Source organism: Strongylocentrotus purpuratus, unplaced genomic scaffold (assembly GCF_000002235.5).
Source record: "Strongylocentrotus purpuratus isolate Spur 01 unplaced genomic scaffold, Spur_5.0 spur5_scaffold_2, whole genome shotgun sequence".
NCBI classification, from domain to species: Eukaryota; Metazoa; Echinodermata; class Echinoidea; order Camarodonta; family Strongylocentrotidae; genus Strongylocentrotus; species Strongylocentrotus purpuratus.
Window position 1 is genome coordinate 36,724,326 of NW_022145605.1, and position 144,179 is coordinate 36,868,504.

General features: G+C 38.2%; 4 protein-coding genes and 3 long non-coding RNA genes across 8 annotated transcripts in view; 4 read left to right on the forward strand and 3 right to left on the reverse strand.

Moving 5' to 3' along the window:
* Positions 1–9,797: 9,797 nt before the first annotated feature.
* LOC591139 lies at positions 9,798–21,950 on the forward strand. Of its 2 annotated transcripts, none has more exons than XM_011668681.2 (10): positions 9,798–9,935; positions 11,373–11,681; positions 12,121–12,322; positions 12,767–12,814; positions 13,625–13,675; positions 14,279–14,390; positions 15,149–15,338; positions 16,905–17,014; positions 17,719–17,766; positions 18,939–21,950. In XM_011668681.2, the coding sequence occupies exons 2-10, from the start codon at positions 11,556–11,558 to the stop codon at positions 19,081–19,083; spliced, it is 1,032 nt and encodes a 343-aa protein (XP_011666983.1). In that variant the 5' UTR covers positions 9,798–9,935; positions 11,373–11,555; the 3' UTR covers positions 19,084–21,950. The 2 variants fall into 2 exon arrangements, with proteins under 2 accessions (XP_011666983.1, XP_795812.2); XM_790719.4 differs by lacking the exon at positions 9,798–9,935 and adding an exon at positions 9,942–10,083.
* A 1,838-nt stretch (positions 21,951–23,788) lies between these two features.
* On the forward strand, positions 23,789–37,558 carry LOC100894040 (transmembrane protein 199). Its single transcript, XM_030992333.1, has 6 exons — positions 23,789–24,310; positions 35,241–35,317; positions 36,067–36,156; positions 36,493–36,532; positions 36,968–37,080; positions 37,416–37,558. The coding sequence occupies exons 1-6, from the start codon at positions 24,115–24,117 to the stop codon at positions 37,491–37,493; spliced, it is 594 nt and encodes a 197-aa protein (XP_030848193.1). The 5' UTR covers positions 23,789–24,114; the 3' UTR covers positions 37,494–37,558.
* Positions 24,589–28,356, forward strand: LOC115926850. Its single transcript, XR_004065305.1, has 4 exons — positions 24,589–25,065; positions 27,041–27,134; positions 27,562–27,701; positions 28,256–28,356. It is a non-coding gene; the product is annotated as an uncharacterized LOC115926850 (long non-coding RNA).
* Positions 37,559–39,868: 2,310 nt separating the features above from the next.
* LOC115926851 lies at positions 39,869–43,536 on the reverse strand. The gene is made up of 4 exons (XR_004065306.1): positions 43,294–43,536; positions 41,829–42,127; positions 40,785–40,888; positions 39,869–40,580 (listed from the first exon to the last, which is right to left on the reverse strand). It is a non-coding gene; the product is annotated as an uncharacterized LOC115926851 (long non-coding RNA).
* A 3,692-nt stretch (positions 43,537–47,228) lies between these two features.
* LOC577303 (polymerase delta-interacting protein 2) lies at positions 47,229–80,819 on the reverse strand. Its single transcript, XM_030992334.1, has 10 exons — positions 80,727–80,819; positions 79,168–79,265; positions 62,589–62,700; positions 62,061–62,130; positions 61,527–61,637; positions 53,938–54,074; positions 52,832–52,858; positions 51,952–52,077; positions 49,833–49,912; positions 47,229–49,275 (listed from the first exon to the last, which is right to left on the reverse strand). Exons 3-10 carry the CDS (start codon positions 62,673–62,675, stop codon positions 49,161–49,163), a joined length of 753 nt encoding a protein of 250 aa, XP_030848194.1. The 5' UTR covers positions 62,676–62,700; positions 79,168–79,265; positions 80,727–80,819; the 3' UTR covers positions 47,229–49,160.
* A 46,670-nt stretch (positions 80,820–127,489) lies between these two features.
* Positions 127,490–129,503, forward strand: LOC115926852. Its single transcript, XR_004065307.1, has 2 exons — positions 127,490–127,677; positions 128,682–129,503. It is a non-coding gene; the product is annotated as an uncharacterized LOC115926852 (long non-coding RNA).
* Positions 129,504–142,636: 13,133 nt separating this feature from the next.
* Positions 142,637–144,179, reverse strand: part of LOC586976 — an 8,107-nt gene continuing 6,564 nt past the window's right edge. The window contains exon 3 of the mRNA XM_003726590.3: positions 142,637–143,114. Within this exon, the coding sequence (XP_003726638.2) occupies positions 142,814–143,114 (301 nt within the window). The 3' untranslated portion in view covers positions 142,637–142,813. The remainder of the gene's footprint in view (positions 143,115–144,179) is intronic.

Here is a 144,179-nt window from a genome sequence, read left to right on the forward strand (position 1 = left end):
GAATACTTTCAATTGTGTAGTTACCATGCATGTCATGGAATTCACTTTTGAATACGTAATTTTCATGACCTCTATCTGTTGTAGATCGTAGGCTATCATCGAAATAACTGCATACAAACATACAAAACAGGCCCCACGAAAAGTTTTAAAAAGTGTGGGGGGGGGGGGCTAAAGTTTTTACGATCAGGTAAGTTCAAGTTCAATTTATTCAAAACCACACAAAACATGATATGATCTTTTACCTAAAAAAGAGACTGGTAATAGTACATTAATCATCATATATTAACTTGATCACATCATAAAATGAATGGTTTTAGGACCCCTTTAGAAGCTAAGCTTGTGCATGAGCGGGGCCCTATATAGTCAACAAAATACATACATTAACAATAAGGTGAAAAAATAGAATGTAACGTAACTGTATATACAAGGGATGAAAATACAAATCTATAGAATGTAGAAAACACACACACGCACACACACATACTTATTATCGAACATTACTTCCTTACCTGGTATCAAAGGCAACTTGAAAGTAACACGTAGGTGTATTATACATAGATTAGTTTTGAAAACTAGCATTAATGGCAAACTAGCTAGGAAATGGAGTTAATATTTCTAAGTCTCAATGGAGGGGGTGCTAGGCTAGATGGAGAGGGTGCTAGGCTGGATGTAGTTAGTGCAAGTATAAATGAAATCATGCTAGGAGATAGATGGAGCTAATATTTCTAAGGCTCAATGGAGGGGGTGCTAGGCAAGTTTAAATGAAATCATGCTAGGAGATATTATGGAGTTAATAATTAATGAGCGAGAACACTAACTGAAGTTCTTTAAAATGAAACATACTAGGTATGGGGCTTGGGTGATCATCACACCATTGTTAGAACAAGATTGTTTGGAACCAGCAACCTTGATAACTTGGCCAGTATGACGTGACATTTCGGTACTTTATAATACATTATATCTGATATATTGGTAAAGAGTAAAGATTGTGAAAACTTTATGTAAAAATTAGTAACATTACAAAATATGCAAGTAGTCAGGAAATCCCTTACACGATCTAGGAGTAAAGATTGTGATAATTCTCTCGCGCTCTAACTCGCCACCTTCCCTCTCTCTCTCTCTCTCTCTCTCTCATTTAATTTTTCACGTCTAGTGACATTCCTAAACACAAGCCTGGTATATAACGAAAACTTGATATTATAGAAGTAGGAGCAGATGTGCCAAAATAACCAAACATCATAATTCGACATGATCGGTATCAGAAGCTCCGAGAGAGATGAAATGAGACCGAGCCTAATTTGCGTCAACTACACTATATGAGATTGGAGGTGGCTTGTGTTCCAAGTATGGTACATTGCTATCTATGCGCATTACATTGATCTACAGAAACGTATACAATGCTCGAGGTGCATGCCGGGAAGGCGTATGAAAGATGACGTAATGGTATCGAAATATAAGAAAGGAAAACAAGTTCAGTTCAAGACAGTTCAAAATAATGCTGGGAAATGGAAATTAAAATGATACCGTTTTAAAAACCAGTTAGATATGGTTTTTGGACAAGAAGCATGAGATAATTCATTGCTCGGCAATCTGGACTGTATTTGAAACAGAGCATCCAATATTCCTGATATTTGATAGTATACTGTCAATAAAAAAATATAACTAAAAAAAATAATAATAATGGACCTCTTTACCCAAGGCTGTGTGTCTTTGTCGAGCACAAAATGATTCTGCTCGGGTATGCAGGCCAGTTGTTATCCCATATTGGGCTTGAATATATAGACTTGAATTGAAAGACCCTTTGTTTCACTTCGCGAAGTTTGGGCGCTTTTTTATGAGGAGTAAAACCTTGCCCATCATTGAATTCATGTTGTAAAGTTGTTTACAGACTGGAAAAGGATAGCCCGCCAGCAAGCTGACGCCCCCTCCAAAGACCCCCCAAAGGGGCTCCCTAACAGTTTTTTTTCCTACACTGCTCCCCCTCACCATAGGCCCATTTTTTTAATCTTTTTTGAGGAATCCAGTGACATATTGTGCTTTGGAACCCTTTCCCATACATCAACAACACCAACAATAATTATTTTATCACACCAACATTGGAAAAAATGATTAAATTTTAATATCTGGCTTTTTGGCTTTAAAATAAAATACACTAAAAAAAAAATTGTAACTGATCTCCCCTACCTTTCTTCTTCCTCTTTTTCGCCCCATTCCCTTCCCTTACTTCTCTCACCCTCTCTCATTTAAGTTTGGTGAGGGAGGCAGGGGCCTTTTGCCCCCTCCCCCCGATCCACACGATGTTGGTAGGATTAATCGCAACTGATCTCTGCTTCTTTTCACCCTTTTCATTTCTTCTACCTCTTTTGTGTTCCATTTTAGCTCTCCTCTTTCCCTTTCCCTTCTTTCTCTCTTTTTTGTTGGCGGGAAGGGGGGGGGGGGCAGAGGCAAAGGCCTCACTCCGCGATCCACATCTTGTTTGCAGGAAAATTGCAACTGATATCCTTTCTTTTCTTTTCTTCTTTTGTTTCTTTCCCTTTCCTTCCTTCTCTCTTGTTTTGCGGGGGGGGGGGGGGAGGCAACAGCATGGGCGGCAAGACCCTTTTTGGTCCCCCCGATCTCCTTCTTTTCCCCTTTTTCATTTTTTCTTCCTTTCCTCCTCTCTCTTCTTTCACTTTTTTTCCTTCCCTCTCTCTCTCTCTCTCTCTCTCTATCTCTCTTTTTGTTTGCTGAGGGGCCAAGGGAGGGCAGGCGAAGGCCTTTCGCCCCCGATCCAAACTGCGTTGTTGGAAAAATGCACAATTGATCTCCCGTAACTTTCTTTTCTTTCCCTTTCCCTTCTCTTCCTTTCTCTCTCTGTTAAGTTTGCTGTAGAAGGGGGGAGGCAAGGGCCATTTGCCGCCCCCGATCCCCAACTTGTTGGCGGGAAAACTGCAACTGATACCCCCCTTTTTTCTTTCCTTCCCTTTATCTCCTCTTTTCCCTTTTTTCTTTCCCTTCTCTTCCTTCTATTTTTCTTTTTGCTGGGGGGGGGGGGGGGGGGCAACAGCCTGGGAGGCAAAGCCCCCCCCCCCCCGATCTCCTTCTTTCATTTCTTCTTCCTTTCCCTTTGTCTCTTCTTAACCTTTCCTTTTTTTAAAATTTCCTTCTTCTCTCTCTCTCTCTCTCTCTCTTGCTGAAAGGGGGGTGGCGAAGGCCTTTCGCCCCGATCTCCTTCTTTTCTCCCTTTTCTTTTCTTCTTCCTCTTCTTACTTTCCCTTACTCTCCGCTTTACCTTCTCTTTCTCTCTCTCTTTCTCTTAAGTTTTTGTTGGCGGTTGGGGGGTCAAGGCCCTCTCGCCCCCCCCCCGCCCCCCTGGATCCACGCCGGGAAGACCTGTAGTCAGGCGCGGATCCAGGATTTCCTATGGGAGGAGGCCCAATTTTTTTTTTTTTTTTGCTCCCGAAAATTTGAAAATCGCGCCTGCCGAAAAGTCGCTCAGTAGGGGGGGGGGGGGGGGGATATGAGTATATAGTATATCCCTGTTTGTTTTGACTATGTATACGTGTGGACTAGAGTACGGACATTCGGTGAGGCAGGCGGACCATTGGTGCGAGACCTCTTCCGCACAGGTTGTCCGTCAGACATTTGAGGCGCGCACAGAATGTCCGACACGGACATTCTGCGCGGATAAAATTCTCACCGATCGTCCGCTCTCGATCGATCTCTAATAGTCGGACGATCGGTGCGGGTTACATTCTATGCGGTCACACCGGTCTGGAGTAAACTGGTATATCGCCCTTTTGCGGCGGTCGTCAGCAGTGGAGCCAGACATAGTCTTACTCTTAGTGACTCAGTAGAAATAATTATACCAGGATTTGAGACTAGCTGCTGCTCATCATAGCAGTCTCGATCGGACAGGACACACACACACACGCACACACACACAAATTCTCACATCAGGGCCTTTGTGGGGCACCTGATTGTGGGGTATTTCTGTGCGTTCCAGATATACCTTGTGGTCCCCTACTAGTGGGGTATGTACAACCTGGCGATAACAACCCGGCGGTGTGCTTACGATGTTACCATAAAAAAGTGTGCAAGTTTTAGCACACGCTCACAAAAAGTCATTTATGGGGTACCACTTCTAATGTCCCGCAGGGCATAGGACACCGAATATACAGTCATTTGAAAGACTTTACTCTGTGGGGTCCTGAAAAAATACCCCACAAAGTAAAAATGCCTCACAAGGGGTATGTGAAGCGCACATAAAACCCCACAAGAATGCTGAGATGAGAGCACACACACACACACACACACACACAACAAAAAATAGACTTTAATTCGTCACATTGAAGAAATAGGTGGTCTGTCTTCAATCTTATGATAGATTTGAATATTTTTAATCAAGAAAAATGCAGAGGCCAACTATCATGAGCATGAATGCTTTTACGTGGATTGTATGTTGCATAATGATATCTTTATGATTGAAAATTTTAATGAAATATGTATTTGTATTTATTAAAAAACTTAATTCACATGGTACTGTAAGAGTTAAAAATTGGACTCATTCCCTACTTGTATTTGTCACAATTACTATTTGTTTCTCTAGTCTCTATTCATTTTACATCATTTGCATATTCATTTCATCCATTCATCTCCACCACATACCAGAACAGGTGGTATGTTCTCTTCTCATTGACATATTTCCACTTCTATCAATGGTTCTCTTCTCTTTTTCTTATGAATGTTCAGTTTTATTCTTAAATCCTATTTTTGCTATTGGTTGATAATGTATTTTTCATTTGAATATAACCTGCATGAAGCACAGCCTGATAGAATAAAACTCATGCAGAGCTGGACTGGACTTACATGGGTTAGAGGTTTTAATTTAGAGCTCTGTTGGCATGATAAGTTAAAGACTTGGGTTAGGAGAAAGGATTTGTGAGTTTGGGCAGTGGTTTGTATGATTGGTGTCTATTAAATTCAGTGATTGATTGGCAAGAGATTAATTTTTATTTATTAGTTTACACCGTTGGCAGCGGTAATTTGCCACTCTCCACCCAGGTGTTAAATGGGTACTCGATAGGATGCGAAAGTTAATGTGGTTGGATGAGCAAGTGTTCAAACTTCTGCAATGATATAGCACAATAGGATCGAATGAGAATACCGACACAGCTGACCCGACAGAGCAAAATAAGTTTAACTCCCCCCTCCCCCCCCCCCCCCCCCCCCCTGCGTACGCGCCTGTGGCCACCGTTTACCGACAAAATTAGCCACCAATTACCGACAAAATTAGCCACCAATTACCGACAAATACATTAATGCGGATGTCCCAATGTCTACAAATTCAACCCTATAAACCCGGGGCCAGGAACTAAGTTATTTAATCTTTGAAACTTCATTAAATTATTAGAGAAAGAAGACAATTCGCTGTACCGTTCCCGACTCTTAATTCTTGTTTCACCCCTCCCGCGCGAAGCGCAAAAGCTATGACGTTTCATTAAATTATTAGAGAAAAACGACAATTCGTTTATACTGTTTTCGAATCTTAGTCCTTATCTGAATTCAGTTTCCCCCCTCCCGCGCGGAGCGCGGAAGCTTTGACGTTTCATTAAATTATTAGAGAAAGAAGACGATTCGTTGTACCGACTCTTAATCATTGTTTGAATTTTCAAAATTTTCCTTTGTCCGATAAAAAGTCACAGTTCGTAGGGAAAAGAAAATTGCCAGCCTACCGACATAATACATGTCACCGACTTCAAACTTCTGCATTGACATAGCAAATGAGGATCGAGCAAGAATAACCGACACAACAACATATTATCTATGTTTCTTTCTTGCCCCCTCGACGGGATGACTCCATACAACATCCCCCTCTCTCTCTTTTTTCCACCCCTCTTTTCTAAGGTGCTTACCCCCTCTCCCTCTCCTTTCTTTCATCCCCCGTTTCTTTTGTTTCCCTTTTCTCCTCTTTGTTTTGTTTTCTTTCTTTTCCTTTCTTTCCTCTCCTTCTTCTTTTTCTTTTTTTCTCTTTCTTTCTTTTCTTCTCTTTCCTTTTTTTTTCCTGTCCTTTTTTTTTTCTTTCCCTTTCCCTCTCATTTTCTCCCTCCCTCTTTTCTCATTTTCCGACAGGGAATATCCTGACAAGTGGGGGGGGGGGGGGGGGGGGGGGGTCACCTCTGGCTGTTATCCCATTATTCTTTTTAAAGAAGTGCAATTCCTCATGCTCTCGCAACTCTCTTCTACGGCGTTGTTTAATTCTCTTTCATTTTTATGCCTCCGCCACCGAAGGTGGTGCCGGAGGCATCATGTTTTCGGGTTGTCCGTCCTTACGTCCGTACGTCCGTCCGTACGTCCGTCCCGTTTGACCGTTATCACAATATCTCAAGAACCATTTAAGATTTAAACTTAAGACTCGGGAATAGTATTTATCACCATAGGAAGACGATCTGATTAGATTGTGGAGTACGTAGGTCAAAGGTCACAGGTCACAGAGGTCAACTAATGAAATTCCTTGTATTGAGTTTGTTAGCGCGATATCTCAAAAACCATTTGAGATTTAAACTTCAAACTTAAGGATAGTATGTATCACCATAGGAAGACGATCTGATTAGATTTTGGAGCACGTATGTCAAAGGTCAAGGGTCACAGAGGTCAACTTATGAAATTCCATACATTGAGATTGTTATCATGATATCTCAAGAACCACTGGAGATTTAAACTTCAAACTTAGTGATAGTGTGTATCACTATAGGAAAACAATCTGATTACATTTTGGAGCACGTAGGTCAAAGGTCAAGGGTCATAGAGGTCAACTTATGAAATTCCATACATTGAGATTGTTATCATGATATCTCAAGAACCACTGGAGATGTAAAAACTTCAAATTTAAGGATAGTATGTATCACCATAGGAAGACGATCTGATTAGATTTTGGAGCACGTAGGTCAAAGGTCAAGGGTCACAGAGGTCAACTTATGAAATTCCATAAATTGAGATTGTTATCATAATATCTCAAGAACCACTGGAGATTTAAACTTCAAACTTAATGATAGTGTGTATCACCATAGGAAGACAATCTGATTAGATTTTGGAGCACGTAGGTCAAAGGTCAAGGGTCACAGAGGTCAACTTATGAAATTCCATACATTGAGATCGTTATCGCGATATCTCAAGAACCACTGGAGAATTTTCACATCAAACTTAATGATAGTATGTATCACCATATATCTCAAGAACCACTGGAGATTTAAACTTCAAACTTAATGATAGTGTGTATCACCATAGGAAGACAATCTGATTAGATTTTGGAGCACGTAGGTCAAAGGTCAAGGGTCACAGAGGTCAACTTATGAAATTCCATACATTGAGATTGTTATCATGATATCTCAAGAACCACTGGAGATTTAAACTCCAAACTTGTTTAAATTGCTCTATGGCGGAGGCATCATTTTCGACTGCGCGCAGTCAAAATTCCATCTAGTTTTCTTTGGGATGCCTTGCAAGAGGGACCTCATAATGCACACTGCGAAATTGCGTTCCCCCGCCCCTTTCCCGGTTAAAAAACACCTTCTTATAATATCATCCCCCTTTCTTTCTTTTCCCTTCTCATTAGTTTCCTTTACCCCCTTTTTTCTCTTCCGTCTTTCCCCCTTTCTTCCTTTTCCGCCTTTTCTCTCCTCCCTCTTTTATTCTTCTTTCTCTCTTCCCTTTTCTTTCTTTTCCCTCTCCTTTTTTTCAACCTCCTTTTTCTCCTTTTCTCCCTTTTTTCTTTTCTCCCCTCCCCCCCCCCCTCCTTTTTTTTTTACCGGGGGCACATGCCCCCTGAATCCGCGACTGCAACTCTTTCATAACTCCCAACCTCCTCTTTCAGGCTCTTACCCCCTCTCATTCATCTCCCGTTTCTTTTGTTTCATTTTCTGTCTTTTTCTCCTTTTCTTTCTTTTCTTTTCTTTCCTCTTTTTCCTCTCCTTCCTCTTTTCTTTTTCTCTTCCTTTTTTCTCTTCTCTTTCCTTCCTTTTCTTTTCTTTCCCTTTCCCTATCATTTTTTCCTCCCCCTTTCTCATTTTTCCCGACGGCAGCGCAATCCTATACAGACAATGTCCTGATAGGTGGGGGTGTCGCACCCCACACCCCACCTATAGCTACGCCCATGGGGGCACCAGTCTTTGGTTTATTAGATCGGCTTTTTTCCTTATTTTTTGGTTTTGTTTAGGGAGAGTGGGGGAGTGGGGGAGTGGGGGTGGGGAGGGGGGGGGGGGGGGGTCACGGTCCCCAATACAAACTTCATCAAACAGGATTTGTTTTCCATCCCTCGTATATACATAATACGTACGGGCACATTAAAATTAACTTTACTATCTCTGAATCGCTATTTCCTCATCAAAATACACAAAGTGATATACATTTGGGCTTGATCCTTTGTTTGACGTTGACGTTGTTCCAAAATATATTGTTGATAACTAAAATACTCCCGGCGCACCCCGTTTGAAAAAAACACTGTACTAAAGATTGTCAAAATTTGAGAGGGTAGAATGAATGATTATAGGCTGGAAGGGGATGTTTGAATTTTAAAGTGAAACGGACAAACATACATAATATATCCTTTCTGTCTCTTTTCCCGCATGTCTTACATCTTTTACTCCTATCTCCATTTATTTTTCTTATCTGCTGTACGCTTCATAGATGACGCAGATCGGATCACCCAAAGCAATGTTCGATAACCGTTTAATTATGCACCTTTTACAACCAATTTTCTTAAAGACTTATCATGTTACCCCCCCCCCCCCCGCCCACCCGTTACTGATTCACATATAGTATTACCTTTGAAGAGCGTTTTCGAGCTATCTGTATCATTTTTTTCATCTCACGTTCTGTTTTTTGTCATTCGATGGGGGCACGTAGTTAGGCCACTACCCCCAACCCCAATAAAGGTACATGCGTCTCAATGTCAATATATATTATATACAGCTAGACCCAAACGGTCCACTATACGGTCCACGGTCTTCTGTACTACAACTTGACAACCTCGGCTGATTAAACTGAAGAACTTATTAGACTGAAAGCCAAAAACACAACAACAAAAACGGTCCACTATGTTGTGTAATGTTCGTTAATTCTATTTGACCAATAATTCATTGGGCCTCACCATATCTCGTCACTTGTATCTGCAACTGCAATACAAATTCAGGAAAAATACCATCTCTCTTAAAGCCCCACTGCATTACTTATAGCTAATTGCGCCCAACTATGCGCATAATTGATACCTGTTCATCTTCCAAGATCCCCCTTTTCTCATGTTAGTTGGAGTTGATTTGATGAGATAACCACCTGTCAGTGCAGTGACCTTGCAGTGAGGTACGTCTAATCCCCTCTGGCCAAACTAGTGCAGACGGGCTTTAAGGTTTACATTTCATTTTTATGATCTTATTGTAGGTTTATACATGGCCCCGTATATGGCATTGTCTAGTTTTTATTTTTTGTTATATCTCTTCTTATCTACCGGACATAAAACATGAATTATTATACTCTCGATCGATCGTAAATTATGCCGGTTTGAATATCACTGTCATAAAACTGCTGATGAATCACGTTACCGGCAATATAACCGCATAAGGCGAATGAGGTTTTAACTCGGATAATCAATGTCATTGTTTTGAATCTACTGGGTGAGATCAATATATTTCTCACAATTGAAGGCTGGAGAGCTGCGCTGCAGGTGTTTATACCTGTTGCCAGGCAGCGCGAGTTAAGTGGGCTTTTCGCTGAACTCGGGATGAACCATCATTCGCTGTACGTCGATCTGAAAATATCCGGTCAGCGAATTTAGTCAGTGAGTTATGTACACAAAAAATATCCACATCCAGCTAGCTATCTCTTGCGGCGCCTATTCAACCTGTATTCTGTTACATGGTAACGCCATAGACTCATACATTGTACGTGGTCGTGTGATACGAGTAAGCTACAGTCATAATTTTCTGTAGGGCCTACTCCTGTAGTTTCTGAAGTGAATTGATTTGAGATCAGTGAACAAAATTGTAATTGCTATTCCCCTCTGGATTTGAGCTGATGTTGCTTATGTTTTTGATTGCCACACGACTAATGGTGAGTAACTAATAGAATCTATTAATAAGTAGATCTAGATCTAGATCTAGGTCTAGACTAGTCTAGATTCTAGAGATAATAACAACAGAATGAGAAGGAGATTGAGACGAGAGTGTTGTTAGGCCTAAGACCTCTACTGATATGATATCATGTTGTTATGAACGTTATTTAATTTCGTTGATTCATCATTCATAGATTGTTGAACTTGAGAAGTTGAGTTGAAGATGATTAGATCTAGACTAATAGGCCTAGAATCTAGATCTATAATAATATTAATATCATGATTATGAAATTGGCGACCACGTCGAATCTGCATTAGCGATATGTTGCCATTGCAAACTTCTTTTTAGACAGAAGGATCTAGATTAGTCGGCGCTATTACTTAGCTGCTAGTTCAGAAACCTATCCAAAATTTGACCCGTCTAACTCCGGCGTGGAGATACCCTAGATCTACTAAAACATAGATCTACCCGAAATGAAGTAAATATTCATCAAATGTCCAAATAAAGTTAGAGTTAAAAGTTTTATGTCTAGATCTACCTTTTTAGAGGATTTTTCGGAATTCATTGATATTAGTATACACTTTTTCACAGGTTTCACGGCAAACCGCTGCACAATACAAGTTCAAACCAATATGGTGGGTTGCGGGCACGCACGCGCCTGTGTGAAGTTATCTAAACCTAATGTCTCAGATCCTCATTAAACAGATTTATCACCAAAGAATTCGAGAGATATCACAAAACACAATCTGGTGCTAATTCAGAATCATATCCATAGTTTGACCTGTAACTCCGGCGTGTGTGTACACTACTAAAACATACCCAAAATCGACTAAATATTCATCAATTGTTCAAATAATGGTCACAATTTAAAAGTCGTTATGTTTCTCACCTAACTGTTTCGTGTCAATTTTCTTACCTTTTTTGGAGTATTTTTCCTAAAAACGAAGACTTATGAAATATACACTTTCTCACAGGCTTCTCACTGCTGCACAATACAATTGCATTATTTGCATACCGTAGGCCGTAGGCCGACGGTAGGGTACGGGCGTGCGCACGTGTACGAAGTTAGCGACTGTAATGATGAATTGCTTAAATTAACTGAATGAGGATCTAAGATTACAGTCGCTAACTTCACGCACTCGTGAGCGTCCGCTTATATTAGACCAAATCAGTGTTCATCACCTTTAGATCAAATTCCATATTTATAATAGCTACATATATGTCCTGTCTCACTGAAGTGATGGAAAAATAAAAACTTATTAATGAAGTAACTTTCTCTCTTTTCAGTTGCAGTGAAAGACGGAAAACCTTTATTGTGATTATCAAGACAAGGATACAAGTACAACACACCTAAGTTTTCAACAACAAAAAGGGAAGTAAATCTAGAACATTTCTTTTGTGGATACAACGATTTCAACTAGACAGAGGAGTGGACAACACTGAACCCTTTTTTAAGATACATGAACACGGATGGAAACCCAGATGCCTGTAACGTCAATGAGCCTACCTCCATTGCAGAATCTACCACAGTGGCCTAGGGTACATACCCTGGACAAGGCACGATACCCCAAGCCATTCCTCAAAGATCAGATTCAGGTTAGTGCTAGCTCTTCTGGCATTCAATCTCAGTTGTAACTTACATGTGGATGCAGTGACTTTACCCCTACCTTGGTTTGCTTTGGTTATATAAAACATAATTATACTCTTTTTAAAAGAGGAAGGGTTAAAGTATTGAATTTTGAAAGTGGAAATATTATGATAGCTTTGAAAATATATTTTCCAGACATTGAAACGCTCAACATGAATTTATTAGCCAAATGGCAAAATGTTGTCCTCTGAAAGGACTAAAGCTGCACAGCTTTGCACATTCTCTCCTTTTTCTTTTTTTCAAATTGAATGGACTTTATTGATCTGTATTCAGAAAGTAATTTATCAACCCTCAAGTTGTCATACAAGGGTTACACATTTTATACAGTGTCCACTTTAATATGCTAAAAGCGAATGCTTACCTTTACTTTTGTGCTTCCACTTTCAGGTATTACCAGCCTCTCTTTCACCCAAGGGTCTGATGCAGGATGCATTGGGTGTGGATGGTGCATTTGCTACAGTAGGAGATGTTGATCCTCATAGGCAGCAGCAGTATCTTGAGAGAAGCATTGAATTCTTGAAGAGACAACAAAGAGATGTGCTTAGCAGTCTTCATGAAGAAATTGATGCACTCAAGAGAGAAAACAAAGGTGGGTGTGAATTGAATGTGTAACATGTATTTCCAGTTCTGGTAAAAGTTTAGCATACAACACAGATTAAGAAATGATGGATATACATGTACATGTAGATATACCTTGACAATTGTAATACGGGCAAGGGTCAGAGAATGATGAATTGCCACTGCAAGGACTGGGTACATGTTTCTTAAAATATTTGCAGAATGAGACATTATTGTGTTTACATGCATACATGTATGTAGATGTGGCATAAAAACAATGGCATCACAAGAATGAAATAACTTTATATGAATATTAATTCGGTGGCATTGTTTGATATTCTTTCTTTTTGCTTCAAGTTACCGTTTACTGTTAGCAAACATAATGATAAAGAAAGTTAGAGATCAATGTACGTGTACCAGATACCGGTAATAATGAAGCTATTCATTGAATTATCCTCTCATTTTCTTTCCACAGAGCTCCATTTCAAAGTTATTATGACTGGAACAGAATCTCCTAACAAAGGTAAGATGTATAGCATTGTGTAATTAGATACAATGGAACAAAAAAGTAAAGGACTGAACTATGTACTTGTATATACAGTATATGAATACTTATTTACATGTAGACATCATGATTTAGAAAGGCTTAATTTCAAAACCAGATCAATGAAATGTATTTGTGATTGAAAAACAGACAATAATGATGATATAAAAGTATTTACATACACGTATATATAGCCAGTAGCTTGAATACGTCAATATGCTTTACACTGGTACTATTTTTGTTATCTTTATTTGTTTTTGGATATAGTTGTGTTTTGATAGTACAACTCATGATTAAAAATAAAGTTGAGTTCTGGTCATGCGATTGCATTGTTAAAGAAACGGTGTGGAATCGATCAGAAAAAGTTGATCATGTAGCATATCAGTAATGGCGTGTACTGCAAGGTTCTGAAGACATCAAAATTATAAGAAATTTGGCCCAGTCTTTGACAGCACTCTTGGTAAGGTGACAAGCAGTGTACACAGAAAGATGTATTTACTACACAAACATGTGGCATAAAAATCGGGCCTCATTTTTAAGCAGTTACTTTTATTTAGAATATGAAGGCATTTGAAGAGCCATGCTTTTCAAGGAATATTTTTTCTCTGATCTTCTTCCACATTTGCATAATAACAATGATAATGCTCACAAAGTATTTTTCACCTCTCCCCAGAACTCAACCTTCTTTTTAACTTGACATCAGGTTTTCATTAGCAATCATCATTTTATTGTTATATTTTAAGATGAATTACACCATATTTTCGATAACTGTTCTTTATCACTATACAGAATTGTCAGGCTCTTCATTAAAATCAGATGACAGTAAGAGTGGTTCACCTTGTAAGTATGCTTTTTCATAATAATAAGTTATCTAGCACTTCAAAAAATATAATATTAAATCAAAGCAAATATTAATTCAAAACACCTGAGTGAATGGCAATTATTCTCTAAAAAGTTTTAAGGTGATGAATTGAAATCTATCAACAAAATATTTGATCTCCTTTTCTTGTTTTTTTCTTTTTGATAAGTTGTGAATTTTTACAGCCCTGGGTTGTGCAAGTTTCTCAGGCATTTTAAAGGGGAGGTACTATTAAAAATAGTAGTCATAAAATAGACCCTATAGAATACGCCCCCCCCCCCCCCCCAAAAAAAAAAAAAAAAGAAAGAAAAAAATTGAATTAGTTATAAGTATATTGCTCTTACCGGTATAGCTCCATATAGTATTCAAACGACATGTCTACAAAGAAAATTCAATTTGGCCATTTTTAGTAAGCACAGGTGTTAGAGCTTTCTTAGGATCCCTTAAAGAAATCCAGACCTGTGTCACAACCCATGTAAGCTCCGTCAAGAACGTAGGTCACTGCACATATGCATGGAAAGCATTATTGCCAGTTTGCTTCTATTTGGAATGAGATTATGAGATGATATTTTTCTGTATTTCAGCCCACAAGAAAGACCAGCTGAGGACAGTGAAAGAACTTACAGCAGGATTACAAGAAGCTAGAAACCTTAATGCATACCTTCAACAACGACTCAAAGAAACATTAGAGAAAAGGTGAATACCTACATTGTAATAATGGTTTTGCTAACTCCCAAATCAGTACTTTTAAGTTATGAAAATGCTTTTCTGTAGATTTGAATCTGTTTTGTGTATTTTTCTTTCATGAAGATAGTTTCATAGCTACATGTATGTGAATAATATTGGGTATGGACATCACTTAGCCCTGTGAGCAGTGGGCAGAATACACCACCCCCCAACCTGGCCTTGTCCCGATGAATTTATAGCCAAGAGCCCCCCCCCCCCCCCCCGACACATCTTTTGATAGCAGATTTATTAAATATTCATTTAACAGGTATCAGGTAGTGCCATATATCAACTGGGAATAGCCAATATGGGGGTGGGGATGGAATCTGCCTCCTTCATCTCTGTCTGAGAGAAAACCCAAAATAACATGGTGTTTATATAGTTAGAATGCACTAGTAGAATACACACTGCAGGGCTGACAGACCTGTACAGTTCATTTAAAAAAAAAGAAGGTATACCCAACTTTAGTAGCTTGTAATTAAACAGTCATAATTAGTGTGGCCTTGAAAAATATTTCTTTGGAAAGAGTACCGTAACTTTTTTTCTGTCCAAGGATGCCCTATTCATAAGTTTTTTTTGCCATGAATGACTAACTTTCATCAGTCTGCTTCTCTGAATTTTCTACTTTCTTTTAGAGTAGCTTTCTGTTAAGAATGCATTTCCCTTGAATATTAAGTTCCTTCTTATTTACCATGTATTAATTATTGTGTTGTTTCTCTACCTAACAGACCCCAGAGTCAGGAGACGGGTCAGCAAACAAGCCCCCATCATAGTGCCATCTCACCCCTCTACCCAGTCAGTCTAAATCCCCTTCAGGTACAGAAAGCAGGAGATAAACAGCCCAGGCCACCAACCATGGAAGAATGCTCACAGATCATCAGGCATATGAAAGATAGCCATGATAGACAGGGCCAAGAGGTAAGATGCCTATACCTTCTCTGCTTTACAAAATGTAATTTATGTCAGACTGACACTAGAGCAGGCGCCGAAACACCTAGGAACCCTAAATATAAAGTCTGATCCTCCCCTTAAAAAAAGAAAAACAAGAAGGGAGAGTTTTTTTTTTAAAAGTAGGGCTCATGCAAACAGATTCAAAAGAGTTCAATCTAGACCAGGCCTTCTCAACTAGTTTATTAGAAGTGCCAAAACGAAAAGAATTTGTAGTTGAAGTGCCACCCTGTATGTTTGACTGTGCTGCGAGGGAGCGTAGCGACCGAGCCAAAAAACGGATTGGGTAGAGGGGCAAAGTCCCAACATGGGGTAGCAGAGGGCAGAGCCCTCTGAAGCTGGTGGATTTTGGGGCTTTTTAAAGGCCCAACCGGGGCATTTTTAACACCATTTCATTCCACAATATAATAAATCCTAATTTCATATTAATGTGAAAAAATTAGTATAATTCATGGGTACAATTACACTGGAGGTAAATTTATGTGTAGTTCTGGGGGTGCGATAAACAAGGGAAATGTCAAAATAAAGTGAAAATCAAACAATCAAAAACAAGTTGTCTCCAGAGATTGGCAATGTTAAAATTGGTAGCCCATCGTAAGCTAACTGTTGTTCAGAGATTAGGTTTAGAGCCCGTTTAGAGTCGTATAAAATGGTAAAAAACAATAAATTCCCGCTTTCTTCCTGTTTGTTAAGCAGGCATTTTGGGCTCAAATTCGACTGCAACTTCTTGATTTAGCTGAGTATTTAATTCTAAAATATATAATTTCTTTCTTTCTTTTTGTTGTTGTTGTTGTTGCAACAGTCGCGCGCCACTCCGACTGACTGCAATCGCCACAAGTGGCGCGCGCCGCCAGTTGAGAAGGCCTGATCTAGACCCCTTTCCAAGCTATTGTGGAGTCCTGACTGGAGGGCCACACACATTACTTTCACTGTATATTTCTCACTTACTGGCTGTGGTAACTTTCAAAATAGCAAAGCTTGAGGTTACTCTAATCATATCATTTATAGTGTCCTTTTTTTGGGGTGGGGGGGGGGGGGGGGGCTTCTCCTCTTAGAGGTTTTGATGTTATTTGGATTGTTATTAATTTTGGGGTAGGTGGAACCCTTTCAATGTGCATAGAAATAATTACATGTACTGAGTATCTGTCAATGATAAACACCATTTAACCCATTAGCAACTAGAGATTTTGTAAAAAATAGTCTACTACTCACTGGAAGATGTTGCAATATTGGTCTCATTTTGACATTGTTCTGAACAATATGAAACATGCGCTATCTTTCTATGCAGAATCCTACTGTAGGCATAAAAAGGATTACGCACATTTAAAATTATCACGGTGGACCCCATAGAGGGATACTACAGCTCATTAAAAACGGATGAAAATGGACGGGTGGTTCTGGGTGGTTCAGTAAGTAAAAGGAGGGGTGGTTTTGGGCGGTTTAGTTGCTAAAGGGTTATAGCTTTCAATAATCAAATGTGCAACTATCTATCAATACTCATAGCCAATGTAATTCTCTTCCTCTCTGTCTGTGCAGCTGAATAGAATCAAGTCCGATCTGAAAGAGACGCTGTATTCACATAAGTGGACACCTGATGCCTATCTCATGGCTAAGGCTTACATTGCTGAGGAGCAGAATGTATCTGGGTAAGTAGAGATTAGTCTGATTAACTTATTACTTGTCATAGATCAAAGCATGATTGCTACATTGCTTGGAGTATATTATACATGTAGGCCTTATCATTAATGGACAATAATCAACTCTGGCAGTCCCCCTTGTTCCACAGGCCATGAAAGCTGGTAAAGGGTTAAGCATAATTTGTTCCACAAGTTTATTGTACATCCATTCATGATCAGCTGCTAGGAGAGTAACAAAATGATATTTATTGCATGTTTTTTAACTAAGAGGAAATGACAACGCTTTGAATGTGATCACTAACAAAAAAGCAGAGTATTGCTATTTAAAAACACATTGTATATGAATTTTCATGGTTGAAATAAATTAAATTGAATTGAATTGAATATTCAAATCTAATCCTATCCACACAGTATTTGGTATAGTGCCTTTTTGACTCCTTTCCTTGCAGTAACAAAGTACTTAATATTATATATAGATGTGTTCAACTCAAGTAATATAATGATGATTTTTTTATGTAGATTGTGGGCATTTTTCTAAACCTGACTATTAGCCTATTAGTGTGTCATTGATATATATATATGAATCATTTGTTTCCCTCTCAGGACATTCTATTGAAATTTCCCCAAGCTTCAGATTTATACTTCAAATAGATAAAAACTACATATGTCCAATGACATGCACTTTTTGTAAATTATTTTTTATTTACTATCAGGGATGCAAAGCTACCCAAAATCGCTCTGAGGAATCCAACAAGAAAATTGTAAGTATCATTTACCTGTGATTATTACATCCTTTTGAGGAATATAATGAACAGCTGTTCAAACAAAGAGAACTTATTTTCCTTGGTGTTCGAAATACATAATGTGAATTTGATTAGAACCAATTTGACATGGACTGCAGTATTGCTTGCTACTCTTTGGTGAAAGTCAATTGAGACTTTGTGAGATGAATCAGATCAGAGTAGAATGTTGATCTGGTGCCATAGGCAGGCATTGTGGTATTATTGATTGAATGTCACTCTGTGGTTGAAGGTGTGAAGAGGTCAGACCGATTCTTGTCATCGAAATCAATAGTCACAGAGGAAATAAACAGTTTAAACTCATAGCCTCAATATCGAGCAAGCAATCAGTGTAGTCTATGGCTATAGTATTTATGTATGAAACAAATAAAATGAGGAATACTTTCGTACTGACATCACTATTTTTTAAATGTTAATTATTGATTTTTTTTTTTTTAAGTGAAAATTGCTCTTGATCAAGTTTTGGGTGAATGAGATTTTTACAAACAGCTCCAAGTGCCTTTACAAAAGAACAAAATTTAAAATGCAATCCTTGTTTTTCCCTTCTTTCTGGAAGGCTTTCACTTTCTGGCTTCTTTTGGAATAGAGAAAGTCTAATGAAAGGCAAATTGGTGATGAAATATATGAAATAAGCTGAGATAATGCAAGCATTGAATCTGCTTTGTGATGTAGACATTCTGACATCTTTGTATTATTTTAAAACCACTTTAACTTGTTTATGCAGTACGCACTATGGCATTGCATTCATTGTATAGCATGACTGAATGTGTAAAGTCTTGATTGATTGGTTGAATGAATAAGAGTCTGCACCAGGTGCATGCCCTCTAGTCAATATTTGCTAGTTGTTTGTCAACATGTACAATGATTTCATTATTTTATTCAATGAACTTGATCGATCAGTAGCAATGTTTCCTTAGTACCTATGAAACATTGTGGATTTGTGACTTTGAATTAGAGCACACAGTATTAAAGGTAGACCCCCCCACAAAAAAAGAGAAGAAAAAAAGAAGCAAGCACACACATACTTGAAGAAATGCCAACAAATCATTAGTTCAACCTTTAAAGTGTGGTATTCGATATAAATCATTACTGCTTGTAGTCTGAAGGTTGTTTGTGCTCTTTATGATTAACAGACCAGAAGGTGCCTTCAGTGTTACACGTGACAGCTTCTCACTACCTCCACTCACTCACACAATGGGAAACCGCTTCTCAGACAGACAAAAGCGTGTGGAAGCCGTCAAACGGGCGCGCCATCGACCAAAGGACCATAGCTTATGACGTCATTCACCAATTGACACCTGAATGGACATATTAAAACCAATCCACACGCAATTTCTAAAAAGTGGAAATGGTTGCTTGTGGTACATCAGAATGCTGGCATTTTATTGAACACTCAATTCAAAGGAAGGATTCAGCAGGAAGGATCTTTGACAAGTAATGACAGTCAACCAGATGTCTCCTTTTTTCTAATCAATCAATCGACGATGTCAACTGAAATCTATCTGCCAGACAGATGATACGCTGAATTGTAAATGTATGTATATAATGCTAGATATATACCATGTAAATAGTAATGAAAACACTTTTCTTATTAATGTCTGCGAACATGATACATGTATGTAGAGAGAGAACTGTTTAGTGAGATGTGTTACTTTTATTTTTTTCATATCTTTCCTTGCGTTTTGTATCAAGCCTGGTTAACTTGAATGAAGATTAAGAACACTATCAAAATGTAGAACATATAATTATGATATTGAAAGTATTCAATAAAGCATGAGGCCTATTATTGTAAGCACAAAACTGTTGCATCTGAATTTAGATACCAGTAGTATGAATGCTACTACTTAATTGCAGATTTTTAGTGAAACTTTTTAGATTTTAAGATATGACGCAAAAAAAAATGGTGTTATTTATTGATGATGGATAGTGTTATACACTTCACATTTTTTGAACCACTTTTCCATTAGTGTAATGCATAATGTATGGTGAAACACTCACAACAAGCAGTTTCACCCGTATGTTGCAACAACATAGCTGCGGCTTCACTTGTATGAAATAATAAATAATAGCTTTTGAAGCGTGGTTGTAAAGGAGGGAATCCCATTACTTACATGTATAAAGTGTGGGAATGTATAGATATTACAGTTTGAACACACTTGTGCAAATGCCTGCTTAAAACCATGAAGCTGCATATTTGAATAGTTTTATGTTTTTAGAAAGCCTCATCAGAAAGAAACTCCATTTTGAGGGATCTTCCATCTCGTGTTCTAATCTGACTTCAGTAACTGCTATTTGTAAATTTAACAGAGGTTCATAATGACATTCATTAATCATTATAGATCATCATGTAATTGCTATCATATTTTCATTGAATGCTCATATGTTACCAAGGTTTAGATTTTGAGAAGATTAAAGTTATAAGTTATTTAAAATAATAATGCACAAAATGACAAATGACAAAATTACATGACAACTTGGTGATGTGGGCTTTCATTTTCAAGAGCTTGACATTCTGATTTTCAGATTAGTTGTCATCCAAGATAAAAATGTATGTTCTATTCTTTGTGGAATTTAGGCATGTGTAACATATATTCCTCATGTAAATGGATTTTTACTATTAGAAATTCAATTTTGTAGCTGCATATTTTATGATTTTCTGGACTTTATATTTGGTACATAGGAAAATGTATATGATGAATGAAGCACTTGCAAAGTTGACAACATACATTTGTTAGAGACTATTATTAAAGTCTTTGTAGTCGGTCTGCTGTATTCTCGGTGGTGTCACTCATACTGACATTGTGTACCCATGATTCTTAGAAACTTGGCAAAGATAGGGGATAATTTTTCAGGATTGAAACGATACAGATTTGGAAAAGGGTATTTTTTGTTGAAAAGAGCAAGAAATTTATGAAAAGGGATCCCGTAGTTCATCAAAAAAGAACTTTGACTCATGTAACATAAGGTAAATTTTACAAAATAGGGTATATTTTGTGAATTTGTAATAAATATGTCAAAAATAGGATTATTTTAGAGCACATTTTTAAAACCAATTTTAGGCATACTGGGATCTTATTTTGATGAAAAGTTTCTTGAAAGTTTGCAGGAAATTAAGGAGTCATTTTCGACTTTGTTACTGTTAGTGCGTTACCCTTCGATATGAGTGGCACCACCAGGGCTATGCTTCACTTTTGACAGTTGTATAAAGTGATCCTCAAAGCCAATGCAGGATTGATAATGATTGGTCAACTGTGAATTCATATATATTATATAATTTTTGTGTGATATCTAATCTTTTAGAGATGAAGGAAAGTTCATGAAAATTGCATATATATGTTCGTTAACTGGGATGCAGTGGCTTTGTATGTAGGAAAACAGTCTAGAAACAAAGGAAGACTATTACAGAGATTGCAAAATCAAATGTAAGGGTGATTTGCAGTGGCATGAGGCATACCTCCAAGAAATCAGCACATACCAAGGTTAGCTAGCAGCAAGATAATCACTTGATGTACTATAATGTATGCTGATATTTTTTGAATTTTTGTAAGGGTTGCAAAATTAAACTACAGACAAAAATGTGCTGGCAATGCATAAGTATGTAAACGTGTATTGTAATTTGCCTGCTATTGGAAAAACAGCAGCTTGCAAAAATGTATGTGTCACAGTCGTTCACAAGTATCTTTGTACAGAAAATTACGATTGCTTACGGTATACAGGAATACATTTTATTGTGGAATCTTTTAGAACGGAGATCCCTTTAAAAAAAAAAGTGTTTAACCCCTCTATGCATTCCTTTACCATACCTTCACCTTATCTGCTCTCCTTCATCCCCTTCCCTCTCCTTTTATTTGTAAATTCTCTCTCTCTCTCTCTCTCTCTCTCTCTGTTTACTCAGGCTTGAAAGAGGAAGTCCACCCTAATATTAAGTTGGTTTTAATAAGCAGAAAAACAAGAAAAACAAATTAGTTAATATCAGGATGGATTTCCCCTTTAGGCCTAATCAAGTCATACCACATTCTGTTCCATCTTCTTTGTGCAATGTTTGAAGTCTACTGCAGTAAGTGTCCAGTGTGTACAAATATTTCTTTTTTTTTCACATGAATCATAGGCATTAATAAAGATGTGTCATAGAGTTTTCTCTGCAATATTTTGTTTGTGAATTAGTACATTTTCTGTGATCTTAGAATTTGGGATCATTTGTTTGTTCTTGAAAGGTTGGTACGAGATTGTGAGATTTGAAGAATTTGCATGGGCACTTTATTTCTATTCCAACTTTAAAACAGGAAATAAACAAATTGAAAGAATGGAGAAGGATAAGATCGAGATGGAAAGAGAGAGGGAGAGAGAGAGAGAGAGATAGAGGGAGAGGGGGAGAATATCAAGTGCAACTTACACATGTATAGGCTGGTATAATTAATTCCTACAGAACAAAACTAAAAGGTGAGGTTGGGAAATTTTATTTTATGGTTAAAGATTGCTTATATTGATTTTTCAGGTAAAATGTGGACATGTTTGATGCATACATATCTTGATCAAAGCCAAATTAAGAGTCCCTTTAAATATGGTGTAATTAACCCACATACATTGTAGGGCAAGATCTTCATTCATGAATAGATGTGTAGAATGGGAACATGCAGCCAGAGTTTCATACATATATACAAAATTTGTGATAATCACATTAATGAACTTGCATGTCTTCTTGAGTTGTACGTTAGGTTGGAAGGTGTTGGGTGTGCGGGGCGAGTGATGGAATTGCTTTATGTTGATCTGCTCACGAACAGGAGAGTTTCGTTGTACAATTACCGGTAAGTATAAAATGGATTTCCATATACAACCACCCCCCTCCCCCCTAATAAAAGATCCAAAGACCAGCATGTAAAACATAATATATATGTGCATGCACTTTAAAAATGGGGGAAAATCAAATGGGCCTTTATTTTGAGAAAAATCATCAAATATGGATACCTTTTTCTGCCAAAATGAAAATGGGAAGGCGTTACAAGGCTTTAGCAGCACACCCATGTCCAAAGCAAATCTGAGCTTCCCCCAAAGTTGACCATAATACCACAAACATATAAGTTGCTATGTCAGACATGTATGCAGACTAAACTAATATTCTAGAATAGACAATGGTATGTAATTTCCCCCAGCTTAGCACACGTTCATAATAGAATTGCATGCTTCCACACATATGTACACAGGGGCGGATCCAGGAAGTTCTTCCGGGGGGGGGGGGGGGGGGGGGGGGGGGGGGGGGGGGGGGGGGGGGGGGTGTAAGAGGACATATATTTTTTGTTTTTGTCCATAAAAATCGCAAAGACTCAGCCAGCCGCTGAATAAGGGGGTTCAGTGGGGGGTGGGGGGGGGGGGGGGGGGGGAGTTCACTTTTTTTATTTAATTTTTTTTTATTTATTTATTTTTTTTTTTTTTGGGGGGGGGGGGCACGTCCCTGTTTGCCAGTACATTTTTTGGCCGGGGGCACGTGCCTCCTGCCCCCCCCCCCTGGATCCGCCACTGGTACAATACATCATCATTGCCTTTGTCTTCCTGATGATGCTGTCAGCATATGTCTGAGTCTCACCTCCCTGGTCCGACATTGCAACTTATATGTTGCTATTGTATTATGTATTGTAACAGCTAGGTGGTCGACTTTGGCAAAGATACCACTTTCTCAAGTTAGCTCATTGATGACTGACAGATGATGTCACAAGGGGAATGAGATCTGGAGGTTTTTGGGGTGGAGCTAGCAAGTTTGAAGAAAAAAATATTTTAAAAAATATTTAAAAATCTATATGAAACAAATTCAGAAGTTTACATATTAAAATATGAGATGTATGCAGGACTGCACACCAACAGGAATACACTTGTATTTCGATGTCATGGGCCCTTTAATAAGCAGCATTTAAATACATGAATAGTCAATACACTCCCAACACACAAATGCACACAATCATACCGATGCGGCTAATCGGCAAAAATTATTCTTTCTAACATCAGAAAGTTGGAAAAATTTGTATTTTACCGCTATTTAGATGTCATCAATTGTTACTAAAGTACCGATTTTGAGTGAAATCAGTTGAGTTTTGTACAGTGGTGTTTGAAATGTTGAGAATCAATAACACAGCCAAGATAGTAATGCAGCAATGTGTGTGTGTGTAGTATGGATACTTTATTTCATTTCGCGATTTCTAGCTCTCCAGCTCCGATCGGTTCCTATACTCGACCTCGGGCTAGCCTAACCTAGCGGCCTACCTCGACGTCGTCAGCGCGCCTCTGATCAGAAATTTACCGCCGCTGCACTCCGCGAAGATGTCGTCTCTTGTGCTGATAACAGAACGCATCCAGCGATCTATTGCATTCATTTTAACGAGGGAAGATGTTCCTGAAGTTACCAAAAGAGAATTCAAGCAGATCCTAGAAGCAGAGGGGAACAAGAAAGATAGCGAACCACGAGCAATTCCGTTCTCCTGTGTTCAAAAATTGCATCAGCTGTCAAATGGCAACAGTGAGTATCCCAACTGTGTCCCACACGTTAAGTTAGGTGTTATTTATTTTAGTATCGGTTTACTATACTTTTAGGGTGTTTTATTATTTTCGGTTCCTAACTTCAGTCAATTACAGCTCTACATGGAGTCGGGCTAACAAATACGGTCATTTTTTTGTCATTTTACCCTAGCTCTAACCCTAACCCTAACCCTATCCCTAATGAGACTAACCGTGGTTGAGTTCGGACGAGATCTTTAAAAGCTCAGTGTATGGAGTCTTTTGGGATCTGTGAATTTATTTTGGATCATCTTTTTTTATAGTTTTATCATCGCTTTTACATCTTTAATTTGTTCTTTGGAAAAGGTTTATTTCAAATCATCATAGCTTTATTTTTTCATCAAGTCATGGTAACAGGCGTGTACGCTGGTGGAATGCATCCAACACGCATCCTCAATTTTTATTAACGCGCAGCGCAACCAGTCAGCTGTTTCCAAAGACGTTTAAATATAATTACTAGACGGAAAGCAGCACGCGCGGAAACCATGCAGACGAATGTGATTAGGCTCCGCCTCTTTTGGATCATTTGAAGACAAAATAAGCACCCGAGGCGGCTTTTTGATTGGATATGAGCCTCATGAATATGTATTTTATCGATAGTATCGTTTAAGAAACCGGATAATATATTTGACCTCATTGCGTCACTTTAATTATGCAGATTTATGCACGACGCAGGCTACTCGCACAAACTGAGAAGATTTAGTTCATTGAGAATGGGTGAGTAATTGATTGAAATATGAGTAGATTAAGTGAATTTAGTCATCAATTTTGAAAAAGCTGCAATAGTCTTTGTGATCTACGGTAATTTTGTTACATTGTGAGACCGTTCTCAACAGATTTTTGGGGAAAAGACTAGGAAATTATTGCTCTTGAAATTGGACTTTGATTTTCATCGTCATGAAGTAGTTTGACTGCAGTTTGCCGTCATTTCACCCTAGTACTCCAGTTAGGGGCCAGGCCGTTCTGCCAGGCCCACCCCAGGGAATTTCGGTGCTCATCTGCATCAAGATCAAACTTTCTAATCAAGTTTTATTTGAGATTTGATCGTCATCATGAATCTAATTCACCAATCATCGATTTAATTTAAATATAGATTTAACGTTACACCTTACAATAATCTCTGAAGCATGATTTTTTTGATAATCCAAGTGGATTAATTCTTGTTAAAATCTTTAGTAGATGTTGACTCTGATGGCTTTACTTTAGTGCCATCCGTTCGCTTAGTTGCATCCGTGTCAACTTTATATAGACCAAAATTATCTGTGACCATTGATAATCAAACAACTCCAAATCCTATTTCATTTAGATGTAAACCTGGAACTTATTAATAAAAAGTATTCAAAAAACATCAACACTAGGATTTCTTTATTTAATAATTAGATTTTGTGTGGGTCCAGCATGCTTGTCAAGTTAGTCTAGACCTTGACCTTACTAGAGTCTACTAGATCTAAATCTAGACCCCTATCAGTGGCGTACGCAGGATTTTTTCAAGGGGGAGGGGAGGGGGGGGGGGGGGGGTTAACATTTTGAAATCGGACCAAAAATTTCGCAACGACTCAGCCAGCCACTAAATAAGCATGGGGGGGGGGGGGGGTTTAGGTCATCCATTTGGATTTTTTTTTGTATTAAAAAAAAAAAAAAAAAAAAAAAAACAACAACACTAAAAAAGGGGGGGGGGGGGTTTCCAGAAAAACATACACATAAAAAAAATGAAGGTAGGGGGGTTTACCCCCCCCCCCCCTGCGTACGCTTCTGACTCCTGTTATTACTTTAAAATATTATTAGAGATTTTTTTTCTTTGAATTGTGCAGTTCATGTTGATAAATCTATTTGTGTAAGAGAAGACCCCTTGTCCACAATTATGTTTACTTATGAAGTCCACTTCTTCTCGTCTTAATAAACCAATTCTACTTAAAGGTACTATGTCCCTTTTGCAGCCAACCTCAAATGCTGTAGAACTTTGCAGGAATTATGAATATGTCATGTATGTCCTATCTGTGAAATTTAAACGTTAGCAGTGTCCTCATATTCAAATTATGCAAGGAAACCTGTTTACTTGCTAGACTTCACTGTCAGACACTATTGAGTGACTGACTGGCCTTTTTTCTTCTTTGGTAATAACATACATGAAAAGAGTTGTAAAGGGTACATGAGTATTTGTCTACATCAATAACCCACTTCTTGTGATGGCCAAGATTAAACTGATAGAATCTTTGGGCAGCATAAAACGTATGACCATTCAGTACAATTGTCTGAAAATCAAGACTATTACTTTTGGGCTCTATAGCCCTAAAGTCGATTTGACAACTCATAGTCGTTATTTTCCCACTTGAAGACATTTTCAAGCCCCACCTTTTTTAGGAAAGTTCTAAATTAGTATTATCTTTCAAATGCAGTTGGAATTTAACTTTTTCATTTTTTGGGCCTGCAAATGGGACATATAGTACCTTTAAGACTACTTTATATTTATAGGCCATATGAAGCACTTTTTGAGGCACAAGTTAAATCTTCCATTTGATTTTACTTTGTAATGTGGTCCATTAAATTGGAATGTTGATTTCCACACTATATTAAAATTAAGGCCAACCATGACATGAAAAATAGCTTTTATGCTAGATCTATTTTTATTTTGTTAAGGAGAAAGGGACGCCTTGATTGTCGTATTGATTTTGTTTTCTTTTTGTTCCAACAGATGGAAACTGATGAAGAGCTGGAAGGAGCTAACTGATGAGTAGACATTACAACATTTCTTATATTTTCAAGATGAAGCTGAAAGTCCCATGCAGGTAAAATTTTCAGGATATTTAGCACACAAATATTAAACGACCACCTATTAATTCACTAAAAAGGAAATGGAACTAAGTGTATGTTTCAAGTGTGTATAGTGGAGGGAATATTTTATTCTAGTTCTTCCCTTTCTTTGTTTACAAAGGGGTTTGTCCTTATTTACAGGAGGTCCTGTGTGTAGAAGAACGATGTCTAATGCACATTCAAAGCACTACATAATAATGATAATGATCATACATGTAGGGTATACAGCACTGGACCACTCATTACTTTTTTTGTGTAAGTGGTCCTTTCTTGAGCAATGAAGATGAAGAAGAACACAACATAAGATTAACGAAAGTCTGTTTATACGATGAATTATGGTTGATATGTATCTATTATTATCATTTTTTAATTGAAGTACCTACATTGCTTTCTCTTATGTAGGATGATGCTTCTCTACAGTGGATGATGAAAGCATGCTGATTACAAACCCAGGAGAGGAATAAAGAACAGATATTGACAGAATCATATCTAGAGATGTGGGCCTACTGCACTTCATACAAGCAAGTGTGCTAATATACCATGTAGGTACCCCCAATAAACTATTGTAGGAAACATTTATCATGCAGAAAGTTACAGATCTGACAATTATATTTTTCATTGTCCATTGACTTGTAAAAGAATACTTGACTGAATATCACAATTGTGATTTAGATTAAAACTAAAATGTCAATATACATGAAATATAAGTCTACATAACGTATGTTTCCGACAATAGCATTATTTCCTGTACATTCTCTGTTCCAAGTTGTTTGGTCATTTTATGTAAACCGAGTATTATTCATTTATGACCACGAGTTTACATTACAAGTACATTGTACATGTACCAGTATTACTTATTTCATACTTGTCTGATCCAAGCTCCATCAGGCCTATTGTCTTAATGGGATCATCAGAAATAATCTAACATGTGGTCAGTAACTAGTTTTGTAGGAAAAAAAGTTTAGGTTTTCCCACTAGAACCCCAAGTGAATATTAGTCCTTCCTCTTTTTGTCAGAGCAGGTATCAGGGTGTATGTTATTAGTTGTTGTTTATTTTCTTATACACTGTATCTTATTTCATTTTTCCATTCAACAGACTTGGGTTATCATCACAGCTCTTTCTTCTGAAAACTAGCCTACAACTTCATCGATGAATGCAGAAGACATCTACTTGGGACTACGTCTTAAAGATGCCCCCTCATATAATGAAAGAGGACAGTAGAGATGGGTTTAATCTTGAATATTTACATACTATTTATTTATTATTTGTATTATATGTTTGTAGAATACCACATTTAAAAAAAGCTAATGAATTTATCATCTTGTCAACTTTCAAATAATTAAAGATAACTAATCATCAATGAATAAACATTGATGACATTTTAACAATGTCAACTACCATCTTATAGGATGAAACTGAGTGCTGGGCAGAAAGAAATTTCCTTGAAATTTGAGTGATAAAGATTTATCAGTCTATATCAAAGATTGAATCAATCAATGATATTTATAATTATAATTATACATGTTGAAATTCATTTACCTCAGTCTATGGACTTCTGTATTTGAAGTTTTGTAGATTATTACATTATTGCTGCTTCAAGTATTGTATGTAAGAAGGTTTGAAAGACAACCCTCTAAATGCACTAAATATGGAAACTGCTAATCATCATTGCCTGTTGTATCCAAACTGCTAATTTTAATAGAATCATGTTTTGATACTTCCTAGCTTAAGAAAACAGGGGGGGGGGGGGGGGGCTTGTTATCCTCTTCCTGGTGCTGTTTCTAAATGGACCATGTAACAGGTTGCAAAAGTGTAAACAATATTATATTTGTTATATGTTTATATTGGAAGGATTTAGAAAATGAAAACGTTTTGAATTATAGAATTACTGTTGCTAGAAGTAATGGCAGTATTGATATGTAAGGGAAGGGGTGGTTTTCCCAGTGAAATTAACGGTATACCAATGTCAAATTGATAAAAAAGAGAAAACTATTCCTAAAAATAAAATTATAAAGGAAATGGGCCTCCCAACTAACTAACCCTGGTACCACTCCTGATTTGTTGTTGTTTTTGTTTTGTTTTTTTGAGGGGGGGGGGGGGGCGCCCCAATTCAAAATTTCCATTGTTAAATTCCATTGTCTTTAAACAAAAAATATGTCAAGATATTGAAAAACAATGTTTCACTTTCCGTTTTCAATTCGAATAAAATGATTAACATATTTTCCGATCTCTCTGGTCTCTACATTAAAAATGTTCAAAGCTCCTGCAAAGGCTGCAAAAAGGAAAAGTGAAGATAATCCAAGTGAAATGTGGACAGTAATGGAGTGAATATGGATCAATGGTTGATCGTAGTTGATAACGAGTAAATGTAAATGAATGGTATTACGACTGAAAGTGAGACAGAAAGGAACTGCAACAGATTGTTCAGTCAAGACAACAAACCGTTAGTTGCAGAAGATAATTTACGAAAGACAGAGAAAGAGAGAGAAGGGGAATCATTAAGGTACGATGAGAGTGGGTGGAGAAAAACCATCCTCTTTGCCACATAATTTGTTTGTATAAAATAAGGACACTTTATATATTAGCATATTTAACATGTATAATCATAGCCAGAGAATGTGTTGTTATATGGCTTATAGCATGTTTGAGTTAATAAAACAAAAACAGACCCAGTTATTGATAGACTAAAAAGGGAATAAGATCGGATCAGTATTTCTTATTCAATGAAGTTAAGGCCACTCCCCATATTAAAAAACAACAACAACACAACAACGAGAGGTCCACTTCCCGATGCATTCTGGGTACACCAGCTGTTATACTGGTGATCGATAATACAAGTTCGAGCGCGTATTTCACCTAACGGTGATCGCATCAGAATAATCTACGCTGATTCGCTGAATCACTTGCGTTGCTAGCGCGCAGCGTGATGAATAAATTACCCATAATTCCGTACAGTAGATTATTTGACCTCTCTAATTACGCTGATACGCGTATTGTCTTTTACCATGTAGTGAACATCATTCCAGTACACGTTTCGTGGGGAGCATCCTTCAGAATGCATAATTCATAGGGCTCATGAATTATGCAAGGGGGCTTATTTTGGCTTCTAATGGATCCAGACAAAATGGCGGAGCTTGGGGGGCCTGGCTGTTTCTCAATCTTTCATTGTGACGTCATCAGAGTTGTCTACGTGACGTCACCGGATCAAATATTCTTTACTTCAATAATAAAATTATGTTTTTTTTTTTTTTAATGTTACTATTAATATGAAATGATATAAATTATTACATATTACTGGATTTGTAGAGATATATATAGATGTATATGCATTTTATAGATGTATGCTTTTTGTAGATGTAGACTATTATGCTTTGTACTGATATGTGCGTTGGGTGTGCTGATAATATTATTATAGTTCACAATTCACAATTTGGTATTTATTGTTTTTATTTTTCCTGTTTTACGTTAATCATATTTTGTTCTTGAATCGGCTGGGTGAGTGGTACATATGTGGTATTATTTTACTTGTAGGCTCTGTATAAGCTTGGCTTGTTAGAGCTCTTGTGAGTAGTGTGCCGCGGGGTTTCATATCCTTAAACTGCTGGCGAACAGAGCAACAGGTTCAAGCTCTGTGATTGTTAGGTTTGTCCAGTAATGCCGAGTTTGTGCCACGGAACTTAATCGGACAAGTCGATTAAATCAATTTTATGTCATACTTTTTTTTTAATTTTTTTAAATTTTTTAAAAATAATATTTGGATTATCTTTAGTCTTCCTTGCTGATACCTCCTCAAAATATTTATGATATAACCTAATAGTACTAGTACTACCAAGAACCTATTATATACAAAATGTTACTAAGTACATGTATGCCAAATTTAAGTATGTTGAACTACTCTTTGATGATAATTCTTGGCCTGCTTTTACGCATCTTGAGAGCAGGTGATGTTGAAGTGAATCAAGGCCCTAGATTACCCAAATTTCCTTGCGGTGAATGCAAGAAAGCATGTACTGACTACAGAGGAGCAAAATCTAGTATACTTTGTGAACAATGCAATACCTGGTTTCACATTGTCTGCATTGGTATGTCTGATGACATGTTCTCTTGCCTGTCTAGATCTGATATTCCTTGGGAATGCACCAATTGTGGTTTACCCAATATATCAACTAGCCTGTTTGACTCTACCATCAATGATGACAGCCTTTCTGATTCTGATACCAACATTAGCAATACTAGAAGTAGCACATCTTCTGATCCAGGTTCTCCATCAGCTCAGTCATCTCCATCAAAATCTTCTGCCAGGACATCACAATCAGCTACAAACCTGCGCACCCTGGAGATCAACTTCCAAAAGATCTTCAATAAAAGAGCAGAGTTCTGGAGAGTTATTGACGCGGTTAAACCTGACATTATCTTCGGTTGTGAAACCTGGCTCTCTCCTGGTGTCAACTCCTGTGAAATATTTCCACCTAATTTCAATTAGGTTATGGAGGTGTTTTGCTCGGCATTAACTCCAGCCTAATCAGTCACCAATTGGACATCTCATCTGAAGCTGAGTTCATTGCTGCTAAAATACTCAGCGGCAAACAGAGTATTATAGTTGGTGCCCTATATCACCCCACTGATAATAACCAGTTACATTTGGATGGCCTAAACCAGAGTATTGAAGATATCTGTGCCACCAACCAAGGGGCAGCTATATGGATTACAGGTGATATTAACCTGCCAGACATTTGTTGGACTACCAACGAGATTGTTTGCCACCAGTACAGGAAAGGTATCAATGAATCATTCCTTCAACTGCTAGCTAAAACCGGACTTGAGCAAATTGGAGACTTTCCCACCCGTCTTGACAACACTCTTGATGTAATCATAACAAATCGACCATCACTTGTCAATCGTTGCGAAAGTATGCCGGGACTAAGTGATCATGACATAGTCTATGCAGATTGGAACATCCTGGCTAAGAGGCGGAAACCAGTCCGCCGTAAAGTCTACCTTTGGAAGCGTACCAAATTCGATGCCATTCGTGTCGAAACTCAACGCTGGACCGACAACTTTGTTGCAACCTACTCACCATCTACTCCAGTGGAAGATCTTGGAAGTGAAATTGAGCTCCATCTTGAGAACACTCTTCAAAATCAAGTTCCTTCAAAATTCACTTCCACCAGATACAGTCAACCTTGGTTCTCCACAGCTACCAAAAGAATCTGCAGAAGGAAGGCCAGAGCCTTCAAGAAGGCTAGATTGACGAACAGAGAGCGTGATTGGAAGTGATTCAGTCATCTGAAGAATCAGGCTCAAGCTACATGTTGTCAAGCTTACAACCAGTACCTCACCGACATCATCTACAGTAAACCTGGAGGTAATAACAAGAGGTTAGGCGCTATTATCAAAGCCAAGCGCTGTGATCAGACTGGCATAGCACCTTTGAAGGAAGGGAATTTCCTACATAGTGACCCGAAAACCGAGGCCAACATCCTCAACCGTCAGTTTGCATCTGTCTTTTCCAACGATAGCAATACTGTAATTCCTGACCTCGGACCGAGCCCTCACCCTACAATGAGCGACATCAAGATCAGTAACACTGGGATTGCCAAAGTCCTCTGGACTCCTCAAACTGCTGAAGGAAATTGCTAACGAGATTGCGCCAGCCATCAGCATCCTGTTCCAGGCCACCCTTGATCAAGGTACCATCCCTGCTACATGGAAGAAGGCCGTGGTGGTTCCACTCTTCAAGAAGGGGAGCCGATCTTCACCTGCCAACCACAGCCATCCTGTGCAAGGTGTGCGAACATGTGATTCACAGTACCATCATCAACCACCTGTCTGACCACAAGATACTATCTGATGCACAACATGGGTTCAGAAAGAGGCATTCATGTGACTCTCAGCTAATACTGACTATTAACGATCTGGCCAAGGGAATCGAAGAGAAAGGGCAGACTGACTTGATACTACTGGACTTCAGCAAAGCCTTTGACAAGGTCTCCCACAGATTGCTCCTACACAAGCTGGAGCACTATGGTGTACGTGGTACAACTCTTCTTTGGGTCAAGGACTTCCTTAGTCAACGAACTCAACAAGTTCTGGTAGACGGCCAAGTCAGCACACAGGCAGATGTTACGTCTGGAGTCCCGCAAGGCAGCGTCCTCGGACCACTTCTCTTCCTGGCGTACATCAACGATCTCCCAGACTGCGTTAAGAGCTCCACAGCAAGATTATTTGCTGATGACTGTGCGGTCTACAAGAGAATCACATCACCTAGGGATGCTGCACTACTTTAAGAAGACTTAGATGCCTTGCAGAAGTGGGAGAGAAAGTGGCTAATGGAGTTCCATCCTTCCAAGTGCCAAGTTGTTTGTATAACAAACAAGCACAAGCCTATTTCTTCAACTTACTCCATCCATGGATTGATCCTTGAAGAAGTTCACTCTGCCAAGTATCTCGGACTTAACGTTGACACAAAGCTGTCCTTCAACACACATGTTGACATCACCACCAAGAAGGCTAACTCCATCCGAGCTCTTCTCCAATGCAACTTCAACAGCTGTAGTCGCAAGATTAAAGAGGCAACATACAAGACCTATGTGAGGCCAATAGTGGAGTTTGCTCACACTCTCAACGAAACATCAGGAAGCTAGAGCAAGTCCAAAGAAGCAGCGCAAGATATGTCACCAGCACTTATGACCGCAGATCAAGCGTAACAGCCTTACTGAAGGATCTACAATGGCCAACTCTCCAGAGTAGGCGCTGCCAGAGTCAACTTGCTATGCTTTACAGAATCCGCTGGGACCTGGTAGATATCAAGTGGAGACAACATCTCACTGAATCTACGTCCATCACAAGAGGTCATGGCTCACGTTTCTGGACTCCCTACTGCAGCTCCCAAGTGTACTCTTCCTCCTTCTTTCACCGCACCAGCAAAGAATGGAACTCCCTAAAGAAAGACCCAAAAGAGTTTGTCTCACTCGATGCCTTCAAAGTGGCATTGAGGAATGGCAACGTCTAGCATGCAGACAAGCTACTTTTTATTTTTTTTATTTTTTATTTTTATATTTTTATATTTTTATTATTATTTTAACCGCACATTCACTAAACAATGTGTATATATCTGCGTACCATTGATATTCAACAGGTCTGTTCCTAATCATACAAAGCTTATTAAATCAATCCTCATAGTCGTACTGGGTCAATTGTTTGTCATTACTGTTCAGAAAATCAATTTATGGATAGGTTTAAATGTGAAAATGATGTTACTGTCCTACATTTAAATATAAGTATTCATAAACATTTTGATGCTTTTAATACTCTAAGTCTAACCAGAAATCTCAGTGATAGCTCTACAGTAATTTGGGTCACATTACCCCACAGTGATGTTAATTTATGTTCTATTTCTGGATATATATATATATATAGTTTGGTGTCTAGTCAAAAACGTGATAAAATAGGAGGTGGTGTTGCTTTATACATTCCAGCTGGTATGGATTTCCAAGTAAGGCATGACTTGAATGTGATGACTGATTAAGCTGGAGTTTATTTTTATCTCTGATTTTCAGCTTTTTTCATCTCCGATGAGTGCCCATTTTCACCTCTAATAACTGCACCTTTTTATTTTAGACACATGCCCCGTTTTTCTTCTTCTAATAAATGCTCTTTTTACTTGTTATAAGTGCCCCTTCCCCTTCTCATAATCATTTTTCACTTTACATTTTTGATAAATGTCCCGTTTATTTAGCATGTGTTTCTTTCTCTTTCTAATAAGAGCCACTTCCCCCTTCTCATAAAAGCGCCCTTTCACCTCCAATTAATGCACCTATTAAAATCTGTTCAGTGCCCCTTTTCTTTCAACAAGTGCACATTTTCCTTTGTTATAAGTGTCCCATTTTCACACAATTAGAGGTATTACCCTTGTTATCACAATATGTCAAGAACTTCTTGAGGTATGAGCTTCAAACAAGGTGACAGTATTAGGAAGTTGATCCAATGACATTTTGGGGCTATTAGTGCTTGTTTCACTTCTAATAATAATGAAAAACCATGATTTTCCACATTCTATCCTTTCTCCTTCTTGCCATAGGCTCAAAACCTGTGTATCTCCATGAACTACTTGAGGGAGCAGATGTATATCATCCACCCTTGAGAGAACCAGAAAGGGTAAGACATTGAGCCAGCTCTCACTGTTCATGCTGATGCAGGGAGTATGAAGTTTTAAGACCATACTTCATTCTAACAAAGTTATGTAGAAACTGAAAGGCACTTTTATCATCCTTTCTACTATTAAATTATTATTCAATTTTACTTTTGTCAAGTTAGTTTGAGTTTTTTTGATAAATTATAAATTTCATTAGTTTCCTTGAGCTTTTATCTGTATGCTCCTCATAGTAATACATTGGAGTTATCTGTTTATCAACTAGGATGGCAGGTGGTTTTCAACTTTAAATGTCTTTGTCTGAAATTGCAATATGTATTGGACATCAACTTTCATAATTTAAATATAAGAATAATCTTGGCTCATATGATTATATATAATTTTTTAAATGTCTTTGTCTGAAATTGCAATATGTATTGGACATCAACTTTCATAATTTAAATATAAGAATAATCTTGGCTCATATGATTATATATATATATATATATATATATATATATATTTCAGAATTGTACGCAAATCATATGAGCCAAGGTTATTCTTATATTTGTCTCTGTTGGGGCAGGAAATATCATAGGACCTGCTGATTAACAAAACTTGTTTTCCAAAGAGGCTGTAAGCCTAAGAACAAGCAACCATCACCTAATATGATGGTACATACTGTAGTGTATAACAGTGGCTACATAGTGTCAGGCATGACCAGCATGAGTACATACATTGCTGCTATTAATATTTATCTGTTATATATTTCAAGAACCCTGAACTAGTTGCTAGACTGGAGAGGTTACAGGCTGAACAAGAGGATAGGGAGTACAGACGCATGACAAAGAATGTGAAAATTAAAGTAAGTATCAAATTCAGCACTCTCTCCGTGTTTCTTTTTATATCAACAAATGTTTGATGAACAGTTATGATAGGGATTGTTTTCTGTGCTGTCTTTTACCATTTTGATTCCAAGCTGTGATGAATTTTACTTTTTCTTTTTTAAATAACAGCTCTTGGTTTTTTAATTATTTTATACAAGGACTCATTATGATTCTATAATATCAATGTGTATATTCTTTCTTTGGAAGGCATTAAAACTGTGTTATGTGATATAATAGGGACAAACCAATCATTTGTCATACCATGGTACACGATTGCTTGTTAATTTGTATTCTTTGTGGTTCTACATTTACAGACTTATGGAGAAAGTCCATTAGCACAAGTGGGACAAGAAGGTAAGCTCTTTGAATGGTAGTGGTAGTGGAGGATGAGGGGGAGGGGGAGGGGGAGGGGGAGGGGGAGGGGGAGGGGGAAACAACATCGTTGTTTGTTGTTATTATTTATTTAGCAAATGAAGAAAAAAAACAGTGAATACAAAAGTTAGAAGTGAGTCACATGGATGCAAAGATTAACTAAATAGCTATTGTACATAGGTTTTGTTTTCCAATGCATGTCACTTTACATTTAAATGAATAGCACAAAATAGCAAGACACGACAAATAATGAATCGTGAGTATACTGTATAAGAGAGAAAAACAACATCTAACAATCAAACAAACAAATCTGCCAGTATTTAACTCTCTCTGATTTGTTTGCTTTCACTCAAATTTTTCAATTTTTACATGAATTTTTATGATAATTTTGATAATAATATTTTTGTCTTTAAATAGTTCGGACATTCCAAGTTCAGATGATGGGGATTTTCAACGTTGTCTTAACCATTGGAGGTGGCTTTGTGTTTGGGTACATGGCTGCTCTATATCAAGACCAGCCTATTATATGGGTGAGTATATACATGTCCCCATCAGAGGAGAGCTTTTTTATGTTTCTACAAACAAAAAACACCACACACAAAAATGGATCTTGTATGTCAAAGATTATTTGAAAAATAAAGGATTTTCATGTAATAAATGCCAAATTCATGAAGAATAGATTTTTCCCATCTAAGTTATTTCATGACACAGTATTCTGTATTTATCATGAAAACCTTTGTTCAAAATATTATGGGTGTGAAATGAAAGCTCATCAGTCATTTTTATTGTAGACAAATTGTCTAGATCTCCTCAATTGATCCAGTTTTGTTTTCTCCTTTGTTTTTCTTTCCTTTCTATCAAACAGCGAGTTACAGCCGGACTCATATTGGCATTCATAGTAGCTGTAGCGGATCTCTATTTCTTCATCAAACATGAAGTATAACAGCATCATGTGGCAGCATACTTGAGACACATTATATTATGTGAAGTTGACATTCCATGGACAAAGAAAGGAAATGCTGCAAGAAACAATGTGTGGATTTATCACGGTTGTGCTCTAGATTTGGAGTCTTCATGCATGACGAGTAGAGTCAAATGCTATGTAATTATCACTTCTGGGCCTTGTCTTATAAAGAATTGCAAATAATCCAGACGGATGAATCGCAAACTTCTCTCTCTTAGGTGCAGAGTTGCCCATTGATATCAAGTTGCGATCGATTGTTTCCATGATAACTCTTTATAAGACAGGCTCCAGATTCTCAATGAGTGAGATCATTTTAAGATATTAAGACCATATCTCTACTGAATCTCATTTGATCAATGCCTCTTGAAATACATTTAAACTATGGAAACACAGAAGGTGAGCACTCTAGACAGTTGGCCCTAATAGACAGGTTCTTTAACATGTTTCCTTCTAGATGGAGGCAATACAGGAGACCACTATAGACAGGTAGCCTTTATAGACAGGTTCTTCAACATGGTTCCTTCTAGATGGAGGCAATACAGGAGACCACTATAGACAGGTAGCCTTTATAGACAGGTTCTTCAACATGGTTCCTTCTAGATGGAGGCAATAAAGGAGACCCTTATAGACAGGTAGCCTTTATATAGAGGTGGCCACTAAGACAGGAGTGACTGTATGTAATATTCAATTCAATTCAATTTTGTTAGTTAAACAAAAAGAAAGAAAAAATAGAACTTGGCAAAAGTCTGGAGACTAATATTGTCATATTTACTGTAAAATACATGTAAACATGTAGTATGGTTATAAAATCAACATTGACATACCGGTATGATAATTTAATATTAACTAAAAGCGTGACTTCATGCAATAAAAAGAAAAACTTTGTTTACAAAGGCCAAATATAATACCGGTAGATATGAGGGTCAGTATTAAAGGTAAAGACCAGTATTGGAAACGCCCCAATTTCAAAAAGTGAAATGGAAGCTCTCATTACCAATCATGTGAAAGAATATGTTTTGACTAATACATGATGATAAAAGATTTGCCGGGAAACCGCCTACTAATTCATATATTTGGTATATTTGTTTCTCTCATGGTCTGTGAGAGATATAGGGTAGTCCCATATACATCTTTCTGTGTATAGTGCTTGTAACTTTACAAAAAATGGGCCAAATTTCTTATCATTTAGATGATTCCAGAACCTTGCAGATGCTAGATGCTAGATGATCAACCTTTTCTGATCGATTCCACAACGTTTCTTTCACAATGCAATCGCATGACCATAACTGGTCTTTACCTTTAAATGATTCAGAAGCAGTATTGAGGTGGGACAAAGGGTCTTGATCTCTAGTGGTTTTAGTTAAACTTATTGGGTGGTATTCTCGAAAGCGGCCTAAGTTAAACCTGGCCTAAGTTAAACCGTGGTTTAGTTAGGCCAGGCTTAACTTAGGCCGCTGACCTAAGTCATTTTCATTTCTCGAAAGGTGGCCTAACTGATCCATGGTTTAAACCTGGCCTAACTTAGTCCATGGATTATTCACCATGGTTACGGTTTCTGCACATGCTCAGTACCGAAGCTGCGACGTCACAATGCACTAAGACAATGGATGCGCGCAGTGTGGAGAGGATGCATCACCTCGACAACTTGAGCAATATGACGTCACAATGCACTAAAACAATGGGCTAAGACAATGGATGCGCGCAGTGTGGAGAGGATGCATCACCACGACAACTTGAGCAATATGACGTCCAGGGGCGGCGAAGCGACTTCCAAAGCGGGGGGCAGCACCAACAAAAAGGGCACTTGCTGGAATTGTATCATTGTTAAAAGGGAAATTATCAGAGGTGAAAAGGATCACATATCGCACCTGAAAATGGGCATTTAACATATTTTTAAAGGGCACTTATGAGAATGAAAAAGAGGCACTTATAATAAAGGAAATGTGCATTTGTTGAAAGAAAATGGACACCGATAATTTTGTTAATAGGGGCACCTCTCAAATTTAAATAGGGCAATTATCAGAGGTGAAGGGGCACTTCTCAAAAGTGAAAAGGGGCACTTATTGCAAAGAAAAATGAAAACTTGTCAAAGGAAAAGGGGCGCGTGTCAAAATTAAAGGGGCACTTATCAGAGGTGAAAAGGGGAAGGGGCACTTTTCCTATGGAAAAAGGGGCACTTCTTACAAAGTTAAAAGGGAACTTTCCTATATAAAAAGGGGCATTTGAAAAAGGGGGCACTGTACCCCCTCCCCCCCCCAACTCTTTCTCCCTATCTCCATCTCTCTCTCTCTCTCTCTCTCTCACACACACACACTATCTCACATCATTGTTTATTTCTCTCACCATTAAATTGTTCTTTCTCATTTGGTTCCCTTTCTCTTTTACTCTCTCTCTCTCTCTCACTCGCTCTCTGTTCTCTCACTGTTCTATTACAAGACTTTTTTCATGTATAATTCAATGAACCCAACAGTATGCACACTTAAAATCAAAAGATATGAAAGGAATATTGTATATAACATATCAACAATTATGTTCAATTCATTTATTTTTCTTGAAACAGAAAAGATTGTAATTCACGATGAATACGATTATAAAATTGAAGGTCAAATATTAAGCTGCAATAGCCACATAATCTGCAACTTGAAACTATTAGAATTAAATGTTATGCATTTGTTACATTACTTTTTCCCATTTTTTTAAAACAAAGCATAGTCTACTTTTGAGCCATGTTTCTTTTGCAGGGAATCTGTTATATCATGACTTGCACTATGTTATAAAACACATTACAAAACATGATTTCTGAAATGATTCAAAATCACAATTTTCCAGTGAAACAATGAAGATCTGATGTACATAAAAACATCCTTATGAGTGATGGTTGCTTTGTGGTTCACACATACAACAAGGATATATCAGGCTTTTTATCAATGGTTGCTTGTTTGTTACCATAGCTTCATGTTATGAGGATTATAATACAAAGGTTTTGATCCCCACGCAGTCACAGTTACAGCAGATGGAGTCTGGTTCATTGAAGAGGCTAAGTAGAACTTCATAGTCCTTGCAAGTCTGTTGAATGAAAAGAGAAAATAATGAAAGGAAGCACATTGAAACCTATTTCTGTTAAAGATTAAAAAGGTCTTCCATGTACATTGTGGTAAAAGTGGAGTGCATAATCAATTACATGAAAGTATTGATGGAAAAATGTGAATGAACAAATGCCATCCTTGAAGTACATGGGCATACAAACAACAACTTATTCGTACAGCCTACCTGTCAGAAATTCAGCAGCTCAGTAGTTCTCCTTCCTCTCTCTGAATTTGTCTCAGTTATCAGGAAATTTGCCTTCATTTATTTTACTGAAGAAAAACATCATCCTGAAACAAAAATAAAAAGGTTTACGGTAGACCTCATTAAAATATCAAAAATCTACTCTAACTTAATTTTTTTTTTAAGGCGCCTTTCATGTAGGCAGTGACTAGGCACCCCTCCCCACTCAGTTACTAGTAATCATTGATTTACAGAATGACTACCGGTATCTCTTTTAAAATCAAGAACAAACATACACATTCTTGCAGTACTATCTCATAAATGTGCTTGCACAAAGTTGTACTTGTCATTTCATGGCCTAAGAAAGCCCTAAGTAGTTAAAGTCTATAGCTAAGTTAGTCCCTTTCCTAAAATCAAGTCTAGAGGTCTACATCTTACTTAGATAACCAACCGACAGTTGGCTTAACCTAGATGTAAATGCAGCCTGGAATGGAGATTTTACAAGGCCCTAATCGTTAGAGCCCATCTTTTCCATTTTAGTTCAATCTAACATTAGACCAAAGATTGTCTTTGTTTATGTTATCTCCCAAAATGAGCTTCGTGAAAGGGGAAAAAGTAAAATGAAAATTTACTGCACTGCACTGTACTGCAGTCTGTAGGTCTCTAAGTCTTATATGGTCCAGAATTGTTAGCGGTAGGTTTGAATTTTCTTCTGACCCAAATTTTAAAGAAGTTAATCAACTGTTGATTATTTGTGTCTTATTTTCAGAGATAGTTCCTCCCAAAAGTCTAGACCAAGCTGTCACTGTCAGGAGTGACTGGTAGCCATGGCAATTGAGCTGAAAATATTAGCTCGTGCCCATGTAAAATGAATAAAAGTTTGAGTGTAGATTGCACCTAAATTCATCAGACAAAACAATTTTAAATCACTTCATAATGTACCTGTAGACACATCTGCAGATTCATAAAATCAGGAGATCTTTTAATAAAAATTGTATAAACATGATTTAGTTTACAAAATTTAGGCGTAATTACAGCTTTACTCACCAGCAGACTTTCCAAGAAAAATGGAGTATCTATTTTTCCTGTTCAGGAAATAACTGGTGTTGGGCCAACTGGCTTGGAGATGCCTATGTGGGTGCACCATATTAACGCCAGGGAAATGGCAGTAATTATAACATTCATGTTGGGTCTGCACTCTGCAGGACTGCCTCTCTTGTTGAAGGAATTGAGATGTATTGCTCCCATCTCCTGGCAATGGCTATTGAGATGGACTTCACAAGGCGGGACACCATAGCTTGGGAGAGGCCTTCTTTTTTCATCCCCATGCATCAATTGAAAAGAACCTGAAATAGCAGAAAATCAAGATGAAAAATATGTTAATATTTGAGAAATTACAATTTCTCTTTCTCTGTAGTTTACTAACTAATAGTATTATTAGACTAAACTACTGTTACAGTAACATTATCAGCAAATGTATGTCAAAAAAGGAAGCTTTTGTCCATTTCCTTTCAATTTCTATTAGACCTGTCTAGACTAGACTCTGATGAAATTTAGATCTAGGTCTATTAATATTGTTTAAAAAAAAAAAATTCTTGGGGGGGGGGGGGGGGCAGGGGTGGGTGGTTATGAAAATCATCACACCAACAGCCACAACTAGCACAGCACTGCAGCTCAGGCAGAGGTGATACCAGACCGAAATTTCTGTCTGTTTCATTTGTTAGCCTCTGATTTGGGTAGGGTCGGCTGAAAGAGAGGGGCCGATGTTATGTTTAGAAACAGGTTCATTGAAACTAACATGCAATTGAAATTAACATGCCACTTAGAAATGCACTGCAGCTGTTAAGGCACAGTTCATTGTTATTCATATTAGATGCATAGTCTACACACAATGCAAGTGTATGCAAGGGTCTTCCGATCACTACATTATACATGTAAAAGCACATGGATATTGAGTCTGGATTAAACTACCAAAGCAACCACACGTGTTTCTGCAGGCTCCATTTTGTTTGTCTCTATACTTACAATAGCTTAATAGTTAGTAGCCTACTTTCCAACCCAAATTACAACAGCCGACACTACCCAAATCAGAGGCTAACGAACGAAAGAGACTGCTAGTCCACTTTTAGGCAACATCGTCTCGAAAATCCACTATAAAAGTAGTTTCTACGTCTAGCAATGATAGTTTTAAGGTGGTGTTAAGGTGGTATATGCGTACGAAAGGACAATAGTGCCAAGAAAAAGAATTACCCGGTAAGAAATTGCTCAATCTTAGGAAACGAAAATATTAACCGACAATTATTTGCACGTATGGGACTGCTCTGCGAACACTGTGAACATTTACCAAGTTTCCTTCAAATTTATTCAGTTAAAAGCATTTTAGATTATCACCAGTACAGCAACATGAAAGTAAAAAAAATACTTTATTAGCTGGTGTAACTTTCATGAGCGCTTATCCATACAAAAGAGTGTAAATTGTTATCAAATATAGAAATTCAAATGCAAAACTTACCGTTCACTCTCCGCGGACAGTCGATTTAACTAAAAAGTGACGTCACGCGAAGTTAGGCCGAACTATGACGTATTTAAACCTGCCCTCTGAGCCGCCTAAAGTTAGGCCGAACTATGACGTATTTAAGCCTGGCTTATCTTTAGGCCACCTTCGAGAATAGCAAAAAAGATAGTCCATGGTTTAAACCAGGTTTAGGCCACTGATTTAACTTAGGCCGCTTTCGAGAATACCACCCATTATTTACCAATCACCAATGATTTTGGTACTCTCCAGCAAATGCAATAGTTGTTGTGTATAAAAGCAGAATACCGGTACATACTTTTGAAATATTAATTATTTTCCTTGTTTCTTTATAAATTACAGATGTCATACGATTTTTGACATTCAACAAGTTTTATGTGCACAAACATGCGACATAACAACCTTTTGGCATGGTATAACACCTAGTACACAAAATGAATTAGACTGTGTGCCTCTCTTCTTTGTGCGTACACATGACATTGTTTGCATTAATTGCCTTAGCTGTGTGCATCTTACACAAATGCAACCCAAGAGCACCTAACTCCATAGGATCGCAAATACCCTCAAATATTGCATATGCATTTTGTTGTTCAATATTACATATCAAGGGTTCAGTGACACAAAGACATAACTCCATATTTTGCCAAAATGAGTATTTAATATCAAAATGTTCAGAACATTGTGGGCTTTCCAGGAAACACAAAGTCTTAATTCCACCCACACTATGAATATGACTGACAAAGAAAGTGGACAAACTATACAGTTCCTCAGGTAGACAAAGGAACATCCCTTCACTGCTATTATGTAAAAATGTGTAGAACAGGTGTCACATGCATATTCACCTTTTAACATAATAGCAGTGAAGGGATGTTTCTTTGTCTACCTGAGGAACCGATATTTTGTCAGCTTTCTTTGTCAGTCATATTCATAGTGCCAACTCCCCATTGAAGTCGATGGCTAGTGAAACATAGACTTAACTCTTTTAGTGCTCAGTGACACATAAACCACTTTTTCTCAAAATAGCCAAAATGAAGTTACGTGTTTGTGTCACTAACCCCTCGATGTATTCACCTCCCATTTCAGAAGTTCCCTTACCATTTTATTTCAACCTTGGCCTGTGGCCTAGGTAAAATATATATAACATCACTCTAGAAATCCTGATTTGTTTTGGTTAATATATTTTGTTTTATTGAAAGCCGGAGCATGCAATATTTGTATAATGTTAGTTCTGTAACCATCAGCTAAAAGCTTTGTCTATCAGTCTACAAGCTTGGGTCGTTATTATAGAGATGATTTGATTGAAAGGAAGTGTACGTCATTGATGTAAGGTAAACTAGCATAAACATTATAATTTCTATCAATTATTTGCTGAAATGTATTTGAAATTTTGTGAAATATCACTGTTTTGCGAAAATGTTGTGGTTGTGATTGTAGAGGTGTCATGGTTTAATGGTTAAACCATGTTGACCTTACTGTGGATCATATGCACCGTGGTTCAAGTCCTTTGGTAAGACAGGAATCTAAAATGCCACTCTTAGCCAGGTAATCTCCGAGGGTTGCTAAAAGCCAATGTGACAGCCCTTGCCTAATGGCATGCTTGCATGTGAATTGTGCAAATTATGGTAGGAATTCTCCCCAGGGAGTGCAGGTGTTGTGCACTGTTGCAAGGGCTTAAATCAGTTATTTAGGTGTACAACTCAAAACCTTGCTCTTGTGATTTATATGCAAAATTGCAAACAATGTGTGACGTCTGATTTTCATGTATGTTAACCAGAATTTTACATAAAAGGTGGATGAATATGAGTATCTCAAATGTCTTATACTATATGTTGTAAAATTTAAAATAATATTTTTGTTATATCAACTTCAAGAGATGTGTACATGATTTTAAAGTGCATTTTCTTGAGTATTTTTATTAAAAAGTATCATGACATAACAGGAGTATGAATAAATTAAAGAATATGATCACCATTTGGAACTTTGTAAATGAGTGTGTGGCCTTTAAAGATATCTTATAATCAATACATGTACTTAATAATACCAGATACATTGCGAATGGTTAACAATGCCAGTTTCTGGGTTAACATAGCTTTATCTTATCTGAAAGAGTTGTTTTATCAGTACCCTTTAACAAACAATATGAAACAAGAAATTGGTTTAATTATCATTTTATTTACAATATATCCATCAATAATTAGGGAACATGACATTAATTACACAATGAATATTAAAGAGATACCTGCACATATTAATTTGACTTATACATTACAATAAAGGAAGCGTGTTATGAAAATAAATCAGCTTTTGAAAAGTGGTATTCGACTACCGAGAACAAAAAAGATGCATTTATTTGGGGAATCTGGACAACTTTCAACATTTGCATAGTACTTTCTAGACTAGAAGTCCACCTCAGTTCATGCTTTTGTTGTTGTTCATCTATTAACTTATTAACCCTTACTGTACTGGGCTATTTTGAGCACCCTCTGACTGGGGGGGGGGCCTGGGAGGCCCCCCCCCTATGATCTCGGCCGTCGATTGTCCGATGAACACGAAAATTTGCATGTTTGTAGATATTTACGTAAGGAACAAGATGGTATAAATAGTTTTTTCCAAATATGCAAATTTTTGTCGTTAGCCTAATTAATTATGCAAAACGCGCTAATTTTATGCATTTTACAGAAAACGTGTCAAACTCCAATTTTTGAATGTTGAAACTCATTATTCATATGAAACTTCTTTTCTAACACAAAAAAGTTATTTTAATGTAATTAATAATGATAATTTATGCAAATTTTGATGCGATTTGTAATTTTTTTTTTTTTTTTTGATGACATGCGCATACTAATTGTTATGTAACGCCTTACAGGTATATCCGATTTCGACGAAAATGGTATCAAAATGTGCGTAAGACTTGAGGGAAAAAAGTCATGAAACGACAATTCAAAATTCCAAGCGGTTGCGGCGCAATCTCCGAAAATGTCGAGGGGGGGGCCTCCCAGGCCCCCCCCCAGTACAGTAAGGGTTAAAGACCCTATTCGATGAAAATAGAACTTTATATCAATGGAAAGCTGAATGAACGTAGAATACAAATATAAAGGAATACAAAAATGTTTTCCCTTGTAGTATTGCACAAAAGCAAATTAAAAGCAAATTTTCCTCAGGGGTTGTATTTTCCGGAATCACGTTTATAACATAACTTGTGGACCCATTCAGCTTGACTATATAGCTGAGGCGATGAACCGTGCTTAATGCAAAGTGTTGTGAATATGCATACTCCACATATGGTGATATCAAGTTGATGGCTAGCTTTTTTAGGTCAATGACATCCCCATTTTTAAAGCTCTAGATTGAGTTTCCAGAGAGCTTTTACTACTCTAACCAACACTAAAATAGCATATATTGTAATCTATGGCTTATAAGCTTTCAATTGATATACAATTCATCCCTTTCCTTTTTCACTTCCGACAGGGTCTTTAAAGGGAATTCCTACCCAAATGGACAATTACTCTAAACGAAAGCAGAAAAATCAGAGAAGCAAACTGATGAAAGTTTCAAACTTTTGCCATTCTTTTTCATTTTTGTTGCCACTTACATGCAAATAAAATTATTACAAAGATTGGAGTGCCCTTCAAATGAACATATTAATTGTAGTGCAGTGTGTTTCTTGCCAGACATGCAAAGCAAGGACAGATGAAAAGCAACATTCTTTGTAACAAACATCACTTGCTTGATACACATACTTTCGCCTACTTACATGTACATTCTTTTCTTCAAGCATTTTAAGATATATTCAATATTCATGCACAATTAAATTACTTTCATTTGCACAACTGTTGAATAGTACACTTTATATCACACGCTCAATGGTTTAAGCTTAACAAAAAATGTGTAACACTCAAAACAATCCATTAACTTGCATATCCATATTTGGGAAAATTTGAACGGTAGATAGCTCGCCATGAAGTGAGATTCAGATAAGACTTAGTAATGAAAATTACATATTTTATAGTATGTCACTTGTAACTCCTAACTATAGTAAAATCAGCTAATAATGTCATGACATATTGCTTTAAAATGCTTTTTATTATTGTACAGATACATGTAGATAATTCAGTTCTGAATATGAATATTTAAGTAAAAATACTAAGAGTATTAAATACATCTATTATGAAATCTTACAAAGCATCTTCTGGATGGGGCCATGTATATAAATGGAAATTGTCTTCACAGTAATGCTGTTAATCTTCAGAAAATGGGGAAAATCTACATCAAAACATAATTCTCAGTTACCACATACTGGTACTGTGGTTTTCAATATTAAGCAATGTATGTTATTATTAAAATATAAGTATAATGAGAAATGCACAAACTGAAAGACCATTCTACAGATTTATGCACTATATAATTTCTTCTGATGATTTTTTTTCCTTGTTAAGGTAGACTGTCTATCAGCAAAGTTTATTCAGCAAAGACAAAATCAAGAAAGCAGTGTGTAGAAAATAATAGTAGAACTTGAAGAGCCTCATGGACGCCAAGAAAGAGAAATACTGAACTAAATAACTCAAACCTGAATGCCTCCTTTTCTAAGACTTCCATAACATTGAAAATACATGTATTTCAACTATTCAGAGATGTTAGTAACCTTACTGGTCAATATTAAAGAAAGAGCTCTTCAACCCTTACAGTGGAAGCATATACATATATCAGCTTATTCCATCAAATACTGCCCACTCATTGGACATGAGGACACATGCATTATTATGCACGATTACTAGCCAACATGTGTTTAACAGTATTCAACATATCTCTGCTTTTATTATACCCAATTTTATTATATCCAGACCACCAAAAAACAAATGACTGTCAACATTCATTTGCTTTTAATCCAAAAAATAATAATTAACACATTGCAATTCACCCTGAAGAACCAGGACCGACTTGTACCTCCATCCTTTCTATTGTTTTAACAAGATTAGTTTCAATAGTTCTGTCACATTTCATGTTATCAATGGAAGACACATACAAAACATTTGCATAAAGTATTATTGAAGTACAGTGTCTCTTTTTTTCTAAAATGAAAGTGTTACAATTGTAGAAAAAATCAAACCCCTGCCACCTCTGAATTTAATATTAATACTACCGGTAATAATAATAGCAGTTTCTTATATAGCTTTTGTGTTTTTCAGACTTGACACTCCTGGTGCTCCCCAATTAAAATTGAAACATATTGATACAATATGTATAAATGACACTGTTATATCAATTAGAGACAATTGATTCAGTTGTACATATTCTACACTTTTGATCATAGGCAGATACATGAATGAGGGTCGCACTAGGGGACCGCGTCATTGACATGCCCTTATATAGCCTCCTCAGACAATAAACAATTCATACGCAACTTGTATAAAGTAACATCGTAAGAAGAATGATCGTATAGCGACAGGGCTGTACAGATTAGATAACAACATTGTATGCAGTAACAAGTTTTGCAGAGGCCAATCATCAGTACATGCTCATGCTAAGCCCTGCCCACTTATATGATTTTTGTACGATACGACGTTCAAAATAGAATGGGACCCTGATTCTTTATCCAATATTCATTTGAAACTATGCTCAAACTTGCATTTCACTATACAATGTTTACTTAATTATAATGTTTTCTATATAGGATGTTTCTTCACACAACGTTCAGAAGGAGAAAAAAAGGGTAAGTAAAGTAGTCTCTAGAAGAGGCTAGTCTGTCTGTCAGCAGCAGCAGCATAGACTGATCAGCTGACAAGGCATTGGTAGGCAAAATATGTGAAAGTGACCTTGAGTCAGACTGTCTGTCCTTGAGATGTCCTTCACCAGAAGAAGCTATGTGGACTGGAGTGATCATCTTGCTTGCTCTCTAAGGTGAAAGGTGGGATTCTACAGTCAAATGTCTGACCGTCGCTCTTCTCCATGCGGAATGTCCCCCTAAAAATAGAGATTCAAGCAAGCAAAACAATGTAAAAAATAAACACTGATTCCCCCTTCTTCTACTCAGTCTTGATCATTGTATTCTCTTTCAATCTACTTCTCTCCTTTTTCAACCAGACTATTTGAAGAATAGCAGCATAATTATCAATAATAGATGCCTCTAAAGTGGATATGGCTACAATACCTTATTTCACATATTTACTTCAGGGAAAATACAATATAAAACTTATGATAAAACAAAACCCCTGTCCCCATTCTTTTATCCACCTTTAAAATGTTTACTGAATATGGATAGCATTGTCTACTCTTAAGGATACAGGTGCACTGCAGTGAGATCTTTCTATGAAAGGCAACCTGTAGTTTATTATACACCTGACAAAGGACTCATCACAAGAATGAAAAGGTCCATTATTTTGTGGTGTATTTCCATTCAGATGTCACTACTCTGCATTATGTAATTCTACATCTACAATTTGCATCTACACACACACTGTATTTCTCAAGTAGTATTCGGAGGAGATAAAATGGTTAGAGGACTTTTATGCTGTACATACCACATGTGTCCACTCGGTGCTTGTAATGATACATGACTGCTATACTGGAAGGCTGGTTGCTCCTTAGATAAGATGGGTTCCTATACAAATCAAGGGATATTAATACACAATAAGAACATAGAACATAGAACACAGAACACTATAATAATAATAATAATAATAATCATAGCTACATTTATACAAAGTACTTTTACTACCCTGGCTTTTGCCCTGCTGCCCCAAGGAGCTCTAGGCATTCAAAGAACTAATTCCTACTAGGTACCCATAATTTACACCTTGGTGGAAAGTACTAGCAAATGTAGTGCAAATGTAGTGCCCCCACAGAACTGGAACCATGAACCCTGTGATAGTATAGTATTAATGACTGCTTTGAGAGAAATAGTTGTTTTATTACGCTCAAGGGAAGGTTAGAATTGTGCTATTCCCCGAGGCTTGCCGAGGGGAATAGCCCAATTGTAACCTTCCCGAGAGCGTATGAAAACAACTATTTCTCGAATATTAAAGCAGTCATTAATACTTTTATATGCCGAAAAAAAATAGACTAAAAAATAAAAAATAAAAAATAATTTACATTTTTGTCGAAGACGGGATTCGAACTCTTGCGTACAACAAGAGGTGTATCGAAAACCAACGCTTAGACCACTCGGCTATCGCGCTACGTTAACATGCTTGGCAGTTTTCTCCAATATATACATTGAAATGAATTGAAAACGGCTCCGCGTGAGGGATGCTTCGCAAAAGCTCCATGAAACGGACCCTTCTTTTACTTTTGCAATGCATATTGGCACGAACTTAGATCAAGATCTATCGGCAGATGTTGTTTTTTTTTGTTTTTGAGAGTTAATTTTCGTCTTCATGTCAACAATGCAAGATAAAATTGTCGGTAAGATCGATCGAGATTCAATTGTATTGAAATTGCCGACCAATTTTTCGCACACGTATGGTATCCTCCATCGCTCAAACCATTTTTTAACATGTAAACCTATGGGGTAACCATGGAGACTGACCTATTTTTTTAATAACCATGGTTATTAAAAATATTGAAATGTTTTAAGCATGGTTACCGGGAATTTTACAGGAACAGTTGAAGTTTATGAATGCAATTCGACCAATCAGATGGCTGGATTTCTTAAGTGAGGTATATAACATGTTTTACTCTGTAAAAACACCAATAATCACTGAAATTTGTCATGAAAGAAATTGCATCCTATTCATGTAAGGTTTGGTTTCAAAATGGAAAAGGGCAATATGACTACATTTTCAATCATTTGTAATAATCACTCTCTGTTCCCCTTTAAAGCTAAAGACCAGTTATGGTCATGCAATTGCATAGTAAAAGAAACATCGTGAAAACGATCAGAAAAGGTTGATCATCTAGCATAGATGTACTGCAAGGTTCTGGAATCATCAAAATTATAAGAAATTTGGCCAAGTCTTCATAAAGTTAGAAGCACTGTACACAGAAAGATGTATATGGGACTACACACACGTGCGCGACACGTGCAATTTGTATCTCTCAGTCTCAACAGGCGAGAGATATACTAATTTACCAAATATATCAATTAGTAGGCGGTTTCCCGTCAAAAATGTTATCATCATGTAATATTCAAAACATATTCTTTCACATGATTGGTAATAAGAGCTTCCATTTCATTTTTTGAAATTGGGGCGTTTCCAATACTGGTCTTTACCTTTAAACCAACGTCTACTGCATGTAATGTAACTAGCCATGGTCTGAGATAATGACCACCCCCCCCCTACACACACACACACTGTCCTACCAAAGAGTCCAAATGAGTACATGAATAAGCCAGTTTATAAGCCAATTGTGAAATACACAGAGACAAAATACTGAAAGTTATGAAAGTAATGAAAGTTATGTAATCATTATTCATTCATGCACAAGCAGTGCACTCCATGATACACAGGTGGAAGTATTCTTTGAAAAGGGGGAAACAAAGGCTATTTATGTAGCACCTCCATCGCTGTAGGAGTGATTATTTTAAGTTGTACAAAGTGGGACCTCTTCATGATTTTGAAGATCTGTGGATATTGGGGATCATTGCAGACATGTGCTAACTGTGAAGTGGTCTATTGTCCAATATAATAAGCAGCTTACCTGTCCCACCACTCCTCTTCCTCTCACTGTCTCTAACGTTCCTGACAGACTGAAGATTCTCCAATGTCTTTCTCTCAGCTGTACCGTTTCATCTCCAAGATTCTCAAGCCTTATGCAGTACCTCCACTGCAAGAGAAAGAATACAATTTCTGAATACCGGGTACTCTATTCCAAAGAGAAAAATATCACACAAGCCATTTTCCCTTCTCTTCTAACCTTTTTGATTCACTCAGACTTATACTGCATTTGAAGGGCGATTACTGATATACAGGCAATTTAGTGACATACAATCTTTTAAGTGTTCTTTCATATGAAAGAACTTCCAATTTGATGTTTTGTTTTGTTTTGTTTTGTAAATGAAATCTGTGATTTTTGAAAATGTACATCAAGTTTTGCTGCTTTCTGTTCAAAGTTTTGTTTGGTGTTTAAAGAACACTAAGATATACAATGGTGTGTGATAAAATGTAATGTTTTAGATTGTAATATATTTTCTAAGTGTTTCATCTATTTATAAATCTCCCAATGGATGAAGAAAAAAAAATGAAATTACTAAAAACTAGGTTTTTAGTAAATTTGCAAATGTGTACATGACACACAATACATCTAATAGGTTTATATTGCTCTGATTCCAAGGAATTGAGAAACAGTGTTAAACATGAACAAGTGCTATTTGAGAGCCTATAGGCAGTGTATATTCAAATATTTGTCTCAGGAGTACTGATTATGTATTATATTTGGAGCAAGTGCAGTGAGCACCTAGTTGGCGGGTACCAGCGTTATTATTACTGTTATCAAATAAATTTTCTTTTAAATAAAGAATTTACAAAAATTAAAAATACACAAAAACTGTATTAAACTAGTACTTTAATAGTAGACTCACCCAATACACACTTGAATCCTGTGAAACCTAATGATAGTTGAATAAAAGATGAAATCATTCAAAGTTCTTTTTGGATTTTTACAAATTAATGAGGCACTAATAAAAATGAAAACTGAATGGATTTGCAAAATATGGAATTTAATACTGCAAGTCAAATCTGGAGAATATTTATACTCGCAGCAATACTGTTATACAGATACAGACAAATGAATGAATGAACAAGATCCATAAACAGAAACCAATACCCTCTCCCCTATAGGAAAGATGTTTTCCCTAGTATAAAGTGAACTGTTCAAGCTTTCCAGCTGCAGATGCATAAAGTACATTGTGGCAGTGGAGTGGTTGATAAATCAGTCCATCACCTATAAATAATAATTTGTGTATGGCAAAAAAAAAAAACATCAACAAATAAAAAATGAAATTTATCCTATCAGCTAACAGACAATGAGTGTTAAGAAAATAAAGAAAAATAAAAACACTACGCACGGAACCAAAGTCGGACTCATCATTTTTAAGGCCCTTTTCTATGCAAACATGTAGGGGGCCCGGCCCCCCACTCAGTGTTATTTAGGGTACGCATATGCTCGTTCCCTCTTTTTGAAAAGCACCCCCATCTGAGGACTGACAACATTTCCGAACCCCCTTTCCCGGGCTTTTCGCGGGCTTTTCCGGCCTTGGAGACCCCCCTAAATCAGGAAAAATGCTCAATGTACCCCCCTAAATTCGGAATAATTTCTTAGGAGTCCAAAGAGATGAGAGAGAAAAAGAAAAAACACCCACATTTTAAAGAAATCTCAGGGTGAAAAGTCAAATATACCCCTTTTTTTACAATTCTCGGACCTGACTTTGTCGCACGAAAAAGGGCCCTTTACCGGACATTTTGGCAACACGCACATGTGCGGTCATTCCGACCCGTGAGTGGGGGTGCTGGGGTAGGGGGGTGCATCGAATAGTCTACTCTCGAGTCACTTTTATGTTCATTGAGACAGTATTTAAACTTGCAATATCACTTTATAAAAGTAACATTTGAAGCTCATATTTTTTGTATAGCAACGTGAAACCTCTACCACAAAGAGTGAAGTATGTTTTCTGTAAGTGTTACCTACCCTAGCACCCATGTAGAATGGTATAACAGTAACTCTGATGCCATCAGTAGTCTCCCGATGGACATCTGATAACTCTAACCAGGGATGGTTCTTCTCCTGCCACGCCCGCAGGGTGTCTTTAGGGCTGAAGTGGGGATCTGTAGAGGGTAGGGGGAGGAGGCAAAGAATCACATAATAACTCTAACCAGGGATGATTCTTCTCTTGCCACGCCCGCAGGGTGTCTTTAGGACTGAAGTGGGGATCTGTAGGGGGTAGGGGGAGGGAGGGGTAGGAAGGGGGGGGGGAGGGGGGAGGGGGGAGCAGGCCACAGCATTAGCATCTCACACAATACAACAGGAAAAACGAGTAATTTGGCTCTTGAAAGCTTTAAAAAAAAGATTTCGCAAAAAAAAAAAATGTGGTAGAAAACTATAAAACTATTAAAAAAAAATCACGGCATGGCCTTATTATACCTATACAAATGCCCAAAGTTTCCCACTGAACTGCTGCACAATGGAGAATCTGTAGGTACCCCTAGCTTTCTACAAGTTGAATGTTCTCATAGTCAGAAGGTAATCAGGTATTCTAGCAATTTTTCACAAATGTTACTACATATGCCCCGTTGACACTTGCCCGCATTTTGGTTTGCGGATAGTTTGCGCATAGACACATACTCTTGCGTGTTAATGCAGGAAGTATCCGTGGTATCGTGCGGAAGCATGCACGCCGTGCGTGACATGCTTGACAGAATTTTCAAAATGTTCAAAATTTTGGCACAATTTTTGTTGGCAACTTTTGTGAACTATGCGTTACCTAGTCGTGCCAGTGTGCGCTGATGCATGTCCGTCAGCCTAGTGGCACTCATGTTCACGACTAGTTAACGACTTATTTGATCACAATTAGCGCATTGACTTCGCATACTTCCTGCGCAGTTTTCGTATGCCATGCGCATAGTCTACATGTGGAACACGTGATCTTGATGACATAATTTCACTTAAATTGTATAATGATATGAAAGAGGATGTAATTCAATTCAAATACACTTACAACAGAAAACCAGAACTTTGTATCCTGTCATCTATATGCTTCAAATACATTTTAGGGGTAAATCTCTGCAGAAGTGTATGTTTTATGACATCCTTGTTCACATCATTATAGAATTGAAGTGAAATTTTGCGATCAAATTTTTGGAATATGAGGCCCCCAAATGTCTCATTATCGTTAAAAATAATTAATTGATAACACATAATTATAAAGTATAATGTAAAGGACAATGCTTACATTTTTTTAGCTTGTGAACAGTTTCTGACTTCGACACCTGTATTTGCTTAAATAAATGTACTTTTAACAGTATATGGTAAACTACCTTTACAGCATTGATGAGCAGGATACCTTTCTAAAATGATTCAACGTTTTTTAAATGTTTGTCTGGGGATTTAACAGATTTTCCCCAATTCATGTGTTTTTAGGTTCGTCGTTGTTGAGAATAAATTGTTTTTCTCCAAAGTCGCTTTTGTAACTTAGATGTCAATTATTCAGCCCCTTTCCCATAATTACAATTAATTGAAACTAAATTACTAAAATCTGGGAATATATTAAATTGTGAGATGTACCCTTTTCAAACTCTCTTGTTTAAAGATACTATGTCCCTTTTGCAGCCAACATCAAATTCTGGAGAACTTTGCAGGAATTATGAATATGTCATGTATGTCCTATCTGTGAAATTTAAACATTAGCAGCGTCCTAATATTCAAATTATGCAAGGAAACCCGTTTACTTGCTAGACTTCACTGTCAGACACTATTGAGTGGCTGACTGGCTTTTTCTTCTTTGGTAATAACATACTGTAAATCTCTGTGTATAAGGCGCACTTTTTTGCTACCAAAAAAAATTGAAAGTCGGGGGTGCGTCTTATACACAGGTACACAATTTTTTTTTTTAAAGTTTCGATTTATGGCGCTATGCCTGGCAACGCTCCCAGCTCAGTAATCGGTGTGTTGACTCACCACTCGGAATCTAGAACAACACTCAAATTTGTCTGTCATCTTGGTTTGAAAGTAATCTTTCTAATAAATCTCAATATGTAGTTTATAATAATAATTCCTCCAATTTTGCTTGGCGTACCACAAGGTTTTATCCTAGGTACTCTACTGTTTTTAATTTACATTAATGATCTTACACATTCTTCTTGACAAGTTCACAAGCACAAATCGGCGCCTTCAACTGCACCTCGATGTTAAATGAAAGTCCTCCCTGCTTGTGTTTTCCTTTTTTTTTTTTTTTTGTCTTCAAAATAGGGGTGCGCCTTATACACAGGTGCACCTTATACACAGAGATTTGCGGTACAATGGTCTGAAAATCAGACTATGACTTACTGGCTCTATAGTTCTTAAAGGTAATGCAAAGTTTGGTATGGGGTCATGAATGTGGTTCAAATGAACTTATTGGAAGCATATGCGATCCTACAATATTCAGTGATCGTTGTCGCGGTTGAAATCGAGTCTAAAGTTATGAAATTGTAAATAATTAACATTTTACTTTGAATAGCTCCCTCTCAAGGTCAAGATATTAATTAAGCTATAGAACAATGTTTCTTTACTCAAATCGACCGATAAGCTATATATCACAACTACATATTCTGAGATTTTCATGGTCGCAGCTACCATTGTACGGCCGTAGGGGCTATTTGAAATTTATCAAAATTTACCGGGAGCACCGGTAAATTTTTATATTCAATATTTCTCGAAAGCAGAAGTGTTTTAGGGGCAAAATTTTCTAGTGCTTATATTACATCCACAGGGGCATTCAAATATATCAAAATTATAAAGAATCATTATCCACTCAATTTTCAAAATTTCCCAAAACTTTGTATTACCTTTAAGTCGATTCGACAACTAATGGTCGTTATTTTCCCACTTAAAGACATTTTCAAGCTCCCCTTTTTTTAGGGAAGTTATAAATTAGTATTATCTTTCAAATGTCGTTGGAATTTAACCTCTTCATTTTTTGGGCCTGCAAATGGGACATAGTACCTTTAAAGGTAATACAAAGTTTTGGGAAATTTTAAAAAATTGGGTGGACAGTGAATCTTTACAATTTTGATATAGCCCCTAAAACACTTCTATTTTCGAGAAAAATTGAATATAAAAATTTACCGGTAAAGTTTGATAAATTTTGATATATTTCAAATAGCGCCTATGGCCCTACAATGGTAGCTGCGACCATGAAAATCTCAGAATATGTAGTTGTGATATATAATTTCCAAACGGGAATAGCTAATCGGTCGATTTTAGTCAAGAAAGATTATTTCAAAGCTAAATTAATATCTTGACCTTGAGAGGGAGCTATACAACATTTCATAACTTCAGACTCGATTTTAACCGCGACAACGATCAATGAATATTGTAGGAACGCATATGCTTCCAATATTTTAATTTGAACTGAATTCATGACCCCATACCAAAACTTTGTAATACCTTTAAGTAAGTTTTTAGTAACTTCCTACAGCAGGGCTTAAATTAATCCAAGGCCACCAAGGCCATGGCCTTGGATGTCCCTTTGATTGGCCTCAATGCCCCTCTCATTGGCCTTGGAGATTTTGTGTGCCCTTTCCAATTCTTCCTATTTGTTCTGTAATATAGGAATGTGCCCTACAGAAAAGTGGCTTTGCCCTAAAAATACTGAAATTTAAGGCCTGCTACAGTCCTACTTTCACACTGCACGGTGAAACAAATGACCGACGAATACTAATAATTTATCTCATAAGGGTGGAAATAGAGTCTCTTTACAAAGAGAGTATGGACATAATGTGAGTCAGAGCTCTCGGGAACAATATAACGTTCAATTCTTCCTAGAAACGGTTATTTCTGGTCTTCGGTCAATAACTGGTCAAAATGTCCATACACATGGCGTCTTAACAACCATTCTCTGACCCACCCCGTCCTTGCTTTTCTTTTCCTACCCCACTTTTTCTGCTCTTTTTCAAGATTCTTATGCTGCTCAAGACCAATAAGCCCTGCAGCCACGACATATAAACACTCTCTTTGCCCTGAAACAGCTTCTTGGGTATTCAACATTTTCAATGTTGTCCAACTAGTATGTGAATGAGTTGAAACAAGTCTCCTGATCAAAAAGAAGAAAAAAAGTGACTACTAGAAGCAATTGTCACAATGAGTGCCAATGCGTGAATTGTTCTTAAGTTTGGTGTAAATATGACGTGACAATGCGTAAACAGTGATTAAGTTGAGCGTAAACATGACGCGACAATGCGTGTCTTGGTGGTTATGCATTGCGTAAACTATTCATAAATTAGAAATGACCCTATAAGGACTGCGTGCCATACAAATTGGCACGCCATAGAGCGGGACAGTGCGGGACCAAAATGCGGGCAAGTGTCAACGAGGCAGTAGACTACAAAATGGTCTTATATCTGAAGCAATTAAGAATTATTAAATATTTTGGAAGCTGCTTGTTTCCTCAATTTTCTTACTTGTGCATCAATCTGAAGAGAAACATGTACACCTGTAGTACAATCAGATGGTTCAGACAGAGCAGTATTGGATTTGTATTTTGTTTTCTTCTAATGACAAGAATTCTGATGATCTTATTAACAACTGTCAGAGTGCATTAGCATCCCTTTCCATCACTACTGACCACTTTACAAATATATTGGAGACGGTAGAAAGGAATAAACATTCTCCTGTATTAAATCATTATTTCCAGTGGCATGTGAGTTGGTGATATGTGCAGCAAACCTCAGGTATGCATACAATTTATTTAACTTGTGAACCGGACAGTGTTCCACAAAATGGTCTATTGAAATATCTGTATTATAATTAACACGCCTTTCAATGAGTTATCGGCGAACTCACGATTGCTCCGTGAACAATGCACAGGGGCCGTACTCAATTCAGCATGCAGATTAAACAAGTACTAGCAGGACCCGTGGAAAATCCACGGGATTCTAGGGGAGGGGGCCAAATAGATAGATAGAGGCCTATGTGCTATCCAAAAAAAATTTAGATTATCTTTATATAGAGAATTTTTATAATATATGCTGTTTGACCATGAATGGCGCACCGTAAAACAAACTATGTCAGATAGGATCTCGATAATTACTATTTATTTGCATTATTATTGTTGTGATTTCAATGTAGTTTCATGAAAAGACTACATATGCAGAGGCTTGGATTATGATTATGTTGGCATTGTTCACAAAATGTGTATAATTATTTTCAAAGTAAAGATTTTACGCGAAAAATCAGACGGTTTGTGCACAAATTGACTCGAGTATGTGTGGGACTGTGAGCGTAGAATCCAGTGAAAGATTTTTTTTTTCGGGGACTCGATCTATATCAAATTTTGGGAAAATTTTTGGGGGCTACTTTTTTTTATCTTTCGGGAGCTCCTTTTTCTTGGGCTAATTTTTCATTATTTCATTTAAAGATGCAGTTTGTTTAGTTAAGTAGCGTAGTGTTACGTAAAAAAAGGCGTACTTTCTGCGTCCAGTTTCTACGCCGAAAGTACGCGAATTTTGTTAAACATATTAAATTGTTTGCGTCCATCTTGCATACTTTTTTGCGTCCCTCAGGGTATAGTAACGTAGGCCAGCGTACTCTCAGCTCAGCGTAGTTGGTACGCAACTCTACTATGGACCCCACGCCAATTATTGATCGACCTGCCAGTGTCACAAATAAGGCATTAAAAATATGCTCATCTGACCGTAATTAAATGCCTAAAACCCCTGAGCTTTCGGGGGTTCAGCCCTTTGTACCCGTGGACACCACGCCTGCACTCAAATCGCTTTGAGTTACCTGACCCCCCCCCCCCCCATACTTTAAAAATTGATTTGATGCAAGAACTGTATCATACTAAAAGTATTATCATGTTTTTAAACGACCATGACGACCGTCTGATTTTCTTGTGAAAACTTTACTTTGAAAAATGATTATCGAAATTCAGTATACAACTATACATGGCCAGAATAATCACAATCCAAGCCCAGGTTTCATACATCTATTCACGAAACTATATTGAAATCGGGGCAATAATAGCAATTTCAAAGTGTTGTTTAGACTCTCCTCACACCACGGACAGACCTGGCTACTCCATGCTCACACACTCAGCTCCGACAGCACCCCCGACAGCAGCGCTCAGCTGCCGTGGCAATACACTGTGGACTCAAGGCAGTTTGCAACTGAACTGTCACGTGAAGGCGTACTATCACAGATCTGTTTGCGCTATTCTTGTTGTGATTTCGATGGAGTTTTCATGAAAAGACCAATAAAACAGAAGCTTGGACTATGATTATGTTGGCATAGATCACAGAATTTGTATAATTATTTTCAGAGTAAAGATTTTACGTGAAAATAGGTCCATGGTTTGCGCCAGTTGTCGCAATCGCCTCGACTCGAATCGACTGTACTGTGATGTGTGCATGTGTGTGACCTGAGAGCGTGTAATACACGTACACTGTGGGCGCCTGGCCTAGCTACAAAGCATATCCTATAGAAAGACGCATAACACGGGTACGCTCAACCCGTTGAGCGTACATATTGGCTACATCCCATCACCCGGGTGAGTCGTCTGTTAATGTGTATTTCTCTTACATGCTACAAAGCGAATCCTATAGCAAGAGGCCTTACTCGGGATATGCCGCAGCCTTTACAATGAGACTTGTTACACCCGTTGACGCGAGTGGATTCTCGTCCATCGTGTGTCTCTTCGTCTTTCTTTTATAATTAGACAGAGGGCGGGTGCACGCCTTGCCGACTCGCTCTCGCGGGTTCGTCGCCTCCTCGCAATCCGCGACGCCCGCCGTGCTCTCGTCCGCCCGTCCTCCCCGGCCGCCCCGAAACCGCGTTTAACGGCGTGGACGTCGATCGCGGGGTCGACGTGGCACGCGGGTTACGGGAGACAGGCCTCGTGGAATTGTGCCGCCCTCCCCGCGCCACGGCGGAGGCGGGCGGGGTCGGGGAAAGACGTTTTTGAGGAACCGTTTTGGCCCGTGTTGGACCCCCCGCGGCGATTTTGCGTATTAGTAATATAGATATTACTTAGCATTTGGCTGGCTAAGTACAATATATCCTAACTCGTATTCAGATCACATCTGAGCATTTTACTTTAGCAAGTCAACTTTAAATCAAACTACATTTTGATAACCGGCGTTATATCATATGGTCAATGAAAAGTAATGCACAATTAACGCATCACATTATACAAGCGCTAAAAACTGTGCACTAGAAATTGTGTGCAGCTTATACTGACGGCATATGCAAACCAAATGCCTGCCAATCAAGGCATCCAAATAATTGGCTTTAGTCTGCTAGAGAGCTGTTATAAGCTTAGGGTAAAATACTTAACTGAAAGCATCAACTGAATACTGAAGTAGGCTGAGAATTTATCTAAGCTGAAAATTGAGTAAAATACCCATCTATCCATCATTTAAGTATTGAATTGAATACCGGCCTTGGTCTATAGCCCAATCAAATTCACTAGTTTGTATCTCTGCATCAACGCCCCCCTTCCCCCCCCCCCCCCCCCCCCCCCCCTCTCCACCCCTCCCTCATCCGATCATCAATTCAAATACTGAAAGGTATAATGTTTTTACCTTGGCCAGGATTGAATTCTAAGAATTTATCAAAGAGCTCATGACTGATAGGACTGGCTTCACCAGAAGAGGAGTATGGTAAGACATCTTCATGGGCTACATAGTCAAGACCTGATATCAAAGAGATAAAATAAAGAAGAATTATGAAGAAATAACAACAGTTATAAAGAAGAAGGAAAACATGTTTTTTCTGATGATTTTTAGAAGGATCCAACCAAAGATATCATTCGTTATCTGGCACTGTAGACAAATGGTTCTTTGATGTCATAATACAATGCTACTAATAAAAAAATTGATGCTGGCATGCAAATAATATCAACAATAAAATACAACAAGCAAGGCTTCATCCCTTCCTAAAAAAAATAACCCCCAAATTATACGTTGTTATTTTAATAACACCCCCCCCCCCCCCCGGCTTTTGCAATTATCTTCCCAAAACTTCCCCAAACATGTAAGTACAGTTTCAAAGTTTGTTGAATCTCAAATTGTATATTTGGAGAAAGATTTTATGATAGTATGACATTTTCTCTTTACCTGGTATTGCATATAGAGATCTGTTGTTATCTTGGTTACCAAGAAAGGTGACTGCTTCTGTTTGTGCCCTCTGTCAAATGAATATCATGAGCAATAGAGTAAATCAAAAATTTATGATCATGAATAAAGACTTATGATTGTTAATTAGCATTAAACTGAAATAAAGTCAGAGAAAATGACCCGACATTGACATTCTGTCAATTTCTTTCAGCATCTTTTGGTCTTTTGGTAACAGTGATTAAATAATATCTTCAAAATATATGTAGTTCCAAAATTTAATTGATTTGCTACGAAACAAGCAATTGTCTACATTTCAAATAGCTCATCATTATCAACTTGTCTCAATATTGATTTGAATTTCACATTCTGTCTTTATGGCAACTCACAATTCCATGAAACAAAATCTTCTTTATTTTACATTGATGGGTAAGACAAGATTCATGCAGCTTTTGTCAAAATGTAATGGAAAGTAAAGTTTTAGTTCATGTTACACAGTACAGTATATAAGTTTACAAAAGAAATACTTACAATGAAAGGGCAATCTCTTGAATCTATTAGCACTTGATAGTAGACATGTGTTTTTCCTTTCACTTCTTTGTTGGTATCTAAAGGCATTCCATCTATCTTCTCTGTAGGCCTGCTGAACAGAAATAGAGCAATCAAAATATTATCTTTAAAATATATCAAATCTTTGTGACTTGATTTTTCAACTTTGGTACTCCTAAAATATGTAAACCTTGATGACAAGATACTTGTAAATATTTTGAGTAGCAGATGTCAGAAAGGCACAAAACAATTAAGTCAACATAATGTTGGAGCAAGTAATAATAATAATAATAATAATATTTAATTTTTATATAGCGCTTAATACAAATGTCTCTAAGCGCTTTGCAAATATATTATTACCCCGGTCATTTCTCTTCTGCCTGGGTAATAAATAAAAAAGATTGAACGAATACGTACTGTTTGTAGTTTGAGATTTATTATAATGAGTAAATGGAGGGCAGGAATACTGATAGCCCCCGCACGCGCCAACAATATTCAAAGCAACAGTGTGCCGATGGCCACAAAACAAGATCTCAAATATTGAACTTGAAGAACTTACTTACACCATACTGTGAGCATGCACGTGCTGGCTATCATATTATTCCTTACTAAAAATTATGTATTCAAATACTGATTCATTTTTCAAGAATATCTATGACTTTTGTATCCAATACAATACAATACAAGCGCTTTGATATAAATGTTTTATCAAAAGCGCTATATAAGTAAAAGTTATTATTATTACATTACACTGCTTTGCACTTATAATGCATTGGATGTATTTCATCTCATTCCATCCAAACTAGATTATTATCAAGCTTTCACATAAGAAGTCCAAAAGCCCCTGTTAATAAAATACAGCTTTTTTCTGCATTTTTGTGAATTGGGTGGATAAAATGTGAATAATACTAAAAAGCCCCTCTAAAGTGTTGGGAGCCCCAAAAATTTGTGACAAAATTTCACTGAAATTTAATCATAATTTGGAAGAGGATATCATTTAACAAGGACTTTCCCAAAAAATGTGTGTGAAGACAAATGTTGATAAAAGAGTACATAATTTGGGTTTTCTGTTGTACTCAGAAAACCTAAATTTTGTATTCTTTCATCAATATTCGACTCAAACACAATTGTTTTGAATATCTTTGCAGGAATGTGTCTTAGATAACATCCTCTTTCACATTATGATATAATTTAAAATGAAATTTTGCCATACCATTTTGGGGGCTCCCAACACTTCAAGGGGCTTTAAAGGTATTACAAAGTTTTGGTAAAAATATTTAATTCATCTGAAACTCTTTGATGTTATAACAAGATGCAATAGGAATATCTTTAACCAATCTCCACCGCTGAAATACTTTTTTTTTTTTTTAGTGAATTAAACAGTAATTAATAAATCAATTATTAGTTCCAAGCTGCCTGTATTTAAACCGGCTCATGATGTTGTATACTAGCGCCATCTACTGTTGTAAATGGTTCATGGTATAATCGATATTGAAACACTGTCTTACGTTCGCCCCGCCCGGCGCAAGCCGCATGGACAGAAGACAAACAGCAATTTTGACACCGCGCTGACCCCGCTCCACGGCGGGGAAGCGACTGTATTCGAATGGCTTCGGTCCATGTTCTTTTTTATAGCTCCATGGTACCAGCATCTGTGTGCGTTTGTGTGAGAGCAAGTACCGTTCAGGATTGTATCGCACAAATCAAGGGAGTTATAATCTCCTTGCATGCAGAGTGAGTTTGACCATGACGTACCCGTAAACCCTCCTCCGCAACCGTCTCAATCTAGTCTCAGCTTCGACTGATCAGTCTTTTTGATATACATTTATAACAGACAATTTCAAGTAGGCCTACGGGATACATGAAGTGTTATGTCCGTGAAATGCATTCAGAAAAGAATATCAGAAAGAAAGCAATTTGAAAATGAATGACCACATAATCGTTCAGATAAACATGAAAGAAATACAATAAATATGTCTATCCAGATACCGCTCTCTCTCTCTATCTCTCTCTGTCCCCCCCCCCCCACCCCCTCTCTCTTTCCTACAGAAGTTCGATGTAATGTTCATTATACCCTTGGAAGTTTCGAAAAAAATCATTTTCACCACATGGACCCTCTCTCTCCGAAATATAGACCCAGGCTCTCTCTGTCACTCTCTCTCTCTCTTGTTCCCTCTTTCCCTTCCTCTCGCACACTCTCGATCTCCCTCTCTTCGCCTGTGCTCCTCTGCACTGCATGTTTGACTTGTTTTCTTTCATCCTCATCTACATTATAACCCCATCAAAAAACTATGGTCCTATCACGTGAATGAAAACTTCTATCGTCTTTGTGATTATTATTATCTTTGTCATATATTTATATGATCCTCATTTACATACACCCCAACAATGGTCTTATCGCGTGAATGAGAACTTCTATCGTTTTTGTGATAATTATTATCTTTGTCATATAATTATATCACCCTCATTTACATAACCCCGACAAAAAAAATATGGTCCTATAACGCGAATGAGAACTTCTATCGTCTTTATGATTAGTATTATCCTTGTCATAAAATCCAACCAAAAACTACAGTCCTATCACGTGAATGAGAACTTCTATCTTCTTTGTGATTATTATTATTCTTGTCATATCACCCTCATTTACATAACCCCGACAAAAGAAATATGGTCCTATCACATGAATGAGAACTTCTATCGTTTTTGTGATAATTATTATCTTTGTCATATATATTTATATCACCCTCATTTACATAACCCCGACAAAAAAATATGGTCATATCACGCGAATGAGAACTTCTATCGTCTTTATGATTATTATTATCCTTGTCATAAAATCCAACCAAAAACTTCTGTCCTATCACGTGAATGAGAACTTCTATCGTCTTTGTGATTATTATTATTCTTGTCATATATTTATATCACCCTCATTTACATAACCCCGACAAAAGAAATATGGTCCTATCACATGAATGAGAACTTCTATCGTTTTTGTGATAATTATTATCTTTGTCATATATATTTATATCACCCTCATTTACATAACCCCGACAAAAAAATATGGCCATATCACGCGAATGAGAACTTCTATCGTCTTTATGATTATTATTATCCTTGTCATAAAATCCAACCAAAAACTACTGTCCTATCACGTGAATGAGAACTTCTATCGTCTTTGTGATTATTATTATTCTTGTCATATATTTATATCACCCTCATTTACATAACCCCGACAAAAGAAATATGGTCCGATCACGCGAATGAAAACTTCTATCGTCTTTGTGATTATTATTATCCTTGTCATAAAATCCAACCAAAAACTACTGTCCAATCACGTGAATGAGAACTTCTATCTTTTTGTGATAATTATTATCTTTGTCATATATATTTATATCCCCCTAATTTCCATAACTCCGACAAAAAGAAATATGGTCCTATCACACGAATGAGAACTTCTATCGTCTTTGTGATTATTATTATTCTTGTCATATACTCTACCCCAAAACTAATGTCCTATCACGTGAATAACAAGTTCTCTCGCATTCGTGATAATTATTATCTTTGTAATATTTTTACATCACCCTCATTTACATAACCCCGGCCGGCAAAAGAAATATGGTCCTATCACACGAATGAGAACTTCTATCGTCTTTGTGATTATTATTATTCTTGTCATATATTTATATCACCCTCATTTACATAACTCCGACAAAAGAAATATGGTCCTATCACGCGAATGAGAACTTCTATCTTCTTTGTGATTATTATTATTCTTGTCATATATTTATATCACCCTCATTTACATAACCCCGACAAAAGAAATATGGTCCTATCACATGAATGAGAACTTCTATCGTTTTTGTGATAATTATTATCTTTGTCATATATATTTATATCACCCTCATTTACATAACCCCGACAAAAAAATATGGCCATATCACGCGAATGAGAACTTCTATCGTCTTTATGATTATTATTATCCTTGTCATAAAATCCAACCAAAAACTACTGTCCTATCACGTGAATGAGAACTTCTATCGTCTTTGTGATTATTATTATTCTTGTCATATATTTATATCACCCTCATTTACATAACCCCGACAAAAGAAATATGGTCTGATCACGCGAATGAAAACTTCTATCGTCTTTGTGATTATTATTATCCTTGTCATAAAATCCAACCAAAAACTACTGTCCAATCACGTGAATGAGAACTTCTATCTTTTTGTGATAATTATTATCTTTGTCATATATATCTATATCCCCCTAATTTCCATAACTCCGACAAAAAGAAATATGGTCCTATCACACGAATGAGAACTTCTATCGTCTTTGTGATTATTATTATTCTTGTCATATACTCTACCCCAAAACTAATGTCCTATCACGTGAATAACAAGTTCTCTCGCATTCGTGATAATTATTATCTTTGTAATATTTTTACATCACCCTCATTTACATAACCCCGGCCGGCAAAAGAAATATGGTCCTATCACACGAATGAGAACTTCTATCGTCTTTGTGATTATTATTATTCTTGTCATATATTTATATCACCCTCATTTACATAACTCCGACAAAAGAAATATGGTCCTATCACGCGAATGAGAACTTCTATCTTCTTTGTGATTATTATTATTCTTGTAATATATTTATATCACCCTCATTTACATAACCCCGACAAAAGAAATATGGTCCTATCACATGAATGAGAACTTCTATCGTTTTTGTGATAATTATTATCTTTGTCATATATATTTATATCACCCTCATTTACATAACCCCGACAAAAAAATATGGCCATATCACGCGAATGAGAACTTCTATCGTCTTTATGATTATTATTATCCTTGTCATAAAATCCAACCAAAAACTACTGTCCTATCACGTGAATGAGAACTTCTATCGTCTTTGTGATTATTATTATTCTTGTCATATATTTATATCACCCTCATTTACATAACCCCGACAAAAGAAATATGGTCCGATCACGCGAATGAAAACTTCTATCGTCTTTGTGATTATTATTATCCTTGTCATAAAATCCAACCAAAAACTACTGTCCAATCACGTGAATGAGAACTTCTATCTTTTTGTGATAATTATTATCTTTGTCATATATATTTATATCCCCCTAATTTCCATAACTCCGACAAAAAGAAATATGGTCCTATCACACGAATGAGAACTTCTATCGTCTTTGTGATTATTATTATTCTTGTCATATACTCTACCCCAAAACTAATGTCCTATCACGTGAATAACAAGTTCTCTCGCATTCGTGATAATTATTATCTTTGTAATATTTTTACATCACCCTCATTTACATAACCCCGGCCGGCAAAAGAAATATGGTCCTATCACACGAATGAGAACTTCTATCGTCTTTGTGATTATTATTATTCTTGTCATATATTTATATCACCCTCATTTACATAACTCCGACAAAAGAAATATGGTCCTATCACGCGAATGAGAACTTCTATCTTCTTTGTGATTATTATTATTCTTGTAATATATTTATATCACCCTCATTTACATAACCCCGACAAAAGAAATATGGTCCTATCACATGAATGAGAACTTCTATCGTTTTTGTGATAATTATTATCTTTGTCATATATATTTATATCACCCTCATTTACATAACCCCGACAAAAAAATATGGCCATATCACGCGAATGAGAACTTCTATCGTCTTTATGATTATTATTATCCTTGTCATAAAATCCAACCAAAAACTACTGTCCTATCACGTGAATGAGAACTTCTATCGTCTTTGTGATTATTATTATTCTTGTCATATATTTATATCACCCTCATTTACATAACCCCGACAAAAGAAATATGGTCCGATCACGCGAATGAAAACTTCTATCGTCTTTGTGATTATTATTATCCTTGTCATAAAATCCAACCAAAAACTACTGTCCAATCACATGAATGAGAACTTCTATCTTTTTGTGATAATTATTATCTTTGTCATATATATTTATATCCCCCTAATTTCCATAACTCCGACAAAAAGAAATATGGTCCTATCACACGAATGAGAACTTCTATCGTCTTTATGATTATTATTATCCTTGTCATAAAATCCAACCAAAAACTACAGTCCTATCACGTGAATGAGAACTTCTATCTTCTTTGTGATTATTATTATTCTTGTCATATCACCCTCATTTACATAACCCCGACAAAAGAAATATGGTCCTATCACATGAATGAGAACTTCTATCGTTTTTGTGATAATTATTATCTTTGTCATATATATTTATATCACCCTCATTTACATAACCCCGACAAAAAAATATGGTCATATCACGCGAATGAGAACTTCTATCGTCTTTATGATTATTATTATCCTTGTCATAAAATCCAACCAAAAACTTCTGTCCTATCACGTGAATGAGAACTTCTATCGTCTTTGTGATTATTATTATTCTTGTCATATATTTATATCACCCTCATTTACATAACTCCGACAAAAGAAATATGGTCCTATCACGCGAATGAGAACTTCTATCTTCTTTGTGATTATTATTATTCTTGTAATATATTTATATCACCCTCATTTACATAACCCCGACAAAAGAAATATGGTCCTATCACATGAATGAGAACTTCTATCGTTTTTGTGATAATTATTATCTTTGTCATATATATTTATATCACCCTCATTTACATAACCCCGACAAAAAAATATGGCCATATCACGCGAATGAGAACTTCTATCGTCTTTATGATTATTATTATCCTTGTCATAAAATCCAACCAAAAACTACTGTCCTATCACGTGAATGAGAACTTCTATCTTCTTTGTGATTATTATTATTCTTGTCATATCACCCTCATTTACATAACCCCGACAAAAGAAATATGGTCCTATCACATGAATGAGAACTTCTATCGTTTTTGTGATAATTATTATCTTTGTCATATATATTTATATCACCCTCATTTACATAACCCCGACAAAAAAATATGGTCATATCACGCGAATGAGAACTTCTATCGTCTTTATGATTATTATTATCCTTGTCATAAAATCCAACCAAAAACTTCTGTCCTATCACGTGAATGAGAACTTCTATCGTCTTTGTGATTATTATTATTCTTGTCATATATTTATATCACCCTCATTTCCATAACTCCGACAAAAAGAAATATGGTCCTATCACACGAATGAGAACTTCTATCGTCTTTATGATTATTATTATCCTTGTCATAAAATCCAACCAAAAACTACTGTCCTATCACGTGAATGAGAACTTCTATCGTCTTTGTGATTATTATTATTCTTGTCATATATTTATATCACCCTCATTTACATAACCCCGACAAAACAAATATGGTCCGATCACGCGAATGAAAACTTCTATCGTCTTTGTGATTATTATTATCCTTGTCATAAAATCCAACCAAAAACTACTGTCCAATCACGTGAATGAGAACTTCTATCTTTTTGTGATAATTATTATCTTTGTCATATATATTTATATCCCCCTAATTTCCATAACTCCGACAAAAAGAAATATGGTCCTATCACACGAATGAGAACTTCTATCGTCTTTGTGATTATTATTATTCTTGTCATATACTCTACCCCAAAACTAATGTCCTATCACGTGAATAACAAGTTCTCTCGCATTCGTGATAATTATTATCTTTGTAATATTTTTACATCACCCTCATTTACATAACCCGGCCGGCAAAAGAAATATGGTCCTATCACACGAATGAGAACTTCTATCGTCTTTGTGATTATTATTATTCTTGTCATATATTTATATCACCCTCATTTACATAACTCCGACAAAAGAAATATGGTCCTATCACGCGAATGAGAACTTCTATCTTCTTTGTGATTATTATTATTCTTGTAATATATTTATATCACCCTCATTTACATAACCCCGACAAAAGAAATATGGTCCTATCACATGAATGAGAACTTCTATCGTTTTTGTGATAATTATTATCTTTGTCATATATATTTATATCACCCTCATTTACATAACCCCGACAAAAAAATATGGCCATATCACGCGAATGAGAACTTCTATCGTCTTTATGATTATTATTATCCTTGTCATAAAATCCAACCAAAAACTACTGTCCTATCACGTGAATGAGAACTTCTATCGTCTTTGTGATTATTATTATTCTTGTCATATATTTATATCACCCTCATTTACATAACCCCGACAAAAGAAATATGGTCCGATCACGCGAATGAAAACTTCTATCGTCTTTGTGATTATTATTATCCTTGTCATAAAATCCAACCAAAAACTACTGTCCAATCACGTGAATGAGAACTTCTATCTTTTTGTGATAATTATTATCTTTGTCATATATATTTATATCCCCCTAATTTCCATAACTCCGACAAAAAGAAATATGGTCCTATCACACGAATGAGAACTTCTATCGTCTTTGTGATTATTATTATTCTTGTCATATACTCTACCCCAAAACTAATGTCCTATCACGTGAATAACAAGTTCTCTCGCATTCGTGATAATTATTATCTTTGTAATATTTTTACATCACCCTCATTTACATAACCCCGGCCGGCAAAAGAAATATGGTCCTATCACACGAATGAGAACTTCTATCGTCTTTGTGATTATTATTATTCTTGTCATATATTTATATCACCCTCATTTACATAACTCCGACAAAAGAAATATGGTCCTATCACGCGAATGAGAACTTCTATCTTCTTTGTGATTATTATTATTCTTGTAATATATTTATATCACCCTCATTTACATAACCCCGACAAAAGAAATATGGTCCTATCACATGAATGAGAACTTCTATCGTTTTTGTGATAATTATTATCTTTGTCATATATATTTATATCACCCTCATTTACATAACCCCGACAAAAAAATATGGCCATATCACGCGAATGAGAACTTCTATCGTCTTTATGATTATTATTATCCTTGTCATAAAATCCAACCAAAAACTACTGTCCTATCACGTGAATGAGAACTTCTATCGTCTTTGTGATTATTATTATTCTTGTCATATATTTATATCACCCTCATTTACATAACCCCGACAAAAGAAATATGGTCCGATCACGCGAATGAAAACTTCTATCGTCTTTGTGATTATTATTATCCTTGTCATAAAATCCAACCAAAAACTACTGTCCAATCACATGAATGAGAACTTCTATCTTTTTGTGATAATTATTATCTTTGTCATATATATTTATATCCCCCTAATTTCCATAACTCCGACAAAAAGAAATATGGTCCTATCACACGAATGAGAACTTCTATCGTCTTTATGATTATTATTATCCTTGTCATAAAATCCAACCAAAAACTACAGTCCTATCACGTGAATGAGAACTTCTATCTTCTTTGTGATTATTATTATTCTTGTCATATCACCCTCATTTACATAACCCCGACAAAAGAAATATGGTCCTATCACATGAATGAGAACTTCTATCGTTTTTGTGATAATTATTATCTTTGTCATATATATTTATATCACCCTCATTTACATAACCCCGACAAAAAAATATGGTCATATCACGCGAATGAGAACTTCTATCGTCTTTATGATTATTATTATCCTTGTCATAAAATCCAACCAAAAACTTCTGTCCTATCACGTGAATGAGAACTTCTATCGTCTTTGTGATTATTATTATTCTTGTCATATATTTATATCACCCTCATTTACATAACTCCGACAAAAGAAATATGGTCCTATCACGCGAATGAGAACTTCTATCTTCTTTGTGATTATTATTATTCTTGTAATATATTTATATCACCCTCATTTACATAACCCCGACAAAAGAAATATGGTCCTATCACATGAATGAGAACTTCTATCGTTTTTGTGATAATTATTATCTTTGTCATATATATTTATATCACCCTCATTTACATAACCCCGACAAAAAAATATGGCCATATCACGCGAATGAGAACTTCTATCGTCTTTATGATTATTATTATCCTTGTCATAAAATCCAACCAAAAACTACTGTCCTATCACGTGAATGAGAACTTCTATCGTCTTTGTGATTATTATTATTCTTGTCATATATTTATATCACCCTCATTTACATAACCCCGACAAAAGAAATATGGTCCGATCACGCGAATGAAAACTTCTATCGTCTTTGTGATTATTATTATCCTTGTCATAAAATCCAACCAAAAACTACTGTCCAATCACGTGAATGAGAACTTCTATCTTTTTGTGATAATTATTATCTTTGTCATATATATTTATATCCCCCTAATTTCCATAACTCCGACAAAAAGAAATATGGTCCTATCACACGAATGAGAACTTCTATCGTCTTTGTGATTATTATTATTCTTGTCATATACTCTACCCCAAAACTAATGTCCTATCACGTGAATAACAAGTTCTCTCGCATTCGTGATAATTATTGTCTTTGTAATATTTTTACATCACCCTCATTTACATAACCCCGGCCGGCAAAAGAAATATGGTCCTATCACACGAATGAGAACTTCTATCGTCTTTGTGATTATTATTATTCTTGTCATATATTTATATCACCCTCATTTACATAACTCCGACAAAAGAAATATGGTCCTATCACGCGAATGAGAACTTCTATCTTCTTTGTGATTATTATTATTCTTGTAATATATTTATATCACCCTCATTTACATAACCCCGACAAAAGAAATATGGTCCTATCACATGAATGAGAACTTCTATCGTTTTTGTGATAATTATTATCTTTGTCATATATATTTATATCACCCTCATTTACATAACCCCGACAAAAAAATATGGCCATATCACGCGAATGAGAACTTCTATCGTCTTTATGATTATTATTATCCTTGTCATAAAATCCAACCAAAAACTACTGTCCTATCACGTGAATGAGAACTTCTATCGTCTTTGTGATTATTATTATTCTTGTCATATATTTATATCACCCTCATTTACATAACCCCGACAAAAGAAATATGGTCCGATCACGCGAATGAAAACTTCTATCGTCTTTGTGATTATTATTATCCTTGTCATATATTTATATCACCCTCATTTACATAACTCCGACAAAAGAAATATGGTCCTATCACGCGAATGAGAACTTCTATCTTCTTTGTGATTATTATTATTCTTGTAATATATTTATATCACCCTCATTTACATAACCCCGACAAAAGAAATATGGTCCTATCACATGAATGAGAACTTCTATCGTTTTTGTGATAATTATTATCTTTGTCATATATATTTATATCACCCTCATTTACATAACCCCGACAAAAAAATATGGCCATATCACGCGAATGAGAACTTCTATCGTCTTTATGATTATTATTATCCTTGTCATAAAATCCAACCAAAAACTACTGTCCTATCACGTGAATGAGAACTTCTATCGTCTTTGTGATTATTATTATTCTTGTCATATATTTATATCACCCTCATTTACATAACCCCGACAAAAGAAATATGGTCCGATCACGCGAATGAAAACTTCTATCGTCTTTGTGATTATTATTATCCTTGTCATAAAATCCAACCAAAAACTACTGTCCAATCACGTGAATGAGAACTTCTATCTTTTTGTGATAATTATTATCTTTGTCATATATATTTATATCCCCCTAATTTCCATAACTCCGACAAAAAGAAATATGGTCCTATCACACGAATGAGAACTTCTATCGTCTTTGTGATTATTATTATTCTTGTCATATACTCTACCCCAAAACTAATGTCCTATCACGTGAATAACAAGTTCTCTCGCATTCGTGATAATTATTATCTTTGTAATATTTTTACATCACCCTCATTTACATAACCCCGGCCGGCAAAAGAAATATGGTCCTATCACACGAATGAGAACTTCTATCGTCTTTGTGATTATTATTATTCTTGTCATATATTTATATCACCCTCATTTACATAACTCCGACAAAAGAAATATGGTCCTATCACGCGAATGAGAACTTCTATCTTCTTTGTGATTATTATTATTCTTGTAATATATTTATATCACCCTCATTTACATAACCCCGACAAAAGAAATATGGTCCTATCACATGAATGAGAACTTCTATCGTTTTTGTGATAATTATTATCTTTGTCATATATATTTATATCACCCTCATTTACATAACCCCGACAAAAAAATATGGCCATATCACGCGAATGAGAACTTCTATCGTCTTTATGATTATTATTATCCTTGTCATAAAATCCAACCAAAAACTACTGTCCTATCACGTGAATGAGAACTTCTATCGTCTTTGTGATTATTATTATTCTTGTCATATATTTATATCACCCTCATTTACATAACCCCGACAAAAGAAATATGGTCCGATCACGCGAATGAAAACTTCTATCGTCTTTGTGATTATTATTATCCTTGTCATAAAATCCAACCAAAAACTACTGTCCAATCACGTGAATGAGAACTTCTATCTTTTTGTGATAATTATTATCTTTGTCATATATATTTATATCCCCCTAATTTCCATAACTCCGACAAAAAGAAATATGGTCCTATCACACGAATGAGAACTTCTATCGTCTTTGTGATTATTATTATTCTTGTCATATACTCTACCCCAAAACTAATGTCCTATCACGTGAATAACAAGTTCTCTCGCATTCGTGATAATTATTGTCTTTGTAATATTTTTACATCACCCTCATTTACATAACCCCGGCCGGCAAAAGAAATATGGTCCTATCACACGAATGAGAACTTCTATCGTCTTTGTGATTATTATTATTCTTGTCATATATTTATATCACCCTCATTTACATAACTCCGACAAAAGAAATATGGTCCTATCACGCGAATGAGAACTTCTATCTTCTTTGTGATTATTATTATTCTTGTAATATATTTATATCACCCTCATTTACATAACCCCGACAAAAGAAATATGGTCCTATCACATGAATGAGAACTTCTATCGTTTTTGTGATAATTATTATCTTTGTCATATATATTTATATCACCCTCATTTACATAACCCCGACAAAAAAATATGGCCATATCACGCGAATGAGAACTTCTATCGTCTTTATGATTATTATTATCCTTGTCATAAAATCCAACCAAAAACTACTGTCCTATCACGTGAATGAGAACTTCTATCGTCTTTGTGATTATTATTATTCTTGTCATATATTTATATCACCCTCATTTACATAACCCCGACAAAAGAAATATGGTCCGATCACGCGAATGAAAACTTCTATCGTCTTTGTGATTATTATTATCCTTGTCATAAAATCCAACCAAAAACTACTGTCCAATCACGTGAATGAGAACTTCTATCTTTTTGTGATAATTATTATCTTTGTCATATATATTTATATCCCCCTAATTTCCATAACTCCGACAAAAAGAAATATGGTCCTATCACACGAATGAGAACTTCTATCGTCTTTGTGATTATTATTATTCTTGTCATATACTCTACCCCAAAACTAATGTCCTATCACGTGAATAACAAGTTCTCTCGCATTCGTGATAATTATTATCTTTGTAATATTTTTACATCACCCTCATTTACATAACCCCGGCCGGCAAAAGAAATATGGTCCTATCACACGAATGAGAACTTCTATCGTCTTTGTGATTATTATTATCCTTGTCATAAACTCCAACCAAAAACTATACTGTCCTATCACGCGAATTAGAACTTCTATCGTCTTTATGATTAGTATTATCCTTGTCATAAAATCCAACCAAAAACTACAGTCCTATCACGTGAATGAGAACTTCTATCTTCTTTGTGATTATTATTATTCTTGTCATATATTTATATCACCCTCATTTACATAACCCCGACAAAAGAAATATGGTCCTATCACATGAATGAGAACTTCTATCGTCTTTATGATTAGTATTATCCTTGTCATAAAATCCAACCAAAAACTACTGTCCTATCATGTGAATAATAAGTTCTCTCGCATTTGTGATAATTATTATATTTGTAATATATTTATATCACCCTCATTTACATAACCCCGACAAAAGAAATATGATCCTATCGATCGAATGAGAACTTCTATCGTCTTTGTGATTATTATTATCCTTGTCATAAACTCCAACCAAAAACTATACTGTCCTATCACGCGAATGAGAACTTCTATCGTCTTTATGATTAGTATTATCCTTGTCATAAAATCCAACCAAAAACTACTGTCCTATCACGTGAATAAGAAGTTCTCTCGCATTTGTGATAATTATTATCTTTGTCATATATTTATATCACCCTCATTTACATAACCCCGACAAAAGAAATATGGTCCTATCACGCGAATGAGGACTTCTATCGTCTTTGTGATTATTATTATTCTTGTCATATATTTATATCACCCTCATTTACATAACCCCGTCAAAAGAAATATGGTCCTATCACGCAAATGAGAACTCTTATCGTCTTTGTGATTATTATTATTGTTGTCATAAACTCCAACCAAAAATTACTGTCCTATCACGTGAATGAGAACTTCTCTCGTTATTGTGATTATTATTATCTTTGTCATATATTTATATCATCCTCATCTATAACCCTAAACAAAATAATATGGTCCTATATCACGCGAATGAGAACTTCTAGAGAGAGAGAGAGAGAAAGTTGGAGCGAAAGAAAGATGAAGGGTTGATATCATTGACCTACTATGGTGATAGTAAGTGAGAGAGAGACAGTCATCAGACAGACGGACACAGACCGACAGAGAGAGAGACTAACAAGTGATATGGATATAGAAATATGATACAGAAGGGGATGAACGAGGTGATGCGATGAGAAGGAGAGAGAGAGACAGATATATATATATATATACAATATACATCAAAAGAGAATGGTATGGGGTAGAGAAATAAAGAGAGAGTGAAAGAAAATGGGAGAAATAAAGATAGCGAGAGAGAGAAGAGAGAGAGAGAGAGAGAGAAAGGAGAGAAGGGATAGAGAGGGATACAAAAGAGAGATACAAAAGAGAGAGGGGGAGATGAGAGTGATATAGAAGCGACAGAGAGAGTGAGAGAGAGAATTTCAAGGGAGAGTGTTATAACATGGACCTGGTTGTGAGACGGTAGGCGAAGGATATAATTCAATTATACGGAAAGAGAGAGATTAGCCCAAACCATAGCCCAAACACGTGTAGCAATTACTGACCTCTACCAGAGGTCATTTAGCAGGATAAACAAAACGTACTCGTAAACTTACTAAGGGATGATCTAAAAATAAGAATGTGCAGTATACACATGATCGACTGTTCGGGAAAACGTCAAGTCAACCTTATTATTGATTAATCTTCGTTTGTAAGATTAAACGTATCTTCCTTATTTTTAATAAAGAAATGCAAAATAAATAATGTTACGTTCTCTCTATAAATGATTACCCAAACTGTCCCTGTACAAGACTTTGGGGATTATTTTGAGATCATCCCTAAAAAAAAATGTGCTAGGAAATTCTTCGGGCCAATCCGGCACATAGACTAATACACGTACACACGTAACATGTACTATACGTAGGCCTAATACATGCACAGGGATGCCAGATCATTGAGTTCATCACGACCACTTGACTGACTTGACCAAAATACAGGCAATGTGTGCGTTCGTTCACAGAGCTGACGAACAACAATATTATCAAAGTCGAGCCATAACAAATGCATTACAAAGTTGAAAACACAGAAACGATTAAGAGAGGGAAATGGAAAAATGAGTTGAAGAGAACAACACAGAATATTCCGGCCCGCACAGGAAATACATAGACTAACGTACGTAAGTACAATAAGATGGCGGCGGTCCGATCGATTATAAAAATTTATATAGCGATTACAGTGTACAGACAAGTGTTTTTTTTCTTCAAATTTGGGAGACAGTATAAAAATCTTACACTAAGGCAACTCGACTTTAAAATAATTATCTTTATGATTATATATATTGTTTAAGTCTGGTAATATTTTGGTGTCAAAACATGTTAATTACTACACTTTGACAATAGTGCAATATATGTGTTATGCTGTTCAGATGACATGTAAATTTTCGAACTGAGAGGGAGCTATACCAAATTTACCGGGAGTACCGGTAAATTTTTTTATTTTTTAAAATTTTAATTACTCCAAATCAAAAGCTTTTTAGAGCCCAATTTTTTTAGAGTTGGGTGTTCTAACACTATGTTTCACAATAGTAATGCAAATTTTAAATTTCATGATCCAATCCTGATGAAATATTCCCAAAACTTTGTAATACCTTTAATAAGAATTTAATTTATGGATTTTTGTATTGTTTTGCACAGTACAAATTTATGATTATCAAACACAATTTAGGATATATTATATAATATATTTGTAAAGCTCTTAGAGACATTTGTATCAAGCGCTATATAAAAATTAAATATTATTATTATTATTAGGACACTTAATCTGTTGACTACTGAATTCTCTCATTCCTATCTTAATACAGGATCCGACCAGTTAATACAGGATCAGACCAGTTCCATTAGGCAATTGCTTTGAAGAAAACTTAAGTGCATTGACTTCTTACCTGTCTTGTTTGTTTCCAGCTATATCTCTGTCATACAGTCTAGCAAGCCATGGGAAAAGTAGGATGCCTCGATAGCCAAAAATTCTATGCAAAAATAACTGTAAAGCAAAGATTAAAAATAAATGCTTTACAACAAAAATCAAATGATATAAGACACTGCTTGAAATAATGTGAGCATGAGAAATTGGCATCTGCTGATAAAAGGTTAAGATAAGATGGTTCCTTTGAATATACCATCCTAAACTTGGAAGACATTACATTGACAGAAAAATCTGGGGAAAATCTGTCCACATATAGCATTACAGAAAGCCTGTTTATAACAAGCACTACTAACAACATGCACTAACACAAAACATAACTTCACTCCACTCAGAGCCATAGGGTGCTTGCACATAACTTCACTCCACTCAGAGCCATAGGGTGCTTGCACATAACTTCACTCCACTCAGAGCCATAGGGTGCTTGCACATAACTTCACTCCACTCAGAGCCATAGGGTGCTTGCACATAACTTCACTCCATTCAGAGCCATAGGGTGCTTGCACATAACTTCACTCCACTCAGAGCCATAGGGTGCTTGCACATAACTTCACTCCACTCAGAGCCATAGGGTGCTTGCACATAACTTCACTCCACTCAGAGCCATAGGGTGCTTGCACATAACTTCACTCCACTCAGAGCCATAGGGTGCTTGCACATAACTTCACTCCACTCAGAGCCATAGGGTGCTTGCACTAACTTCACTCCACTCAGAGCCAGAGGGTGCTTGCACATAACTTCACTCCACTCAGAGCCATAGGGTGCTTGCACATAACTTCACTCCACTCAGAGCCATAGGGTGCTTGCACATAACTTCACTCCACTCAGAGCCATAGGGTGCTTGCACATAACTTCACTCCATTCAGAGCCATAGGGTGCTTGCACATAACTTCACTCCACTCAGAGCCATAGGGTGCTTGCACATAACTTCACTCCACTCAGAGCCATAGGGTGCCTGCACATAACTTCACTCCACTCAGAGCCATAGGGTGCTTGCACATAACTTCACTCCACTCAGAGCCATAGGGTGCTTGCACATAACTTCACTCCACTCAGAGCCATAGGGTGCTTGCACATAACTTCACTCCACTCAGAGCCATAGGGTGCTTGCACATAACTTCACTCCACTCAGAGCCATAGGGTGCTTGCACATAACTTCACTCCACTCAGAGCCATAGGGTGCTTGCACATAACTTCACTCCACTCAGAGCCATAGGGTGCTTGCACATAACTTCACTCCACTCAGAGCCATAGGGTGCTTGCACATAACTTCACTCCACTCAGAGCCATAGGGTGCTTGCACATAACTTCACTCCACTCAGAGCCATAGGGTGCTTGCACATAACTTTTTGTCACAGGATTAATGCCCTTCTGGCTCTCAGTTTTATTTCTGGTCTAATAAAGTGCTTACTGACAAAACAATAAAGAAAAAATAAAAAAAATAAGGGACACCTAGAATATTCTTATTATTTCTTCAAATTTAAATTCTTAATTTCTTGTTTATATTTCTATGATTCTTACCTGTCCAGTGATATATTTTCCATGTTGCTTAGGTGTTTCTAGTTTTCCAACTGTCTGTAGTTTTCTGAAAAGCAAGAGAATATTACATGTATAAAGCAAGAAAAAAGCAATTCAAAGAAATTTCTACACTAGCCAACTTCTCCTACAATCAGCAAGATTAGAACTAATTTTATTATTACTACCGGTATATAAATCTATGTATCTACCTATTATTTGCTAGTTTACCTGAACTATGCAGCCATCAAGAACATTTGTTGGTCTATTCTAATTTATTATATAATCTCAAACAGAATTTATAATTCTCTCACTGACAAGTTCAGAACACCTAGAATGTTCTCCGTCATAGTAACTTTTAGTTTGCCAGCAGCGGATCTACATGTAGCGTTGTTTTGGCAAAAAGTTAGCCTGTTACCTTCCATTCGCCAACCTTTCGATTCCCAGTAATTTTGCGCACAGCGGATTTGCCGCTAGTGCAGTAAGTAGCCTTGTTGGTAAACTGCCAGGCCGCTAGCTTCCTACCACAGACCATTTGTGTTCCGTGGAGAGTATGGCGGAAGATTTTTCTGCGAGGTATGATATCAGTTTCAAGAACGCACATTACCAACCTGTGCTTGTCACCCATTTAATAGCTATCAAATGAAAATTGAGAGTATGAACGAACTTACGTTTACAATTTTTGTACAAGTATCTGGTCAGTTTTCCACTTATTTCTTAGGTTTTACAGTACCTTAAAAGAAAATTTCTTGAAATTTGCTCCTGACATAGTTCAGACTTATTGTTCGATGTGTTTTGAAATCAATTTTGTGAATATATTTTTTTGTATGAATGTGCCTACCTGCGTTGGCCTTTTTTCACTAATTACTATTATCCTACAGTAATTATCAAATTGGCAATTACAGACCTACCAAGTCTCAAACATCAGATGGGAGAGTTACGCCTTAGGGATCTGTCTCAAGCTCACAATGGCCATAACCATTTTCGATAAAATTGTATTTTAGCATAAGGCCAACAAAAAAATATCATTTGGTTGTCGCTTTTTTAAATATTTTTTATTTTTAATTCAATTTTGTTTTTTTATTATTCAAATAAAAAAATAAAATCTAATTTAATTTTTCTGGGGCGAGCAATCTTAAAAGCCAAACATACCATTTTATACATTTGCAAGGATAAAAATATGTCCCGTTGCCAGTTTGGTCTTTTCAGCACGCAATTCTGTATTTATTAAAGGTAATACAAAGTTTTGAGAAATTTTGATAATTGGGTGGATAGTGATTCTTTACAATTTTGATATATTTGGATGCCCCTGTGGATGTACTATAAGCACTAGCAATTTTAGCCCCTAAAACACTCCTGCTTTCGAGAAAAATTGAATATAACTAGATGGATGATCGACCGCGCGCAGTCGAAAATGATGCCTTCGCCATAGAGCAATTTTTCAAATACAAGTTCGATTGTAATCAATTAACAGGTTCACAGAATATCATAATACAAGATATTTTTCTTATACATGTATGACCCTTTGGTCTTTGATCTTATGACCCTAAAATATAATCAGTTCAATGGCTCTGCAAGATACATACATGTCCCGAGTTTGAAAGTAATCCATTCGTCAGTTCTAATAAGGCGTTCACAAGCTATTTTTGAATACATAATGAGCCCCGTGACCTTTGACATTTGACCCCAAAATCTAAACAGTTCCTTAGCTCTGCTATATATTACATGATCTAATTTTGGCAGGAATACATCAATCGGTTCTTGAGATAACTTGATCACAAGCTATTTTTGCATACATAATGAGCCCTGTGACCTTTGACCTTTGAACTCATGACCCCAAAATCTAATCAGTTCATTAGCTCTGCTATAAGTTTGGCAGGAACACATCAATCGGTTCTTGAGAGAACATGATCAAGAGTTATTTTTGCATACATGAGGCCTGTGACCTTTGACCCCAAAATCTAATCAGTTCATGAGCTCTGCCAGATACATACATGGTTTAAGTTTGGCAGGAATCCATCCATGGGTTCTTGAGATAACCCGATCACGAGAACGAGACGTACGGACAACCCAAAACATAATGCCTCTGGCTACTTCGTAATGGAGGCATACAAATTTACCGGTTCTACCAGTAAATTTTGATAAATTTCAAATAGTGGCTACGGCCATACAATGGTAGCTGCGACCATGAAAATCTCAGAATATGTGGTTGTGGTATATAATTTCCAAACGGGAATAGCTAATCGGACGATTTTAGTCAAGAAACATTGTTTTATAGCTTAAATAATATCTTGACCTTGAGAGGGAGCTATACAACAAAATGATTGACTTGGGCCAAAGTTGCTTGTGTGAAGTTTGAATAAAACAATTGGGATTTGGGTATTAATTTGGTTTTTGCAGATCCAAATAACATCTCTATATATCAAATATCAATGACCATTTTGTGCGCGTGTGTGGGTGTTTGTGACTTTGACCTTTGCAAAAAGCAAATGCAATACATTTCATTTGATACATTCAAATCATTCTGTCACTCTGCTAATCCCAACATAATACATACCATATTTGCCGGTGTTAAGGCCACACCGCCGCATAGGCCGTACCCGAACTTTCACTTTTCAAAGAGGAAAAAAAAAACAAAAAAAACAAAAAACAAAAAAAAAATGTCCTGTACCATAGTGGTATAGTTAGTGTACCGTTTGTAGTCCCATACATGCAAATTCGTGCTGGTTTTGACTTGATTTTTAATTTGTTTTTTACTCTTTCGCCGTAAAGGCCGCACCCCGACTTTTTGATATTTTCTCTTCCGAAAAATACTGCAGCCTTTACGCTGGAAAATACGGTACTGTAGGCATCACTTTGCACAAGTTGATTTTTGCACTCTCGCAAACAATGCCTCCTGTTCAACCGAGTGTGAAGACAAATACTACAGAAAAATGATACCAATTGATTTGGGATAAAAGACTCTTTCATAAGATGTAAAATAATGTACTATTTATAAATGATTTTTAAAAATAAATACCGGGTAGCAATTTGCTAGGTGCAAACTTTTTTTTGAAGCACACGGTACATATAGGACATTTGGAGTTGAGAAAAAAATGATATTTGATCAAAAGTTAGATGGTTCCTCCATACGGACAATTCTTCTTATAGAAGGTTGTTTGCTGTACTATACATGTACATGATATACATATACATATAGGACATTTGTAGTTGGGAGGGGAGGGAGTGGGGAATTTGTTATGGTCCTCTAGCGCTCAGGGTAAATACGTCTTAAAACGACTTGGTGGACGTTCAAGAACACTGTCTAATCTTTAGAAAAAAATGATATTTGATCAAAAGTATTAAAGATGGTTCCTCCATACGGACAAGTCTTCTTGTAGAAGGTTGTTTGCTGTACTATACATGTACATGATATACATATATATATAGGACATTTGTAGTTGGGAGGGGAGGGAGTGGGGAATTTTTTATGGTCCTCCGGTGTTCAGGGTAAATACGTCTTTAAACAACTTGTAGGAGGTTCAAGAACGCCTTCTTGTCTTTGGAAAAAATGATTTTGATCAAAAGTAAGATGGTTCCTCCGTACGGACAACTCTTCTTGAAGAAGATCATTTCCCGTACTCTACGTGTAATACATATTACACATTGGAGTTGGAGCATGGAGGGGAAGAGGGGATTTTTTATTGGTCCTTTAGCCCTCAGGGTAAATACATCTTAAAACGACTTGGTGGAGGTTCAAGAATCTGTCTAATCTTGAGAAAAAAATGATATTTGATCAAAAGTTAGATGGTTCCTCCATACTGACAAGTCTTCTTGTAGAAGGTTGTTTGCTGTACTATACATGTACATTAACATGATATACATATACATGTAGGACATTTGGACTTGGGTGAGGAGGGATTGGGGAATTTTTGATTGGTCCTCTAGCGCTCAGGGTAAAAACGTGTTAAAATGACTTGGTGGAGGTTCAAGAACACTGTTTTATCTTTTGAAAAAATGATATTTGATCAAAAGTAAGATGGTTCCTGCATAACGGCCAAGTCTTCTTGTAGAAGGTTTTTTGCTGTACTATACATGTACATGTTTTACATATACCTGTAGGACATTTGTAGTTGGGAGGGGATGGAGTAGGGAATTTTTGATGGTCCTCTAGCGCTCAGGGTAAATACGTCTTAAAACGACTTGGTGGAGGTTTAAGAACACTGTCTAATCTTGAGAAAAAATGATATTTGATCAAAAGTTAGATGGTTCCTCCATAACGGCCAAGTCTTCTAGTAGACGGTTATTTTCCATACTCTTAGTGTAATACATACAGGACATTTGGAGTTGGGGTGGTGTTGAGGGAGGGGGGAAGAGGGAGGGAGTGGGGAATATTGGATTGGTCCTCTGGCGCTCAGGGTAAATACGTCTTAAAAAGACTTGGTGGAGGTTCAAGAACACTGTCTAATCTTTCGAAAAAATGATATTTGATCAAAAGTTAGATGGTTCCTCTATACGGACAAGTCTTCTTGTAGAAGGTTGTTTGCTGTACTATACATGTATATGTTATACATATACCTGTAGGACATTTGGAGTTGGGAGGGGAGGGATTGGGAGATTTTTAATTGGTTCTCTAGCGTTCAGGGTAAATACGTCTTAAAACGACTTGGTGGAGCTTCAAGAACACTGTCTAATCTTTAGAAAAAAAAAGATATTTGATCAAAAGTTAGATGGTTCCTCCATAACGGACAAGTCTTCTAGTAGACGGTTATTTTCCGTAACCGTTGTGTAATACATACAAGACATTTGGAGTTGGGGTGGTGTTGAGGGAGGGGGGAAGAGGGAGGGAGTGGGGAATATTGGATTGGTCCTTTAGCCTTCAGGGTAAATATGTCTTAAAACGACTTGGTGGAGGTTCAAGAACACTGTCTAATCTTGAGAAAAAATGATATTTGATCAAAAGTTAGATAGTTCCTCCATACGGACAAGTCTTCTTGCAGAAGGTCATTTTCCGTACTCTATGTGTAATACATATCGGGCATTTGGAGTTTGAGCAGGGAGGAGGGGAAGGGGGGATTTTTGATTGGTCCTTTAGCCTTCAGGGTAAATACGTCTTAAAACTACTAGGTGGAGGTTCAAGAACATTGTCTAATCTTGAGAAAAAATGATATTTGGTCAAAAGTTAGATGGTTCCTCCATACGGACAAGTCTTCTTGCAGAAGGTCATTTTCCGTACACTACATGTAATACAATTTTGGACATTTGGAGTTGGAGCGGGGTTGAGGGAGGGGGGAAAAAGGAAGGGAGTGGGGAATATTGGATTGGTCCTCTGGCGCTCAGGGTAAATACGTCTTAAAACGACTTGGTGGAGGTTCAAGAACACTGTCTAATCTTGAGAAAAAAATGATATTTGATCAAAAGTTAGATGGTTCCTCCATAACGGCCAAGTCTTCTAGGAGTCGGTTATTTTCCGTACTCTTAGTATAATACATACAGGACATTTGGAAGTGGGGTGGTGTTGAGGGAGGGGGGAAGAGGGAGGGAGTGGGGAATAATGGATTGGTCCTTTAGCCTTCAGGGTAAATACGTCTTAAAACGACTTGGTGGAGGTTCAAGAACACTGTCTAATCTTTCGAAAAAATGATATTTGATCAAAAGTTAGATGGTTCCTCCATACGGACAAGTCTTCTTGTAGAAGGTTGTTTGCTGTACTATACATGTACATGTTATACATATACCTGTAGGACATTTGGAGTTGGGAGGGGAGGGATTGGGGAAGTTTTAATTGGTTCTCTAGCGTTCAGGGTAAATACGTCTTAAAACGACTTGGTGGAGGTTCAAGAACACTGTCTAACCTTTAGAAAAAAATGATATTTGATCAAAAGTTAGATGTTCCTCCATAACGGACAAGTCTTCTAGTAGACGGTTATTTTCCGTAACCGTTGTGTAATACATACAAGACATTTGGAGTTGGGGTGGTGTTGAGGCAGGGGGGAAGAGGGAGGGAGTGGGGAATATTGGATTGGTCCTTTAGCCTTCAGGGTAAATACGTCTTAAAACGACTTGGTGGAGGTTCAAGAACACTGTTTTATCTTTCGACAAAATGATATTTGATCAAAAGTAAGATGGTTCCTCCGTACGGACAAGTCTTCTTGAAGAAGGTCATTTTCCGTACTCTATGTGTAATACATATCGGGCATTTGGAGTTTGAGCAGGGAGGAGGGGAAGGGGGGATTTTTGATTGGTCCTTTAGCCTTCAGGGTAAACACGTCTGAAAACGACTAGGTGGAGGTTCAAGAACATTGTCTAATCTTGAGAAAAAAATGATATTTGATCAAAAGTTAGATGGTTCCTCCATACGGAAAAGTATTTTTTTAGAAGGTCATTTTCCGTACACTACGTTTAATACAATTTTGGACATTTGGAGTTGGAGCGGGGTTAAGGGAGGGGGGAAGAGGGAGGGAGTGGGGAATATTGGATTGGTCCTCTGGCGCTCAGGGTAAATACGTCTTAAAACGACTTGGTGGAGGGTCAAGAACACTGTCTAATCTTTAGAAAAAAAGATATTTGAACAAAAGTTAGATGGTTCCTCTATACGGACAAGTCTTCGTGTAGAAGGTTGTTTGCTGTACTATACATGTACATGTTATACATATACCTGTAGGACATTTGGAGTTGGGAGGGGAGGGATTGGGGAATTTTAACTTGGTCCTCTAGCACTCAGGGTAAAAAAGTCTTAAAACGACTAGTTGGAGGTTCAAGAACACTGTCTAATCTTGAGAAAAAATGATATTTGATCAAAAGTTAGATGGTTCCTCCATACGGAAAAGTCTTTTTTTAGAAGGTCATTTTCCGTACACTACGTTTAATACAATTTTGGACATTTGGAGTTGGAGCGGGGTTGAGGGAGGGGGGAAGACGGAGGGAGTGGGGAATATTGGAATGTTCCTCTGGCGCTCAGGGTAAATACGTCTTAAAACGACTTGGTGGAGGGTCAAGAACACTGTCTAATCTTGAGAAAAAAATGATATTTGATCAAAAGTTAGATGGTTCCTCCATAACGGCCAAGTCTTCTAGGAGTCGGTTATTTTCCGTACTCTTAGTATAATACATACAGGACATTTGGAAGTGGGGTGGTGTTGAGGGAGGGGGGAAGAGGGAGGGAGTGGGGAATAATGGATTGGTCCTTTAGCCTTCAGGGTAAATACGTCTTAAAACGACTTGGTGGAGGTTCAAGAACACTGTCTAATCTTTCGAAAAAATGATATTTGATCAAAAGTTAGATGGTTCCTCCATACGGACAAGTCTTCTTGTAGAAGGTTGTTTGCTGTACTATACATGTACATGTTATACATATACCTGTAGGACATTTGGAGTTGGGAGGGGAGGGATTGGGGAAGTTTTAATTGGTTCTCTAGCGTTCAGGGTAAATACGTCTTAAAACGACTTGGTGGAGGTTCAAGAACACTGTCTAACCTTTAGAAAAAAATGATATTTGATCAAAAGTTAGATGTTCCTCCATAACGGACAAGTCTTCTAGTAGACGGTTATTTTCCGTAACCGTTGTGTAATACATACAAGACATTTGGAGTTGGGGTGGTGTTGAGGGAGGGGGGAAGAGGGAGGGAGTGGGGAATATTGGATTGGTCCTTTAGCCTTCAGGGTAAATACGTCTTAAAACGACTTGGTGGAGGTTCAAGAACACTGTTTTATCTTTCGAAAAAATGATATTTGATCAAAAGTAAGATGGTTCCTCCGTACGGACAAGTCTTCTTGAAGAAGGTCATTTTCCGTACTCTATGTGTAATACATATCGGGCATTTGGAGTTTGAGCAGGGAGGAGGGGAAGGGGGGATTTTTGATTGGTCCTTTAGCCTTCAGGGTAAACACGTCTGAAAACGACTAGGTGGAGGTTCAAGAACATTGTCTAATCTTGAGAAAAAAATGATATTTGATCAAAAGTTAGATGGTTCCTCCATACGGAAAAGTATTTTTTTAGAAGGTCATTTTCCGTACACTACGTTTAATACAATTTTGGACATTTGGAGTTGGAGCGGGGTTAAGGGAGGGGGGAAGAGGGAGGGAGTGGGGAATATTGGATTGGTCCTCTGGCGCTCAGGGTAAATACGTCTTAAAACGACTTGGTGGAGGGTCAAGAACACTGTCTAATCTTTAGAAAAAAAGATATTTGAACAAAAGTTAGATGGTTCCTCTATACGGACAAGTCTTCGTGTAGAAGGTTGTTTGCTGTACTATACATGTACATGTTATACATATACCTGTAGGACATTTGGAGTTGGGAGGGGAGGGATTGGGGAATTTTAACTTGGTCCTCTAGCACTCAGGGTAAAAAAGTCTTAAAACGACTAGTTGGAGGTTCAAGAACACTGTCTAATCTTGAGAAAAAATGATATTTGATCAAAAGTTAGATGGTTCCTCCATACGGAAAAGTCTTTTTTAGAAGGTCATTTTCCGTACACTACGTTTAATACAATTTTGGACATTTGGAGTTGGAGCGGGGTTGAGGGAGGGGGGAAGACGGAGGGAGTGGGGAATATTGGAATGTTCCTCTGGCGCTCAGGGTAAATACGTCTTAAAACGACTTGGTGGAGGGTCAAGAACACTGTCTAATCTTTCGAAAAAATGATATTTGATCAAAAGTTAGATGGTTCCTCCATACGGACAAGTCTTCTTGTAGAAGGTTTTTTGCTGTACTATACATGTACATGTTATACATATAGCTGTAGGACATTTGTAGTTGGGAGGGGATGGAGTAGGGAATTTTTGATGGTCCTCTAGCGCTCAGGGTAAATACGTCTTAAAACGACTTGGTGGAGGTTTAAGAACACTGTCTAATCTTGAGAAAAAAATGATATTTGATCAAAAGTTAGATGGTTCCTCCATAACGGACAAGTCTTCTAGTAGACGGTTATTTTCTGTAACCTTTGTGTAATACATACAGGACATTTGGAGTTGGGGTGGTGTTGAGGGAGGAGGGAAGAGGGAGGGAGTGGGGAATATTGGATTGGTCCTTTAGCCTTCAGGGTAAATACGTCTTAAAACGACTTGGTGGAGGTTCAAGAACACTGTCTAATCTTTAGAAAAAAATGATATTTGATCAAAAGTTAGATGGTTCCTGCATAACGGCCAAGTCTTCTAGGAGTCGGTTATTTTCCGTACTCTTAGTATAATACATACAGGACATTTGGAAGTGGGGTGGTGTTGAGAGAGGGGGGAAGAGGGAGGGAGTGGGGGAAGAGGGAGGGAGTGGGGAATATTGGATTGGTCCTCTGGCGCTCAGGGTAAATACGTCTTAAAAAGACTTCGTGGAGGTTCGAGAACACTGTCTAATCTTTCGAAAAAATGATATTTGATCAAAAGTTAGATGGTTCCTCCATACGGACAAGTCTTCTTGTAGAAAGTTGTTTGCTGTACTATACATGTACATGTTATACATATACCTGTAGGACATTTGGAGTTGGGAGGGGAGGGGAGGGATTGGGGAATTTTTAATTGGTTCTCTAGCGCTCAGGGTAAATACGTCTTAAAACGACTTGGTGGAGGTTCAAGAACACTGTCTAATCTTTAGAAAAAAATGATATTTGATCAAAAGTTAGATGGTTCCTCCATAAGGGACAAGTCTTCTAGTAGACGGTTATTTTCCGTAACCTTTGTGTAATACATACAGGACATTTGGAGTTGGGGTGGTGTTGAGAGAGGGGGTAAGAGGGAGTGGGGAATATTGGATTGGTCCTCTGGCGCTCAGGGTAAATACGTCTTAGAACGACTTGGTGGAGGTTCAAGAACACTGTTTTATCTTTCGAAAAAATGATATTTGATCAAAAGTAAGATGGTTCCTCCGTACGGACAAGTCTTCTTGAAGAAGGTCATTTTCCGAACTCTACGTGTAATACATATCGGACATTTGGAGTTTGAGCGGGGAGGAGGGGAAGGGGGGATTTTTGATTGGTCCTTTAGCCTTCAGGGTAAATTCGTCTTAAAACGACTAGGTGGAGGTTCAAGAACATTGTCTAATCTTGAGAAAAAATGATATTTGATCAAAGTTAGATGGTTCCTCCATACGGACAAGTCTTCTTGCAGAAGGTCATTTTCCGTACACTACGTGTAATACAATTTTGGACATTTGGAGTTGGAGCGGGGTTGAGGGAGGGGGGATGAGGGAGGGAGTGGGGAATATTGGATTTGTCCTCTGGCACTGTAAATACGTCTTTAAACGACTTGGTGGAGGTTAAAGAACACTGTCTAATCTTAAGAAAAAATGATATTTGATCAAAAGTTAGATGGTTCCTCCATACGGACAAGTCTTCTTGTAGAAGGTTATTTTCCGTAACCTTTGTGTAATACATACAGGACATTTGGATTTGGGGTGGTGTTGAGGGAGGGGGGAAGAGGGAGGGAGTGGGGAATATTGGATTGGTCCTCACGCGCTCAGGGTAAATATGTCTTTAAACGACTTGGTGGAGGTTCAAGAACACTGTTTTATCTTTCGAAAAAATGATATTTGATCAAAAGTAAGATGGTTCCTCCGTACGGACAAGTCTTCTTGAAGAAGGTCATTTTCCGTACTCTACGTGTAATACATATCGGACATTTGGAGTTTGAGCGGGGAGGAGGGGAAGGGGGGATTTTTGATTGGTCCTTTAGCCTTCAGGGTAAATACATCTTAAAACGACTAGGTGGAGGTTCAAGAACACTGTCTAATCTTGAGAAAAAATGATATTTGATCAAAAGTTAGATGGTTCCTCCATACAGAAAAGTCTTTTTGCAGGAGGTCATTTTCCGTACACTACGTGTAATACAATTTTGGACATTTGGAGTTGGAGCGGGGTTGAGGGAGGGGGGAAGACGGAGGGAGTGGGGAATATTGGATTGGTCCTCTGGCGCTCAGGGTAAATACGTCTTAAAACGACTTGGTGGAGGGTCAAGAACACTGTCTAATCTTTCGAAAAAATGATATTTGATCAAAAGTTAGATAGTTCCTCCATACTGACAAGTCTTCTTATAGAAGGTTGTCTGCTGTACTATACATGTACATGTTAAACATTTACCTGTAGGACATTTGTAGTTGGGAGGGGATGGAGTAGGGAATTTTTGATGGTCCTCTAGCGCTCAGGGTAAATACGTCTTAAAACGACTTGGTGGAGGTTTAAGAACACTGTCTAATCTTGAGAAAAAAATGATATTTGATCAAAAGTTAGATGGTTCCTCCATAACGGACAAGTCTTCTAGTAGACGGTTATTTTCTGTAACCTTTGTGTAATACATACAGGACATTTGGAGTTGGGGTGGTGTTGAGGGAGGGGGGAAGACGGAGGGAGTGGGGAATATTGGATTGGTCCTTTAGCCTTCAGGGTAAATACGTCTTAAAACGACTTGGTGGAGGTTCAAGAACACTGTCTAATCTTTAGAAAAAAATGATATTTGATCAAAAGTTAGATGGTTCCTGCATAACGGCCAAGTCTTCTAGGAGTCGGTTATTTTCCGTACTCTTAGTATAATACATACAGGACATTTGGAAGTGGGGTGGTGTTGAGGGAGGGGGGAAGAGGGAGGGAGTGGGGGAAGAGGGAGGGAGTGGGGAATATTGGATTGGTCCTCTGGCGCCCAGGGTAAATACGTCTTAAAAAGACTTTGTGGAGGTTTAAGAACACTGTCTAATCTTGAGAAAAAAATGATATTTGATCAAAAGTTAGATGGTTCCTACATAACGGACAAGTCTTCTAGTAGACGGTTATTTTCTGTAACCTTTGTGTAATACATACAGGACATTTGGAGTTGGGGTGGTGTTGAGGGAGGAGGGAAGAGGGAGGGAGTGGGGAATATTGGATTGGTCCTTTAGCCTTCAGGGTAAATACGTCTTAAAACGACTTGGTGGAGGTTCAAGAACACTGTCTAATCTTTAGAAAAAAATGATATTTGATCAAAAGTTAGATGGTTCCTGCATAACGGCCAAGTCTTCTAGGAGTCGGTTATTTTCCGTACTCTTAGTATAATACATACAGGACATTTGGAAGTGGGGTGGTGTTGAGGGAGGGGGGAAGAGGGAGGGAGTGGGGGAAGAGGGAGGGAGTGGGGAATATTGGATTGGTCCTCTGGCGCTCAGGGTAAATACGTCTTAAAAAGACTTCGTGGAGGTTCAAGAACACTGTCTAATCTTTCGAAAAAATGATATTTGATCAAAAGTTAGATGGTTCCTCCATACGGACAAGTCTTCTTGTAGAAAGTTGTTTGCTGTACTATACATGTACATGTTATACATATACCTGTAGGACATTTGGAGTTGGGAGGGGAGGGATTGGGGAATTTTTAATTGGTTCTCTAGCGCTCAGGGTAAATACGTCTTAAAACGACTTGGTGGAGGTTCAAGAACACTGTCTAATCTTTAGAAAAAAATGATATTTGATCAAAAGTTAGATGGTTCCTCCATAAGGGACAAGTCTTCTAGTAGACGGTTATTTTCCGTAACCTTTGTGTAATACATACAGGACATTTGGAGTTGGGGTGGTGTTGAGAGAGGGGGTAAGAGGGAGTGGGGAATATTGGATTGGTCCTCTGGCGCTCAGGGTAAATACGTCTTAGAACGACTTGGTGGAGGTTCAAGAACACTGTTTTATCTTTCGAAAAAATGATATTTGATCAAAAGTAAGATGGTTCCTCCGTACGGACAAGTCTTCTTGAAGAAGGTCATTTTCCGAACTCTACGTGTAATACATATCGGACATTTGGAGTTTGAGCGGGGAGGAGGGGAAGGGGGAATTTTTGATTGGTCCTTTAGACTTCAGGGTAAATTTGTCTTAAAACGACTAGGTGGAGGTTCAAGAACATTGTCTAATCTTGAGAAAAAATGATATTTGATCAAAAGTTAGATGGTTCCTCCATACGGACAAGTCTTCTTGCAGAAGGTCATTTTCCGTACACTACGTGTAATACAATTTTGGACATTTGGAGTTGGAGCGGGGTTGAGGGAGGGGGGAAGAGGGAGGGAGTGGGGAATATTGGATTTGTCCTCTGGCACTGTAAATACGTCTTTAAACGACTTGGTGGAGGTTAAAGAACACTGTCTAATCTTGAGAAAAAATGATATTTGATCAAAAGTTAGATGGTTCCTCCATACGGACAAGTCTTCTTGTAGAAGGTTATTTTCCGTAACCTTTGTGTAATACATACAGGACATTTGGATTTGGGGTGGTGTTGAGGGAGGGGGGAAGAGGGAGGGAGTGGGGAATATTGGATTGGTCCTCACGCGCTCAGGGTAAATATGTCTTTAAACGACTTGGTGGAGGTTCAAGAACACTGTTTTATCTTTCGAAAAAATGATATTTGATCAAAAGTAAGATGGTTCCTCCGTACGGACAAGTCTTCTTGAAGAAGGTCATTTTCCGTACTCTACGTGTAATACATATCGGACATTTGGAGTTTGAGCGGGGAGGAGGGGAAGGGGGGATTTTTGATTGGTCCTTTAGCCTTCAGGGTAAATACATCTTAAAACGACTAGGTGGAGGTTCAAGAACACTGTCTAATCTTGAGAAAAAATGATATTTGATCAAAAGTTAGATGGTTCCTCCATACAGAAAAGTCTTTTTGCAGGAGGTCATTTTCCGTACACTACGTGTAATACAATTTTGGACATTTGGAGTTGGAGCGGGGTTGAGGGAGGGGGGAAGACGGAGGGAGTGGGGAATATTGGATTGGTCCTCTGGCGCTCAGGGTAAATACGTCTTAAAACGACTTGGTGGAGGGTCAAGAACACTGTCTAATCTTTCGAAAAAATGATATTTGATCAAAAGTTAGATAGTTCCTCCATACTGACAAGTCTTCTTATAGAAGGTTGTCTGCTGTACTATACATGTACATGTTAAACATTTACCTGTAGGACATTTGTAGTTGGGAGGGGAGGGAGTGGGGAATATTGGATTGGTCCTCTGGCGCTCAGGGTAAATACGTCTTTAAACGACTTGGTGGAGGTTTAAGAACACTGTCTAATCTTGAGAAAAAAATGATATTTGATCAAAAGTTAGATGGTTCCTCCATAACGGACAAGTCTTCTAGTAGACGGTTATTTTCTGTAACCTTTGTGTAATACATACAGGACATTTGGAGTTGGGGTGGTGTTGAGGGAGGGGGGAAGACGGAGGGAGTGGGGAATATTGGATTGGTCCTTTAGCCTTCAGGGTAAATACGTCTTAAAACGACTTGGTGGAGGTTCAAGAACACTGTCTAATCTTTAGAAAAAAATGATATTTGATCAAAAGTTAGATGGTTCCTGCATAACGGCCAAGTCTTCTAGGAGTCGGTTATTTTCCGTACTCTTAGTATAATACATACAGGACATTTGGAAGTGGGGTGGTGTTGAGGGAGGGGGGAAGAGGGAGGGAGTGGGGGAAGAGGGAGGGAGTGGGGAATATTGGATTGGTCCTCTGGCGCCCAGGGTAAATACGTCTTAAAAAGACTTCGTGGAGGTTCAAGAACACTGTCTAATCTTTCGAAAAAATGATATTTGATCAAAAGTTAGATGGTTCCTCCATACGGACAAGTCTTCTTGTAGAAAGTTGTTTGCTGTACTATACATGTACATGTTTTACATATACCTGTAGGACATTTGGAGTTGGGAGGGGAGGGATTGGGGAATTTTTAATTGGTTCTCTAGCGCTCAGGGTAAATACGTCTTAAAACGACTTGGTGGAGGTTCAAGAACACTGTCTAATCTTTAGAAAAAAATGATATTTGATCAAAAGTTAGATGGTTCCTCCATAAGGGACAAGTCTTCTAGTAGACGGTTATTTTCCGTAACCTTTGTGTAATACATACAGGACATTTGGAGTTGGGGTGGTGTTGAGAGAGGGGGTAAGAGGGAGTGGGGAATATTGGATTGGTCCTCTGGCGCTCAGGGTAAATACGTCTTAGAACGACTTGGTGGAGGTTCAAGAACACTGTTTTATCTTTCGAAAAAATGATATTTGATCAAAAGTAAGATGGTTCCTCCGTACGGACAAGTCTTCTTGAAGAAGGTCATTTTCCGAACTCTACGTGTAATACATATCGGACATTTGGAGTTTGAGCGGGGAGGAGGGGAAGGGGGGATTTTTGATTGGTCCTTTAGCCTTCAGGGTAAATTCGTCTTAAAACGACTAGGTGGAGGTTCAAGAACATTGTCTAATCTTGAGAAAAAATGATATTTGATCAAAAGTTAGATGGTTCCTCCATACGGACAAGTCTTCTTGCAGAAGGTCATTTTCCGTACACTACGTGTAATACAATTTTGGACATTTGGAGTTGGAGCGGGGTTGAGGGAGGGGGGAAGACGGAGGGAGTGGGGAATATTGGATTGGTCCTCTGGCGCTCAGGGTAAATACGTCTTAAAACGACTTGGTGGAGGGTCAAGAACACTGTCTAATCTTTCGAAAAAATGATATTTGATCAAAAGTTAGATAGTTCCTCCATACTGACAAGTCTTCTTATAGAAGGTTGTCTGCTGTACTATACATGTACATGTTAAACATTTACCTGTAGGACATTTTGAGTTGGGAGGGGAGGGAGTGGGGAATATTGGATTGGTCCTCTGGCGCTCAGGGTAAATACGTCTTTAAACGACTTGGTGGAGGTTAAAGAACACTGTCTAATCTTTAAAAAAAATGATATTTGATCAAAAGTTAGATGGTTCCTCCATAACGGACAAGTCTTCTAGTAGACGGTTATTTTCTGTAACCTTTGTGTAATACATACAGGATAATTGGAGTTGGGGTGGTGTTGAGGGAGGGGGGAAGAGGGAGGGAGTGGGGAATATTGGATTGGTCCTCTTGCGCTCAGGGTAAATACGTCTTAAAAAGACTTGGTGGAGGTTCAAGAACACTGTCTAATCTTTCGAAAACATGATATTTGATCAAAAGTTAGATGGTTCCTCCATAAGGGACAAGTCTTCTAGTAGACGGTTATTTTCCGTAACCTTTGTGTAATACATACAGGACATTTGGAGTTGGGGTAGTGTTGAGGGAGGGGGAAGAGGGAGGGAGTGGGGAATATTGGATTGGTCCTCTGGAGCTCAGGGTAAATACGTCTCAAAACGACTTGGTGGAGGTTAAAGAACACTGTTTTATCTTTCGAAAAAATGATATTTGATCAAAAGTAAGATGGTTCCTCCGTACGGACAAGTCTTCTTGAAGAAGGTCATTTTCCATACTCTACGTGTAATACATATCGGACATTTGGAGTTTGAGCGGGGAGGAGGGGAAGGGGGGATTTTTGATTGGTCCTTTAGCCTTCAGGGTAAATTCGTCTTAAAACGACTAGGTGGAGGTTCAAGAACATTGTCTAATCTTGAGAAAAAATGATATTTGATCAAAAGTTAGATGGTTCCTCCATACGGACAAGTCTTCTTGCAGAAGGTCATTTTCCGTACACTACGTGTAATACAATTTTGGACATTTGAAGTTGGAGCGGGGTTGAGGGAGGGGGAAGAGGGAGGGAGTGGGGAATATTGGATTGGTCCTCTGGCGCTCAGGGTAAATACGTCTTTAAACGACTTGGTGGAGGTTAAAGAACACTGTCTAATCTTTCGAAAAAATGATATTTGATCAAAAGTTAGATGGTTCCTCCATACGGACAAGTCTTCTTGTAGAAGGTTTTTTGCTGTACTTTACATGTACATTTATACATATAGCTGTAGGACATTTGTAGTTGGGAGGGGATGGAGTAGGGAATTTTTGATTGTCCTCTAGCGCTCAGGGTAAATACATCTTAAAACGACTTGGTGGAGGTTTAAGAACACTGTCTAATCTTGAGAAAAAAATGATATTTGATCAAAAGTTAGATGGTTCCTCCATTACGGACAAGTCTTCTAGTAGACGATTATTTTCTGTAACCTTTGTGTAATACATACAGGACAATTGGAGTTGGGGTGGTGTTGAGGGAGGGGGGAAGAGGGAGGGAGTGGGGAATATTGGATTGGTCCTCTTGCGCTCAGGGTAAATACGTCTTAAAAAGACTTGGTGGAGGTTCAAAAAGACTTGGTGGAGGTTCAAGAACACTGTCTAATCTTTCGAAAACATGATATTTGATCAAAAGTTAGATGGTTCCTCAATAAGGGACAAGTCTTCTAGTAGACGGTTATTTTCCGTAACCTTTGTGTAATACATACAGGACATTTGGAGTTGGGGTAGTGTTGAGGGAGGGGGGAAGAGGGAGGGAGTGGGGAATATTGGATTGGTCCTCTGGCGCTCAGGGTAAATACGTCTCAAAACGACTTGGTGGAGGTTAAAGAACACTGTTTTATCTTTCGAAAAAATGATATTTGATCAAAAGTAAGATGGTTCCTCCGTACAGACAAGTCTTCTTGAAGAAGGTCATTTTCCATACTCTACGTGTAATACATATCGGACATATGGAGTTTGAGCAGGGAGGAGGGGAAGGGGGGATTTTTGATTGGTCCTTTAGCCTTCAGGGTAAATTCGTCTTAAAACGACTAGGTGGAGGTTCAAGAACATTGTCTAATCTTGAGAAAAAATGATATTTGATCAAAAGTTAGATGGTTCCTCCGTACAGACAAGTCTTCTTGAAGAAGGTCATTTTCCATACTCTACGTGTAATACATATCGGACATATGGAGTTTGAGCAGGGAGGAGGGGAAGGGGGGATTTTTGATTGGTCCTTTAGCCTTCAGGGTAAATTCGTCTTAAAACGACTAGGTGGAGGTTCAAGAACATTGTCTAATCTTGAGAAATAATGATATTTGATCAAAAGTTAGATGGTTCCTCCATACGGACAAGTCTTCTTGCAGAAGGTCATTTTCCGTACACTACGTGTAATACAATTTTGGACATTTGGAGTTGGAGCGGGGTTGAGGGAGGGGGGAAGAGGGAGGGAGTGGGGAATATTGGATTGGTCCTCTGGCGCTCAGGCTAAATACGTCTTTAAACGACTTGGGGGAGGTTAAAGAACACTGTCTAATCTTTAGAAAAAATGAAATTTGATCAAAAGTTAGATGGTTCCTCCATACGGACAAGTCTTCTTGTAGAAGGTTTTTTGCTGTACTATACATGTACATGTTATACATATAGCTGTAGGACATTTGTAATTGGGAGGGGATGGAGTAGGGAATTTTTGATGGTCCTCTAGCGCTCAGGGTAAATACATCTTAAAACAACTTGGTGGAGGTTTAAGAACACTGTCTAATCTTGAGAAAAAAATGATATTTGATCAAAAGTTAGATGGTTCCTCCATAACGGACAAGTCTTCTAGTAGACGGTTATTTTCTGTAACCTTTGTGTAATACATACAGGACATTTGGAGTTGGGGTGGTGTTGAGGGAGGGGGGAAGAGGGAGGGAGTGGGGAATATTGGATTGGTCCTTTTGCGCTCAGGGTAAATACGTCTTAAAAAGACTTGGTGGAGGTTCAAGAACACTGTCTAATCTTTCGAAAAAATGATATTTGATCAAAAGTTAGATGGGTCCTCCATAACGGCCAAGTCTTCTAGTAGACGGTTATTTTCCGTACACTACGTGTAATACAATTTTGGACATTTGGAGTTGGAGCGGGGTTGAGGGAGGGGGGAAGAGGGAGGGAGTGGGGAATATTGGATTGGTCCTCTGGCGCTCAGGGTAAATACGTCTTTAAACGACTTGGTGGAGGTTAAAGAACACTGTCTAATCTTTCGAAAAAATGATATTTGATAAAAAGTTAGATGGTTCCTCCATACGGACAAGTCTTCTTGTAGAAGGTTTTTTGCTGTACTATACATGTACATGTTATACATATAGCTGTAAGACATTTGTAGTTGGGAGGGGATGGAGTAGGGAATTTTTGATGGTCCTCTAGCGCTCAGGGTAAATACATCTTAAAACGACTTGGTGGAGGTTTAAGAACACTGTCTAATCTTGAGAAAAAAATGATATTTGATCAAAAGTTAGATGGTTCCTCCATAACGGACAAGTCTTCTAGTAGACGGTTATTTTCCGTACTTTACGTGTAATACATATCGGACATTTGGAGTTTGAGCGGGGAGGAGGGGAAGGGGGGATTTTTGATTGGTCCTTTAGCCTTCAGGGTAAATACGTCTTAAAACGACTAGGTGGAGGTTCAAGAACACTGTCTAATCTTGACAAAAAATGATATTTGATCAAAAGTTAGATGGTTCCTCCATACAGAAAAGTCTTTTTGCAAAAGGTCATTTTCCGTACACTACGTGTAATACAATTTTGGACATTTGGAGTTGGAGCGGGGTTGAGGGAGGGGGGAAGACGGAGGAAGTGGGGAATATTGGATTGGTCCTCTGGCGCTCAGGGTAAATACGTCTTAAAACGACTTGGTGGAGTGTCAAGAACACTGTCTAATCTTTCGAAAAAATGATATTTGATCAAAAGTTAGATAGTTCCTCCATACTGACAAGTCTTCTTATAGAAGGTTGTCTGCTGTACTATACATGTACATGTACATGTTAAACATTTACCTGTAGGACATTTGGAGTTGGGAAGGGAGGGAGTGGGGAATATTGGATTGGTCCTCTGGCGCTCAGGGTAAATACGTCTTTAAACGACTTGGTAGAGGTTAAAGAACACTGTCTAATCTTTAGAAAAAATGATATTTGATCAAAAGTTAGATGGTTCCTCCATACGGACAAGTCTTCTTGTAGAAGGTTTTTTGCTGTACTATACATGTACATGTTATACATATAGCTGTAGGACATTTGTAGTTGGGAGGGGATGGAGTAGGGAATTTTTGATGGTCCTCTAGCACTCAGGGTAAAAACGTCTTAAAACGACTTGGTGGAGGTTTAAGAACACTGTCTAATCTTGAGAAAAAAATGATATTTGATCAAAAGTTAGATGGTTCCTCCATAACGGACAAGTCTTCTAGTAGACGGTTATTTTCTGTAACATTTGTGTAATACATACAGGACATTTGGAGTTGGGGTGGTGTTGAGGGAGGGGGGAAGAGGGAGGGAGTGGGGAATATTGGATTGGTCCTTTAGCCTTCAGGGTAAATACGTCTTAAAACGACTTGGTGGAGGTTCAAGAACACTGTCTAATCTTTAGAAAAAATGATATTTTATCAAAAGTTAGATGGTTCCTCCATACGGACAAGTCTTCTTGTAGAAGGTTTTTTCCTGTACTTTACATGTACATGTTATACATATAGCTGTAGGACATTTGTAATTGGGAGGGGATGGAGTAGGGAATTTTTGATGGTCCTCTAGCGCTCAGGGTAAATACATCTTAAAACGACTTGGTGGAGGTTTAAGAACACTGTCTAATCTTGAGAAAAAAATGATATTTGATCAAAAGTTAGATGGTTCCTCCATAACGGACAAGTCTTCTAGTAGACGGTTATTTTCTGTAACCTTTGTGTAATACATACAGGACATTTGGAGTTGGGGTGGTGTTGAGGGAGGGGGGAAGAGGGAGGGAGTGGGGAATATTGGATTGGTCCTTTTGCGCTCAGGGTAAATACGTCTTAAAAAGACTTGGTGGAGGGTCAAGAACACTGTCTAATCTTTCGAAAAAATGATATTTGATCAAAATTAGATGGTTCCTCCGTAACGGCCAAGTCTTCTAGTAGACGGTTATTTTCCGTACACTACGTGTAATACAATTTTGGACATTTGGAGTTGGAGCGGGGTTGAGGGAGGGGGGAAGAGGGAGGGAGTGGGGAATATTGGATTGGTCCTCTGGCGCTCAGGGTAAATACGTCTTTAAACGACTTGGTGGAGGTTAAAGAACACTGTCTAATCTTTCGAAAAAATGATATTTGATCAAAAGTTAGATGGTTCCTCCATACGGACAAGTCTTTTTGTAGAAGGTTTTTTGCTGTACTATACATGTACATGTTATACATATAGCTGTAGGACATTTGTAGTTGGGAGGGGATGGAGTAGGGAATTTTTGATTGTCCTCTAGCGCTCAGGGTAAATACATCTTAAAACGACTTGGTGGAGGTTTAAGAACACTGTCTAATCTTGAGAAAAAAATGATATTTGATCAAAAGTTAGATGGTTCCTCCATAACGGACAAGTCTTCTAGTAGACGGTTATTTTCCATACTCTTAGTGTAATACATACAGGACAATTGGAGTTGGGGTGGTGTTGAGGGAGGGGGGAAGAGGGAGGGAGTGGGGAATATTGGATTGGTCCTCTTGCGCTCAGGGTAAATACGTCTTAAAAAGACTTGGTGGAGGTTCAAGAACACTGTCTAATCTTTCGAAAAAATGATATTTGATCAAAAGTTAGATGGTTCCTCCATAAGGGACAAGTCTTCTAGTAGACGGTTATTTTCCGTAACCTTTGTGTAATACATACAGGACATTTGGAGTTGGGGTAGTGTTGAGGGAGGGGGGAAGAGGGAGGGAGTGGGGAATATTGGATTGGTCCTCTGGCGCTCAGGGTAAATACGTCTCAAAACGACTTGGTGGAGGTTAAAGAACACTGTTTTATCTTTCGAAAAAATGATATTTGATCAAAAGTAAGATGGTTCCTCCGTACGGACAAGTCTTCTTGAAGAAGGTCATTTTCCATACTCTACGTGTAATAAATATCGGACATATGGAGTTTGAGCGGGGAGGAGGGGAAGGGGGGATTTTTGATTGGTCCTTTAGCCTTCAGGGTAAATTCGTCTTAAAACGACTAGGTGGAGGTTCAAGAACATTGTCTAATCTTGAGAAAAAATGATATTTGATCAAAAGTTAGATGGTTCCTCCATACGGACAAGTCTTCTTGCAGAAGGTCATTTTCCGTACACTACGTGTAATACAATTTTGGACATTTGGAGTTGGAGCGGGGTTGAGGGAGGGGGGAAGAGGGAGGGAGTGGGGAATATTGGATTGGTCCTCTGGCGCTCAGGCTAAATACGTCTTTAAACGACTTGGGGGAGGTTAAAGAACACTGTCTAATCTTTAGAAAAAATGATATTTGATCAAAAGTTAGATGGTTCCTCCATACGGACAAGTCTTCTTGTAGAAGGTTTTTTGCAGTACTATACATGTACATGTTATACATATAGCTGTAGGACATTTGTAATTGGGAGGGGATGGAGTAGGGAATTTTTGATGGTCCTCTAGCGCTCAGGGTAAATACATCTTAAAACAACTTGGTGGAGGTTTAAGAACACTGTCTAATCTTGAGAAAAAAATGATATTTGATCAAAAGTTAGATGGTTCCTCCATAACGGACAAGTCTTCTAGTAGACGGTTATTTTCTGTAACCTTTGTGTAATACATACAGGACATTTGGAGTTGGGGTGGTGTTGAGGGAGGGGGGAAGAGGGAGGGAGTGGGGAATATTGGATTGGTCCTTTTGCGCTCAGGGTAAATACGTCTTAAAAAGACTTGGTGGAGGTTCAAGAACACTGTCTAATCTTTCGAAAAAATGATATTTGATCAAAAGTTAGATGGGTCCTCCATAACGGCCAAGTCTTCTAGTAGACGGTTATTTTCCGTACACTACGTGTAATACAATTTTGGACATTTGGAGTTGGAGCGGGGTTGAGGGAGGGGGGAAGAGGGAGGGAGTGGGGAATATTGGATTGGTCCTCTGGCGCTCAGGGTAAATACGTCTTTAAACGACTTGGTGGAGGTTAAAGAACACTGTCTAATCTTTCGAAAAAATGATATTTGATAAAAAGTTAGATGGTTCCTCCATACGGACAAGTCTTCTTGTAGAAGGTTTTTTGCTGTACTATACATGTACATGTTATACATATAGCTGTAGGACATTTGTAGTTGGGAGGGGATGGAGTAGGGAATTTTTGATGGTCCTCTAGCGCTCAGGGTAAATACATCTTAAAATGACTTGGTGGAGGTTTAAGAACACTGTCTAATCTTGAGAAAAAAATGATATTTGATCAAAAGGTAGATGGTTCCTCCATAACGGACAAGTCTTCTAGTAGACGGTTATTTTCTGTAACCTTTGTGTAATACATACAGGACATTTGGAGTTGGGGTGGTGTTGAGGGAGGGGGGAAGAAGGAGGGAGTGGGGAATATTGGATTGGTCCTTTAGCCTTCAGGGTAAATACGTCTCAAAACGACTTGGTGGAGGTTCAAGAACACTGTCTAATCTTTAGAAAAAAATGATATTTGATCAAAAGTTAGATGGTTCCTGCATAACGGCCAAGTCTTCTAGGAGTCGGTTATTTTCCGTACTCTTAGTATAATACATACAGGACATTTGGAAGTGGGGTGGTGTTGAGGGAGGGGGGAAGAGGGAGGGAGTGGGGGAAGAGGGAGGGAGTGGGGAATATTGGATTGGTCCTCTGGCGCTCAGGGTAAATACGTCTTAAAAAGACTTCGTGGAGGTTCAAGAACACTGTCTAATCTTTCGAAAAAATGATATTTGATCAAAAGTTAGATGGTTCCTCCATACGGACAAGTCTTCTTGTAGAAAGTTGTTTGCTGTACTGTACATGTACATGTTATACATATACCTGTAGGACATTTGGAGTTGGGAGGGGAGGGATTGGGGAATTTTTAATTGGTTCTCTAGCGCTCAGGGTAAATACGTCTTAAAACGACTTGGTGGAGGTTCAAGAACACTGTCTAATCTTTCGAAAAAATGATATTTGATCAAAAGTTAGATGGTTCCTCCATAAGGGACAAGTCTTCTAGTAGACGGTTATTTTCCGTAACCTTTGTGTAATACATACAGGACATTTGGAGTTGGGGTGGTGTTGAGAGAGGGGGTAAGAGGGAGTGGGGAATATTGGATTGGTCCTCTGGCGCTCAGGGTAAATACGTCTTAGAACGACTTGGTGGAGGTTCAAGAACACTGTTTTATCTTTCGAAAAAATGATATTTGATCAAAAGTAAGATGGTTCCTCCGTACGGACAAGTCTTCTTGAAGAAGGTCATTTTCCGAACTCTACGTGTAATACATATCGGACATTTGGAGTTTGAGCGGGGAGGAGGGGAAGGGGGGATTTTTGATTGGTCCTTTAGCCTTCAGGGTAAATTCGTCTTAAAACGACTAGGTGGAGGTTCAAGAACATTGTCTAATCTTGAGAAAAAATGATATTTGATCAAAAGTTAGATGGTTCCTCCATACGGACAAGTCTTCTTGCAGAAGGTCATTTTCCGTACACTACGTGTAATACAATTTTGGACATTTGGAGTTGGAGCGGGGTTGAGGGAGGGGGGAAGAGGGAGGGAGTGGGGAATATTGGATTTGTCCTCTGGCACTGTAAATACGTCTTTAAACGACTTGGTGGAGGTTAAAGAACACTGTCTAATCTTTAGAAAAAATGATATTTGATCAAAAGTTAGATGGTTCCTCCATACGGACAAGTCTTCTTGTAGAAGGTTATTTTCCGTAACCTTTGTGTAATACATACAGGACATTTGGATTTGGGGTGGTGTTGAGGGAGGGGGGAAGAGGGAGGGAGTGGGAAATATTGGATTGGTCCTCACGCGCTCAGGGTAAATATGTCTTTAAACGACTTGGTGGAGGTTAAAGAACACTGTCTAATCTTTAGAAAAAATGATATTTGATCAAAAGTTAGATGGTTCCTCCATACGGACAAGTTTTCTTGTAGAAGGTTTTTTGCTGTACTATACATGTACATGTTATACATATAGCTGTAGGACATTTGTAGTTGGGAGGGGATGGAGTAGGGAATTTTTGATGGTCCTCTAGCGCTCAGGGTAAATACGTCTTAAAACGACTTGGTGGAGGTTTAAGAACACTGTCTAATCTTGAGAAAAAAATGATATTTGATCAAAAGTTAGATGGTTCCTCCATAAGGGACAAGTCTTCTAGTAGACGGTTATTTTCCGTAACCTTTGTGTAATACATACAGGACATTTGGAGTTGGGGTGGTGTTGAGGGAGGGGAGAAGAGGGAGGGAGTGGGGAATATTGGATTGGTCCTCTGGCGCTCAGGGTAAATACGTCTTAAAACGACTTGGTGGAGGTTCAAGAACACTGTTTTATCTTTCGAAAAAATGATATTTGATCAAAAGTAAGATGGTTCCTCCGTACGGACAAGTCTTCTTGAAGAAGGTCATTTTCCGTACTCTACGTGTAATACATATCGGACATTTGGAGTTTGAGCGGGGAGGAGGGGAAGGGGGGATTTTTGATTGGTCCTTTAGCCTTCAGGGTAAATACGTCTTAAAACGACTAGGTGGAGGTTCAAGAACACTGTCTAATCTTGAGAAAAAATGATATTTGATCAAAAGTTAGATGGTTCCTCCATACAGAAAAGTCTTTTTGCAGAAGGTCGTTTTCCGTACACTACGTGTAATACAATTTTGGACATTTGGAGTTGGAGCGGGGTTGAGGGAGGGGGGAAGACGGAGGGAGTGGGGAATATTGGATTGGTCCTCTGGCGCTCAGGGTAAATACGTCTTAAAACGACTTGGTGGAGGGTCAAGAACACTGTCTAATCTTTCGAAAAAATGATATTTGATCAAAAGTTAGATAGTTCCTCCATACTGACAAGTCTTCTTATAGAAGTTTGTCTGCTGTACTATACATGTACATGTACATGTTAAACATTTACCTGTAGGACATTTGGAGTTGGGAGGGGAGGGAGTGGGGAATATTGGATTGGTCCTCTGGCGCTCAGGGTAAATACGTCTTTAAACGACTTGGTGGAGGTTAAAGAACACTGTCTAATCTTTAAAAAAAAATGATATTTGATCAAAAGTTAGATGGTTCCTCCATACGGACAAGTCTTCTTGTAGAAGGTTTTTTGCTGTACTATACATGTACATGTTATACATATAGCTGTAGGACATTTGTAGTTGGGAGGGGATGGAGTAGGGAATTTTTGATGGTCCTCTAGCGCTCAGGGTAAATACGTCTTAAAACGACTTGGTGGAGGTTTAAGAACACTGTCTAATCTTGAGAAAAAAATGATATTTGATCAAAAGTTAGATGGTTCCTCCATAACGGACAAGTCTTCTAGTAGACGGTTATTTTCTGTAACCTTTGTGTAATACATACAGGACAATTGGAGTTGGGGTGGTGTTGAGGGAGGGGGGAAGAGGGAGGGAGTGGGGAATATTGGATTGGTCCTCTTGCGCTCAGGGTAAATACGTCTTAAAAAGACTTGGTGGAGGTTCAAGAACACTGTCTAATCTTTCGAAAAAATGATATTTGATCAAAAGTTAGATGGTTCCTCCATAAGGGACAAGTCTTCTAGTAGACGGTTATTTTCCGTAACCTTTGTGTAATACATACAGGACATTTGGAGTTGGGGTAGTGTTGAGGGAGGGGGGAAGAGGGAGGGAGTGGGGAATATTGGATTGGTCCTCTGGCGCTCAGGGTAAATACGTCTCAAAACGACTTGGTGGAGGTTAAAGAACACTGTTTTATCTTTCGAAAAAATGATATTTGATCAAAAGTAAGATGATTCCTCCGTACGGACAAGTCTTCTTGAAGAAGGTCATTTTCCATACTCTACGTGTAATACATATCGGACATTTGGAGTTTGAGCGGGGAGGAGGGGAAGGGGGGATTTTTGATTGGTCCTTTAGCCTTTAGAGTAAATTCGTCTTAAAACAACTAGGTGGAGGTTCAAGAACATTGTCTAATCTTGAGAAAAAATGATATTTGATCAAAAGTTAGATGGCTCCTCCATACGGACAAGTCTTCTTGCAGAAGGTCATTTTCCGTACACTACGTGTAATACAATTTTGGACATTTGGAGTTGGAGCGGGGTTGAGGGAGGGGGGAAGAGGGAGGGAGTGGGGAATATTGGATTGGTCCTCTGGCGCTCAGGGTAAATACGTCTTTAAACGACTTGGTGGAGGTTAAAGAACACTGTCTAATCTTTAGAAAAAATGATATTTGATCAAAAGTTAGATGGTTCCTCCATACGGACAAGTCTTCTTGTAGAAGGTTTTTTCCTGTACTTTACATGTACATGTTATACATATAGCTGTAGGACATTTGTAATTGGGAGGGGATGGAGTAGGGAATTTTTGATGGTCCTCTAGCGCTCAGGGTAAATACATCTTAAAACGACTTGGTGGAGGTTTAAGAACACTGTCTAATCTTGAGAAAAATATGATATTTGATCAAAAGTTAGATGGTTCCTCCATAACGGACAAGTCTTCTAGTAGACGGTTATTTTCTGTAACCTTTGTGTAATACATACAGGACATTTGGAGTTGGGGTGGTGTTGAGGGAGGGGGGAAGAAGGAGGGAGTGGGGAATATTGGATTGGTCCTTTTGCGCTCAGGGTAAATACGTCTTAAAAAGACTTGGTGGAGGTTCAAGAACACTGTCTAATCTTTCGAAAAAATGATATTTGATCAAAAGTTAGATGGTTCCTCCATAACGGCCAAGTCTTCTAGTAGACGGTTATTTTCCGTACACTACATGTAATACAATTTTGGACATTTGGAGTTGGAGCGGGGTTGAGGGAGGGGGGAAGAGGGAGGGAGTGGGGAATATTGGATTGGTCCTTCGGCGCTCAGGCTAAATACGTCTTTAAACGACTTGGTGGAGGTTAAAGAACACTGTCTAATCTTTCGAAAAAATGATATTTGATCAAAAGTTAGATGGTTCCTCCATACGGACAAGTCTTCTTGTAGAAGGTTTTTTGCTGTACTATACATGTACATGTTATACATATAGCTGTAGGACATTTGTAGTTGGGAGGGGATGGAGTAGGGAATTTTTGATTGTCCTCTAGCGCTCAGGGTAAATACATCTTAAAACGACTTGGTGGAGGTTTAAGAACACTGTCTAATCTTGAGAAAAAAATGATATTTGATCAAAAGTTAGATGGTTCCTCCATAACGGACAAGTCTTCTAGTAGACGGTTATTTTCTGTAACCTTTGTGTAATACATACAGGACAATTGGAGTTGGGGTGGTGTTGAGGGAGGGGGGAAGAGGGAGGGAGTGGGGAATATTGGATTGGTCCTCTTGCGCTCAGGGTAAATACGTCTTAAAAAGACTTGGTGGAGGTTCAAGAACACTGTCTAATCTTTCGAAAAAATGATATTTGATCAAAAGTTAGATGGTTCCTCCATAAGGGACAAGTCTTCTAGTAGACGGTTATTTTCCGTAACCTTTGTGTAATACATACAGGACATTTGGAGTTGGGGTAGTGTTGAGGGAGGGGGGAAGAGGGAGGGAGTGGGGAATATTGGATTGGTCCTCTGGCGCTCAGGGTAAATACGTCTCAAAACGACTTGGTGGAGGTTAAAGAACACTGTTTTATCTTTCGAAAAAATGATATTTGATCAAAAGTAAGATGATTCCTCCGTACGGACAAGTCTTCTTGAAGAAGGTCATTTTCCATACTCTACGTGTAATACATATCGGACATTTGGAGTTTGAGCGGGGAGGAGGGGAAGGGGGGATTTTTGATTGGTCCTTTAGCCTTTAGAGTAAATTCGTCTTAAAACAACTAGGTGGAGGTTCAAGAACATTGTCTAATCTTGAGAAAAAATGATATTTGATCAAAAGTTAGATGGCTCCTCCATACGGACAAGTCTTCTTGCAGAAGGTCATTTTCCGTACACTACGTGTAATACAATTTTGGACATTTGGAGTTGGAGCGGGGTTGAGGGAGGGGGGAAGAGGGAGGGAGTGGGGAATATTGGATTGGTCCTCTGGCGCTCAGGGTAAATACGTCTTTAAACGACTTGGTGGAGGTTAAAGAACACTGTCTAATCTTTAGAAAAAATGATATTTGATCAAAAGTTAGATGGTTCCTCCATACGGACAAGTCTTCTTGTAGAAGGTTTTTTCCTGTACTTTACATGTACATGTTATACATATAGCTGTAGGACATTTGTAATTGGGAGGGGATGGAGTAGGGAATTTTTGATGGTCCTCTAGCGCTCAGGGTAAATACATCTTAAAACGACTTGGTGGAGGTTTAAGAACACTGTCTAATCTTGAGAAAAATATGATATTTGATCAAAAGTTAGATGGTTCCTCCATAACGGACAAGTCTTCTAGTAGACGGTTATTTTCTGTAACCTTTGTGTAATACATACAGGACATTTGGAGTTGGGGTGGTGTTGAGGGAGGGGGGAAGAAGGAGGGAGTGGGGAATATTGGATTGGTCCTTTTGCGCTCAGGGTAAATACGTCTTAAAAAGACTTGGTGGAGGTTCAAGAACACTGTCTAATCTTTCGAAAAAATGATATTTGATCAAAAGTTAGATGGTTCCTCCATAACGGCCAAGTCTTCTAGTAGACGGTTATTTTCCGTACACTACATGTAATACAATTTTGGACATTTGGAGTTGGAGCGGGGTTGAGGGAGGGGGGAAGAGGGAGGGAGTGGGGAATATTGGATTGGTCCTTCGGCGCTCAGGCTAAATACGTCTTTAAACGACTTGGTGGAGGTTAAAGAACACTGTCTAATCTTTCGAAAAAATGATATTTGATCAAAAGTTAGATGGTTCCTCCATACGGACAAGTCTTCTTGTAGAAGGTTTTTTGCTGTACTATACATGTACATGTTATACATATAGCTGTAGGACATTTGTAGTTGGGAGGGGATGGAGTAGGGAATTTTTGATTGTCCTCTAGCGCTCAGGGTAAATACATCTTAAAACGACTTGGTGGAGGTTTAAGAACACTGTCTAATCTTGAGAAAAAAATGATATTTGATCAAAAGTTAGATGGTTCCTCCATAACGGACAAGTCTTCTAGTAGACGGTTATTTTCTGTAACCTTTGTGTAATACATACAGGACAATTGGAGTTGGGGTGGTGTTGAGGGAGGGGGGAAGAGGGAGGGAGTGGGGAATATTGGATTGGTCCTCTTGCGCTCAGGGTAAATACGTCTTAAAAAGACTTGGTGGAGGTTCAAGAACACTGTCTAATCTTTCGAAAAAATGATATTTGATCAAAAGTTAGATGGTTCCTCCATAAGGGACAAGTCTTCTAGTAGACGGTTATTTTCCGTAACCTTTGTGTAATACATACAGGACCTTTGGAGTTGGGGTAGTGTTGAGGGAGGGGGGAAGAGGGAGGGAGTGGGGAATATTGGATTGGTCCTCTGGCGCTCAGGGTAAATACGTCTCAAAACGACTTGGTGGAGGTTAAAGAACACTGTTTTATCTTTCGAAAAAATGATATTTGATCAAAAGTAAGATGGTTCCTCCGTACGGACAAGTCTTCTTGAAGAAGGTCATTTTCCATACTCTACGTGTAATACATATCGGACATTTCGAGTTTGAGCGGGGAGGAGGGGAAGGGGGGATTTTTGATTGGTCCTTTAGCCTTCAGGGTAAATTCGTCTTAAAACGACTAGGTGGAGGTTCAAGAACACTGTCTAATCTTGAGAAAAAATGATATTTGATCAAAAGTTAGATGGTTCCTCCATACGGACAAGTCTTCTTGCAGAAGGTCATTTTCCGTACACTACGTGTAATACAATTTTGGACATTTGGAGTTGGAGCGGGGTTGAGGGAGGGGGGAAGAGGGAGGGAGTGGGGAATATTAGATTGGTCCTCTGGCGCTCAGGCTAAATACGTCTTTAAACGACTTGGTGGAGGTTAAAGAACACTGTCTAATCTTTAGAAAAAATGATATTTGATCAAAAGTTAGATGGTTCCTCCATACGGACAAGTCTTCTTGTAGAAGGTTTTTTGCTGTACTATACATGTACATGTTATACATATAGCTGTAGGACATTTGTAATTGGGAGGGGATGGAGTAGGGAATTTTTGATGGTCCTCTAGCGCTCAGGGTAAATACATCTTAAAACGACTTGGTGGAGGTTTAAGAACACTGTCTAATCTTGAGAAAAAAATGATATTTGATCAAAAGTTAGATGGTTCCTCCATAACGGCCAAGTCTTCTAGTAGACGGTTATTTTCTGTAACCTTTGTGTAATACATACAGGACATTTGGAGTTGGGGTAGGGTTGAGGGAGGGGGGAAGAGGGAGGGAGTGGGGAATATTGGATTGGTCCTTTAGCCTTCAGGGTAAATACGTCTTAAAACGACTTGGTGGAGGTTCAAGAACACTGTCTAATCTTTAGAAAAAAATGATATTTGATCAAAAGTTAGATGGTTCCTGCATAACGGCCAAGTCTTTTAGGAGTCGGTTATTTTCCGTACTTTTAGTATAATACATACAGGACATTTGGAAGTGGGGTGGTGTTGAGGGAGGGTGGAAGAGGGAGGGAGTGGGGGAAGAGGGAGGGAGTGGGGAATATTGGATTGGTCCTCTGGCGCTCAGGGTAAATACGTCTTAAAAAGACTTCGTGGAGGTTCAAGAACACTGTCTAATCTTTCGAAAAAATGATATTTGATCAAAAGTTAGATGGTTCCTCCATACGGACAAGTCTTCTAGTAGAAGGTTGTTTGCGGTACTATACATGTACATGTTATACATATACCTGTAGGACATTTGGAGTTGGGAGGGGAGGGATTGGGGAATTTTTGATTGGTTCTCTAGCGCTCAGGGTAAATACGTCTTAAAACGACTTGGTGGAGGTTCAAGAACACTGTCTAATCTTTAGAAAAAAATGATATTTGATCAAAAGTTAGATGGTTCCTCCATAATGGACAAGTCTTCTAGTAGACGGTTATTTTCCGTACACTACGTGTAATACAATTTTGGACATTTGGAGTTGGGGTGGTGTTGAGGGAGGGGGAAGAGGGAAGGAGTGGGGAATATTGGATTGGTCCTCTGGCGCTCACGGTAAATACGTCTTAAAACGACTTGGTTGAGGTTCAAGAACACTGTTTTATCTTTCGAAAAAATGATATTTGATCAAAAGTAAGATGGTTCCTTCGTACGGACAAGTCTTCTTGAAGAAGGTCATTTTCCGTACTCTACGTGTAATACATATCGGACATTTGGAGTTTGAGCGGGGAGGAGGGGAAAGGGGGATTTTTGATTGGTCCTTTAGCCTTCAGGGTAAATATGTCTTAAAACGACTAGGTGGAGGTTCAAGAACACTGTCTAATCTTTCGAAAAAATGATATTTGATCAAAAGTTAGATGGTTCCTCCATACGGACAAGTCTTCTTGCAGAAGGTCAATTTCCGTACACTACATGTAATACAATTTTGGACATTTGGAGTTGGAGCGGGGTTGAGGGAGGGGGGAAGAGGGAGGGAGTGGGGAATATTGGATTGGTCCTCTGGCGCTCAGGGTGAATACGTCTTAAAACGACTTGGTGGAGGGTCAAGAACACTGTCTAATCTTTAGAGAAAATGATATTTGATCAAAAGATAGATAGTTCCTCCATACTGACAAGTCTTCTAATAGAAGGTTGTTTGCTGTACTATACATGTTCATGTTATACATGTACCTGTAAGACATTTGGAGTTGGGAGGGGAGGGAGTGGGGAATATTTGATTGGTCCACTAGCGCTCAGGGTAAATACGTCTTAAAACGACTTGGTGGAGGTTCAAGAACACTGTCTTATCTTTAGAAAAAAATGATATTTGATCAAAAGTTAGATGGTTCCTCCATAACGGCCAAATCTTCTAGTAGACGGTTATTTTCCATACTCTTAGTGTAATACATACAGGACATTTGGAGTTGGGGCGGGGTTGAGGGAGGGGGGAAGAGGGAGGGAGTGGGGAATATTGGATTGGTCCTCTGGCGCTCAGGGTAAATACGTTTAAAAAGACTTCGTGGAGGTTCAAGAACACTGTCTAATCTTTAGAAAAAATGATATTTGATCAAAAGTTAGATGGTTCCTCCAATACGACAAGTCTTCTTGTAGAAGGATGTTTGCTGTACTATACATGTACATTAACATGATATACATATACATGTAGGACATTTGGACTTAGGTGAGGAGGGATTACGGAATTTTTGATTGGTCCTCTAGCGCTCAGGGTAAATACGTGTTAAAACGACTTGGTGGAGGTTCAAGAACACTGTTTTATCTTTCGAAAAAATGATATTTGATCAAAAGTAAGATGGTTCCTCCGTACGGACAAGTCTTCTTGCAGAACGTCATTTTCCGTACACTACGTGTAATACAATTTTGGACATTTGGAGTTGGAGCGGGGTTGAGGGAGGGGGGAAGAGGGAGGGAGTGGGGAATTTTGGATTGGTCCTCTGGCGCTCAGGGTAAATACGTCTTAAAACGACTTGGTGGAGGGTCAAGAACACTGTCTAATCTTTAGAAAAAATGATATTTGATCAAAAGTTAGATAGTTCCTCCATAGCGACAAGTCTTCTTATAGAAGGTTGTTTGCTGTATTATACATACATGTTATACATATACCTGTAGGACATTTGGAGTTGGGAGGGGAGGGATTGGGGAGGGATTGTCTAATCTTTCGAAAAAATGATATTTGATCAAAAGTTAGATGGTTCCTCCATACGGACAAGTCTTCTTGTAGAAGGTTGTTTGCTGTACAGAAGGTCATTTTCCGTACTCTACGTGTAATACATATTGGACATTTGGAGTTGGAGCGGGGAGGAGGGGAAGGGGGGATTTTGGATTGGCCTTTTAGCCCTAAGGGTAAATACGTCTTAAAACGACTTGGTGGAGGTTTAAGAACACTGTCTAATCTTGAAAAAAAATTATATTTGATCAAAAGTTAGATGGTTCCTCCATAACGGCCAAGTCTTCTAGTAGACGGTTATTTTCCATACTCTTAGTGTAATACATACAGGACATTTGGAGTTGGGGCGGGGTTGAGGGAGGGGGGAAGAGGGAGGGAGTGGGGAATATTGGATTGGTCCTCTGGCGCTCAGGGTAAATACGTCTTAAAAAGACTTGGTGGAGGTTCAAGAACACTGTTTTATCTTTTGAAAAAATGATATTTGATCAAAAGTAAGATGGTTCCTCCATATGGACAAGTGTTCTTGTAGAAGGTTTTTTGCTGTACTATACATGTACATGTTATACATATACCTGTAGGACATTTGGAGTTGGGAGGGGAGGGATTGGGGAATTTTTAATTGGTCCTCTAGCGCTCAGGGTAAATATGTCTTAAAACAACTTGGTGGAGGTTCAAGCACACTGTCTAATCTTTAGAAAAAAATTATATTTGATCGAAAGTTAGATGGTTCCTCCGTACGGACAAGTCTTCTTGCAGAAAGATGTTTGCTGTACTATACATGTACATTAACATGATATACATATACATGTAGGACATTTGGACTTGGGTGAGGAGGGATTGGGGAATTTTTGATTGGTCCTCTAGCGCTCAGGGTAAATACGTGTTAAAACGACTTGGTGGAGGTTCAAGAACACTGTCTAATCTTTAGAAAAAAATGATATTTGATCAAAAGTTAGATGTTCCTCCATAACGGACAAGTCTTCTAGTAGACGGTTATTTTCCGTAACCGTTGTGTAATACATACAGGACATTTGGAGTTGGGGTAGTGTTGAGGGAGGGGGGAAGAGGGAGGGAGTGGGGAATATTGGATTTGTCCTCTAGCGCTCAGGGTAAATACGTGTTAAAACGACCTGGTGGAGGTTCAAGAACACTGTTTTATCTTTCGAAAAAATGATATTTGATCAAAAGTTAGATGGTTCCTCCATACGGACAAGTCTTCTTGTAGAAGGTTGTTTGCTGTACTATACATGTACATGTTATACATATACCTGTAGGACATTTGTAGTTGGGAGGGGAGGGATTGGGGAATTTTTAATTGGTTCTCTGGCGCTCAGGGTAAATACGTCTTAAAACGACTTAGTGGAGGTTTAAGAACACTGTCTAATCTTTCGAAAAAAATGATATTTGATCAAAAGTTAGATGGTTCCTCCATACGGACAAGTCTTCTAGTAGACGGTTATTTTCTGTAACCTTTGTGTAATACATACAGGACATTTGGAGTTGGGGTGGGGTTGAGGGAGGGGGGAAGAGGGAGGGAGTGGGGAATATTGGATTGGTCCTTTAGCCTTCAGGGTAAATACGTCTTAAAACGACTTGGTGGAGGTTCAAGAACACTGTCTAATCTTTAGAAAAAAATGATATTTGATCAAAAGTTAGATGGTTCCTGCATAACGGCCAAGTCTTTTAGGAGTCGGTTATTTTCCGTACTTTTAGTATAATACATACAGGACATTTGGAAGTGGGGTGGTGTTGAGGGAGGGGGGAAGAGGGAGGGAGTGGGGGAAGAGGAAGGGAGTGGGGAATATTGGATTGGTCCTCTGGCGCTCAGGGTAAATACGTCTTAAAAAGACTTCGTGGAGGTTCAAGAACACTGTCTAATCTTTCGAAAAAATGATATTTGATCAAAAGTTAGATGGTTCCTCCATACGGACAAGTCTTCTAGTAGAAGGTTGTTTGCGGTACTATACATGTACATGTTATACATATACCTGTAGGACATTTGGAGTTGGGAGGGGAGGGATTGGGGAATTTTTGATTGGTTCTCTAGCGCTCAGGGTAAATACGTCTTAAAACGACTTGGTGGAGGTTCAAGAACACTGTCTAATCTTTAGAAAAAAATGATATTTGATCAAAAGTTAGATGGTTCCTCCATAATGGACAAGTCTTCTAGTAGACGGTTATTTTCCGTACACTACGTGTAATACAATTTTGGACATTTGGAGTTGGGGTGGTGTTGAGGGAGGGGGGAAGAGGGAGGGAGTGGGGAATATTAGATTGGTCCTCTGGCGCTCACGGTAAATACGTCTTAAAACGACTTGGTTGAGGTTCAAGAACACTGTTTTATCTTTCGAAAAAATGATATTTGATCAAAAGTAAGATGGTTCCTCCATATGGACAAGTGTTCTTGTAGAAGGTTTTTTGCTGTACTATACATGTACATGTTATACATATACCTGTAGGACATTTGGAGTTGGGAGGGGAGGGATTGGGGAATTTTTAATTGGTCCTCTAGCGCTCAGGGTAAATATGTCTTAAAACAACTTGGTGGAGGTTCAAGCACACTGTCTAATCTTTAGAAAAAAATTATATTTGATCGAAAGTTAGATGGTTCCTCCGTACGGACAAGTCTTCTTGCAGAAAGATGTTTGCTGTACTATACATGTACATTAACATGATATACATATACATGTAGGACATTTGGACTTGGGTGAGGAGGGATTGGGGAATTTTTGATTGGTCCTCTAGCGCTCAGGGTAAATACGTGTTAAAACGACTTGGTGGAGGTTCAAGAACACTGTCTAATCTTTAGAAAAAAATGATATTTGATCAAAAGTTAGATGTTCCTCCATAACGGACAAGTCTTCTAGTAGACGGTTATTTTCCGTAACCGTTGTGTAATACATACAGGACATTTGGAGTTGGGGTAGTGTTGAGGGAGGGGGGAAGAGGGAGGGAGTGGGGAATATTGGATTTGTCCTCTAGCGCTCAGGGTAAATACGTGTTAAAACGACCTGGTGGAGGTTCAAGAACACTGTTTTATCTTTCGAAAAAATGATATTTGATCAAAAGTTAGATGGTTCCTCCATACGGACAAGTCTTCTTGTAGAAGGTTGTTTGCTGTACTATACATGTACATGTTATACATATACCTGTAGGACATTTGTAGTTGGGAGGGGAGGGATTGGGGAATTTTTAATTGGTTCTCTGGCGCTCAGGGTAAATACGTCTTAAAACGACTTAGTGGAGGTTTAAGAACACTGTCTAATCTTTCGAAAAAAATGATATTTGATCAAAAGTTAGATGGTTCCTCCATACGGACAAGTCTTCTAGTAGACGGTTATTTTCTGTAACCTTTGTGTAATACATACAGGACATTTGGAGTTGGGGTGGGGTTGAGGGAGGGGGGAAGAGGGAGGGAGTGGGGAATATTGGATTGGTCCTTTAGCCTTCAGGGTAAATACGTCTTAAAACGACTTGGTGGAGGTTCAAGAACACTGTCTAATCTTTAGAAAAAAATGATATTTGATCAAAAGTTAGATGGTTCCTGCATAACGGCCAAGTCTTTTAGGAGTCGGTTATTTTCCGTACTTTTAGTATAATACATACAGGACATTTGGAAGTGGGGTGGTGTTGAGGGAGGGGGGAAGAGGGAGGGAGTGGGGGAAGAGGAAGGGAGTGGGGAATATTGGATTGGTCCTCTGGCGCTCAGGGTAAATACGTCTTAAAAAGACTTCGTGGAGGTTCAAGAACACTGTCTAATCTTTCGAAAAAATGATATTTGATCAAAAGTTAGATGGTTCCTCCATACGGACAAGTCTTCTAGTAGAAGGTTGTTTGCGGTACTATACATGTACATGTTATACATATACCTGTAGGACATTTGGAGTTGGGAGGGGAGGGATTGGGGAATTTTTGATTGGTTCTCTAGCGCTCAGGGTAAATACGTCTTAAAACGACTTGGTGGAGGTTCAAGAACACTGTCTAATCTTTAGAAAAAAATGATATTTGATCAAAAGTTAGATGGTTCCTCCATAATGGACAAGTCTTCTAGTAGACGGTTATTTTCCGTACACTACGTGTAATACAATTTTGGACATTTGGAGTTGGGGTGGTGTTGAGGGAGGGGGGAAGAGGGAGGGAGTGGGGAATATTAGATTGGTCCTCTGGCGCTCACGGTAAATACGTCTTAAAACGACTTGGTTGAGGTTCAAGAACACTGTTTTATCTTTCGAAAAAATGATATTTGATCAAAAGTAAGATGGTTCCTTCGTACGGACAAGTCTTCTTGAAGAAGGTCATTTTCTGTAACCTTTGTGTAATACATATCGGACATTTGGAGTTTGAGCGGGGAGGAGGGGAAAGGGGGATTTTTGATTGGTCCTTTAGCCTTCAGGGTAAATACGTCTTAAAACGACTAGGTGGAGGTTCAAGAACACTGTCTAATCTTGAGAAAAAATGATATTTGATCAAAAGTTAGATGGTTCCTCCATACGGACAAGTCTTCTTGCAGAAGGTCAATTTCCGTACACTACATGTAATACAATTTTGGACATTTGGAGTTGGAGCGGGGTTGAGGGAGGGGGGAAGAGGGAGGGAGTGGGGAATATTGGATTGGTCCTCTGGCGCTCAGGGTGAATACGTCTTAAAACGACTTGGTGGAGGGTCAAGAACACTGTCTAATCTTTAGAGAAAATGATATTTGATCAAAAGTTAGATAGTTACTCCATACTGACAAGTCTTCTTATAGAAGGTTGTTTGCTGTACTATACATGTTCATGTTATACATATACCTGTAAGACATTTGGAGTTGGGAGGGGAGGGAGTGGGGAATATTTGATTGGTCCACTAGCGCTCAGGGTAAATACGTCTTAAAACGACTTGGTGGAGGTTCAAGAACACTGTCTTATCTTGAGAAAAAAATGATATTTGATCAAAAGTTAGATGGTTCCTCCATAACGGCCAAATCTTCTAGTAGACGGTTATTTTCCATACTCTTAGTGTAATACATACAGGACATTTGGAGTTGGGGCGGGGTTGAGGGAGGGGGGAAGAGGGAGGGAGTGGGGAATATTGGATTGGTCCTCTGGCGCTCAGGGTAAATACGTTTAAAAAGACTTCGTGGAGGTTCAAGAACACTGTCTAATCTTTAGAAAAAATGATATTTGATCAAAAGTTAGATGGTTCCTCCAATACGACAAGTCTTCTTGTAGAAGGATGTTTGCTGTACTATACATGTACATTAACATGATATACATATACATGTAGGACATTTGGACTTAGGTGAGGAGGGATTGAGGAATTTTTGATTGGTCCTCTAGCGCTCAGGGTAAATACGTGTTAAAACGACTTGGTGGAGGTTCAAGAACACTGTTTTATCTTTCGAAAAAATGATATTTGATCAAAAGTAAGATGGTTCCTCCGTACGGACAAGTCTTCTTGCAGAACGTCATTTTCCGTACACTACGTGTAATACAATTTTGGACATTTGGAGTTGGAGCGGGCTAAGAGGGAGGGGGGAAGAGGGAGGGAGTGGGGAATTTTGGATTGGTCCTCTGGCGCTCAGGGTAAATACGTCTTAAAACGACTTGGTGGAGGGTCAAGAACACTGTCTAATCTTTAGAAAAAATGATATTTGATCAAAAGTTAGATAGTTCCTCCATACCGACAAGTCTTCTTATAGAAGGTTGTTTGCTGTATTATACATACATGTTATACATATACCTGTAGGACATTTGGAGTTGGGAGGGGAGGGATTGGGGAGGGATTGTCTAATCTTTCGAAAAAATGATATTTGATCAAAAGTTAGATGGTTCCTCCATACGGACAAGTCTTCTTGTAGAAGGTTGTTTGCTGTACAGAAGGTCATTTTCCGTACTCTACGTGTAATACATATTGGACATTTGGAGTTGGAGCGGGGAGGAGGGGAAGGGGGGATTTTGGATTGGCCTTTTAGCCCTAAGGGTAAATACGTCTTAAAACGACTTGGTGGAGGTTCAAGAACACTGTCTTATCTTTAGAAAAAAATGATATTTGATCAAAAGTTAGATGGTTCCTCCATAACGGCCAAATCTTCTAGTAGACGGTTATTTTCCATACTCTTAGTGTAATACATACAGGACATTTGGAGTTGGGGCGGGGTTGAGGGAGGGGGGAAGAGGGAGGGAGTGGGGAATATTGGATTGGTCCTCTGGCGCTCAGGGTAAATACGTTTAAAAAGACTTCGTGGAGGTTCAAGAACACTGTCTAATCTTTAGAAAAAATGATATTTGATCAAAAGTTAGATGGTTCCTCCAATACGACAAGTCTTCTTGTAGAAGGATGTTTGCTGTACTATACATGTACATTAACATGATATACATATACATGTAGGACATTTGGACTTAGGTGAGGAGGGATTGAGGAATTTTTGATTGGTCCTCTAGCGCTCAGGGTAAATACGTGTTAAAACGACTTGGTGGAGGTTCAAGAACACTGTTTTATCTTTCGAAAAAAGGATATTTGATCAAAAGTAAGATGGTTCCTCCGTACGGACAAGTCTTCTTGCAGAACGTCATTTTCCGTACACTACGTGTAATACAATTTTGGACATTTGGAGTTGGAGCGGGGTTGAGGGAGGGGGGAAGAGGGAGGGAGTGGGGAATTTTGGATTGGTCCTCTGGCGCTCAGGGTAAATACGTCTTAAAACGACTTGGTGGAGGGTCAAGAACACTGTCTAATCTTTAGAAAAAATGATATTTGATCAAAAGTTAGATAGTTCCTCCATACCGACAAGTCTTCTTATAGAAGGTTGTTTGCTGTATTATACATACATGTTATACATATACCTGTAGGACATTTGGAGTTGGGAGGGGAGGGATTGGGGAGGGATTGTCTAATCTTTCGAAAAAATGATATTTGATCAAAAGTTAGATGGTTCCTCCATACGGACAAGTCTTCTTGTAGAAGGTTGTTTGCTGTACAGAAGGTCATTTTCCGTACTCTACGTGTAATACATATTGGACATTTGGAGTTGGAGCGGGGAGGAGGGGAAGGGGGGATTTTGGATTGGCCTTTTAGCCCTAAGGGTAAATACGTCTTAAAACGACTTGGTGGAGGTTTAAGAACACTGTCTAATCTTGAAAAAAAATTATATTTGATCAAAAGTTAGATGGTTCCTCCATAACGGCCAAGTCTTCTAGTAGACGGTTATTTTCCATACTCTTAGTGTAATACATACAGGACATTTGGAGTTGGGGCGGGGTTGAGGGAGGGGGGAAGAGGGAGGGAGTGGGGAATATTGGATTGGTCCTCTGGCGCTCAGGGTAAATACGTCTTAAAAAGACTTGGTGGAGGTTCAAGAACACTGTTTTATCTTTTGAAAAAATGATATTTGATCAAAAGTAAGATGGTTCCTCCATATGGACAAGTGTTCTTGTAGAAGGTTTTTTGCTGTACTATACATGTACATGTTATACATATACCTGTAGGACATTTGGAGTTGGGAGGGGAGGGATTGGGGAATTTTTAATTGGTCCTCTAGCGCTCAGGGTAAATATGTCTTAAAACAACTTGGTGGAGGTTCAAGCACACTGTCTAATCTTTAGAAAAAAATTATATTTGATCGAAAGTTAGATGGTTCCTCCGTACGGACAAGTCTTCTTGCAGAAAGATGTTTGCTGTACTATACATGTACATTAACATGATATACATATACATGTAGGACATTTGGACTTGGGTGAGGAGGGATTGGGGAATTTTTGATTGGTCCTCTAGCGCTCAGGGTAAATACGTGTTAAAACGACCTGGTGGAGGTTCAAGAACACTGTTTTATCTTTCGAAAAAATGATATTTGATCAAAAGTTAGATGGTTCCTCCATACGGACAAGTCTTCTTGTAGAAGGTTGTTTGCTGTACTATACATGTACATGTTATACATATACCTGTAGGACATTTGTAGTTGGGAGGGGAGGGATTGGGGAATTTTTAATTGGTTCTCTGGCGCTCAGGGTAAATACGTCTTAAAACGACTTAGTGGAGGTTTAAGAACACTGTCTAATCTTTCGAAAAAAATGATATTTGATCAAAAGTTAGATGGTTCCTCCATACGGACAAGTCTTCTAGTAGACGGTTATTTTCTGTAACCTTTGTGTAATACATACAGGACATTTGGAGTTGGGGTGGGGTTGAGGGAGGGGGGAAGAGGGAGGGAGTGGGGAATATTGGATTGGTCCTTTAGCCTTCAGGGTAAATACGTCTTAAAACGACTTGGTGGAGGTTCAAGAACACTGTCTAATCTTTAGAGAAAAATGATATTTGATCAAAAGTTAGATGGTTCCTGCATAACGGCCAAGTCTTTTAGGAGTCGGTTATTTTCCGTACTTTTAGTATAATACATACAGGACATTTGGAAGTGGGGTGGTGTTGAGGGAGGGGGGAAGAGGGAGGGAGTGGGGGAAGAGGAAGGGAGTGGGGAATATTGGATTGGTCCTCTGGCGCTCAGGGTAAATACGTCTTAAAAAGACTTCGTGGAGGTTCAAGAACACTGTCTAATCTTTCGAAAAAATGATATTTGATCAAAAGTTAGATGGTTCCTCCATACGGACAAGTCTTCTAGTAGAAGGTTGTTTGCGGTACTATACATGTACATGTTATACATATACCTGTAGGACATTTGGAGTTGGGAGGGGAGGGATTGGGGAATTTTTGATTGGTTCTCTAGCGCTCAGGGTAAATACGTCTTAAAACGACTTGGTGGAGGTTCAAGAACACTGTCTAATCTTTAGAAAAAAATGATATTTGATCAAAAGTTAGATGGTTCCTCCATAATGGACAAGTCTTCTAGTAGACGGTTATTTTCCGTACACTACGTGTAATACAATTTTGGACATTTGGAGTTGGGGTGGTGTTGAGGGAGGGGGGAAGAGGGAGGGAGTGGGGAATATTAGATTGGTCCTCTGGCGCTCACGGTAAATACGTCTTAAAACGACTTGGTTGAGGTTCAAGAACACTGTTTTATCTTTCGAAAAAATGATATTTGATCAAAAGTAAGATGGTTCCTTCGTACGGACAAGTCTTCTTGAAGAAGGTCATTTTCTGTAACCTTTGTGTAATACATATCGGACATTTGGAGTTTGAGCGGGGAGGAGGGGAAAGGGGGATTTTTGATTGGTCCTTTAGCCTTCAGGGTAAATACGTCTTAAAACGACTAGGTGGAGGTTCAAGAACACTGTCTAATCTTGAGAAAAAATGATATTTGATCAAAAGTTAGATGGTTCCTCCATACGGACAAGTCTTCTTGCAGAAGGTCAATTTCCGTACACTACATGTAATACAATTTTGGACATTTGGAGTTGGAGCGGGGTTGAGGGAGGGGGGAAGAGGGAGGGAGTGGGGAATATAGGATTGGTCCTCTGGCGCTCAGGGTGAATACGTCTTAAAACGACTTGGTGGAGGGTCAAGAACACTGTCTAATCTTTAGAGAAAATGATATTTGATCAAAAGTTAGATAGTTACTCCATACTGACAAGTCTTCTTATAGAAGGTTGTTTGCTGTACTATACATGTTCATGTTATACATATACCTGTAAGACATTTGGAGTTGGGAGGGGAGGGAGTGGGGAATATTTGATTGGTCCACTAGCGCTCAGGGTAAATACGTCTTAAAACGACTTGGTGGAGGTTCAAGAACACTGTCTTATCTTTAGAAAAAAATGATATTTGATCAAAAGTTAGATGGTTCCTCCATAACGGCCAAATCTTCTAGTAGACGGTTATTTTCCATACTCTTAGTGTAATACATACAGGACATTTGGAGTTGGGGCGGGGTTGAGGGAGGGGGGAAGAGGGAGGGAGTGGGGAATATTGGATTGGTCCTCTGGCGCTCAGGGTAAATACGTTTAAAAAGACTTCGTGGAGGTTCAAGAACACTGTCTAATCTTTAGAAAAAATGATATTTGATCAAAAGTTAGATGGTTCCTCCAATACGACAAGTCTTCTTGTAGAAGGATGTTTGCTGTACTATACATGTACATTAACATGATATACATATACATGTAGGACATTTGGACTTAGGTGAGGAGGGATTGAGGAATTTTTGATTGGTCCTCTAGCGCTCAGGGTAAATACGTGTTAAAACGACTTGGTGGAGGTTCAAGAACACTGTTTTATCTTTCGAAAAAATGATATTTGATCAAAAGTAAGATGGTTCCTCCGTACGGACAAGTCTTCTTGCAGAATGTCATTTTCCGTACACTACGTGTAATACAATTTTGGACATTTGGAGTTGGAGCGGGGTTGAGGGAGGGGGGAAGAGGGAGGGAGTGGGGAATATTGGATTGGTCCTCTGGCGCTCAGGGTAAATACGTCTTAAAACGACTTGGTGGAGGGTCAAGAACACTGTCTAATCTTTAGAAAAAATGATATTTGATCAAAAGTTAGATAGTTCCTCCATACCGACAAGTCTTCTTATAGAAGGTTGTTTGCTGTATTATACATACATGTTATACATATACCTGTAGGACATTTGGAGTTGGGAGGGGAGGGATTGGGGAGGGATTGTCTAATCTTTCGAAAAAATGATATTTGATCAAAAGTTAGATGGTTCCTCCATACGGACAAGTCTTCTTGTAGAAGGTTGTTTGCTGTACAGAAGGTCATTTTCCGTACTCTACGTGTAATACATATTGGACATTTGGAGTTGGAGCGGGGAGGAGGGAAAGGGGGGATTTTGGATTGGCCTTTTAGCCCTAAGGGTAAATACGTCTTAAAACGACTTGGTGGAGGTTTAAGAACACTGTCTAATCTTGAAAAAAAATTATATTTGATCAAAAGTTAGATGGTTCCTCCATAACGGCCAAGTCTTCTAGTAGACGGTTATTTTCCATACTCTTAGTGTAATACATACAGGACATTTGGAGTTGGGGCGGGGTTGAGGGAGGGGGGAAGAGGGAGGGAGTGGGGAATATTGGATTGGTCCTCTGGCGCTCAGGGTAAATACGTCTTAAAAAGACTTGGTGGAGGTTCAAGAACACTGTTTTATCTTTTGAAAAAATGATATTTGATCAAAAGTAAGATGGTTCCTCCATATGGACAAGTGTTCTTGTAGAAGGTTTTTTGCTGTACTATACATGTACATGTTATACATATACCTGTAGGACATTTGGAGTTGGGAGGGGAGGGATTGGGGAATTTTTAATTGGTCCTCTAGCGCTCAGGGTAAATATGTCTTAAAACAACTTGGTGGAGGTTCAAGAACACTGTCTAATCTTTAGAAAAAAATTATATTTGATCGAAAGTTAGATGGTTCCTCCGTACGGACAAGTCTTCTTGCAGAAAGATGTTTGCTGTACTATACATGTACATTAACATGATATACATATACATGTAGGACATTTGGACTTGGGTGAGGAGGGATTGGGGAATTTTTGATTGGTCCTCTAGCGCTCAGGGTAAATATGTCTTAAAACAACTTGGTGGAGGTTCAAGAACACTGTCTAATCTTTAGAAAAAAATTATATTTGATCGAAAGTTAGATGGTTCCTCCGTACGGACAAGTCTTCTCGCAGAAAGATGTTTGCTGTACTATACATGTACATTAACATGATATTTTTTTTTTTTTTTTTTTTATTTATTTCATTTCCAGGCAAGATGATAACATACAAAATATCACAAGGTTAACAAATGATAGAACATACTGTAAACATAATGATATTTAGCACCAGCCAATGCCTGAGGATCACCTAAAAGAATTAAAAAAATTCTGTCGAGAGGCTCTCCACATTGGCTGGTGAAATACATATACATGTAGGACATTTGGACTTGGGTGAGGAGGGATTGGGGAATTTTTGATTGGTCCTCTAGCGCTCAGGGTAAATACGTGTTAAAACGACCTGGTGGAGGTTCAAGAACACTGTTTTATCTTTCGAAAAAATGATATTTGATCAGAAGTAAGATGGTTCCTCCGTACGGACAAGTCTTCTTGCAGAAGGTTGTTTGCTGTACTATACATGTACATGTTATACAAATACCTGTAGGACATTTGTAGTTGGGAGGGGTGGGAGTGGGGAATTTTTAATTGTTTCTCTAGCGCTCAGGGTAAATACATCTTAAAACGACTTGGTGGAGGTTCAAGAACACTGTCTAATCTTTAGAAAAAAATGATATTTGATCAAAAGTTAGATGGTTCCTGCATAACGGCCAAGTCTTCTAGGAGTCGGTTATTTTCCGTACTCTTAGTATAATACATACAGGACATTTGGGAGTGGGGTGGTGTTGAGGGAGGGGGGAAGAGGGAGGGAGTGGGGAATATTGGATTGGTCCTCTGGCGCTCAGGGTAAATACGTCTTTAAACGACTTGGTGGAGGTTCAAGAATACTGTTTTATCTTTTGAAAAAATGATATTTGATCAAAAGTAAGATGGTTCCTCCGTATGGACAAGTCTTCTTGCAGAAGGTTATTTCTGTACTCGACGTGTTATACATATTGGACACTTGGAGTTGGAGTGGGAAGGAAGGGAAGGGGGGGGGGGGGGGTGATCCTTCAGGATCACGAGTAATAAAGGTTTCAATTTCAAATTTTTTCATAAAATCATTGACCAATTTTGCATGGTTGCGCAATGCACGTTCATGTACATGTAAATGATGTAGACCACACGACATCGGGTGCGCGATCAGACACCTTAGATCTACTACTACTCTTCTAGACCTCTAGAGTAAAGGAGGGGGTAATCGACCAGATCTAGTTTTCGGCCGATTGGTTGGATGCATGATAAAATCACTTTAAAATACATCGCATAATAGCATAACACATATCCCACACATACCATACCATGCCAGTGTCACTGAAGAACCACATTTGCAATGAAAAATATTAGGCCTGAGTCAAACCGTTTAACCGACGGTTATCCGACCGCATTCATCAAAACCGTTTAGCATTTCTCGCTCCGGTTAACCGTTATTTGCATACATTTTGGAATGTGCTACATGTAATAGCCGATGATAAAGATAATCAAAGAAACCGCAGTGTAATGTTACACCCTGGCCGCTGCGCGCCAGCTTTCTGGCAGCAGTAATCCCCATGAATGAATTTGTAAACAATAAGACAACCAGCCCCCTTCTCTCTTTTCTCACCCTCTTTATTCCCTTCTCTCTGCAATGTGTTCCTCGCTCATGTACCTTTTCTTATTACTGCACTCTCAGCTCACAACTTTCTAAATGTTTACACATTCGATGGTCAGTTCCTCTCACATCCCTTCTCCCCCGAGTCCCTCTCTCTCTCTCTCTCTCTCAATATTAATATCCATCCCTTGCCGACTCGCCCCCTAAAATAATGTTCATATATAAATAAAATACAAAAATATTGATAACAATAATAATTGAAGTTATCAATCAACAAAGTCTTGGATATTGTGAGTAATTTAAGTTTTTGATCATTCTTCAATTCAGCCGATTAACACAGCCACCCTTTCTATCTTCACTCATGTCCCTGCCTCGTCCATGCAGGGACATGCAGGGACAAGCTAGCCCATGCATGCTCTCTCAGTCACACACACATGTACACACAAACCTCCGGCGCCCAAATACACTGCAGTCAGTCCGCAACGCCCGCGATAATTAGGCAGAATGACCAAATTTATACAGCACCCGGAAGTGCGATAAACCGTCGTATTTCGTGTCCCGCGATTTGCGAGATTTCGTGAGACTTTTGCACAGGTCAACAAACTTTATCATAGCTGCTTTGCCTTTCACTGTGCTGCGTAACACGTAGGGGTAAGTGTATCTCCATACTTTTCTACGTACTTTGATATGAAATTTTCCTAATTTTACCGCATCTGAGTGATTGTAAATAGTCATTGAAATGTGTCCAATTTTCCTTCTTTCGTAGGAGGTATTCTGACATTATCTTGCATTTAGCGTGTTCCTGACCGATATAAGAGATGTTTTTCCCCAATTCTTCGATTTTTCACAAAAACAATGTTGGCAGAAGTGAAAAAGTGCAGAGTTCGATTGATGCACGATGTATTTTATTAGCTTTTATGGCCATGAAAGTTACACATTTTTCGATTTTCAACCGGAAGTTGTGTGACGGCTACGCTAAAAACACTCATTTTTGCCGATATGGCGCGAAAAGTGTACGTTTGGCCAACATGGCCGCACTTTCGTATTCATCACCGTGACCGCGTACCGGTCCCATACATAGCCTTTTCTGTACCGATCCGACATAAAAACAAAGCCATATTTGATCTGGGGCCCTCGACTTACAATTAATTACATCATGTACTATCCCATTAAATTAGCATGATTTCTTGATAATATTTATGCTTAATCCATTTTATTTTGACACGAATTTAACAGTCAGCTGTGAGAGTTAAACAGTGACTCTGGCGTCTGGTCAGACTCAGATAATTATATTATTAATTTAGGGATTCTCAAAATTTTGGTTGTGCCTTTTGTTTTGGTTCTGGTCAACTCAAACTTTACAACCAGCCATAGAAATAAGCAGCATTTCCCTTGTGCAAGTAATGTGAACAAAGGAGAATTATAACAAAAATCCAAAGTTAAACACTTACATTTTAACTTGTGCACATGTGGAAAAATGAAGGGAAAATTTCATGAATTTGACACCTGTAATTTGTTTTCATTACAAAAAATTAATTTGAATGCGAGCGGGTTTTGTCTACCATAAATGGCTAGCTACTTTGATCAGATCTTTTAAATCCCCATACCTGAACTAAGCCATTTTATATTCCTTTTTATCATTTGTCATTTGCCAGGACCGAAGCATACAAGAACAGCTTCTAAATCCTCGTACCATTACGCAATGGAATCAACTACCAGCCACCATCATCAAAGAGTCAACATCGGCCAAGTCTTTCCATACCAAAGTTTGGAGCTACATGCAGATTGACCACTCATCGCAGCTGTACACAGGCGGGCTAGAGCGTTGATGTGGCTCTACTTCATCTAAAAATTAGATGATGTCTGCAACCCACTGTATTTTTATGAGCACCTTTTTATTTTGACTTTTGAACTCTGCACCCTCAGTTGTGATGTTTGTTGACAGTTTGCGATGCCACGGAAGTCTGGACATATATACCAATTGGTCCTGTCCAGTACCACCTTAGATGTAGATGTAGATGTTGTTGTTTTTCTGACAGATGTACTCAACCATCAAAACTTGCGGAACATTGACAACAAATCTTCTAAGACACAGACTTCACACATCAGTCTCCATTGCATTCCTGGACCAGCATTTGCTGGACTTCACATAGGAACAAGCAATCTTGAAAGGGGAGTTTTGGAGAAGGACGAGAAGGATTTTGTTCAGCTTATTCTTTCAGTAAAAGGAAAATCCATTTCAAGTGATTACATTTTTGTATCTCTGATACTTCGAAGGTGGGATTCCGGAGCTTTACATCAACAAAGCATTTATTATAATAAAAAACTGATTGAACTGTCACTGTTATACAATTTAAACATGTTTTACTCTGATAATACTTTTATTCTCAGCGACATATTTTATGCAAGTAATGGTCTCAAGTTCTCAACATACATGTCAAAGTCAGTTTATAAATAAAATATGAATATTATAAAATCGAAATGTTATTCCTAGTCCTATTTCATTTATAATTATTTATCATTAGTAGTGGTGTTAATAATATATTTTTTGTTTAACCGGCTATGGTGAAAATGATGACGGTGATTACGATGACGATGATCATGATGGCTATGGTGATGACGGTGATGGCTACATGTATGGTGATAATGCTGACAGTGATTATGATGATGGCGACGATCATGATGGCAATGGTGATAATGCTGACTGTGATGATGGTGATGGCTATGGTGATAATGCTGATGGTGATTATGATGATGGTGATGGCGATGGCGATGATCATGGTGACGGTGATTATGATGATGGTGATGCTAATAGTGGTGATCATGATGGTGATGATGATGATTGTGATGGCGATGATGACTTTGATGATTGTGATAATGATGTTGAAGGTGAAAATTAGAATATTATTAATTTCATTTGCACCCTTTCAACCCACCACACATTAAAATTTATATCGATGGTCATTACCATATAAACAAAAACAGAAAATAAATGATCATATATATTTTGCGGGTCACTCTAAAACAAAATCAAACAGAAAAGCGAATAAGGGAAAGAATTTTGTAATTATTTTATTTCTAAAAATACACATGAACTGGAGTTACATAAATTGACAAAAGAACCATCAAATAAAATATTGCCATCAAAGAATGCCAGGGGATTACCAAAATAAATAAATGTTTAAGGCTCTTCTCATTAGTCCATGGTTTACAATTTAAATAAAAACACATTTCATAACTTTTACAACCAACCGCCTGCAATAAAACCATGAAATTTATCAGCAGGGATGGGAACAATCATATTTTCATTTTTTTCAATCACAATACCAATGCCAATCGCATCCCCCAACCCCCCCCCCCCCCGAAAGTTTGTATTTTCACAAATAAACATTTGAGAAAGAAAATGTGTCTTCTTTGTTAAAATGATATCAAAGCCTGGCCAAAAATAGCACATAAAGACACTTAAACCCTCCCCACTGTCCCCTATTCATTCTAGAGCTGGTATTCTATAGTGTACTTGATTGTACTTGAGTACGTATCCGCATCCTACTTTTACTCTCTGTAGACTTCTATTATTAAGTAGCGCATGAGTATAATACACAATAATAAGTATGTGGGGCAGTACAAAACCTCTACGTCCGGGGGTTACGCACCCGAGAGTAATACGTGAATATCCCTAATCACCGTCTATCCTCCGTGCGTGTTCATGTACAGCGCACGGACACAGAACATCGATAATCGACGCAAAGCTAGATAAAACGTAGTATCCCCCGGTCGGCGGGTGACCTCATACTCTGATGACCCACGCATATCGGCTGTGTCACCGCTGTTGAATATGTTGGAATGAACATGGTGTTGTATTTACCGTGTTCCTGACCGATATAAAGAACTAAAACAAAGGAAACAGTGATGGTTTGAAAGTTTGTATATTTATCATCACAATGAACCAAATTACTTGTTGATGCAGTAGCGTTTTCATATTTTTTTTTAATGCTGCATATCGTTAAGTTGCTGTGTTTTTTAGACTGTTTTAAATGCTCTTTTTAAAGCATGTTAACGTTAAAAAAATATCTTGATGTTTTGTAAAGATGGATTATTTGGTCTATCCTCTTTATATTGGTACATAAATGAAAAAAATCTATAGAGAAACATTGATGCAATCATAATTTTCATGTACTAATGTTTTCTGCTTATTGTCCGTTTTTACCGTACATAGCTTGCATACGACTTGTATAAATACGTGCGAATTCGCGGGCGCTGCGGACTGACTGACTGTACATACACACAGATGGAGAGCTCATGCTTGTCACATGCACACATGTGGGCGTGGCTTCTTGACCTCCCACTGAACTGGGTACGGTGAAAGCACGCGCGGTCACCAACCTGTAATTTATGCTGGTATCAAAACTCCACCCACATAGCTAGAGAACCTTCCTGATTGGTCACTAACTTGGATCAGCTCATTGCAGGGTGTGTCTTAGGTGTGTGTGATACACACTTCCACATAATTTCATATGGCAATGATACATGCAGGGAGCTCTCTCCCTGACCATGTGCAAACATTGCATTGCAAAGGCATATATAAACACGTCACAGATCAGCTATCTTCACAAAGTAACTTTGCAAGGTTAATCATGATATCAAATTCAGATGAGGAATAATAAGACATGTTTTATGTTGTTTATTACTGGTCTCTGTTTATCAGGATGACCCAATTTGTGCCATAGTCCGGGGCTGGGAATGCTCAGCCCGACAGTCTGAAGACCAGCAGGGTTCCGAGCTACAACACTATTACAAATACTGTATTTTCACTTTTTCAGATTATTATTAAACGGTTAAACGAAACCGCCCGTATACTTTTAACGGTTAACCGTTTAGCACAAAAACCGTAATGACTCAGGCTTAAAAAATATATCCTAAAATATCACATTTTAGCGATGTAATCGGCGGTCCCGCTACCCAAATCTGAAAAATCGAGTATCTTACGCGTGTCTGTAAGAAATATGGGTACCGTAAAATGAGCTGTATTTCAATTATTTTTCAGATTTAGAGCCCGATTTTGTGCTAGTCGCAAGCTCAAAAGTATCTCATCGCATGTATTAAATCAATGCAGCCGCACACCGCAACGCACACACGATATCTCTGTCTAATTCAGATTCCAATTTCCGATCACTGTAGTAATAGTTTTTGGCCTGGCGAGCTCCGGCGTGGGATACCTGCTAGTGCTTTGTACATGCGGCCGAAAACTGGTTCGCTATGCCGATAACCGACTACGAAACAGTGAAAATTGAAATGAATATTGTCATGGCAATACGTGATTTTTTTCTGGGATTCTTTTTTTGGTTAAATAATAATATTTGCTTCATGAATTGAACAAGAAATGATAATAAATACAAAGTAAAGGGTAAAAAAAATAGGATTTTGTCTTAAGTGGCCGAAAACCCCCTCCTTTACTCTACTCTAGTCTAGAAGTTTACACATCAGTTGTGGAGTCGGCAGATGGGCGAGTTGTCTTAGTTAAAGAAAATACTTTCTTTTAAACTTTGTTTTATTATAAATAAATGAGTAATTAAAAAGTTAGATTTTGGTATTGGCCTCCAGCTCCCTAGCCTAGATGATAAAATTAGTAAAAATTATCAAAACATTTTTGTGCACGAAAACGGCACAATAATTGGCTAATTTTAACATTGTTCATGTTTTATAACATATGTAATTTTAAGTGCCTACACATTTTCTGTTATATTTCATATACTCTTCTTATTATTATTTTTGGATGGTGGAAACTAAAATTTAAGAGGCTAACGAACGAAAGAAACAGACAATTTCGGTCTAGCTCAATCCATACCGGTACAAATTTGTAAACGAGTGGGACTGATATGAAGCTATTGCATGGATGTCGCACTTGGCACAACTGCATCACCATATTCTAAAAAATGAATATCTATTAAAAGAACTTACTTTGACGCTAGTGTTCTACGTTCATTCCTGAAACAATTTTGAGCTGCCACACACAGAATAGCGTGTTTCCTCCTCAAGAAAATAGTCGTCATTTTTGTTACTGCCATGTTTACTGAACAAGTTGAAATGTTGCTGAGCTGAATTCGCTCCTTGAATCTGGCGACCACAAGTTCAGCGACCAATTACGGTGTCTTCAAAAGGGTAAAAAGAAAAAAGAAAAGATAATTTTTCCGCTCATTTTCTTTAGATGCTTCTCGTTAGAAAATGTAATGAGTAATGAGTAATAACTTCTGGCTTTTTGGTGGTACATTTCACTTGTCGGAGGAACATGTCTTGACCTTATTGTTTAACTTTAATATCGGCTCTGTGGTCTGAAAATATCGGTAAATCCGGACAATGGCATGATATCCCTTTCAAAATGAGGTGCTTAACTCTCAAGGCGCATTTATCTTTGGCCGAAATTTGTTATTCTTAGCTGATTACATATTCTAAAAGAGGGGATTTCCAGCTTTCTGGTGGTATGGTAACCTGCCGGGGGAAGACGTCTGGACCTTACTGTTTAACTCTAGAGTCGGCTCTGTATTCTGAAAATGTTCGGTCATTTCGCCCAACAGCTTCAAATCCCGAGTACGCAATCCAAAATGAGGTGCCTAACTGTCAAGGCGCCTTTATTTTGGCCGACATTTTTTATTCTTAGCTGATAACATATTCTGAAAGAGAGAATTTCCAGCTTTCTGGTGGTATAGGTCACCTGCCGGGGGAAGATGTCTGGACCTTACTGTTTAACTTTTAAATCTGCTCTGTATTCTGAAAATGTTCGGTCATTTCGCACAAAAGCTTTAAATCCCGAGGACGCAATCCAAAATGAGGTGCCTAACTGTCAAGGCGGCTTTATCTTTGGCCGACATTCTTTAATCTTAGCTGATAACATATTCTGAAAGAGGGAATTTCCAGCTTTCTGGTGGTATAGGTCACCTGCCGGGGGAAGATGTCTGGACCTTACTGTTTAACTCTAGAGTCGGCTCTGTATTCTGAAAATGTTCGGTTTTTCCGAACAATAGCGTCATATCCCGTTAAAATAGCATTCCAAAATAAGATGCCCAAATGCCAGGACGCCTGAATCTTTGGCCGACATTTTTTATTCTTAGCTGATTACATATTCTAAAAGAGGAAATTTCCAGCTTTCTGGTGGTATAGGTCACCTGCCGGGGGAAGATGTCTGGACCTTACTGTTTAACTTTAATATTGGCTCTGTATTCTGAAAATGTTCGGTTTTTCCGGACAATAGCTTCAAATCCCGTTCAAGCAATCCAAAATGAGGTGCCTAACTGTCAAGGCGCCTTTATCTTTGGCCGACATTTTTTATTCTTAGCTGATAACATATTCTGAAAGAGAGAATTTCCAGCTTTCTGGTGGTATAGGTCACCTGCCGGGGGAAGATGTCTGGACCTTACTGTTTAACTTTTAAATCTGCTCTGTATTCTGAAAATGTTCGGTCATTTCGCACAAAAGCTTTAAATCCCGAGGACGCAATCCAAAATGAGGTGCCTAACTGTCAAGGCGGCTTTATCTTTGGCCGACATTCTTTAATCTTAGCTGATAACATATTCTGAAAGAGGGAATTTCCAGCTTTCTGGTGGTATAGGTCACCTGCCGGGGGAAGATGTCTGGACCTTACTGTTTAACTCTAGAGTCGGCTCTGTATTCTGAAAATGTTCGGTTTTTCCGAACAATAGCGTCATATCCCGTTAAAATAGCATTCCAAAATAAGATGCCCAAATGTCAGGACGCCTAAATGTTTGGCCGACATTTTTTATTCTTAGCTGATAACATATTCTAAAAGAGGGAATTTCCAGCTTTCTGGTGGTATAGGTCACCTGCCGGGGGAAGATGTCTGGATCTTACTGTTTAACTTTGATATTGGCTCTGTATTCTGAAAATGTTCGGTTTTTCCGAACAATAGCGTCATATCCCGTTAAAATATCATTCCAAAATAAGATGCCCAAATGCCAGGACGCCTGAATCTTTGGCCGACATTTTTTATTCTTAGCTGATTACATATTCTAAAAGAGGAAATTTCCAGCTTTCTGGTGGTATAGGTCACCTGCCGGGGGAAGATGTCTGGACCTTACTGTTTAACTTTAATATTGGCTCTGTATTCTGAAAATGTTCGGTTTTTCCGGACAATAGCTTCAAATCCCGTTCAAGCAATCCAAAATGAGGTGCCTAACTGTCAAGGCGCCTTTATCTTTGGCCGACATTTTTTATTCTTAGCTGATAACATATTCTAAAAGAGGGAATTCCCAGCTTTCTGGTGATATAGGTCACCTGCCGGGGGAAGATGTCTGGACCTTACTGTTTAACTTTAATATTGGCTCTGTATTCTGAAAATGTTCGGTTTTTTTTTTAGCTTCAAATCCCGTTCAAGCAATCCAAAATGAGGTGCCTAACTGTCAAGGCGCCTTTATCTTTGGCCGACATTTTTTTTATTCTTAGCTGATTATATTCTAAAAGAGAGAATTTCGAGCTTTCTGGTGGTATAGGTCACCTGCCGGAGGAAGATGTCTGGACTTTACTGTTTAATTTTGATCTCGGCTATGTATTCTGAAAATGTTCGATTTTACCGAACAATAGCGTCATTTCCCGATTAAATAGCAATCCAAAATGAGATGCCTAACTATACCACGGCGCTTTGATCTTTGGCCGACATTTCTATTCTTAGCTGATTGTATATTCTAAAAGAGGAAATTTTCAGCTTTCTCGTGGTATAGGTCACTTGCCGGCAAAAGATGTCTGGACCTTACTGTTTCACTTTGATATCGGCTCTATATTCTGAAAATGTTTGGTTTTTCCTAACAATAACGTCATAATTATCCCGTTCAAAATAATAGCATTCCAAAATGATATGCCCAAATGTCAGGGCGTCTAAATCTTTGGCCGACATTTTTTATTCTTAGCTTATTGTATATTCTAAAAGAGAAGATTTTCATCTTTCTAGTGGTATAGGTCACTTGCCGGAGGAAGATGTCTGGACCTTACTATTTAACATTAATATTTGCTATGTATTCTGAAAATGTTCGATTTTACCGAACAATAGCGTCATATCCCGTTCAAAATAATAGCAATCCAAAATGAGATGCCTAACTGTCACGGCGCTTTGATCTTTGGCCGACATTTTCTATTCTTAGCTGAATGTAAATTCTAAAAGAAGTGATTTCCACCTTTCTGGTGGTATAGGTCACTTGCCGGAGGAAGATGTCTGGACCTTACTGTTTAACTTTGATCTCGGCTCTGTATTCTGAAAATGTTCGGATTTTCCGAACAATAGCATGATATCCCGTTCAAGCAATCCAAAATGAGATGCCCAAATGTCAGGGCGCTTAATCTCTGGCCGACATTTTTTATTCTGAGCTGATTACTTATTCTAAAAGAGAAGATTTTTAGCTTTCTGGTGGTATAGGTCACTTGCTGAAGGAAGATGTCTGGACCTTACTTTTTAACTTTGTTATCGGTGCTGTATTCTGGAAATGTTCTGTTTTTCCAAACAATCGCGTAATATCCCGTTCAAGCAATCCAAAATGAGATGCCTAACTGTTACGGCGCTTTAATCTTTAGCCGACATTTTTTATTCTTAGCTGATTATATATTCTAAAAGAGAGAATTTCGAGCTTTCTGGTGGTACAGGTCACTTGCCGGAGGAAGATGTCTGGACTTTACTGTTTAATTTTGATCTCGGCTATGTATTCTGAAAATGTTCGATTTTACCGAACAATAGCGTCATTTCCCGATTAAATAGCAATCCAAAATGAGATGCCTAATTATCACGGCGCTTTGATCTTTGGCCGACATTTCTATTCTTAGCTGATTGTATATTCTAAAAGAGGAAATTTTCAGCTTTCTGGTGGAATAGGTCACTTGCCGGAGGAAGATGTCTGGACCTTGCTGTTTAACTTTAATATCGGCTCTGTATTCTGAAAATGTTCGATTTTACCGAACAATAGCGTCATATCCCGTTCAAAATAATAGCAATCCAAAATGACTTGCCTAACTGTCACGGCGCTTTGATCTTTGGCCGACATTTTCTATTCTTAGCTGATTGTATATTCTAAAAGAAGGGATTTTCAGCTCTCTCGTGGTATAGGTCACTTGCCGGAGGAAGATGTCTGGACCTTACTGTTCTACTTTGATATCGGCTCTATGTTCTGAAAATTTTGTTTTTTGGAACAATAGCGTCATTTCCCGATTAAATAGCAATCCAAAATGTGATGCCTAACTGTCACGGCGCTTTAATCTTTGGCCAACATTTTTATTCTTAGCTGATTACATATTCTAAAAGAGGACATTTTCTTGGAATGATCTGCGATTCCATAGTTTGGATAGACTGATCATACACTCCTATATAGAAATGAAAAGAGATCATTTCATGACATGTTAAGGACGACACAGAATGCAAGGGTCCCCCTATAGGGACCCTTGCTATAGCATTTTGTCCTGTCCTTAACATCTCATGGAATGATCTGCGATTACATAGTTTGGATAGACTGATTATACACTCCTATATAGAAATGAAAAGAGATCACTTCATGACATGTTAAGGACGACACAGAATGTAAAGGTCCCCCTTGCATTAATTTGTCCCGCCCTTAACATCTCATGGAATGATCTGCGATTCCATAGTTTGGATAGACTGATCATACACTCCTAAATAGAAATGAAAAGTGATCATTTCATGACATGTCAAGGACGACACAGAGTGCAAGGGTCCCCCCTTGCATTTTGTCCCGTCCTTTGGAGATTAAGCGCCCTGACATTTGGGCATCTCATTTTGGATTGCTTGAACGGGATATTACGCGATTGTTCGGAGAAACAGAACATTTCCAGAATACAACACCGATAACAAAGTTAAAAAGTAAGGTCCAGACATCTTCCTCCAGCAAGTGACCTATACCACCAGAAAGCTGAAAATTTCTTCTATTAGAATATGCAATCAGCTAAGAATAAAAAAGTGTCTGCCAGAGATTTAGGCGCCCTGACATTTGGGCATCTCATTTTGGATTGCTATTATTTTGAACGGGATAATTATGACGCGATTGTTCGGAAAACCAAACATTTTCAGAATATAGAGCCGATATCAAAGTGAAACAGTAAGGTCCAGACATCTTCCTCCGGCAAGTGATCTATACCACGAGAAAGGTGAAAATCTCTTCTTTTAGAATATTTAATGAGCTAAGAATAAAAAATGTCGGCCAACAAATTAGGCGACTTGAAATTTAGACATCTAATTTTGGATTGCTGTTTGAACAGTAAGATATCCTCCTTGGCCGGGAACTAACAAGGAATGAATGGAAGGGATATAAGCTGAGGGAAATAGGATAGTAAAATGAGAGAGAAAAATAATAAGAGGGGGGGGGGGGTGAGAGAAAATGAAATTAAGAATGAAGGGAGAGAGAGAAAGAGGTAGACTGACTAACAATTTGGGACTTATTTATTGTTCGCAAAATGGTCATGGTTTAAAAGTCGTTTTTCACCGCTTTCGTGTCAATTTTTCTTATATTTTTTGTTTAAAGGTAAAGACCAGTATTGGAAACGCCCCAATTTCAAAAAATGAAATGGAAGCTCTCATTACCAATCATGTGAAAGAATATGTTTTGACTAATACATAATGATAACAAATTTGCCGGGAAACCGCCTATATTTGGTAAATTTGTTTCTCTCATGGTCTGTGAGAGATATAGGGTAGTCCCATATACATCTTTCTGTGTATAGTGCTTGTAACTTTACGAAGAATGGGCCAAATTTCTTATCATTTTGATGATTCCAGAACCTTGCAGATGCTAGATGCTAGATGATCAACCTTTTCTGATCGATTCCACAACGTTTCTTTCACAATGCAATCGCATGACCATAACTGGTCTTTACCTTTAATAAGACGGAAGACATTATAATAAAAACTTTCTCATAGGTTTTACGACAACCCTACATCAGTACACCCGACTGTGACCTGTACTTATAGCGAAGAAGGAGATGAACCATTTGTAATATCCTCCTTGGAAGAACCCACTGCACAATACCGACGGTGTAATGCGGGCGTGCACGTGTGTGAAGTTAGCGACTGTAATATCAGCTAGATCCTCATTACAGTCGTGTACAAGTAAGTAATTCATCATTACGGTCGCTAACTTCACGCCCCGCGCGCCCCCGCACCCTACTGTCGACAGACTATGCGTGTACCAGTGTCCTTTTCCATCTGATGAGTACCTCTTAGAACTTCATTTACTGTATACCGGTTTGAAGACACCATAGCGGACAATTCTATTGTTATCATGCCGTCACGGTTCGATGCAAACGAGTGGTCGCTTAGTTGTGGTCGCTAGAAGTAGTCCAATGCGAATAAAAGTGCGCCATCTACCGTACCGGTGTATATCAAGCCATATCATCGAAACTGATTGATTGATTGATTGATTTGTAATCGCTAAGACTCAACCAGGCGCTGATCCAGGGGGGCCGAGGGGGCCTTGGCCAAACAAAAAAAAAAAAAAAAAAAAGGAAGAGAAAGAGAGAGAGAAAAAAGGAAAAGAAGTCAACAACAACGATATATGAGACTAGGCTCTTCAATGGACACTTACAAATTTAGTTATTTCCCAAGGACACTTAAGGACTGGGACGAGCTACCTCAAACCATCATAGAACTGCCTTCTTTGGAGCGGTTCAAGGTGGCTCTTGAAACAATTTAGTTCCCTTTTCAGGAACTGTACTGCATAGAGCTGTATAAAACAACTCTATGCTTTACCCTCATCTAGATGCTGAACAGGCGTTGATGAGTATCACCATAGAAGTAGAAGTACAAGGCAAAGGGAAAGAGGAGAGAAATGGAAAGAAAGGAGAGGAGGAAGAAAAGAAAAGGGGGAGAAGAAGGAGATGCGGGTGGGGGTACGTGGGTGAAAAGGCCTTGCCTCCCATGCTGTTGCCTCCACCCCTCCCCCCCCCCCAAAAAAAAAAGAGAAGGAAGGAAAGGGAAGAAAAAATAAAAGAGGAGATAAAGGGAGGGAAAAAAGAGGAAAAAGAAAAGAAAGAAAAGAAGGGGAATATCAGAGGCGATTTTCCCGCCAACACCAACAAGTTGTAGATGGGGGGGGGGGGGCAAAAGGCCCTTTCCTCTACCTACCCCCCCCCCCCGCCGCCCCCCAAAAAGAGAGAAGGAATGGAAAGGGAAAGAGGAGAGCTAAAAGGAAAAAAAAGAGGAAAAAGAAAAGTAAAGGGTGAAAAGAAGGGAAGATCAGTTGCGATTAATCCCGCCAACAGCGTGTGGATTGGGGGGGGGGGGGAGACCCTCTTCTTCTTCTTTGGGTCTACCTTCTTCACAGTTGAAGATTCTTGCAGACTGATGAGTGTGGGGGGGGGGGTTAGGGTTGTTTTAGGGGGGTTTACACACATAAAAATACCAAGGAGGGGGGGGGGGGGTAACCCCCAACTCCCCCCCCCTCCCTGCGTACGCGCCTGTGTACAAATGTATTATTTTATTCCTGCTTGATAACAATAATATTTAAATATAAACTCATAACAGCAACAAAACAGAATGCAGAAGAGAACCATTTTGAAGGCAGAAAGAAACGTAAAATGTTCATGCATTTGCATGTAAGTGTATCATTAGAATTATTCATATTGTTTTATTCACCCAAATAAATAAATAAAAATTGCAAATGTGGCTTATTTCTAATTCGGGGCTCGAGGACCCCCCCCCCCCCCACACACACACACACGCACTCACCCACACACACTTTTTTTGAAAAAAGTAGGACTATATTGACGAGCAATAGAAAGAAATAGAGAAAAGAATAGTGACCCGCCGGTGTCACACAATGATGAGGTATCAAAATATGCTCATCTGACCGGCGTGATTAAATTACTAAAACCCGTGAGCTTCCGGGGGCTCTGCCCCCAGGATTCCACCTAGAGCCCTAAGGCTCTGCCCCCTGGACCCCACGCTAATTAGTGTCCTGCCTGTGTCACAAATAAGTTATCAAAATTTGCTCAACTGACCGTAATTAAATGCCTAAAACCCGTGAGCTTCCGGGGGCTCCGCTCACTCGATCCCAGACCAGAGGCCCTAAAGCGATAAAATTAAGTCAGCTTGAACAGGATAACCCACGAAAGCTTGAGAGCTTGTTTCTAGTGGGGTCCCCGACAAACACGTACAAAATTAGTAAGTTAAAATCGTATTATTTAAAGACAAAATTATTAGGCCTAAAGATAATAATGATGATAATAATAACAACATTAAATTGATAAAGAAAGAAATGATAATAAGTACAAGAAGAAAAATAGATAAAGAAACGAAGAAGAAGAAGAAAAGAAAGAGGAGGACTCTGGAGGAGGAAGAAGAGGAAAATAATGATGGATATGTTGAATGTCTGTAACGTACAAAAACATAAGTATATAAAAATTAAAAAGTATGAACCGGCAGAAAAAAGTTCAATGTACTTTTTTTAAATGGACTTGAATAAAATAAAATTGAATTGAATTAAATTGAATCAACAAGAACACCACCGCCTTCCCCAACGCTTGAGATGGTGGTGGTGTCGTTACAATGCCATCATCACTACTTTACCACTTTTCTACTACTCTCCTTGCTCATTCCACCATAGGCATTATGATCATCACTATTCCGAACGAAAAAACGACACCCGTTTTGTCTGAGATTACAGCTCGTCTTGTATGCCTCATTTAATTGTGTTAGTCATCGTGTTATGTGTACTGGTAATGTTGTAAGAACATGGGCTATAGTCAGATCAGTAGTCAGCTAATACTGATGTTCCTTGATAGGATACATGTAGACCAGGCCCAGAGTAAAGTAAGGTGGTAATTTGCTTTATATAAACACATCAACAATACTTAACCCAAGATGAATAAGATGAATGGAGAACACAAAATATTATCACTTAACATAATTAACTACATATAATTACACATAATTATTTACATAACCCCCCCCCCCCCCCCACCCCCAATTAGCTAAATGTCGGTCGGCGCGATTTCCAAATTTGCAAACACCCTCTTGAATAAATCCTGCGTACGCCACTGGTTATGTGGGTTATGTAATATTTTTACTTTCCCTGCGACCGTCAAGATATGCAAGCTATATCATTTGTCATGTCACTTATTTATCGTGTTGCGAGATTTTTGGTATATGAGATATAATTCTAATACCGACAGATGGCGTCTGTCTATTTCACGAACGAAAAAAACACAAATATCTCCTATACTGAGAGCAGTAATGCGTAAATACAATATAATCAAACGTACAATGAAACAAGATATGCGGTGCATAGACCGTTAACCCTTCTTCACTCAACCCGACTTTTGTTTTGTGTGTGGAGTTACAATTTTATGAGAACTGACTCATAATAAATGAAATGGTTTGTTTTATTAAAAGGGAGTTACAATTTTATGAGAACTGACTCATAATAAATGAAATGGTTTGTTTTATTAAAAGGGACACGACTGTAGGAGAACTATTAGTAATACACGTTTCGAACGCACAGTAGATACGATTGTATGAATATAGGTTATGCTTGTATACTAAATAGTCATATATCCCTTCTCAGTCACGGTCATTCCATATTTTCAAGAAACTGTCTACGGCTTGATAGCATAGTTAAGCAGATGTCAATATACAAGTCTTTCATACTTCTTAAAATGGCTTTGTGATTAACCGATTATATTTACACCTCGCCGCTAAAATCAAAAGGCATCGCTTCTTTACCAGTCCATCTGTTTGCTTTTAAAGTCCATGCGTTTGTTTCCAATCCATTTATTAGCTTTTAACACTTTATCCTGATTTGAAAAGCAAGACAGCTGTCTGCCCCAAGTAGAAATAGATGAAGTTCTTCGTCTCGTGTGTCACGTAGCTGCCGAAGTTGCGGCCGACGATGCAATGCCAGGCAGGACTGTGCACCTTGTCGAATTCCTTCTTGATGTAGGCGGCGACATCCTTCTCCATCTGGTATTTCCCGAAGGCGATGGCGGCAACATCGGTCGCGGAATTCTGCATGTCTTTGTCCATGTCGGCGTTCTTGATGACGGCTTTGTCGCCGGTTAGATGGGTACGATTCGAGATCGACATCGTGATGGAGAGCGGAATCGAAGTGAAAGATCACGAGAAGAGGAAAATCCCAATTTGCACTCTTTCTGAAAAAATTAGAAGTGAAAGGACTGTCTGTTAATATCATAAACATACGCTGGGTATTCTGAATGGGTTTTTTTTAAATAAAAAATAACTATGTTTGGTAAAGAAAATAATATAATTGTTTGTTTTATAGGTTAAAATGGTTTAAACGGTTTTCCTGGTGACTATTTGAATGTGCGCTCCATCTCAAACAATAACAAGAATGTGGACTTTTGTAAACACACATTAGGGGGTTGATTCCCGAATGTAAACATTGTACTTCATAATTACGTTGACACTTATTCTCATTTGATGCACATGCACATGTTCAAATGTAATTAACGTTACAAAGTATGCCTTTTCATTCATGACATTAGGCCATTCCTAGCGAATCATATTTCTTTTTATGACACAAAGGAATCGGTTATTTTAATTGCAGTGGCCTTGTTAGCTATTTATCTGAAGCTTGTAAACATGACAAATCAAACTACATTATCCTGGTGAAAATGTATTATCTATGTATTATCTCGGTGAATCTGTGACCTGATTTTGTAATGAAAAACATTTTGTTCATTTTCTATCAAAAGAGAAGGACTTATTCAGCCATATAACTTCAACATGAAAGGAAACGAAATGAACAGTTCTTGATTTGCAAACAAAGTAGTAATCTTCTTTTTTACTCCTGACCCATTTGAGCGACGCAAAGCTATTACAAAGTTTAATTCACGAAAATCACCTTCAACGTTAAAATGGGATAATACAGGGGGAAACCATAAATACATAAATACATATCGGTCGACCCTTTGCCCCTTCGATAACAAAATGAAGGGTATTGACATGTGAACTTTGCTACGCTTTCCTCACTCCCCATCATCACAAAAGACATCTTTGATAAAGATTTAGAAAATAGACAACCCTTTTCTTCTTTTCAGTAGAATCATGAAAGGAAATCAAAGAAAGTATGTCAATATGTTTTGTATCTCACCTTCAATATTTGAAGTAGCTCTTCAGATTTGACCCAGCTTCTTTC

Bases quoted from the DNA above. Each gene is read 5' to 3' on its own strand.
- LOC591139 (XM_011668681.2), top strand. From the start codon at position 11,556: ATGGAAACCCAGATGCCTGTAACGTCAATGAGCCTACCTCCATTGCAG. The intron at 11,682-12,120 runs GTTAGTGCTAGC...TTCCACTTTCAG, and splicing joins TCCTCAAAGATCAGATTCAG to GTATTACCAGCCTCTCTTTC. The intron at 17,015-17,718 runs GTAAGTAGAGAT...ATTTACTATCAG, and splicing joins GAGGAGCAGAATGTATCTGG to GGATGCAAAGCTACCCAAAA.
- LOC100894040 (XM_030992333.1), top strand. From the start codon at position 24,115: ATGTCGTCTCTTGTGCTGATAACAGAACGCATCCAGCGATCTATTGCA. The intron at 36,533-36,967 runs GTAAGCTCTTTG...GTCTTTAAATAG, and splicing joins AGCACAAGTGGGACAAGAAG to TTCGGACATTCCAAGTTCAG. The intron at 37,081-37,415 runs GTGAGTATATAC...TCTATCAAACAG, and splicing joins AAGACCAGCCTATTATATGG to CGAGTTACAGCCGGACTCAT.
- LOC577303 (XM_030992334.1), bottom strand. From the start codon at position 62,675: ATGCCTTTAGATACCAACAAAGAAGTGAAAGGAAAAACACATGTCTAC. The intron at 61,638-62,060 runs GTAAAGAGAAAA...CTTTGATATCAG, and splicing joins ATCTCTATATGCAATACCAG to GTCTTGACTATGTAGCCCAT. The intron at 49,913-51,951 runs GTAAGCTGCTTA...TGATTTGTATAG, and splicing joins GAAGAGGAGTGGTGGGACAG to GAACCCATCTTATCTAAGGA.